This window comes from Propithecus coquereli, unplaced genomic scaffold, assembly GCF_000956105.1.
Source record: "Propithecus coquereli isolate 6110/MARCELLA unplaced genomic scaffold, Pcoq_1.0 Scaffold166, whole genome shotgun sequence".
NCBI classification, from domain to species: domain Eukaryota; kingdom Metazoa; phylum Chordata; class Mammalia; order Primates; family Indriidae; genus Propithecus; species Propithecus coquereli.
The window spans coordinates 4,466,277-4,600,769 of NW_012141191.1; the positions used below are offsets into that span (position 1 = coordinate 4,466,277).

At 41.6% G+C, this 134,493-nt stretch overlaps 2 protein-coding genes across 2 annotated transcripts; one reads left to right on the plus strand and one right to left on the minus strand.

Annotated features, from left to right (window-relative positions):
* The first annotated feature begins 61,099 nt into the window (after window positions 1–61,099).
* Window positions 61,100–64,702, plus strand: TMEM252 (transmembrane protein 252). Its single transcript, XM_012641589.1, has 2 exons — window positions 61,100–61,377; window positions 64,477–64,702. The coding sequence occupies exons 1-2, from the start codon at window positions 61,100–61,102 to the stop codon at window positions 64,700–64,702; spliced, it is 504 nt and encodes a 167-aa protein (XP_012497043.1).
* A 5,453-nt stretch (window positions 64,703–70,155) lies between these two features.
* LOC105808032 (phosphoglucomutase-like protein 5) lies at window positions 70,156–121,622 on the minus strand. Its single transcript, XM_012641590.1, has 5 exons — window positions 121,619–121,622; window positions 121,364–121,499; window positions 117,573–117,756; window positions 102,267–102,401; window positions 70,156–71,622 (listed from the first exon to the last, which is right to left on the minus strand). Exons 1-5 carry the CDS (start codon window positions 121,620–121,622, stop codon window positions 71,533–71,535), a joined length of 549 nt encoding a protein of 182 aa, XP_012497044.1. The 3' UTR covers window positions 70,156–71,532.
* Window positions 121,623–134,493: the final 12,871 nt, after the last annotated feature.

The window sequence follows — 134,493 nt, forward strand, 5'->3', positions numbered from 1 at the left end:
CTGGTGCCAAAAAGGTTGGGAACTACTGATCAATATAGCAGTCTGAGTTTCTGACTTTTTTCAAAAAATAAGAAGATAGTCAACATTGGGCCTGCATTTCTGTATGGCAATAACTGAAGCTGACTGGTGACTGTCACTTTAGAGGGGGGTAGGGTCTCTAATTCTCCAAAGTCCCCACCATATTTCCCTTGTTTGCATTACCTCATGGCCCTTATCTATAACCTCAGGCCTTCCACTAGGACAAAGCTTTTATTTTTTCCTTTCCTCCTTTCTTTCTCAATCCAATTCATCTTCTTCCCTCCCTACCCCATTTCAAAATCTGCTCAAAATGTATTTTTTTTGATGAGACCTTCCCTGACCACCTTCACCAGACTTCTGTGGTTATCTAGAGTAGTGCTGTCCAATACTATAACCACTGGCCACATGTGGCTATTTAAATTTCAGTTAATTAAAGCTAATTAAGTTAGTTAAGATTAATTAAAATTGAAAAATCAGTTTCTCCATTGTACTAGCCACATTTCAAATACTCCATAGCCATATGTGGCCAGGCAGCCACATATATTGGACAATACATTGGATATACCATGTATTGGATGGCACAGATAAAATACATTTGCATAATTACAGAAAGTTCTGTTGGACAGTGCTGATCTATCGAATGTACTATAATTCTTAGTTCTGGTTTTCTTGTAGGTACTTTTGTGTTTTTCATGAGTATTTACCCCCTTCAGGTGAAATCCTTTTTTAAAATGAGAGCCAGTGTGTTCTAAATGTCTCGCATTCTTGCTCACCGTCAAGTACCTAAGCAATTGCTTGCAGTACTATTGCTAATGTTTCTCCACTTTGTGAATGAGCTTCTGTACCAGAGTCCCTTGTGGTCTAACTCAGGGAGACATTGCACACTCTCCTGCCCCCTTCAGGCTTGTGTGGAAGCCTGGGGAAATAGCTTAGGATGGAAGGAGACAGGGATTTCAACATCGTACCCTCTAAGGACTTGAAGGAAACCCGTTAAGACCACTTATTGTTTCCCACTTTAAAAAATGATTTAACCCATACTTTGGTGGTTTAATTTTTTTGATGTCTATAATTTATTTAATATTCCACAGAGATTGATCCATTATAACATCAAGGTAAAGCATTTTTTTTTTTTTTTGAGACAGAGTCTCACTGTGTTGCCCAGGCTAGAGTGCCGTGGCGTCAGCCTAGCTCACAACAACCTCAATCTCCTGGGCTCAAGCAATTCTACTGCCTCAGCCTCCCAAGTAGCTGGGACTACAGGCATGCGTCACCATGCCCGGCTAATTTTTTCTATATATTTTTAGTTGTCCGATTAATTTCTTTCTATTTTTAGTAGAGACGGGGTCTCACTCTTGCTCAGGCTGGTCTCGAACTCCTGAGCTCAAACAATCCGCCCGCCTCAGCCTCCCAGAGAGCTAGGATTACAGGCGTGAGCCACTGCGCCCGGCCCAGGGTAAAGCATTTTGATTTGTGAGTTTGACAGAGTTTACGAGCTCTGTACAAGGTAAATGGGACCTTCCACCATTGCCTTCTCTAAGCCTCAGTTTATTCCAAGGGGAATAATAACAATACCAACCTCATGGAGTTTTCGTGAGGATTAAATGTGATAAATGCCATAGACATTATTATTATCAGCAAAAAATTAAATCTGAAGGAAAAGCAATCAAGATAAGAATAGACTTCCAGTTGTGCAGCTTGTTGGAAAGGACCAAAGTAGATAATGCATTCAGAAAATTCCCTCCAAAAGAAACATGGGCAGATTTTCGCAGGGGATCCTTTGAAAAATAGTCATTTTTCTTGGAAAATGTTAATGTATTTGCATTAGCACAAAGACTAGGGTTATTGGGCAAGCATTGCACTCTCCCCTCTCCCTTCTATGCCAAACAAATAATATCTCAAGTTAAAGCCACCATTTCTTGGGGGGAAAAATGATGATAGAAATAGAATGACCAGGAAAAAAAAGACTGGAGAACTCCAGTCACTCAGTTTTAGCTCAGAAAATAAAATCATCATGGGGAATACCTATCTCTTTTTCTGTCTTCTCCATCCACATGTTTATACATTTGAAAAGAATAGAAGAACATTCAGAATGAAATAATTGCCTTCTTTCTCCAAAAGAAAGAAATACCTGGAAAGGCTAACATTCCCAAGCACCTTTAAAGCCTGACTGTGTCCTTCTCATGGTCATCAAGCTGTGAAAAGGTGATGTTCTGTCCAATAATCTTCTTGAGAAACAGGTGAAAGGCACTTCCTGCTTTCAGAATAGATTATGCCAGGCCTACCCAAGAATGGCATTCTGGCCAATGACCATAACGTCATGATGAAACCTGATATGGGCAGAAGCTCAGAAGTGGCATTTGGGAGATTGTCCCTTCTTTACTGTGCCCAATTTGTTGTTAGGAAAAGATGCTCAAAATCAGTTGCAAAGTGAAATAAAGTAGATTACAAAAGAGGATGAGTGCTATGATCACATTCTGTTAAAAGAATGAGAGACTAGTTAGAAAGTGTCAATTAGAGTTCTTTGTAGTCACAAAAATTCACAAGAAAAGGAATTTGTTGGAAGGCTGTGGAAGTTCATAGAAGTGTGAGTTAGTTATTGCTGCATAACAAACCACTCCCAACTTAGTGGCTTAAAAAATATCATTTTATTTAGCTCCATGATGTAAGCTGGTCTTCCTCATGTGTCTGAGGGCAGCTGTGTGTCCACCAGGTGGTTCTGCTTCTGAGAGTTGGCTGAGGTCCCTGGGCTCTCCTTCAAATGGGTTGTCATCCTCCAGCAGCCTAAGCTAGTCTTGTTCTTATGGCAGAGTCAAAGCTCCAAGAGAGAGAACGGAAGCACACAGCTCTCTGGAAGCTGAGACTCTGAGCCGACACACCATCACTTCCCCTGCATTCTGTTGGTCAAAGCGAGTCACAAGGCATCCCGGATTCAACAGGTGGGGAACCAGACTCAGGTCCTGATGGAACTCCACCTCTTGCACAGGGCATGGATGTGGAGGTCACTAACTGGGACCATGAATGCAATCACTTTGCCATATTAAAATTGAAGGAAAAGCTGGAGAATTAGTTCTCAGAAGGCCCAGGCCCTGGAACTGCTCCAGGTGGCTGGGTGGTGGGAGCTCATGGCTGATCTAATTAAGGATTTTCCACTCTCAGGATGAAGAAACTCCAGAACGCTTAGTCCCTGAGGCTCTCTTAGCCAGAGACTGAAATCACACCTTGGTCACTTACCTACAGCTTTGCCAGCAGAGGATGTTAAATCATCTGGATTGGCAGTCCCACCAGAAAGGATATTCCATTAATTGAGGGTCTGCCCCCAGAGCAAACTGTGAGCGCAGCTCGTTGAAGAAGGCAGACTAGACGCTGGCCGTCTATACCAAAGTACTTTCTCCACACACTAAAATGTTAACAGTAATAATATCTGAGAGTTGGATTCATGGAAGAGATTTTTCTTTTTGTTTGTATATATTCCTGAGATTTCACCAAAGAATATATATTATTTATGTAATTTTTAAAAAAGTTATACAAAACACAAGTTGTAGAAACCCCCAATCTTGTGGTAAGAGAGGTGTAGTGGAAAGGTAATTGTCTTTCTGGTATTTTTGCCTCAGTTCCCCTCCTTCTCTTTCTCCCCCCGCCTCCTCCCACTACTACTACTACTACTATACACGCGTACTCACTCATGCACACAGACACACACCCCTTCCATCTCATTCCAAAAAGGAAACTTCTGTGAGTCTCTCTTTTCCTTTGTCAAATGATAGGAGGAGGGGAGATTGTCTCTCAAACCATTTCCATCCATGAATAATGGTTACACACATAACTCTAATTTTCCAGATAAATTATTTCTATATCCTGTTGGATACTCTTTGATTTTCCCAATATATTAATACTATATTTTATCTTTACAACCACTTTGTACCTGTTCTGAAAGCTCCATCCCAGATGCTGGTATGATAGCTGGCTGGAAGAACATAGGAGTCTAACAGATGTTGCTCTAGCCCTGGGGAAGGCCCAAGACTCAGGCTTTACCTAGCAGAAATCAATCCCCAAACAAATGTTCCTCCTCAATCTGCACACATCCAGATGCTAATGAGAGAGAGGATTCTCTCTCCCTATACGTTTGTGGGGGCCTCTAACAAGTGACAACCTTGTGGGTTGGAATTAGGATAGCCAAATAAAAAGAGTGAAATTTGAATTTCAAGTAAACAACAAATAATTTGTTAGTATAAATATGTCCCATAAATTATAGATATTGCCTATTTGAATGGGGCATACTTATACTAAAAATTTATTCATTTTTATCTAAAATTCAAATTTGTTTGCTAAATCTGGCAACCTCAGTTGGACTAGATTCCTACCACTGTTTGTTCTCCCTCCACCACCACGGACTCAGGCACAGAGAAAATATATGACCTAAACCAGACTTTGGCCAAAGAAAGACCTAAAACTTCTAAATATTTTGAAGCATCTGAAAGAAATCATGAGGGAAGCAGTTCATAAACTGATGGGAGGATATTCCTCATTTCCTTGTGGTCATGACCGTCTGGAACAGGAATTAAAGTCTGGTTCTAAACTCAGAGAAAAAGTAGTTCTTTTTTCTTATTTTTACTTTTGCCTCCATAAAAGTACCACATTTTTAAAAAAAATTTTAAAGCAAGTAAAAACTATAATCAACCAGAGGCAGTACAAGGGAGGCCAAGTGAGATGTCCTCGGTGTTTTAGTCTAATATTCAGAGTGGGTTGCCTTGGTTTAGGTGTGTAAATAGTTCCACCTGGAGATTGACGCCCACTCTTAAGAAAAAAATACATAGACATCCTGCTTCATGCATCTGTTGCATGTGAAATTCATGTGAGTTCATTACCGTGTGTCTGTTCATTCCTGAGTGTCGTAATGGGGCTGGAAGGCTGAGGGCCAGGTCTCAGGGTGCAAGATGACATGAGGACAAAGCCAATGCAGCACAGAATCCCGGCAGCCTCCCCCCCAGGTTCATCTACCTTTCTATTAATAACTGCAGCACACACTCAGACACCTGGACACTCTGGAAAAAAATAAACTGGGGTGGCGGGGGGAAGTGCTGCTGTGAGCTCTCTAGGATAAAGTGGGCAGACTCTTTGTAAAGAGAGGTTTGAACTTCCTTAATTAATGATTGTTGGTAATAGGTTTTCATTGTTCTAAAATCCTTACAACAACCCTGGAGATAGGTACTATTATCTTCATTTTACAGATGAATGAAGTTGAGTCTCAAAGAGCTTCAGAAATTTACCTGCAGTCACACAGCCAGTTTAAACACTGGCCAGTTTGACTCCAAAATCTATTTTTTTCCACTTTATCATACCGTATTGCCTTTTATCTCTAAGGGTTGCAAGGGCTACAGTAGACATTTTGTAGGTCAAATCCAGCCCATGGACTAGGCAATATTGTTTAACCAGTACTACTTTTTTTTCTTTTTTTTAAATTTTCACAACATTATAGGGGTACCAATGTTTAGGTTACATATATTGCCTTTGCACAGCCCAAGTCAGAGCTACAAGCGTGCCCATATCCAGCCTAAAGACATTCGAATTTGAGGGTTTAAAAAAGTGGTACTGGGGTTTCAGGTCAGGTCTTCCACACTTCCCGCTTTGTCATAGTCACTACCACTCTCTGCTGTTTACACCTGCCTCCGATCACACACTTATGTTACCTACTTGGCCACTGCAGGCATTTGCATTTGCAACTCCAGGTTTGGTGTTTGAAAGTGCTTTTACCAATATTATTTGAGACTCATAATGTCTGTGTACAGGAGAAATGGTAGATTTTAATCAATGCTATGAAGATTGATAAAGAATTGTGCTCAGTGGTGAAAGATGTTTTTTCAGAATCTGCCCCCAGTAATTAGCAAAGCTACTGTCCTTTTCTCTGTGTCAAGATCAAAATCCTGCACTGAGCATTCTGAGTGATCCGCACAGTTTTGGGTGAAAGTCATTACCGTCTCAGAGATTTGAATTAGATCAGAGGGAAAGCTAAAGAAAATGGGGGAAGAACTTGGAATTAGAAAAGACTCAGTCCAAGGATAACTTGTATTTTGTTGGTATGTTCAGCGTAGTAAGAACTCTGGCTCCTCCAAAAATCCAATCTGCCTCATGAGCAAAAATTGGTGATACATTGCAAGAGAAAACTATAGACAAATGTTCTCCAATTGTGCCCCAAATAAACTACTGGGGACCTGCTGTAAACAAAGAATGTCAATAACTAGGAGGTCATTGTTTCCTTCTCATTGTACTTTTGAACAATGTACAAATGTAATTTGAACAATGTACAATGTAAATGGTGTAGCCACCATTTAATTTATCCATGTCCTCCTGGTGCTAATGAGATTGGTTCATTTTGACCTTTGTTAACAAGAAAGAAATGGAAGGCAGGCAGGGGTCCAGAGCACTAGTCTATGAAAGGACAATTTCCATGCTTTCAGCTGGTAGAACCCTATTCTTTGGTTATGTTTCCTAAACAGAGCCCAGTTCAATCCTCGAATTTGCCAAGCAGATCCACTCACACACCCCTTATTTATATTCTTTCCTCTGGCCTTTGCAGTCAGAACCCACGGGATCAAGGTCAAGTTACCTCATTTATTTTTTGTTTATAAAACACTTACGTAGCACATCTTATGTGCCAGGCGTTGTTTTAAAATAATAACTCATGTAAGCTTCCTGTTAGCTGTATGAGGCAGGGTCCACTATTGTCCCCATTTTACAGATGGAGAAACTGAGGCACAGAGTTGTTAAGAAACCTTCCTAAGTCACACAAGTAGTAGGTGAAGTTGATACTCTTGACCACTTTGCCATGTGCCCTCATCTTGGTTAAGTGCTGACATAACATCTCTTGGCTATACCATTGTTAATTCTCCTGATTACTGGGGGAATAAATGCTCCTGCTGTTCCCTTTATACATTTGCCTTGCTGTTCTTGTCCTGGGTTGGCATCGGTAAGTCAGCCTGCTTTAATAAGTGCTGTGAAAGCTAACCGTGGTATTCTGATAGGAACTGCATGTGTGTCCTGCAGACCTGCTTCCATCCATCACTGATGCGTGAAATAGAGCACCTTTAATAGAGCACCTGAGACCCCCCAAATTTAGGCCAAGTTAGTGCAAGGGCGCAAAGAACCACCGACCTGCTAATTCTCAACAGATGACCAGCTGCACCTGAATTTCCGAATGGGTTTTTCTCTGAGCCCACTTGATATGCTATAGTTCAGTGGAGGGTGACAGGAAGTCGAGGAGACTCGAAACCCTGCCAACAGAGAGACAGCTGAAGGAAACGAGGACATTTAGCTTGGAGAAGAGAAACATGGGGTCCTCAAGGGCTGGCATCAGATAGCTGACTCGGTGCCACATGCAAGGAGTAAGCTCAAGTTGACCAGAGGGCAGTACACAATGGAAACTCCAGACAATCAGATTTGGCTCAATATAAATGATTTCTCTTTCTTCCTGTTTTTTTTTAATTTTTTGAGAAAAAATGTTTTAAATGATAAAAATAGCACAAATTCTTTGTGAAAGAAAATTCAAACAATAATGAAATGTATAGGTGGAAAGTAAATGCCTCCTGTTTTCTCTTACTCCCATGCCCTAGGAATACACTTGACATTTATCCTCCCATGGCCCTGTCTATGCACATACAAACACACCATCCTCACATATACATGCCTACTATGTGTGTCCATGTAATTTTGCTCCACTTTTGTTTATTTCCAAAAACACAGCCACAAAATGGACATATCTCAGTAGGTGATGAACAAGAAAGGCCCTTCAAATGTAAATTTCTGTGATTTCTAAATGACATCATACAGAGGTGCCCTGCTGAAGGGTCTGAAATATATGATTTTTTAATTATTGACTGGAAATATTTAAAGTGTTCCACAATTTTTAGTTAACCTGATTTGATATTTTTGCATTAAAAAATCACCAGGTACCTCAAAAAATGGAAGGCGTTTTGTTCCGATACTTAAGAGAAAGGATATTCAAATGATTTAAACTGTTCAAAAATGGGCTGCCTAGGAGTTTTAGCCACTGGCTATGCTCAAGGAGAGGTTGGTGGACCAGCTGGTTAGGAGGTCGCAGAGGTGATTAAAGCCACAGATGGGAAGGCGGGGAGAGTTGGACTAGGTGCCTTAAAAGATCCATTTCAGTGCTCCGCTTCCCTGGCTTCTTGTGTGTGCACCTAGGCAGTGAGAAAGATCACAGGTGGTGCCCTGTGAACAGGAGCATCCAAATGGCTCCCACTCCCCACAGCAGGAACAGCCAGTGCACACACAGCCCGGCCAGTTCCAGAGCCGCCCACCGACACATGCTGGGGGGACAGGAGCGCCTGCAGGCAGCAATTCCTGTTCCAGCTGCTCTTTACACATTGGGAGCTCTCCACTTTGGTACCTGGATTTAAAAGAAAACAAATTCCTCTCTAAACACTGCAGGTTTTAAATCGACAGCAAATACTGTACATTCTTAAGAGCCTGGCACGGCAGGAAATTATTCCTTCACCTGTTTCCTATTTTGACATTTCATCAAGATGGAATTTAGTGGCTAGGAAAGATAATATTGAAATATTTGACCTTATAAAAGAAACACTGATTAGAGTCTTCGGTGTTCAGAACCACTCTGCTTGTGTATGGGTTAGACAGACATATTTCTTTTCTTTTTATTTTGGAAAAAAAAAAATAACCCCAGAAAAGTTGCAAAAGGAGTACATCCAACACAGGTAAGGTGTATACTCTTACCTTCATTCACCAATTATTAGCATTTTGCCATATTTGCTTTATCTCTCTCTATATATTAATATGTACATATTATTAATATTATTATTGTTAGGAACTATTTGAGGTAAGTTGCAGATATCATGACCCTTCCCACCTAAAATACCTCAGCAGGTGTCTCCTCAAAACAAAGACAGAGTGCAATGATCAAATTTAGGAAATGTCACACTGATACAAATCTATTACTGAACATAATCATTTTGTCAATCTTTTATAACATGTTTTCCCAATCCAGGATTTCATATGTATACTTAGTTGTCATGTTTGAGTCTCTTTAATTTCAGTACAAAAAGATTAGTCAACCTTCGTCTTTTCTGACATTGATATTTTTGAAGAGTGCAAGTAGTTTTCTAGCATGCCTCTCGATTTGGGATCGTCTGGTGTTTCCTTTAGATGAGCTGCAAATTATGCACACTCAGAATCCTTCTCCGTGCATCCCATTGGGGGTACCTGATGTCATTTTGCCCCATTAGTGGTGAAATTAACCTTGATCATGTGGTTAAAGTGGTATCTACATGATTCCTCCACTTTAGGGGAATCTTTTTCACTTTATAATAAATAATCTATGGGAAGATGCTGGTGGTGTCACTCGGATTTCTTCACTCTAAAACTTTTTTCCTTTGTTATACTAATCTTTGGGGAGACACTTTTAGACTGGGTTAATAGTTTGTTTACAAACAGGCTGGTTTTAGCATCCATTGATGACACTTACCTGAATCAATTACAATACTACTAGAGTGGATAAATGCTTTTGGAAATGGGAATATTGTAATATTAAGGTTTCCTCCCTGCAAATGCTCCCTCCACTACATTATTTCTCCCCTAACACCAAAAGGGATACCCCGGCCAAACCACTTGGGCCCATGTATACCAGCTACAAGTCAAGGTCCCTGACGGCATCTTCTCCCCACCATCCCCAAGTGTAAGACCTGTCTGGGGGACAGAGCAGCTGCGGAGCAGCAGAGAGAGCCCCAGATTGAGCATCAGAGAGCTGATAACCCGGCACCTCCTCGGAGGGTTCCACAGCTTCCTCTAAATGAACATGTCCTAAGCTGAACTCCTCACACCTTTGCCTCTTCCAGAGTTCCTGTTTCAATGATTTTGCCACCATCTACACAGTTTCCCAAGCCAGAAATCTGAGCAGCGTTCTCTACTCCTTCTTCCTCCTTACACTCCACATCTAATCAGCAACCAAGTCCTGTGTGATGAGATCTTCCAAACAAGAATTTGTCCCCTTCTCTCTGTCGATATCGCCACCACCTGGGCCAGGCTACCAACATCTCTCACCTGGTCTGCAATAGCCTTTTGCCTCTCCTCCCACCTATAAGATTTTCTGTCCTGCAATCCATTCTTTTCACGTCAGCCATAATGATCTCTTCAAAGAATAAATCTGACCACGTCCTCCCAAACCCACCCTCATTAAACCTTTTGGTAGCTCCCCATTGCTCCAAGGACCATTTGGTTAAGGTGATAAGTCTAAACTCTCTAACATGGTTTACAAGGTCTCCGTGACGTAGAGTTGGCCCACTTCCCCAGAGGTGTTTTCCATCGTGATGCCACCTCTTACTTACTGGCCTCCATTCTGGCCAGAGAGATCAAGACAGGCACAGGGTGACATATGTCTGAAATGGGTTCTTGAAAAAGCACATGCATCTTGGCAATGTGCACATGCGAAGCAATCATCGCTTAGGAAATCCCGGGAGTAACCTTGACTTGGTCGTTTCCGGGTCTCTAACTGTAGAAAGCCGCCCCTGAACTGTGGATCCTCTTCTTGGTTGAAGAGAGAAGTACCTGGAACAGTTTGCTCATCAGGGCAAGGAAAGCCATTTAAAAAGACAGGCCACCAGAGGGCGCACCATGACCCTGCAACAGGCTGGGGGAAGAATGGGTTCCACATGTATAATATTATATCTTGAAAGAAGAGATATCGGATATATTTGTTTACTCTTTATGACTACCACATGCATCCCAAATCCAAGAGAAAACAAATTCATCTATTTTTATTCCATATTCACGGTTTCAGGCAAACTTGCCATCCCATTCAGGGATGGAAAAGGAAATATTAAATCTCAGCTATTTTTTTTTCCTCCAGAAAGTCAGACTACATTTTAAGTAGTCTCTCCTTAGGCCAGAACTCTTGATCCATTGAAGAAACTTTTAAGAATCTATAAGGCACAGTAGGTATAAATATTAGAAAATTCTCAAGAACGTTGAGGTTTAGGCAAAATGATAAAGTATGATTAACAGCTACCTCTTACTGTGCATTTACCATGTTCCAGGCACTATACTAAGACTTGCATTTGTATTATAAATAAATATAAATATACTTAGCTCACATAATAAGCTTTGAAGTTAAGTATTTTTGTTCGCATTTTGCAAATGAGAAAACCAAGGCCCAGAGCGTGTCAGCAACTTCACTAAGACCACAAAATTAGGATTTGAATGCAGGCCTAACAGGTGTCAAAGCCCGTGTTCCTACTCAGTGGAGGGTGTGTCTTGGCACTCTCTCATCTTCCCCTTAGAAGCTCACCTCCTCCATTGTAGGACTTTTTCTCTTCCCTCCTTTCCTTCCATGAGTACATTAGCATTGCTAGGTGTGACTCCAGAAGCCATCTACCACAGTCTAGATCCAAATTGCCCCCACTGTTTTCCGGATTTTACCTTCAATTCCCAATCAAAAGTGGCCTATCCTGTGACTTATTCCTTTAAGACCACGATTTCATGCTCGAGTACCCTTTAGTGCCAAATAGTCAATAAATACTTATTGGCCACCACTGTGCTAGACTAACATGATTCCTGCACACATGGTGTGTACCAGATCCTTGTTGCGTGAATGAATGAATCAATGAATGAAAGAATAAATGAACAAATGCTAATTACGCAATCAGTGACAATAGAGGTAGAGGACAGAACATGAGTTCTGGATTAAGGAAGTTAGATCTGGATTCTGGCTCTATCATTTGGGTTGTACTTAGCACTACTCACCAAATATTTCTGACTGTGGTCCTTTTAGGCGTTTGGTAGTACTACATCTCCCACTGCTTAGTGTCTTCAAATTTCTGAGAGGTGTCAGTCTTCAAGATTTGGGAATAAAAAATCAGAATTCCCAGGAATTCTCAGGAATGCTGAAATCATAAATTATTCTTTATTTTTCATGGCACTTTATTTTTATATATTTCTATAATAAGAGCAACCATAATGAACACTGAATCATTTTTCTGTGATAGGGTTATACTATTTGAGTTTTCTGTAAAAAAATGACATAACAATAAATGTGTGGTTTATTATTATTGTGAATTCGTCTATTGTAACAAGATTGTATATTTCAATAACATGTAAAAATAATCTCTCCCTTATGTAGACATTTGATACTAGAAAATATTAAAAGACGGAGACAATAACATAAGATAAATACCAAGTAAAAATTATAAAAATGAAATACATCACCACAACTATTTCTATAAGTTACCATTATTAAAATGAAAATTTAGAACACACAAAGCATTATTTTCCTAGCCAATTTCCGGTTTTGCATTGACATTTGTTCAGCTGTTAGGAAGGCATTCAAAAGCATCTTCGAGTTGAGCATTAGAGTACCTATTGCTTCGTGTAAGTGCTTTCCTTTTTTAATGAAAATAAAAATATTTATTTTTTCTGGCTGCTAGATCTGATTGATTTTGCCATTGAAATTGATACTGCTTTTGCTAATTCAGATTTTTGTTTGGTCTCTGATTTCCTGTCAGAGTATTACACAACATTCATATCATCTGCTCTTTGCATTTCTTTATTCAAATATTTACAAAGAACTGTAGCATAGAAGGAACACTCAAACATTGGAAAACACCAGTGAACATTACTGGGTTGTAGTCAAGTAATATAACGTTCAGATCTCTTAGCAAAGTTAACAGCATTAAATAGAATCACGTGTTGAAATTACCAACTTAAGGACTTTTGTTTCTAAAACTTGTTTCTTAGAACTTCACTTACAGAATTCGTGTGAAGTACACGACACGTACAGACTTACTAAATGACTCATCCAGCAGACAAGGCCATGAGCACACACTTACGATATGGCAACAGCTACAGGCAAGGCTGACGGATCAGATAGCTCTCTCTTCTTTAGTACATCCTCCCTACCCCAGTTCTTGGAAATGTTGACCTCGACCTTTGATTCTGCACACCAGTACTGCTGGGTCACTCATGTTGAGTGAGTCCTTTGAGCCAACGGTATCTCTGTATTCATTCCTGGGCTTTAATTCTCATGGAAGAATCATAATACTTTTTCCTGTTTTCCTGATTTGTTGACTAAATTTCACTGGGATTTGGAAAAACATATACATTTCCAGAAAACCACCAGGAAGGAATTCCCTCATGGAAGTACTATCCCTGCCTTTAAAGTGAGGTGTGATGATGTGACAGGCTTTGGCCAATTGGACGTGGAAAGAAGTGACCTGTGTTACTTCCAGGCAGAAACTGTGACAACCAGTATGAGATTTGCCACGTTCCCTTCCCCCTGCTGCACTAAGCATGGAAGCACGTGTTGAGTCGGAACCTCCAGCGCTAGAGTTCCTGTGTGACTATGATAAGCTGAGCCCACTGACGATTCCTGTAGCACGTGTAATAGGCATGAGAAGATCTTGTGAGCTTTTGAGGCTGTCACTACAGCATAGCCTACAGTGACAGGCCTCCATGTATCAGGTAGATTTCTTACCCTCCCTGGGTTTCAATTCCCTCATTTGAAAAGAGAAAAAGTAATTTCCACTTCCGTTTTTTTTTGTAAGGACTATCAAGATAAGTGCATATAAAAATTTGAATATGTCTGATACATAGTAGATGTTCAATACTATTCTTCGCCTCCAAAGGGATAAAGAGAGCATGCTAGAAACAAACCATATTTTAAAAAATCAGGAGTCAGAGTGACGTCAGACTTCCCAAATGCAACATTGGAAGCCGGATGTCCAAGGAGCAAGGCCTTCGAAATGCTCAGGGAAAAGTCTATAACCAGCTAAACTGTCAATTAAGTAGGAAATTCTATAACAAGCCAAACTATCAATTAATTACGAGGGTAGAATGTATCCGTTTTCATGACAATTTTTCATCCTGTGCACCTTTTCTCATGCAGTTCTTCACCAAAATGAATGAATGATTTGTCCAAGAAGAATACAGTGGCCTAGAAAATAGGAGAATCCAACCCAAGATATAGGGAATTCCTGCGTAGAGTGTTCCCAACTTGATGTCTGGGTGGAACCTAGTGAACAACCGGCCAGTCTGGAGCAGGAGAACGGGGCTCCAAGGGAGGCATGATCAGCGACAATGTGAAACTGGTAGGAAACCTGATGTGTATGGAAAATAGTGCTGAGAGGGAGAGTACACTGTGCCGGAAAATTTGAGAAGAATTATTGACAGTACATGGGTAACTAAAAGAAAAAAAAAAAAAAAAAAAAAAAATATATATATATATATATATAAGGCAATTACTAACTCCAGGAACAAGAAAAATTTTAAAAAGAAAGGAAATGCAATCACAATATATTACTTGACTCGGCAGAGAAGATTATTAACAAGGTCGTAATAATTTATTTACTAAGTATTGATTTAATCAGAAATTTAAAAAGAACTGCCAAATATAGGTAGAACAGAAGAACGGGGAGGTAAAGTCAGGGAAGTGCTAACTCTTCATTTTTCAAATTAGAAAATCGATAGATAATGCCTGAAATTGGTAAGACAGGAAATCCAGTTTCAGCAGATTATTAAAAAATATAGAGGCACATACCAGAGGAAGCATGTGACAGATTTGAAAGCAGTTGCTTCCGAGGAGTTTGCATTCAGGGCTTGAGACCATCGTTTTCTGTTATGAACCATGTAGTGCTATTTGGCTTTTTAAAAGATGAACATGTATTGTTCTGAAATGAAGATTAGTTACTATTTAAAAATTAATAAATGCATACCTAAATCCCTAAATATTTACACAAAGCCCTGGGTTCCAGTCCCGGGTCAGCCAGCAGCAAGTTTTGTGGCCCTGGGAAAGTTCTTTCACCTGTCTGGGTCTCAGGTTCCCCGTCTGCAGGCAGAAGGTTTGAACTCACTGGCTGTTGCGCTGCTATCACGATTTGCACTATTGCACTGTAGGTGCTATTGCAGTAATGCACTATCATGAAAATGCAAACTTGTAAACTACCTTCAAAAAGACTATTGCTTACTTTCACAAGCACATTCTTTTTCTTAGATAAAATACTAAAATGAGCCAAAACTTTTAGGTTACAAAAAAGGAGGTACATACAACGCCTCAGACATATTGGCCACATTTTTTTTTTTTTTTTTTATAGAGCAGTTTCAATAGCCAGGCAAGCTTTGTGTGAGATACACTTGTCATTCTAGGCGATGTGGGTAAATATGACCTTGAGTGTTCTCATTTTTCACGTGTCCCATTTTCCCCCTGGGGACAGTTTTAATCGTTATTAAATCAGAACTCAGCACCCAGATAAGCACCGAGGAGCCATCTTCCCCCTGAAGAGCCCCCTGTGTATCCACTGCAAGCGTAAGAGGTCTCGGGTGGAACTAAGGAAGCACTTTGATGGTTCAGAGATTTTCAGTGGAGAGAATTCATTCCCCGCTTACCTCCAGCTCCCTGAGCCATTCCCCTAGTTGTGCTAAACCCCCAAACAAGGAGCAGCAAAGAGAAATTACGAAAAAAAAAAGAGAGAGAGAGCGCGAGAGAGATCAAAGTTGCAGACAGTGTCTGCCTCCTGAGCTTTTTCTTTCTTCTTTCTACTCTGTTCTTTCCACTCTCGCCGCCCACTCAGTCTGTTGCCGAGGGACGCACAGTTCCGGTGACTTAACCTTACTTTTTCCTTTCTGCCCCTCAGGCATGATTTGCTCTTCTCTGGAGTCAGAGCTCTCTTCCCCAGCACCAGGTGGTCTGGCTGTGAGCAGGTGAAGTTAGCCGGCTATAATTTTCAAAGAGCCATTTATTTTTCTGGCAGGAGCAAGCCCCAGCGATCTACCTGCATTAAAACTTCAATTCAGAAAAGTGAATCTGACAGCCCCAGACTCCTGGCCTCAGCGTTCTTGATTATTAATAATTTCTGTGCTCAGAGTCTCAGGTGGGGATGAGGAAGGGCATTCCTGGGTGACCATTGGAGGTGCATTTGCAGGCCACGACTACTCTTGCAGCTTCTTCCCTCAGTTACACAGAGCTGAGATTTGTCACACTTTGCACAAGCTAGCTCATGTAATACCTTGACACCCTTATTCCCATTTTATAGGTGAAGAAACTGAGGCACAGGGCAGTGAAGTGGCTTGCTCAAATTTGCACAACTAGGAGATGGTGACATCAGATTGGAACTAAGGTGCGTGTTACTCTAAAGCTCGAGTTTTTTCCACTTGGGCTGCTTCTCCCATCTCCTCGAGGGCACTGTCTGCTCTGTGCTACCAAGACCAGGCTGGGGGTGGAGGTTGCGGTTTGGTGCAGAGGGCTAGGTTTGGCCAGGTTTGAGGGAAGCTCAGAGATTCGGTAAGTAAATGTGGACTGTCCCTGATTTGGCTGTAGGAATATCTTCCTTCATTCTTGGTTGTCTTCATGTTTTCGAATCCCACATGTAAGCTGAGAAGTGACTGTAGGTGACACTTAGAATATAACAGGCTAGAATTCCAGTCTGACTTGGCAACGAATGTATGTGTTTATGCGCCAAGTTATTGGACATGTGGGCTAGGGGCATAGAGTGACCTCGCTGCTCTTTAATTGTCTTCTTTTTCATTCCTCATCTTCGTCTTCCTCCTTGTGGTGGGGCCGAAGGTCTCAGCATCACCCTGTTCCCCAAGTGGGTCTGCGGTATCTTCTTGGCCCCGGCAGTGAGGACTGGTTTAGCAGCTGGTTGGTACTGTCCCAGTTGCTTTGGGAGGAGAACTGACGGGGCTCAGTCTTGCCAGCAGCAGGAGTAGCCCCCCAGGAGAGCTGTTGAAATCTCTGCGGGGCCTCTGGGTCCTGTGATTCACGCAGGTGCAGGAGGCTCCGTGTCTTTGGAGACCACATCGGACAGATCCCAGCCTCAGCTGAATCCCCTGGGCTTGCTCTTATATAATTACTCTTTGTTATTTACTTAAAAAAAATCCCTAGTGAGGACTATGAACGCTTTATTTTAAAATAACATTTCTTGGTTATTTGGGGTGGGAGGATGGAGTTCAAATGTATTACATATGCATTCCAGAACATTTAAGAAAAAGAGAAAATCAGAAACAAGAAAAATAAATATTTCCTGTAATCCCACCAACTCGAATAACATTTTTAAAAATGTATAGCCTCTTATTCTTTTTTCTAGATGTATCTATATTCACTTTTATTTATAAAAATAGAATTACATTGCATTTCCTGTTTGTGTCTCCCGACACTGGCCAGCTAACGTTCATTTCTCTCCCTTCTGCTTTGCCAGCCAACCCTGACTTTGTTCAGATGTAGGACAGCCATGTGCCATGGGGAAGGCCGGGACCTTCTCCAGCCCGAGGGAATGAAACTTAATTGGTCTAGGCCACTCTTGATAATTCCTCTTGCCTTGTCAGTGATTACCTTGGGAATAAGCATGTGACATTATTTTGACCAAAGAGACATGAAGAAAGTCTGTAGGGAGCTTCTGGGAAAAGTTTCTTTGCTCTTAAAAAAATAACTGACTTACAAAAAGAAAGTTCCCCTTTTCACGTCTGGATGTGGTTGTCTGGCTGTGTCTGAAACAATGGCAGCCATTTTGCAAACTCCAGGGATGAAGGAGCCAGCTTGAGAGCATGAGCTAACGTCAGAACCAGGACTGTTTTCCTTTGTTAAGCTTCTGAATTAACCAATCTTGCCACCATTCCAAAACTGGGCATCGCGATAGGTGACAACGTAAATAGTTTATTGTTTCTGTTGTTTAAACTTTTCTGTTACTTGCAACCAGAATCATCCTATCTAACAAAACTTCTCTTCTCATTAGATATTCTTCTGCAACATTATTCTAGATGGGCTTATACTATTTTTTTTTTTTTTTTTTGCACTCATACCACAATTTGTACAACCACTTCCCTGTTTTTGGACACTGAGTTCATTCCCATGCTCTTGCCGTTACAGCGTTGGGAAAGTGGCACACGCACTTGCACTCGCTTCTTATCTCCTTAGTTTAAACTCTGGGTTAAATGTTGTGAACAACTTCAGGCTTTTCATATACATTACAAGTTGCCTAGGAGTCATTATTGATGCGTTTTGTACTAACCTTTAGAAATTCTTCACATAAGGTCTGGCTTCTCTCTCTTGTTTTTTTTTTTTACAGTGATCTATCACTTGCTATTAGAAGAATCATTATCAAAAAGTATTATTCCTGCAAGTGTGGACTTATTTTGCAAAATGAGATCCATTTACATAAAGTTATGTCTTGTAATAATTTTAGCACTTTATGTACTTCAATCATATTACATTGAGTTCAAGTTATTAGTATCTTATGATGTTACATCCCAGGGCCATGTAAGGTTGTATGTTTGGGCTAATAGTTCTCAACTCTGGCTATATACTTGAAATCACCTGAGGAACTTAAAAAAAAATCTTTAATGAGGCATAATGGATGTACAATAAACTGCATATACAAACGTGAACGATTTGGTAAGTTTTAATATACGTCTACGCCCATGAAACCATCCCTGCAATCAAGATAATAAGCATATTCATCACCTCCAAATTACAAGCTGCACTGTCCTTCATTGCTTGATGTCTGATGTTCCATGTCTTGAAATCCATTGTTTCATATATTTTGTCTTTTTTTTTTTTCCTTGGTTGTCTCAGGTGGGGGGGAAAATCCATTCCCTCATACTCCATCTTGCCCCAAAGCAGATATCTTCCACCCGGGCAGCTTTTAAAAAATAATCTCTGGGCTCCACCAAAGGCCAAATGAATTATAATATTTGGGAGAAGGGCTTTGGAATCATATTTATTTATATTTTTTATTAAAGTATAACTTATATGCAATAAAAGTCATCCTTTTTAGTATGCAGTTTTGTGAATTTTGTCACATGCACACAGTCATGTAACTATTACAATCAATATAGAACAGCTTCATGCCTCTCTAAATTCTTCTACGCCCCTTGTAGTCAACCTGTCCTCCTACCCCTAGTTCCTGGCAACCATTGATCTGTTTTCTCTTCCCACAGTTTTGCCTTTTCAGAATGTCATATAAATGAAATCATGCAATATGTAGTTTTTTTTTATGGGGACTTTTTCACTTAGCATAATGCATTTGAGATTTATCAATTCAGCTGATACAGTACGTCAATAATTCATCTATTTTTATTATCGAGTGTACATTCCACTGTGTGGATATGCCACTGTTTATTTGGACACTGAGTCCCCAGCTGAAAGACGTATGTTTGAAAAGCTCCCCAGCTGATTCTAACGTTCCTCCAAGGTTGAGAATCACTGGGCTGGGTAAAATTGCATGATAGTCCAATTAAGGTAAACATTAGGCCCCTTCCCTTGCTGCCTACCTCCCCCTTCAAATTACATTATCCTGTATCAGTAGCCTCCTCTGCCTTATCAAATGACTCATGATCTAAAGCATCCCCCTGACTCTCCTTGTAACAGCCCGCCTCTCTGGGACACTCACGGCCACCCCTTGTGCCAGCCTCCCATTGCTTATTTGCACCCATTCATCAAAAACAGACCTCCCACATCCAATTTCTCATAAAATTCCACTTGGATTTCTAAGATGACAGCATTCAACTGATAATTAATATTAATGCTTTAATGGTATATTAGGATTCTCTAGAGAAACAGAACTAATAGTGTGTGTATGTGCGTGTGTATTTATTTATGACAGGAATTGATTCACACAATTATGAAGGCTGAAAAGACTTACGATCTGCCATTTGCAAGCTGGAGACCCAGCAAAGATGGGAGCGTAAATTCAGTCTGTGTCTGAAGGCCTGAGAGCCAGGAGCCCTGACCTCCAAATGCAGGACGAGATGGATGTCCCAGCTCAAGCAGAGAACACATTTGCCTTTTCAAGAAGTTCCCAGAACCATTAGCCTAAGACACCTGAATTGTCCTTGATTAAAAAGAAGACCTAATCCCGATGGATACAGAGTAACAATATCTGTATTATTAATGAAACTACAATGACTGAGAATTTTGTTTCTCCGGTTCTTCTGTCTTTCATTCTAGAAATGTTTAGTCAAACTACCATGTTTAAAAACTCTTGAAATAATTCCTTTCTATATATTTATGCCTCCTACTTGATATATAGTTAGGTTCATTTGTTTTATTTTGCCTTAACTTATAAACTTTTTTCCTATTTTTATTTAAATTTATATTTTATAATATAAAATATTTATATAGCTCCAAAGTTTAATATATATACAAGCACATATAGAGATTTCTAGCTTCTATCTCTGTCTCTGCCACTCTATTCTCTCCTACCTCCGTAGTTAACCTTTTCTGAAAAGTTTTTTATTTATATTTTTAATGTTTATTAAATGTAAATAACTATACATTATATACATATATACAAATGTATATTCATCCATCCCTAACTAAGCTAAGTGCTATTACACTCACTTTACTCTTGTATGCTTATTTTACTTAAAATATACCCTGGAGATGATTCCATAGATTATAGAGTGGTATTTGTTATTCTTTTTCACAATTGCATGACACTGTATTGTGTATATGTGTCATAGCTTAATCAGCTAGTTCCTTCTACCTGGAATTTGGATCTTTCCAGTTATTTCCCATTTTTAAATAGAGCTGCAATGAATAGTCTTTTACATACACGCCCCAGTTTTCTGCCTTTGTATTTTTGCAATGTAGCTTGGGGATAGATTTCTAGAAGTGTGGTTGCTAGGACAAAGGGTGAAGGGATATACACAAGATGTTACAAGATCCCTTCTGTAATATTTGTAATGTTTTGCCTTTTCTCCAGCAATATATGAGACTGCCAGTTTCCCCATAGCCTTGCCATAGCGTATTTTGCTAAGCATTTGGATTTTTGCCCATCTGCTAGGGAAAATGGCATCCTCAAAGAGTTTTAATTTGCATTTTCTTTATTTTGAGTAAGTTTAACATCTTGCACTATGTTTATAAACCATTGACAATTCTGATCTGACTTCCCTATTCATTATTTTTGTCTACTTTTCTATAGGATTATTGGGTTTTTCATTCTCTACTTTTAGAAGTTCTTCATATGTTAGCAACATTAACCCTTTGTGACATAATTTTCAAAATTTTCCTATTGGTCAGTTGTCTTCTGACTTTATGGTGGTGTTTTACTGCCACGCAAACTTTCAAAAAGTAAAATGTATCTACATCTTCTGACTTAGTTGTCATTGATAGATAAACACACATGTAGAAAATGTATGAATCTATGCATGGACATGACAAACACCAGAGGCAAGATGGCTGTCATCGTGGAGAGAGTGGTTATGTGGAAACAGACAGTATGTGAGTGGGAACCGATGTACGGGGAGCTTCATATGAACTGCTAACATTCTATTCTTTAAGCCAGGGAGTAGATACATGGGTGGGTATTTGTATTATTTTCTATACTTTTGTTTGACTGAAATATTTCATAATAAAAAAGGAAACTGTTGTGTGAGTGCAATTCTGTTAATTGGCTGCTTCCGTTCTGTGTTTTAATGACGGTAATATCTCTTCTTTCTGCCTCAGAGGAATTTTGGATTGTTGTGAAGGTCAAACAGCAATTACTTGTGAACCCCTTTCTTAAACTGTAAAGAATGATATAGAAGAGTTATTAAAATTGTCATCTTACAAGCTAACCAAGCCTCTTACTAAGAATGTGGTACCACTGAATAATGATGTCTATTTCACTACCCTTTGAATGGGGGCTGGTCTTGTGACTTGCTTTGATTAATAGCATACGGCAAAAATGACACAGCAAGTTCCAGAGCCTAGACCTTGACAGTAATATAGCTTTGGCTGTAACACTCCTGGAATCCTGAGACCACCACCCAACTGTGAAGAAGCCTAGTCTAGCCCAGTAGAGTCACATGAAGAAGAACCAAGAAGCCCAGCCACCAGCCAGAACCAAGGGCCAGACATGAGTGAGGCCATCTTGGGCCCTCCCGCCCCATTGCCCCTCCAGCTGAGTGCTGTAGACCAACAGAAGAACTCCACAGTCAAGCCACAGGATCATGAGAAATGATAAGTTGGCATTTCAGACTGCTTTCAGACTGCTACGATTTAGGCTGGCTTGTGTTGCAGCAAAGTCTACCTGAAACTGGAGGCCTTTGAGAATTACACTGACCCATGACTTGCAGTTTGATATGATCTATTTTGTAGACCACAAGACACTGCTATTGCTATATTGTACTCTGTGTCAAGCAGTAAGTAAATATTAAGCACCTATTGTGTGTAGGTTGCTGGCAAGGCGCTATGAAGACTACAAAAAGGCACTGTTGGCAGCCTAGTTGTAGCGCTCAAAGGACCTGTAATCTCAGTAAGAAGATGTAAACCATAGAAAATTAAATAAGAGTATACCAAATTGAAAGCTACATGCTAAACAGAGAAAAGCTGACATTTATGAAGTTCTTACTATGTAGCTGAAACTACTGCCCAGTTCATTCGATTCTCACAACAACCCTACGAGGTAAGTACAATGATTCTTCCTATTTTACAGAAAAGGAAACCAAGGACACTGCACTTAAGTAAGTGGCCGGGGTCACACAGACTGGGGCCTGGGAGCCTGACTGCAAAGCCCGCGTGCTACTCATAGCGTGTGCCCTGGACTGAATGAATGGGAGGGACAGCTGGTGCTGGGTACAAGGGGGCAGATGCCACGGGGGTGGGGAATGGTGGAGAAAATCCCTAGGAGAGCTGAGACCACAGCCAGCCTTGGAGGGTGGACAGGAGTTGGGATGGAATTAAGGCGGGGGGCTCCAGGCCGGGGGCATAGCATGGACACTGAGGGAAAGGGTGGGGAAGAGGTGGATGTTGGAGGACCCGTGAGTGGCTGCACACAGCTGCGTCAGGACTGGCCTCCCTCTCACCCAGGTGTGCTCCTGACTGCCCTTGCTGGGCTCCCACGGAGACCCCCTGTGCCTGACTGAAGGATACTTGGGAGAGGGCTGGGAGAGCTTGGAAGCTGAGAGAAAGGGGCAAGCTCCCTGATTGAGTGGTAGGACAGCGCCAGAAAACAGAAATGGGAGGGTCCCAAGAGCCACTTGAGCTTCTTCCATTGGCTTGGTGGGAGGGAGCAGGGACCTGGCAGGAGCTGTCTTCCAACTGCCCTGGGAACCCCATGTCCATCGGCCAGGACAGCACAGAGGCCGGGCACAGTCTTGCAGCTGAGGAGAAGAAAAGCAGAGTGCGGGTTGCCAGGCCCTGGGGACAGCCCCACTTGCCCCAGGGGCCTACAGGGTGCCATTGCTCCTCCGGGCCCTGTGTGATGGTCCCCAAATCACCTCCTGCAGTCCTACACCAGCAGCTACAAACCTCATCTATGCCTCTCCAGGGAATGGTGTGCTCAGATATGCTTTTGAAATTCTCATTCCTCAATAATCTCTGAATCTTAATGGAACATGTTAGTGTGAGGCCAGTTCTTGTTTATGATATGTATTTTTGGTGAAACGATGTCACTTGGCCTTATAAATACTCACTGTACCGGTGGGGCAGGGGTGGAGATTGAGGGTTGTTTGCAGAGGTGGTCGCCATTCCTAAGGAGGACTCAAGTGGCATCATGGGAAAAGCGGGGAACCACGAGTGGCACCTTCTGGCTTCATTACTCCCTCTGAGTGAAGAAGCATTGGAAACGGCTTTAAAGGATGGAGGAGATGTTGGCAGGCAAGGCCAGAAGGAGAAGGTATGCCAGGTGGTGGGGTAAAGTGAGTCAAGCCCTGGGGCCGGCCACATGCAGAGGATGACTGGAGAAGGGGAAAAGTCTAGGCGAGTTAAGAATAGGAAATAGAGAAACATGAGACAGAGAAGGTGATTAGAGCGGTGTTGTGGGCAGGGCCCAGACCAGGGACAGTTTGGAGACGGCATTTCATGCTGAAAGCAAGGGAGAGAAGTTCAACATCAGGTGAAAGCAGCAATTCTGCCTGGCCAGTTCTTTACTCAGCCTTGTGGATCTAGGGTAAGGACAAATGGATGGAAATTGTATCATTAGGGGTATATATTGTTCAAAAGGATCAGAAGGCTCTACCTAAACAAACCCTTGAAATGCAAAAGATATAAAATGCACATTTTGGTAAACTTTAAAAAAATTACACATGCAATATATGGTTGGGCAGAAAAATGTGAAAATGTAGATAAGCAAAAAGGAGGAAAAAAGAGATATCATTTATAATTCTACCATCCAGAAACAACCATTTTGGGATACATCTTTCAGACTTTTCAACGTATGCATATAAGTATATATTATAAGACATAAATGGGCTCATACTGCTTTAGAACCTATTTTTAAAAAGATTTTTATATATGGTGTCTATTCTTCCATATCAATAAATACACTTCTCAGCATCATTTTAAATGACTGCTGATTATTCCATGTTGAAGAACATCTTGAACCTTCTCCAATCCCCCGCTACTGTTTGCATAAAAACATTAAGTGTATCCCTTCAAGGGATATGTTCTTAGTCACAAAAAGAGGGTACTTGAAAAATAAATCCCAGAGTAATCATTCTTGTCATTATGTTCATAACTACAGAGCTGTCTTCAGTGTACACTCTGAAGGAGTGTCCTGCAGTCTTCCAGAAGAGTCTTTAGGTGGTGCTGTTAGATGGCCCAGTTCCTTTGGAACAGGGCTGATTTGTTAGAGGAGTGTGTGGGCTCCTCCCACCAGGACTTGGTCCTCCTGTTGTCTGTTTATTCTATATTAACTCCAACTCCCTCAAAAAGAAATGACGAGCATCAGATCTTTAGCAGTTGTTTGTGATCAACATACACTCTCGAAACAGGGCAAATTTGAATGGGTTTAATATATCCTCCAAAACCGTATGACTAGACTGAGCAGAAGAAAATGCCTTTTTTAACAGGTAAGCTGCACGTGAGGCATCCCACAGTTACCTGCTGATGTCAGACCAGCCCTGATGAGATGGAAACGCTGAGCTGAAGTGTGCTCCTGCGGTTTGCAGAGCACGTTGTTCACTGGCACCAGCCAGGCAGTATAGAGCATGTCTCTTAGATGAAAGCATTCTTGAAAGGATGACATTGTAAACAAACAAACTTGAACCCTACAGAATGAAGCATAAGGACCTCACTGCCTCCCTCTAGTGGTCATGACATGTTTAATCGGGTCTCTCAACAGCTGTTTAGGTCCTGTCCTGGGAATTCCAGTGCCTTCTTGTGGAGGGCGGGTGGAGGCCTCTGCATTCCCGAGATGGCAGACAGGCTGCAGGGAAGCCAGCAGACTGGCAAAGACAAGAGGCCTGCCTGAAGGGTTGCTGAGCATGAATTACCTCAACCAGGACATGTGGATTATTTTTTCACCCTCAAATAGTTCCTGAAAGCGGAATAGAATCAATTCTCATTCATTCTTTTAGGACAATTGAATTGTATGTCTTTTTTCTTTATGGAATACCTTTTCTTATTGTTCTATTTATCCGGTTACATTGGAACATCCTCTCTGAGTTAGCTAGTTTAAGAAGTACAGAATTGCCTCACTTGTGAGACGTGGCCTGTGGATGAAGGGACAGCTCCATCCACAGGGCTGATGGCGTGAGCCTTGAACCACTAAAACATTTGTTGAGTTTTACAGGTAAAGATAGTGAACCAAGGCTTGGGCTCTGCTCCGCTGTACCTGGTTCCAAAGCTGCTTCTGTCACATGCTAGAAGTGTGGCAGACAGGCACCTGACTCAACATCTCACACCTTGCTTTCTTGTCCTATAAAATGAGGATCATCATAGTTCCTACCTTGTGGGTTATTGTGAGGATTAAAGGCGATTAGGTGAGGTGTTTGGCACAGTGCTCAGCTCATTGTGCTCAGCAAATATTAACTATTACTATTTAACCATGATGATGGACACTTTTTAAAGGTCCATCACATTCTTTGCTGCCTTCTTAAACAGAGTACAACGACTGACATTAACCATTGTCTTGGAAGACTCAGATTTTTTCTTTTAAAAATCAACTCTGGCCCCATAAACAAGAATAACCAAGTGCTGAAAAGCTGCTGAGCTCTGAGCGTGGTTCTCCTACTCTTTTGCACTACAAAGCTGACAGCTTGTATATGAACTGCCTGCAGCCTGCAATGTTTTTTCTGAGTTCTCATTTCTTTTCCCATTTTCACCTCTTCCCTGGCTATCTTGCTGTCTGTCTCTAACACCGCTCCTGACCCCGCCCTTCTTCCTAACCTGCTGTGGGATCAAAAGTGAGGTAACACAGCTTGTTGTAATTCAGCTTCATCAATAGAGTCACTAGACCCCAGTAAACAACTGTTCTCCTCTTTGCAAACTGCATAATCTCCTCTCTAATTACATGTATGCCTTTTAGTGCCTAGGGAACCCACACCCCGTCAGTAGGAAAGAACTAAAAGAATGAAGATGTTATAAGAATTTTCTCTAGGGTGGGCAGCTGGTCTTGAGAGCTAGGAGCTTTGGAAGCTGCGCTGATTTAATCCTTGCCTCCTTGGGCGGTGGGGCGGGGGGCCTGGGTTCTGCTCCCTGGGCTGGAGGCGCTGCCCCCTAGTGGTGGGGAGAGCCGCGTGACGCACAGGACGGGGTTGCGGTTTCAGAGAACAGCACGCAGATCTTGCCCAGGGAGCCCGAGTGGAGGAGAACCAGAACCAGTCAAGGTGGGAACAGAGACCGCAGCGATGAGAAACAAGGTGATTCAGTAGATGTTAGTAGCTAGATAAAATGGCCCTATTTTTTTTTCCTGATAAGCTCTTTATTTATTTATTTTTGGCAAATAAAAAATTGTATTTACAGTGTACGACGTGATGTTTTGTTATATGCGTCTATTGTGGCATGATTAAATCAAGCTAATTAACATATACATCTCCTCACACATTTATTTTTTCGTGGAGAGAACGTTTAAAATCTACTCTCTTAGCAATTTTCAAGTATACAACGCACTGTTATTAGTTATAGTTGCTGTGCTGTACGGTAGAGCTCCATAACTTTTTCCTCGTGTCTGGCTGAAACCTTGTACCCCAACGTCGTTCCATCTCCCCTCCTCACCCACCTTCACCTCTGCCAACCACCATTCTACTCTCTACTGCCATGAGTTTGGCTTTTTTAGATCCCACATACAAGTGAGCTCAAGAGTGGTCGTATTTTAATGTGGTGCTCGTTTTGTTGCATGGTAATAGGCCTTATGATCTCAATGGCTTGGACAGAGACAGTGGGATGGGGGATATTTGTAGCAGAAAATGTCCATAGATAAACAGATGTTGTGTTTCTTAAGGGGGTCATCTTCAAACGGCGCTCTCCAACAGTGTTTCCCAAACTGATCCCCACACAAAACACCAGTGCTCCATGAGCTGTCAGGTCCATAAAGATGGTTTTCTATATTCAAGTAATTTTTGACAATTACATACCGAATATGATAAAAAGCTTGCTAACCCATGCAGACCCACACTCCATCCCTCTTCTCCCTGGATTCCCTGTGAGATCACATTGGTCCATTTCTGTCTCTTGACCAAAAGAGCGCAACTTCAGTCAGCAGACTTCTCTCTCTGGAGGGATGCTGGTACCTACTAGTACTAATGCTGGGATACTGCGCTATTCCTTGTGATTTCCCGGCATCCTGCCCACACCTTTATAAACAATCCTTTTATAAAACTGTACTCAATTTATCCACATCGAGCATGCCATCAATTTCCTTCCAGGACCCTGACTGACACACCATCTATTTCGTTAGAGAACCATGATGCCTAATGGCATTTTAAAATGTATTCATCATACTGGTTAATTTGTTCTTTGTGGTCTCTTCCACTAGAACATAATCACAGTGCCTGGCACATAGAAGGTGCTTGTCTTAGATGAGGTTTTCTTAGAAGCAGGCCCTTAGCCAAAAATGTGGGTGTGTGTGATTTTTTAAGGAAGTGCTTCCAGGAGAAACTGCTAAGGGAGAGGGGAGGCAGTGTTGAGAAGAGGAAGAAACCAAGCAGCAGTGCAGTGGCAGTCTCTGCCTCGTCCTGTGGGCGCACTGAAGCATAAATTGCACTGCAGTTTGTTTCTTCTTGAGGCAAGGAAGCTGGTCTTTTGAATGTCACCTTCCACAACACCAGTCTGTCATTGGTGGCAGAAGCCAGTGAGGGGATGGTGGGTTGTCAACTCCCTGGCACTTCAACTCTCTAAATGGACCAAGCAGCTTCAGTGGCCACAGGCAAAGCTCTGAAGGAGGGCAGAGCTGTGAGCAGTTAGCAAAACACACAGAAGCTGGGCGTGGGCGCACAGGACCAAAGGGATATGCAGGGATCTGGGAAGGGAATCAATGGTTTCCTCTAAAGCTCCCATCAAATATGTGTTAAAAAAAAAACAAGTGAATACATGAATGAGTAAAGGTCCCCAAAAGGTTCTCCATATAGAGGCATCTAATTCTAACACATAGGGCATTTTTTTTGTTTGTTTTATATTACATTTATTTACATCCCAATTACCTCGTATTCTATGGTAAAAAAAATTGCCAGGCTAAAAGAGCTAAATTTTCCTTATCCAGGATACCAGGTGTGTTAGGATACTGCATAAAAGCAAACCCAGTAGGATATATAGAGAGATATAAGGGGAGATTTATTATGGGAATTGGCTAATGTGATTACGGAAGCCAAGACCCCATGCTATTCCATCTGCAGACTGGACAACCAGGCAAGCTGGTGGTGGAATTCAGTCTGAGTCCAGAGGCCTGGGAACCTGAAGCACTGCTGGTATAAGTCTCAGAGTGTGAAGGCCCGAGAACCTGAAATTCTGATATCTGAGGGCAGGAGAAGATGGATGTCGTAGCCTCAGAAGGGAGAGCAAATTTGCCCTTCCTGCACCTTTTTGTCCTATTTGGGCCCTCAGTAGGTTGGATGAGGCTGCCCACACTGGTAAGGGTGGATCTTTTCTACTCAGTCTACTGATTCAATTGCTAATCTCTTCCGGGAACACCCTCACAGACAAACTCAGAAATAATGTTTTACCAGCTATCTGCACATCCCTTAGCCCATTAATGCTGACACATAAAATTAACCATCACACTGGGGTTAAGGCAATAGACCTTCTCATGGCTGAGACAGCAGGAGTGAGTCTTGCCAGAGTCACACCTTCTAAAGAAATGGAATAACCAATGCATGACAAGTGTCACCTGAGAGAGAGAAAGACGTCACTAATAAGGTTATAGACCTAGCATACAGATGGATAGGATGGGGTCAAAGATGACCCCAGGCCTGCACCAATAAGTAGATGACCAAAGAGAAAATGGGGCCCTGGAAGTCCACACACAGGGCAATCGGGAAGGTGACCGTGAATGCAACGTGGGGGAAGGAGGAAGAAGAGATCAGTGTGAATGTGCCTGTGAGAAGCAGGAACATCGGCAGCAAAAAGTCTACAAAATAATTTTTAATGGCAGTAAATCTCTTGCATGACGGGGAAGAGAAGGTATGGACGTACGAATGAAAACCCTAACACTCAAAATAAGATGGAGGCTTTGTCCTAGTCACCATGAACAGAGAGATACATCACTACCCACTCTCCCAGGGGAAGGAGTAAAGATTAAAACCAGGATGACCTCCATTCATGATGTTTATTTTAGCTCAAATATGTAAGTTTTCCTATAGTAAAGTGATTATGTTCAAATAGCGATACTTTCCTTTCTTATAGACCTGTTAGAAGCCCCCCAAGCTGGGTGGTATTGTAGCAAAAATACATGTGAATCTGAGGGATGATTGCAGATTGCCCCACTGTTGTGCAGTCTAGACAATTGGGCAGACATTGTTATAAAAATTATACCCCCAAATAAGATCTTGGTACAAAGTTTTTAATGCCAAAATCTTGTGTGTTTTAGGGTCTTAAAAACAAATAAGAAAACAAAACAAAATAGTAATCCTTCTTTTTAACTATGTTCCCAATGTTGAGGGCACAGGATAAAGGTGCTCTGGAAGGGTGAGATGCTACAGTGCATGGTGTTTGAGAAGAGACTCCAGGTCATTTCCTCTCCACCATATTTGAATCCAGAAGGTCTCTATGGTTCATGTGTCCTCACTGTGGACAGGTGCACATTGATTTAAAGGATTAAGACAAGAACTGATCTGACTCTTGTCACACCCTTTAAAGAAAGCAGAAATAGAAGCCCTGACCACAAACTTGGGCTTGTTTCTACGGTTTGAAAATGTACAGTTAATCCAGACTATTATTACTTCTGAGCTTTCACCACTGGCAGTAATGCGCCAAAGGAAGTCTGAGATTCTACAACCCAACCTGTACGTCTGAAATAATGGAACTGAGAATGAACTCAATCCATTAACCATTTACTGGTGTGCCTTGCTCTGCTTTTGGGAAGAGTGGTGTATAGGCTGGGGTGGGGGATTAAAAAATATATGACAGAATCTCTGGTCTGAAGGCAATGAGAGTGAACATCTGTGGTAGAAACAATGGGCTAGTTGTGAATTAGAGCCATTCTTTATGTGGAAAGTTTGAGATAAAAGTGTTAGTAGATTTCTAGAAAGAAATTTTTCTACATATTCAGAAATATCAAAGCGGGTAGGAAAGCTGCAAGCATTTGAGTCCATCCAATCCTACTGATTTTCTGCACATTGGGGAATATTTCCCATTGCCAAAAAATGCTGCTAGGTGAAGCTTGCAGCAACAACCCTTTCGGAGGCCCTGCCCAGACTCAACCTGCTGCACCAACTAAGGAGTCCAAAGAGAAACATCCCTGGTGTGGACTCAGAGCTTTGCTCCTCCCCATCCATCATCTGCTAGCACCATGGTCCAACTAAAGTCCTTAGAATTGACCCATCCTATCAGAGCTCCTCCTCCTTGGGGGTAGTCCATCATATAGTTGGGGTTGGAGCCCCACCCTAGCCAAAGTCTTTTGCAAAAATAGTATGGTGGGGGTGGGAACTCAGCAGAGGGAGGAGTCATGATTTCAGGTAGATTATCTGCAAGTTTCTGATGACCCCCTTAACCGCCTGCTACCACCATGCAGCCAGTATTCTTCATTGTGAGAGGAGAATAATTGGCCATGTGTACATTGTTCTCAGCAGACCAGGAGCTGTGTAATCAAATACGTACAAGAGTCATGCAAGTAACAGCAATTACAAAAGCCTGCTGAGCACCAGGCCTCCTGAAAAGACATTCAATATCAGAGTTTGTTTGTTTGTTTTTAAATGTCATTTGTTTGTTTGCTTGCTTTAACATTGTGCTGGCCAAACAAAATATATCTACAGTCTAAATTCTAACCACAGGCCACCAGTGTGTAACCTCTGATGTTGACTATCCTTTCTCTTCAATGAGCAGAAACAATGACAAAAATGAAAGAAACTGTTTTAACATCTTTGTTTATGTTGATGGTTCTTTCTCAAAGGAAACCAGACATTTTGTCCAACTGTGTCTATAAAAGCACAATTAGAAAAGAAACATTTTGAATACACGATGTTTCTTCCTGCTGCTAACGCCAAAAACAAGAACTCAAAGAATCTAAAATGAACATCAATTTTGAAAGTATGTTTATTTGGCATTTCTTGGTGATTTAATGTAGATAGCCTCCAGAATGCTGGTGGTAGAATTAACATAGAATCAGCCCTCATGAGAACAGTTGAAAAAGAAAAGTCCCAAATGCCCCAAATATCTCCTCCATTGGTTCGCTGCAGAGCCCTAAAGTTATTGGCATTAGCAGCTATTATTTTTTAAATTTCTAAAAAAAGTGATAATTCAATTATCAGATATTAAATACCTATGAGTGTGTTAGATCTGGGCATTTCATCCAGGATGCTTCTCACCTACAGGCGTAGAACACTGGCTGGTTGACTCAGTTGCATGGAGTTGTTTCCTCCATTGACCAACTGGCAGCCCCCACTTCCCAGCAAAGACCAGTGTCTAAGGGAAATGGGAGGTAGGTTTTACTGGCTTTTTCCATCAGGAGCATCTTCGTCTACATTGTCTTTTCTTGATGGCTCCTTACGTTGGCAGGTGTGGAATCTGCACAACGTCTTCTGCTGGTCTTAGGAAAGAGATTTTCTCCTTCTTTAAATGATCCCAGTACGTATGCAAGGCTCTTGCAGCTGAGAGGCTCTCAGGCAAGGGCTGCTCCCCGCACGTCTCTCAGTGGGTAGCTCACGTGACACCAAACACTTGCAGCTGATTAAATAACTACTTGATTTTTAAAAAGCTTAATTTGGAGTATACATTTTGTCATTTTTCTCAGAAGACTGTTATGGCTATCTAGTTTCTGCAATAGCCGCTGCGAATTCTTTGACTTCTTCTGAAACTCCAGACTAGCCTATGAAAAATTCCTTTCTTCCTGATTCTACTAGCAGAAAATTAATACTTAACCAAGCTACTTGTCTCTTCTGTGTTAACTTTCTCACTCTCTAAAAATGCCTGATCCTGCTTTGCAGACTGTCCTTCGGTACTAACACCTGCGTATAGGCATGTATATGCAAAGAAAAATTCACACAAGGTAACTTGTGGAAATCCTTTTCTGTTAATAAATTATAACTACAGAATCAGAGCTCTTTGACCTAAAACCCAGCTACTTCAAATGGCAGATTTGGCATTTTTTAACCATGTAATCTTGGGAAATTATTTACCCTTTCTGAAATTAGATTTTTCTCTCTATAACATGGAGATAAAACCAATCATCTTGCACAGTTGTAAAGATTACATAAGATGATCTATAGACATATGCTCAGCACCATTTGTGGTATACTGTGCTTCAGAAATGTTGGTTTCCTTTTCAACTCTTATTCATTTCCTTTTTTAAAACTTTGATGTGCAGGTTTTGAATATCAAATGAAAAAAGTATCATAGAAGGTGAGTGGCCAAAGATATTTTCTACTTCCTCTACTCTAACCACCTCATTTTACAGATGAGGATGATAAACCCACAGTTATAAACTAATAGGTAGCAAACCCAACCTCAAATTCAGGTTTCTGGAGCCCCGTTTGTCATGACATGGTCATAAAAGTTATATTGTTAAATTTTTCATTGCTCATTTATCAGAAATGTGATATGATGTGGAGGATTCCTTCATAGGCTAGATCTTGGGCTTGCAGTTGGGAGAGAGGAAAAAGACAAATATAAAAATAAATCCTAAAGAGAGAAAGCCAAGGGGGGCAGGGAGTAGTCTGAGAAGGAAATTGAAGACTTATAAATATAAATGATGGCTAGGACTATGGAAGGAAGAAACACAGTATAAAAATTACCAGGGATATTATCAAAGGTAGTTTTCAAAAGATTGATTTTCCTGTAGGGGGAATAAAAATCCCAGAATATATTAGCATGTGTCCTTGGTTCATTTGTTCTCCCATCTTTGTTGTCTGAGATGTTATGAGACGGGCTCTTTGACATTTTAGAATAAACATCAAGACTGTCAAAATTCCACAGCTTATAGGTCCCAGGAAATGAATGTTAAAACTCCTTCCCTTCTCCCCACACACAAAGTCTAAATACAGGTCAGTTTCATTTCAAAAATCCACAAGGGACTGCCCTTCTCCCAATTGCTTTCTTCTTATTTTCCAAAAGCTTGGCTTGTGTCTGAAATAAATGGAGCATCATCTAGACTTTGAAAATTTATTTATTGTAATTTGACTTAATTGTCATGAAAACTAAGAAGAAACCTCCCAAAAAGGACTGCTTCACAGAGAGGTATCCAGACTTTAATAGCCCAAAGAAATATTTTCCAGTGTTGTGTCTTTAGAAGTTTATTCCCTGCTCTCTATACACAACTGTGATCAGCCTGTGTTATAGGGCTGGTAACTGACTCAGGCTACAGAAATAAACAACTATTGGTAACCATGTCAACGCACTGTGGGACTCAGGCTCCACTTGCAAATACACACACGCACACTCTGAAGCTGGGAATCTTCACTTTGCAGGTTGTAAAACCCTGAATTGTTTATCTAAAGGGAGAAATCTGATTTTGCAATTGTAAAGACTAATGAAATTTTACGTGGTTGATGATTTCATCAATTACCTCAATGTTTGACAACCTTGTTAAACTGTTTTCTAGAGAAGGTAGATTTAGTTCATGCTCTCATCCTCTGGGATGTATATTAAGCCACTTTGGTAAACATGGTAATTTATATAATCATTAAGCTTCTCTATAATGACTATATTTGTATTTCTGTGACATGTTTTTGTTTGAGTGTGAGCAGTAAGCTTTAGAACACTTTCAGAGGGATTAAGTTCACAGAAATGAATTCATTTCGGGCAATAATTTAAAGAGTCGTATTTGAATCTTTAATTAGAACACTAAGTCCTAAAACTTACCTTAACCTATGGAGTCCCTTTATATGAATCCATTCAGAGATGGTGAAAAATCTAACAACGATTCCCTTATGTCATGGTCAACCCTAGAAAAACGAAGCTATATTTCCCAACTTTCCCCAACTTGTTTCCTCTTACGAGAACAATAGCAAGTGCTTAGAACAATTTTACCACAAGTGTTCTTCCAAAGGACATTTCTCAAACTTGGGTGAGTGTCAGAATCGTCTGGAGGAGTGTTAAAACACAGATTGCTTGGTGACAACCCCCCACAAAATTTCTGATTCCATGGGTCTGGGGTGGGGTCCAGGAATTGCATTTGTAACAAGTATCAAGGTGGTGCTTGTTCCCAGGGACCACACTTCAAGGATCACTAAAACTTCCGTGTGTGTGTGTGTGTGTGTGTGTGTGTGTGTACATATTCAGGATGTGATTCCTGAATACACACATGTACACACATGCAGAAAGAGAGAGAGAGGACATGCAAATGCAACAAAATGTTAATAACTGGCAAATCTGGATAACAGGTATTTGGGAGTTCCTTACTGTTGGTGCAACTTTTCTCTAAGTTTGAAATCATTTCAGAACAAAAGTTAAAAAAATTATACCATGAAATTTACACTTGATATCTGAAAAAATAGAAAGCCAGTATGAATAAAGTCTCCTTGAGCACTTGTCTTGAGTTTGAGTCATGCCCAGTACTTAACAACTCAACTAATTCCTTCTTGATTCATCATTATCCATACAAGACTGACAGAGTCTAAGCACACATACGGATTTCTGAAGCAGATGCTTATATAGTGATTAGAACATGGCTTTTGGCTTCAGACAGTCCTGGATGTGATTCCTAAATTTGCCATTTACCAATTCTATGAAACTGGGAGTCACTTAACCCAGGGCTGCTGCATTGTGCTTCATAAGGTGCTATTTACATAGAAAACAAAGTAAATTATTCTCCCTCTAGTCATGCAAGGTTATGGCACTGATTTAACCTTTCTGAACCTCAGTTTCCATGTCTGTAAAATGGGGAGAATAATAATGCCTAGAATGATTATGGAGATTAAATGGCAATGCTTGTAAAGGGCTTACCACAGCTGACTAGTGCATAGTAAGTGCTCAAGAAATTGGCTGGACCCAGTGGCTCACGCCGGTAATCCTAGCACTGGGAGGCTGAGGCAGGAGGATCACTTGAGGTCAGGAGTTCGAGACCAGCCTGAGCAAGAGTGAGACCCCCATCTCTACTAAAAATAGAAAAAATTAGCCAGGTGTAGTGGCATGTGCCTTTAGTCCCAGCTGCTCAGGAGGCTGAGGCAGGAGGATTGCTTGAGCCCAGGAGTTTGAGGTTGCTGTGAACTAGGCTGATGCCACAGCACTCTAGCCTGGGCAACAGAGTGAGACTCTGTCTCAAAAAAAAAAAAAAGAAATGGTAGCAGTGTTGAGGATGATGGTACTGGATAGTATTGGAAACCATGAATTCTCTTGAAGGAGAAACGGTCTCCATGGTCCCTTCTAGTTCCAATGCTATGATCTGGAACCTGTTTCATTTAACAAAGTTGACATAAACTTTTCTCCTTTATATTACTGTTACTAGTATTATTATTTTCTCCTGGGAGACTATGATGAAAAGTTATGACTAATAACTTCAGTTATTTAACTTTCGTCAAAGAGATACATTCATGATTTCTCCACTCCGTAGATAAAAATCCTGTTTTCTTTGAAGTGGGTCACATTTGTAGTATCATTTCTTGGAGATATCAGGATCCAGGGCCTGGCTGCCATGCCTCTGCAGTCTTTATTTCTGCCAGGACACCCAGCACGGGGGACTTTTAGGCAATAAACATTTATCTAGTTATTGACCTGAGGAGCAAACGGGTTGTTGTTGGAAGAGCCATGTTAGGCAGCAAATCCAATCGGCTAGATGGAAATAAAATCGAAGAAGCAAGAAGTCAATTAACAAGAGCATGAAGTTCAGAGGCTTGGGAAGAAGTTGTTTAGAATTCTATCTTGCGTGGCAGGTGTGTGCTAGTGTTATATTTCCAGCCGAAAGACCACTGAGAGAATAGGAGACTGGGGAGTGAGGGAACCTTCTAGCCCCAGCTACACCTTTGAGTATCTCTGAGGCCTTAGCAAGTCACTTAAACTCCATGTTCTACGTCATCACCTGTAAAACAAGAGAGCTGGATCATATCAGAAGTTTGTCAAACTATTTTTAAACTTTAGAGTTCTTTATTAAGATCAATTTTATGAGACTCTTCAGATGAAAAGCAAATAAATGCAGAGTTGCTCTGTGGAAGTTGGGTTGGTGAGTCCTGAGGGTCACTATGTTAACCTCTTAGTTCCGGCCACTGCAGAGGGAAATTCATGGGACTCCGAGGGCTCCACAGAATACAGATTGAAAACCACTGGGCTGAAGGAAATGCCTTCCAGCTCACTTTACCCTCTAGCTTTGATCTGTTTCCTCAAAGGAATGGCCATATTTGACGTGAAATTCCATAAAGTTTTATTTTTCAAAATCCTTCATAGGCTCCTTTATCATCTGATAAAGATAAAAGAGCTCTGCATGGAAGCCATTATTAAGCTAACTTTGTTCATTTTAATCTATTTGTCCAAGGCTTATGACACTGACAAGGTCAAGGCCAAATTCAAAAACAGCAAACCTTGCCTCTGGTACACAGACAGAAATAAGAGACTAGTTTTAGTATTTGCTCCAACTGTTAGTGCTGTAACTCATGCAGATTTTATTTGATTCATAGGTTTTTGATGTTGCTTAATTCTAACTTTCCACATAACTGGCTTTCTAGAGCCAGGAACCAGCCACCATACATTTTACACAATTTTACTTATTAGCTACACAGAAGTTGCTGGAAAGCCTGAAGGGAAATCAGATGGTTAAAAAACATATTCTGTCCTTGTGAATTTGGGGTACTTCCTATGAGAAATTATAGATTATTATTTTCCTTGTTATACCTTCAGTCAAACAGATGGAACAAGATGGGGAATAAGAATTCTAGAGAGTTTCCATGGCAATTGCTGGAGAGCCTTGGTCTATTTGTGATGATGTGTAGCGCAGCATCTAGGGCCAAGGTAAAATTGTGGGGTTTCATTCTGCAACACCTACTGATTTTAGACTACTCAAATGGCATTAGCTGAGCCCCCATGGCCTAAAAAGCAATCTCCTACTTATTGGGCAGAGGGAGGAGAGATGTCAAAGACAATAAAGCATTGCTTTTTCTCTATAAAAGTTTACTGTATTGAGTAAAATATGTATGGATAATATAAGAACACCATATAAGATAATATAATGAAACCAGTAAACATGCCATCAATATAGGGCTTTTCTTTACCTAACTGCGGCCCAATTAAGTTGTGGCAAAAATATAATCCATATAAACTGGGTTAATTAATAGCTTTTTTTACTTGTATACCACGTAAGAAGTATCATAGTCCTATGGCTAAGAGTATGGGTTCTGAGCCAGCCTGCCTGTGTTCAAATCCCAGTTCTGCTCTTTATTAGCAGGGTGACCCTGCATAAGTTACTTAACTCTGCTGTTTCTCAGTTTCCTCGTCTGTAGAAATGGGGACTAACAACGGTATTTGATTCATACAGTTGCTAAGGGGGTAACATGAGTCAATGCCTGGAAAGGGCTTGGAACAGGGCAGGTGTTCAATACATGCTAAGCCTCAGCAAGAGCTATAAGCCCTCGATGTAACTTCATTCACTGATTTTCAAGAGGCAAGACTCACCTGACCTGAAGCAGAGAAAGAGCAGAGTGGTTACGATGATACTATTGATCTAGCTCTGTGACCTTTGACAAGCAACTTAATCTCTCCGAGCCTCAGTTTCCTCATCTGTAAAACATAGGATACTGTACCTGCCTGCTATGGTCACCTCACGGAGACGAGATGAACCTCTTCCCCCAAATTTGGTTTGAGTGTTGAGACTGACGATGCCTCACAGACACCAAGAGGGTATGAAGAGCTTGATAACTCACATGATGAGGCTTTCTCGGGGGAGTAAGATGGGATTCCAAGAAGTCCAAGAATTGTTTAAGGGAGTGGAGAAATTGTTTAAGGGACTGGCTTTCGGGTTTTACGGTAGTGACAAGATGGCACTGGGGTGGGGGGGATCCCCCTTGTAGTCGGGTTTACGTGGTTTAACCTCCCACCAGCACCAAAGGAGGAGGCACATGGGCTCTTCCGTCAGCTCGCCCAGTTGCGGGGCTCGAAAGCTTTCAGTGGCTAAACATCTAAACTGCAGGCAGCTTCTTCATTACACCACCTCAGAGCGTTGCAGTGAGATTTAAATGAGATCACACACACACGGCCTTTAACTTAGTGGCTAGTAAACACTAAGGGCTCAATAAATGTTACCCTTTAAAATAACTTTTTTCATAAAAAAGAAACTACTCAACTTTTAAAATGCCCCCTAAAATACAAGAAGCAACACCTACTTTTTCCTTATTCTATTTGTTTATACTAGATTTTTTTTAAAAAAAAAACAAACCTCAATATAATCTCTACATGTGAAGAAACGATTACCAGCAATCCGCAATCCTCCAACTCTGAAAAGGCTGTGCGCTAAGCACTCCATTTTCAACTGATTGTCACTTGGAACGCTCTTTCCCATAGAAACGATGTTATAAATAGAGTTCAGTTCCCACAGGGACCCTCAAATTCTTTCTAAACTCTAATATAGCTAAAATAGTCCTTGACAGAGCAGGAAACTCTGAATTCTAGAACACCACCTGGGAATCTCAGAATCCCAAACTCCACTGGCTCAAGGTGACCCTGAGTGAGACCGGACCCTAAGATTTTTGGAAACCTTGATAAGGAGAAGCGGGTTAAGTACGAACTGAGCTGAGCACCGTGTGTCCCGCAGGGGCCCACACGCAGTTATGACGGCACTTCCCAACAGTCCCTAAGTCAGACCCTAATGGGATTGTCTTGTCGGGCCTTAGGTCTGTCCCACAGCCCCGTAGGTGGAGTGGGGCTTGCCCTGAAGGGAAGGGATGTTCTTATTCCCAGCCGTCCTAGGAAGGGGTCAGTCCGGGGTCAGGAAACGAGCCTTCCAGTGGTGGGCCTCAGCTGGGGTGAGGGGAAAACATAGCCCTTTGTTCTGGAGCTCGACTTTGACATGTGGAGAGGCCTGGAGCTGGGCAGAACTGTCTCTGGTCTCGTGGAAGAGGCCAGGACCAGGCCATGAGCCAGCTCAGGCATGAACCCTAAGGGTGTGGGCCTACGCCAGAGAGAGGAGGTACCGTTGGTGCTGTCTCTGCTCCTCCTCTACAAGCGTCACAGCAGAGCTTGGCTTTTCTCAGCTGTGGGGAATTATGGGAAGTGAGACTGGGTGGAAGAGACACTAGCAGCACGTGAAGGAAGGTGACCTGGGGCTGGACACCGGCAGCCTTCAGGAGGGAAGAGCAGCAATCTAGGCCCACTGAGGCAGCAAAGGACAGGGTGGATGTGCAGACGCAGAGTAACAACGGTGGCTCACACAGCACTTGGGATGTGGTAGAGCCTATTCCAAGCACTTTATTAGCGCGTTCAAACCTCCTAGCCACCCTGCGACACACTGTTAATACTCTCTTTTACAGATGGGAAAAATGGGGCACGGAGAAGCTAAATGAATGTCAGACAGCAGTTAAGGGACAGAGCCAGAAACTGAATATGGGCAGCTCGCCTCCCAGGGCTGAGATCTTAACCAAATGTTTTATTCTCTTTCACACAGAAGCATTCACCAGGGACAGCCCCAGAAATACATGGAAAGGCATTAAATAATACATCAGTGAAGTTAGTGAGGTAGGGCTTTTTACACAGCAAGCCGTATGTGTACAAGGTATATGAACAAACAATGAAAACTCCCTGTTAAAGTTGAAAATTTTTGAAGAACTTATTTGATGTTTAAGAGTACTGTTGTCCTACAGGCACTTCTGGCTGGAATATATATCTCTATATATCTCTCTTATGTTTCTATGTATGGATCTATTTTTCATACACACTCAAGAGTGTGCATGCATGTCTAACTGACAAAGATTTTTTTTTTTAAGTAATCATCATCTGGCTGGAATTTTTAACCAAACTCATGTCAGCTGAATGATATTATTTTTTGTGACGGCATTACCAAGAGGATCCACAGAATAGTTCATTATTAATGTTCCTCTGACAACATGCCACTAAGGATTTCAGATAAAGACATTTGACGCTCATTCTTTTCAAACCATTTTCTTTACTTATTATTCATATAAACACACCACTGAAAGCCTCATATTATTTTATTAAATGCAATAGTGTTATTCAATCTTTTGGTTACCAGTGATAAGTGACCTACATGTTAGTAACCAAACTGAAATGCAACGTCCCAGGCCATAAATTCTGACCTTATTTACTCCTAAGGTTTGTGCACCCCAAAGGGGTGGTCTGAAGAGGAATGGCCCTTGGAAAAGTGAGAGCTGACATAGCACGAAACTTCTTCATTGGCTCATTGTGAGGTCTATATAAGATGACCACAATGCCTGGCACATGGTAAACAACTGTTAATTACTAGTTAAGTAGTTAAAAGGCTATTATTAGTATTCCCTTTGGAGCCAGTCGCTATCTACTCCATGGTTGTAGCAATTTTTGTTTATTTTGTTTACCACAAAATCACAAGTGCCTCTTAGAATACTTGTCACATAATAGGGACTTGTGAAATATTAGTTAACATAACTTTAAGCTAACTTAATCTACTCATGCACCAGGCAATTTGTGGACACCAGGGCTATCCTTACCTCATTTCCTTTCCTTGATCCCATATAAGTTTAGTTCTGCCCAAGTCCTGACTTCTGATTATCTCCAATTTTTAGCCCTGCTACTTCCTTTTGGACTTTCAAATTGATCCTGATATCCATAGATTGACCAAGGCACTCTGTGATGAGTGTCAGCCTCCGGTTCTTTCCTGCCTAGTTGCTTAAGAGAGTAAACCCTGCCCTACCTTTTACCTTGAGAACAAACTCTACTACCAGCCTGACTGATTTTTTCAAATATTCATCAACTATGTAGCAGGCAATATGCTAAACCCTTGAGACACATGGTGAAGGAGAAAGGCAGGCTCCCTCACCTTGGTGGGATTGGGCTATAATCACTATGGTATCTGTTCTGTTAATTTATTAAGACCCAGAGGTGGGAAGAGATGAAGCCAGTTTCACCCAATGAACAGGCTGCAGAGCCATGAAGAGCGAGAACCATGGCTAAGCTGATGAGGCGCCCAGCCCAGCTTCTTTGCAGTAGCCTTGCCAAAGCAAGGGGCCCGCTCTCCCCTTCCTTGTCTTCCGGCTATGCCTTCCCTTTCCCATTCTGAGTCGTCCAAATTCATTTTATCATGGACCACGATAAAATGACCAATCTTGTCAGAGGGCATCCCTCTGCCTCAGATCCTCCATCTTAAGTGTCTACGTCTTGAGTTGCGAAAAGAAGAATCAGAACGTTCTTAGTCTCTGCTCTCTGTGAGTGAACTCCTGGGCACCAGGAAACTGTGGTTGGAGTCAGTAGGGTGAAATTGTCCTCCTTTGGCCTAGAAGGCTATTGTATTTATTTTCTTCAGGATGCAAAGGGAAGAAGGGAAAAAGAGCTAATGACCATTCTCATTTACTCGTGCCTGTGTTCGTTGTATGGCAGAATTATTTTTAGAGAGATGGACAGCGTAAAGTGGCAACTGCCTTTCCCCTGAACTGGTGGTCCTGCAACATTACGGGATGCCCTGGAGGCTTGTTAAAAACATAGGAACCCATTCTACTAAGTGAAGTATCCCAAGAATGGAAAAATAAGCACCACATGTACTCACCAGCAGATTGGTTTCACTGATCAACACCTAAGTGCACATAGAGGAATAACATTTATCGGGCATCGGGCAGATGAGAGGGGGGAGGAGGGGATGCTATATACAAACATAATGAGTGCGATGCGCACCATCTGGGGGATGGACACGCTTGAAGCTCTGACTCAGGGTGGGGGGCAGGGGCAACATACGTAACCTAAACATTTGTACCCCCATAATATGCTGAAATAAAAAAAGAAATAAAAGCAAATAGCAGTGAGAAAGAAGACAACCACAATACACATATCAGGCATTTGCCTTAAGTAACTTTAAAAAAAAAAAAACAAAACACAGATGCCTGGGCCCCACTGCCTCAGTTTCTGACTCAGTAGTTCCGGATGGGGCCTGAGAATTTGCCTTTTTAACAAGTTCCTAGGTGATGCTGGCGCTGCTGGTCAGGGGACTACAGAGTCCTAAATATTAATAAATCCACTGTTTCCATTGTTCCCTAAATGAATCATACTTACCCAACCGACTTTGTATACTTTTCCTTCTGCACCCTTTTGGTCCTTGCACATCAGGGGGTGTGCGCCTTTACTTTCTATCCTGGGCACTTAGTTGATGCTTTAACGACCAAATATCTCATCATACCTTTGACCCCAGGAAAGTGGCATTTCAGTCTCTGATGACCAAAATCTGTACCAGGCTTTTCCTCCCAAAGGTGAGCTGTTTAAAATTAATTCCCATGGAAAACTCACAATCACACTAAAATATGCCCTGCAAGCTCTTTTCAGGGTTTACTTTGACACATTGGTTCCATTTTGTATTTCCAGACCTGTGCTTTATAAAATGCTGTCAAACTTTTATCTCCTCATAATTATAATTCCGATGAGTAAAATGTATGATCTAAAAGTCCTTGGACTTTTAAAAATTAAGCTTTGTACTTAGTAAATGATTATTGAAGCTGTCTCCGCAATTTGACTACTGTTCTCAATTTCCTGTGTGCGCGTGTGGGAGGAGGTGGCAGGGAGGCGTGTTAAAATAGCGCACTTCAAAGACCTTAAGTTCCTTATTGTAAGGCTGGTGGCGGGCACCCCTCCCCTCCCTAAAGAAGAAAGAGTAACCACACCTAAATGTTCACCCAGATAAGAGAAGATTCGGCTCCTAGAATCCACACATACCACCAACCCCTCCTACTTCTCAATACCCGCGCTAAAACTCTTTGTGCCAGAAAAACCCTCATCCCTCAACTCTAAAACCTATATAAGCCTGCTCAAAACTTCCGGAGGCGCGACTTCTCTGGCCCCCTCTCTTGGGACCAGTGAACCTCGCCCGGGAGCGCTCTTTTTCCCTTCCCCCAATAAAGCGTCATTGCTTGCCCTTTTCACTCTGCTTGTCTTTCTTTCTCTGGTGCCGACCATCCAAAAACCTTACACTTATAATAAACACAGTTTGATTATTTAAAAAGAAAAATTGTATGTTAATAACTATAAACCACAGTAAAATTGCCCCCAAACTCTGCAATTTTACAGAACAGTATGAAACTAGGTATATCCTTTACTAATAAATATACCTTCCTAAGTTCAATGCCCCTGGCTGTCTTTGCTCTACCAGCCTGCCTTTCCTCTGGGGCCACACAAGAACCGAATGGCATATATTTGCATAATAACACTGTCCAGTACTCATGCAGTGGGGACTGCTTCCCGGGTACTGCTCTGTGCCCTCATCACAGGTCAGCATGTTTAATCCTCACAACCACCTTGGGAGGTAAGGTACCGCCCTTATCCTGAGGAAACTGAGGCACAGAGATGTTTGGAAATGTTATGCAAGGCCATACCTTCACAATATTTGCCAAGTTCCACCCTGGATATTAGGTACCTTTTTTTTTTTGAACTTGACTTAGTTTTTTTTTTTAAACTTATGTTTATTTTAAAAGGAAATTTCATGTCTCTGCTATAGGTGAAAAATCGGTTGCCCTAAATAGGAGGGTAAGTATGAAAGTGGATACAGTGAATGCAAAACAATGATATTAAATTGCAGCTTGATTCTCTTGCCTGCCAAAGTCTGAGATTTGTTTCCTTTTCGTTAAGAGGAAGGGAAGCAGTAGAGAAAGGCAAGTGTTGCAGGGGTGCTAAAAATATACCAAGACCAAAATGCAAAGATGGAACAAATAATCCAAAAATAAAATAAAACAAAAATATGTATGAATACCAGAGCAAGACTTTCTCCTTAATACAATCATAACAAATGAAATATTTTTAAACATAAAAATTTCCTTATTATGTGATCTGGTTTGCAAATCTGGTTTTGTTCCTTCCTTGCCCTATGTCACCTCACAGCCTCGAGCCTCACTTTAGTTTTCCATCTGAAAATGAGAAGAACTTCAGAGGTTTAGATGTAACATCTACACGGAGCAGGGCGCATGGCACTCAATAAGTCATTATGATCAATGGTCACTTTGTGGGGGCAGAGAAAAGGTATGCCAGGTACCTCAGCCCTGTGTTTTATATCTGGACTCTACATGTCCTTGTTTCATTCTAGATGACTGACAGAGCAGGGACAGGTAGTGGGGGTGGGGGCGATGGTGACGAGTCACATTCAGCAGTGACAACAGTGATAAGGTAAAGATACTTGCAGGACCGTTGATGTAAAGAATCTGCTCATCTTCTGGGAGTCCTGAGTAGGTAGGTGGCAAGGAGACATGGAAGACTTCAAATCTGAATACCTTACAACTGTAGGAAAACAAGGGAGACCACAGAATCCAGTCCCTCTCAGTGCATGAAGGAGGCCACTGAGCCTTTGGGTGGCAGGACCCTGCCCATGGTCCATAGCAGTGAGGGGCAGCCAGCCCCAGGCCCCACGTGCCTTCGCTCCAGGCCTGGGCCCCTCCAGCCACACTCTGATCTTCCCCTCGCCTCCTTTAGCACCAGCCGGCTCCAGGCTCTGAACATTGGAAGGCATTAGAGACCTGTAATCCATATATTTTTTTCCATGGTCTGGGCCCCAGGACGGTAATTTACAAAATGAGTATTGGCTTCAATGCTATCTACTAATTTGCTAAAATGTTTGTAGCCTTGCTTAGAAAAACAGAAGAATGTGATTTTCTTGCCAAGCCCTAATTACATCAATACTCCACAAAAAAAAAAAAAAAAAGCCAAAAAAACAAATCCATACAAAGGGAAAATAGTTGTACTTTCGGCTTTAGTCTGTCTCAGGGGAATTTGTATTCCCTTGAGATGGCACTTGCTGAGCCTCACGCTGTGGAAAAATGACCTGGCCTTTGCAGCTCAGCCTGGCAGGGGAAGGGTAATGAGGGAGAAAACAACACAGGAGCTTGAGCGACAGGCTAACAGCCCCCGAGGGCCAGATCTGGAATGGGAAGCCCCAGACTTCCCCCAGCAAGGGGGCTGGGTGGGAGCTTGTGCATTGCTCAGGAACACAGGGCCAGGAGTCATTTAGTTCCAGGAGAAACAATACCATGAAATTGTGTTAGCTGCGATTAAAGTTTTGAACATTAAATCCTATGCTTATACTCACTCCTGGAGCCCTTCCCAAAAAAGAATTTGGATTCTTTTGCGGGAAACCATTTTTTGTTCAGGGCTAGCAAACAAACGCCCACAAGGGCCGGCTGGGAAGGTCCGTGAATGAGAGAGCAGCTGCGTGGGGACTGAGTGAACTTGAGGGCACGTGTCCCTTTTTCAAAAGGCGGCTCATGTGCCGCTCCTGCCAAGTATCACTGTGCAGGAACATGGCTGCAGAATTGCCAATGGCCTGGTTGTAAGCTGTTACCTGCTCTGCTGCATCGGCTCCGCGGTGCTGGGCCCTTCCTGTTTGGTTCTGCCAACAGTGGGCCCTGCAAGAGGCTGGCTGGCAGGGGGTGGGGAGAGGGACTTGCTCCTTCCTATTTGCTTGCAGACCCATCAGCATGACTCAGCAATTTCTTTCTCCCTGGCAGCAACAGCCGGCCTCAGTTTCCCGCTTTCCTTCCCATTTCCAGAACCAGCATTTTCGTGTCCTTTCGAAAGTACCAGCAGCTGCCAGATGGCTCCCCCTCCCCAGAGACCTGAGTCCCAGCTCCACATTTTCACTGGGAACTTCCCTCCACTGAAGGCAAAGAATAAGCCCTGTCCAAGAATAAGCCCCTTCCCGAGGGACAGCCGACGCAGGGGAACAAAGGCCTGCCCCCTGGCTTCCATTTGAAACACCTCTGGAGGATCATCCAGCTCCAGAACTCTGTAGGATTGGCTGAGACCTCTGGGTTGCAGCCCCACGGTGGCTCAGCTTCTCCCCGTTCCCCCTTCCGCCATTGTCACTTCCTTGCAGGGGCAGCTCCTTACGCACTCCCAACAAACCCTTCACGCAGCCCTCCACCGCACAGTCTGCTGCCGGGAACCGATCCAGGCCAAGCCTGCTTTACTTTGACGATAGAGCGTTGCTGTCGTACGTGAAGTACATACAGAATAGAAACAATGTTAGGTTCACCAAAACACATTTAACTGGAAAGAGCGAGGAAAGGAATCAGGGCAAAGAGTAAGGGCAAAGTAGAGAGAAAGGGAGAATAACTGGGGGAGTTCATGTGGAATATTAAATGTAGGTGAAGCAAAGAGTACATGTGTCTTTCCCCAAAGCCAAGAAGGCACAGCAGTCATCTTAGCCTTTTCTGGCACCCAAAGGCTTGAATGGACAGAGCGGGGGAAGTACTGCCGGGGACTTTATTTGAATGCAACTTGAACTTACTCCACCAGCAGAGGCCTCCCACGGCTGAAGGGGGCAAGGAGTGTGTTTTGCGTCTGCATCTGGTCGGTGGCATGCGATGGTAGCCAAATGGCCTGTGCTCTCTCCCTGTTGAGCCGTGCTAGGGTGACAAGTGATAAGATGCTGCCAGAGTCCCAGCTTATGGCAGGGAGGCCAGACATCATCCCAGCCTAGCTAGGAAAGAGGACCCGCTGCGGCAGGAAGGAGCCCATACTTCCACAGTCTGCTGCAGCAGTTGGTGTAGAGGAGAAGACGGACACGGGTGAACTCTGGCCTTTGTAGTTTCTGCGGGACGCAGTACGTGAACCTCCATCACCTGTTCCGAGACAACTCTTCTGGGAACGTGAAATTGCTTTCTTATTAAAGTGTAACATGTGCCTTTTCCTGCTGCCTCCCTCTGCAGCTCACCCATGTTTGTCTGATCAGCACAAGTTAGAATCACGTCAAAAGGGTGGGGCTGGGGAGGCAGGGGTCAACCGCACTGTAATGTTTAACCATATTACTTAAAAGCAACTGGAGAAAACTCATTTTAATTTTCAACTTCAAAGAGAGGCCAAGGCCAAGGGGATCACTGTAGTGTCTATCCCCTGGGGACATACTGAGGAATACTATGCTGAAGGGTATGGAAAATAAAAGAAGCAAGGCCTCTGCTATCGGAAGCCAGCAGCCTTGCTGTCCCCTGTCTATTTGTAAGCCTGGCATTGGCCTGGGAGCCGAAGACACAGACAAGTAACAGAGAAGTGTAAGAAAGGATCACACTAATTTAGGTGTCACTAAGTCACCTATTCTGTATTCTGACTAATGGAGACACAGCAAGTCACATAGAAGGTGAACCAGTGTAGGGATCCGATTTGCCAAGATATTAACTGTCAGGTAAGTGGCAAAATCACACTCCCAGTGAACATATGTGCTTCTGTTAGACACGTGAACTGGTCAGCTGGAAGACAGTCATTTGGACTGGTGGATAGGTCCAAACCTCCCAGAATATTCTAAATGGCAAAGGTCCACTTTCAACCAATCAGGTGTCCTTTTAAAGACATAAAATTACAATTGGCAACCATAATTATTTAAAGAAATGTCTTTAACACAGCTTCCTTAAAGAAAGAATGGCTGCGCCACTCCTGGGCTTGGAGTGGTGAGTACCAAGGTGAAGGCATGAGATGGATACAGTCCTTGCCACAATGGAGCTTGTAGTCTCGTAGGGAATGGAGACCTTAGAGCAAATGAATAATTGCAATTGTGCTGTGCGTTATTCTGGAAGGACCTTATCTTATTTAGGAACCGCGGAAGGCCTTTCTAAGGAGGGAACAACTTTCTGACTATAGTCCCTTTTACTGGGTCCACAGGACCGCAGACTCCAGGCCAGAACTTCCATACTGTGACTCAGAGGCAACCCCTCTCCCCCGGGGGCCCAGAAAGTGTCAAGTATTGGAGTTAGCTCTCACCTAGTGAGTTCTGTCTAGTGTTTGAGGCTCTGAGACTTTAAGAGACATACAGAGGGCCTAGAAAAATTTTAGAGAACAAATTTGATTAAACGATTGGTGGGGGGCAAACCTGAGAGGAAATGTTAAAAGAATTCATATACCCCAAGCTGAAGACAGGAAGAATGGGAAGTAATTAAACATGTAGAAGCAGATGACATTTTACTGAAACATCACCTAAGCAATTCTCTTCAGTAATTTTTGTTCTTTGTTTCTTAAAAAAAAATCAGTATGAATACTCAGAATTTGATACATGATGAAAGGATTAACATATAATGCCTTCCTTGACTTTCTTCCTACCTGTCCATTCATTCATACTTATTGATCATCTGTCATGTGTCAGGCACTCTGTTCTGACAATCTTGTTATTTCACTCTAATTGGCATGAGAACATACTCTTCTAAGACACATAAACATGTCAAGATGGAAACCCTAATTCATTTGAGACAATATCTCTGATATAGTTCTGATAAAAATGTCACCACCTCAACATAAAAGGCACCATTTCCTTATGTGGCATTCCTACTTCCATGGTCTGTCCCCAGGTGACTTTTCCAGTCTCTCATTTTACTCCCGGTCTCACCTGCTTCTCCTGTCCCATCAGTCCACTTATCATTGCCTTGGACATACCAAACCCCTTCCTGCAGTTCCCTTGGTCTGAGTTCGTTTCTCCCTAAAATACCCTTCAGTGCTTTGAAACCTTCCAAGCTTTAAAGCTCATGTGTAGCATTCCCTGCAAAGGCTTTCGTACTCTCACCATGTAAAATTAATCGTTCTTTCCTCTGTGTTCCTCTAACATGATGCTGTACTGTAGTTTGAGACTTATTCTGTTTTGCATTATGGTTGCTTGTGTGCATGAATCATGAAAGTTTTCAGAGGACAAAGACCATGTTTTATTCTTTGTATTCCCCCAACACTTAGCCACGTGCATGGTAAGGTAGAGTTCATGGCGCTCACCAAATATTTCTCACTATTTGAATCTTCTGGGCCTCTAGCAGGTTTATACTTCTTGGCCCCTTATGGCTTGTTGGGGTCGGCCATGTGGCCAGTTATTACCCATGAGTTATAACAAAATGACATGTGACTTTGGGCCAAAATTGTGATTGCCAGTGCAAGACCCTTGGGTGTCATCTTTTCTCTTGGCTATTGTGACTGTTAATGTTCAGGAGATGAGCTACTCCCTCAGCTAGAGCCTACAGTGAGGATAATGTCAACTTATCGTAGAACTTCGGCTGACCTATGACGGACACTGTGAGCGAACAAGAAATGAACTTTTGTCATTTAGAGTCACCAAGATCGGGGGTTGTTCGCTACCAAGCCCAGCTTAGCCTATACTAATTGATATGTTTGTAAATGATAGGTGTTCGATAAATACCATGAGCCTATAATTTTTTTTTACAAACCCACAAGAAGCAGCAATTAATAATTTTATCATCTGTTGTAAATTTCTTAAGTAAAATTGTCAACTGTCCACAGAGGCATTGTGGTATAACACGATGAGTATAGGATATAGAGCCAGTTAGGTATGGCTTTGCAAAGTGGCTCTAAATGACCTTGGGGAGGTTAAGGATCCTCTTAGGACTCAGCATCCTCCAGTCTTGATGGAGGCTTATAATACCTACCTTACAATACAGTAAGAATATAAAATAGGGGGAGGAGGGGATGGGTATATACACACCTAATGGGTGCGGTGCGCACCGTTTGGGGGATGGACCAGCTTGAAGCTCTGACTCGGGTGGGGCAAAGGCAATATATGTAACCTAAACGTTTGTACCCCTGTAATATGCTGAAATAAAAAAAAAAATAAAAATAGATGAAAATTGCCTGGCACACAGTGATACTCAATAAATTATAATTACCATTGTTTTAGATGTATTTTTCTCACAGGACCTTGTGAAAAGTGAGAAACGTGAAAAACCATATGTGTTTCAATTTAAACCAAGGCATTCACTGCTACTCTTTCCTATAGAGCAGCGGCAATTTCCCCCCTCCTTCTTTCTTTCACTCATCTTTCAAAAAATAAATTTAGGCCTTTATTGATATATATTTTTTTAAATCTGTGAAATATCTCTTCATATATAATGAAGAGATAATAATTTATGTCTAAATCTCATTTTCTTATTCAGAGAAAGAAATATTTTTAATGAATTATTTAATTTCTTCCTGTGCTAGACATCAGTGACTCACTTTAAACAGACACATTGAAAAGAGAGAGAGAGAGAAAGAGAGATAAAATAAGACCCAGGATTTATTTTTCTGGTTTTGTGGCTAGCAAATGAGAATTATCTGTTTTTGAGGCTCTCAATTATATTTATAAATTTTTTAAAAAATTCGTGGGCTTGATGATAAATCTTCTATGTGAGTATAATGTTGTGCTTTGTCTTCTTATTTTGATTTCCAACACTTGTTCGAGAGCGGTGAACTATTCATCCCAATACACTTAAATAAAGGTTTCTAACAGTCTAGTGTCACAATCCCAGGGTAGTTTATAGTTACTGTTATGGCGTATTCACCACATAATTACCCTCCTGGCTGTGAGGAGATGGAACTTCAGTCCCTCAACATAAACAGAGAATGACTCATCCTTCTGAGGCAGTAAATAGCAACTGGGCTAGATCAACATCATCTTCATATTTCTTAATACACCTTTAACTTGGAAGCACATCCCCTCACAAATATTTTATACATATTGTGCTATGTGCTGAAAGAAACATTGTGTTCCAAAGTTAGCTTCTTGTTTCTAGGGCTCTAATAAGAGGAAGGAAAATCTCAACATTCATATTTCCCAATTCAACTAAGCATTCTGCTTCTGTAATAGCAGCAAAAATTTAGGAGAGGGGGAATCGAATCAAGACAGAATTGAACACATTTAGTCTTCTCCTCTTCCCAAATCAACCCTGGTCCCTGTTTCCCCCCTCCACTTCCACCCCAAGTCTTTACCTTGGTTCTCACTTATTCAACTGAAAAAAAAAAATCAGATTGAATCAGGGAGACTTACAGAGCTACTACATGGCAGACATTTCATTTTTTCTTAAGGATCTACAAAGCTGACATTTTCTCTGTCCTCAAGAACCTTTTTATTTAATGTGGAAGAAAGAAAAGAAATTAGTAATTATACTCCAGTATGATGAACAATGAAGGTTCATTCAAAACATTTAATCATTAAAAAGAATGTTTTCAAAAAACAGGTTCTTTTGGTGAAAAAGCAAAATACAAAATGACATAAACAACATGATCGTAATTTTGTAAATAATACCCACTCATGTTCTCACACACTCAAAAAAATGGGGGGTCTAATTGGCAGACTGAGCCCACCTGTCTACTTCTTCTCTCACCTCAAATTCCACTGAAATGCCAAACAAGAAAAGTTACAACCAAAGATCAGAAATTTTGAAGATTGCCTGGAATACAGACCAAAGATAGAATCGGACTGACAGGGCAATCAAAGCAGGGGGGAAAAAGGCCAGAAAGAGGTTACTGTGAAAGTAAGAGCTGTTTTGTGCACTAGTGTTCCACAGGAATCTCAAGCTCAGGGTTAACTAGTACAGTGTAAGGAGGGGCTTTGTCAGTAATTATCTGATCAATAGATTAAAAGTTTGCATTATGAACTGCTGGCCCAGTCGTGATCCTTGCATCTCCCTCATATGCTGAAGTTCTGGCAATAGTGGTTTTTACTCCTGTGTTAAACCCTCAGTAACTGCTTTCAACAGTCACCCTGGGGAGTCTCCTATCAGAAGGGCTGGCTCTGGACAGAGAAGCAGATCAGAACGTAACTCTACACCTACAACAACTTGGTTTCTTTTGGAGGGAAACGGTATATAGAGACCACAATCTGAGCGCTATGGATGCTCATTGCTCTGGGGTGAAAAGCGGTTAGAGGAAAAAGCAACCATAGGCTACTTCTGATATGAGAGGTCCCAGACCTCCTATGCTAGGGAGAAAAAAACCCCACACCAAGAAAATCTACCCACATACCTACATGCTTCTAACCTACACACTCTGGAAACTGGCTTCCATCACCAGAATCTTCCTTCAGTGGGACGACTATCACAGCCACAAAATAGAAAAGCAGCCACGGTAAAGAAATAATCAGCTGTCTGGATTATTGAAATAAAATCACTGTCACTTAAAAATTGGGCTGCATATCGAAATGGACACAGATAAATATTAAATTAATGAGCTGTGACATTGGGCTGAACTCTTCCAGAACACAGTGCAAAGAAATTTCAGAAGCTCCTACATCCAACTAAGAGTTTGTAAGTAAGGGGACAAAGAAAATAGATGGCAGACATTTTAAAAAGGGAGAGATGACTGTGTTTCAGTGCAGAAAAAACATGAACTCTTGAGTCTTTATGTATTTGATTTGTTTCAATTCATTTCAGTCTTGGAAACTTTAGTGCTCAGATGTCCCATTCTGGCCTAGTGCAGTGGTTCTCAACCAGGGGCAATTTGGATTCCTAGCAAAATGTCTGCAGACATTTTTGATTGCCACGACTAGGCATCTAGTGGATAGAGGCCAGGGTTGCTACTAAGCATCATGCAATGCACAGAAGAGCCCCCCCAAACAGAGGATTATATGACTCAAAATTTCAATAGTGTTACAGTTGCAAAACCCTGGGCTACTAAGAGGCCCCTTCAGGTTGGCTTCTATCTCCTTTAGGCATAACTCCTGGAGGTTTTGTTAGCTTCCTTGATTTCTGGTTCAACATTATATCTCCTAGGTCTCCTGCCTGGGACTTAGAATCAGCCATTTCTGCAAAGATGCCTGGTTTCTTTTGGAGGGAAATGGTAAATAGAGACTGCAATCTGAGTGCTACGGTTGCTCATTGCTCTGGGGTCGTCATTGCTTCTAAAAGCCTTTTTAGTGCTAAATTGTAGGCATCTTTCAGAAAAAGCAAAATAAATTATGAATTCATAATGATTTTTTAAAGCTCGTGTTTAAGATTATGCAGATTTTACTTAACTTCTTTGATTTTTATTTGCATCTCCTTTTTCTCATGATGAAAAACCTTGATTCATACTAGTGCTAAGCTACTTGGTTTATCCTATAATATATACATCAAAATTTGAAAACAATACCCTATATTCTTACTAACAATAAGAATACTGAATGCATATTAGGACTTATTTGTAGGTTTTGTTTTTGTTTTATTTAACACTAGAGTCTTCCCTACTAAGTAAAAATACTGCATTTTAATTTTACTTAGAATAATTATTTTATTTACTCAACCTGATAAGAAGTGAAGTTTATTTGTTTTCTTTTTTAAGGGAACATTTTAAGGATAGCTTTGTTTTTTAGTTTTGATTTAATTTTGTTTTTAATTATGTAAAACATGTATATAGTTCCAACGTCAAAACTATCTTTAAAGGGCACACTCAGACAAGTCTATATTCCAACCTTATCCCTCCTAATCCATTCCCACCCCCCTCCTGAGGGTAATCATTTTAAAAATTAATTTTTTTTGATACTTTCATTGTTTCTTTTTGAAAATGTAGGCATACATGCATACACATTTGTATCCCCTCAGTTTTTACACTATAAACTCTGTTATTGACTTTGCTCCTTTATCTTATTAATATATCCTAGAGATCATCCTATAATAATATAGAGATATCACTCATTCCGTTTTTACAAGTGCGTAGCATTCTGTTATGTGAATGTAGCTTAGTTTATTCAATTGGGCCCTTATTCATGGCCATTTGAGTGTTTCCAGTCTTAGGTAATTACAAACAGTGCTACCTCTGTAAGTAGAACTGCACAGTTATAATCTTGTATTTTTGCCAGTGTATCTTTGGAATATATTTCCAGAAGTGTGATTTCTAGGTCAGAAAGAAAATGCAAATGTAATTTTGCTAGCTGTTGTGTTCCTACCTGTAATATATAAAAGTGCCTTTTCCCTATATCCTTGCCAAGCGTGTGTGCTGTCAAACTTTGAGATTGCCAATCTGATAGGTGAGAAATTGTGTTTTAGTGTTTCCCCAATTATAAGTCAGGTTAAACATCTTTTCATTGTTTCATTTCTTCTTTAATCACTTGTATGTTTATATATTTTGTTCATTTTTACATTAGGTAAAATTACTTATTTGGAAATGAATGACAGTGAGAGCATGACACACAGAAACTGTGGGGTTGGGGTCAAACCAACACAGAGAAGAAAATGTGTAGCCTTAATTATATTTATTAGGAGCTAAGATTGAAGAGAAATGAAGATATTCTGCAGAATATACAACAAAAAGGATGACAAAAACAATCTTAAAAGTAGACTAAAGGACTTACAATAGAAGCAAAGATAGATGAAATATAAAACTAACAGAACCATAAAAAAACAAAGGCTTGATTTACTGGAAATATACCAAAAAAAATGACAAAGCAATCTTTCAAATTAGACTAAAGGAATTATTAATGATAAAAGCAGAAAATTATAAAATATAAGCTTACAAAATAAAGTCCTTTTTTTAAAAAAAAAAAAAAAGAAAACCTTAATAATGAAACCAAATGCTGACTCTCACAAAATATCAATACATGAACAAGGAACTTTGAAAAAACTAATGAAATAGCTTTGGCTAGTGTCATCAAGGAAAACAGAGTAAAGATACAATAGCAATATTAAGAATTATAAAGGTGCTATACCTAGAGAGCTAGAGGAGACTTAAAAATAAAGAAGTGAATGCTATATATAGTATTATAAGTGAATGCTACATACATATCAATAAAATTAATAGGTAAATAAGTGAAACTTTTTTAAGAAATTGTAAATTATAAAAATTGATTCAAGAAGAAGAGATAACCTTAAAATCCCTAGAAAGTTTACCCATAAAGAAATAGTGCCAAGGATGTTCTGCTTCTGCCTTGGGTATAAAAAGCTGGAAAGAGCATTGTTCTCATGTTAACAAGAAAATTATTGGTAATCTACTAAATCATAACTTTTCTTGAATCCATCAGAGAGCTGAGGTTACAGGGCGACTGAATAGCCTGAAATCTAAGGAAAGAGAGGAGCCTTTAAGGGAAGCGGGACACAAACTCTGGCTCACCTATGGCAGGGCCCAGGAAGAAGAGATGTGAATATCATATAAGCTGGCAAGAAGAACTCAGCCAAAATTTTCACTGAATTGTTAGATGCCAAATGTAGGCTAGTGAGAAAATATAGACCCACTGGGAGCTATAGACATAAGGGGAGTTTATACCAACCTCTAGGTTCTTTTCCATGGATCTCCACCAAGGTGCTGTAGGAAAGTGTCAAAGTCCCCCAGGACTCTGTTAAGCTGCTGGGGTGAGGAGACAGTAAATCCTCTTTCTCCCAGGGCACAAGTGAAAACCCGCATAGCTGGGGAAAGTGCTTGTAGGGGAGGCTTAGGAAACCATCCTGAGGTAAGGTCATCATTAGAGGTAACAGTGCTGGGAAAGGGTAGGCTCACAGACAAAGCCCCCACCTCCAATACCCAGGATCAGAGGTCCTGCCTAAAGCTGAGGGGGACCAAGATGACAGAGAAACCCCCTGCTCCTCCCACCCAGCTTGCAAGCACCAATTAACAAGCAACAGCAGTCTATTGCTGAGGGAATGGGCAAGAGTGTGAAGACCCTTTGTGAAGTGTAGGTGTTCACTGAAGGTCTAAAGTTGAGGATAGAAAAGGAACATTGAGGAAAACCCTCCAGCAATCCAACCCTCAACCCAGGTGCCAGTTGACACAAGAGGAATTTGAAGCCAGTTGTGCACTGAAAAAAAACCATCATGACAATGAAATCCAAACTAAGCTCAAATCTTGATTAGATTCCCTCAAACCCCTACACTGACGGTGAGCACTAGAAGAGTTGTGCCCATTTCTGGGTGTGGCACACATACTATTTATCTCAGTAACTCCTGTCCTACACACTGTATTTGGCATTCAATAAAAAATTACAAGAAACAAAAGAGTGAGGGAAAAAAAGGTCTTGGACCCAGTGGTTTTATGTGTGAGTTCTACTAAATCTTTGAGGAACACATAGTTTTGTTATTATTTAAGCTATTCAAGAGTATTAAAAACTAGGAGTGGGGGTGGGGGAAGTGGAAGATAAATATTAAAGAGAATTTCATGAAGTGAGGCACAGAACCTACTTCCTATCTACAAGTCCCTGTCTACCACACCAATTTGTGTAAACTCAGGCAGTCAAATCCTACCTCACTAGAGACTTCTGCTGTGATCCAAAGTGGACACAGAAGTGTGTTCTTCTTTCAGTTTTCCAAGGGTCCCCAAAGAAATTAAATTTGTTCTGGATTATTCATGGATTAAATTGGAAGCTGAGCACTCTCTAGAACAGAATTTGTCTTCTTATTTGACCCACAGGCATGACCTAATTTCTTCACCAAAACTTTATTTACAGAAACAAGCAGCCAGTCTATGAGCCATAGTCTGCCAATTTGATTTTTTAAAACATTGTTAGAAAATATGACTTGTCTTGATTATTAAGTTTTTCCTCCCCTCCAACAAATTTTGCACACCAGGTGAGTGTCCCATGGGCCACCTAGTTCTGGTCTTGTGCCAAGTCCCCTGTTCCAGGGATTTCCTAGATTCAGTCCAGGGCAAGTAGGAGCCACACATGCTGTTCTAACACCACTTACCTTACTATGCAGTGTGTTTTCTGGGAAGCTATTTGTCCTTTGCAAACTTAAAAAATGTCTTCACATAAATCTTTCTCTGAGTGAGGGAAAAGAGGAGGTGGGGGGAAGATTTCAAAAGCAAAGAAAACAAGGAGGAGAAGGAGGAAGTGGCCAGTGCTCAATGAACCCTCAAGTGTGAAAGGCTAATCCAGAAATCACTCAGTAATCACCACCATGAAATCAGACAGGGGTGACATCTCTGGCTACGCATATGCTCACTCTCCCTACCTCCCACAAAGCCCCACTTCCTGAACCAAAGTGACCTTCTGAAATCTGGCCACTCTGCCTTGGGTCTTGGCCCTATGCCCCTCCTATGCAACAGCGTTTACACACACCATTAGCTTCTTTCCAAAGTCCCACCGACTTCTCATTCAGAGAAATACGCTTTTCCTGTTTTCAAGAGAAGGGTACTGGCCCATGTGCCCAGTAAACAGAAGCTGGAGTGCATAGGACTGTGAGAAGTTCCGAGGCATTCACGTCTTGCACGGGAGAGTTTGGAAAAAGGGTGAGGCTCCAGGGGGCTCTGACGTGAACGGGAAGGCAAAACAGTACCTGCAACTCAGCTGCACTTGATGTTCAGAACAATCCTCATGGGTCTGTCAGGCTCAAAGGAACAGAGTGTTGAAAGAGAGATTATGGTTTAAGATAGGTTGGCTGTCAACCAAATAATATGTTACTGCATACTGCCAAGTCAGACACTTTTGTTGATTGGTGAATTTTTACGAAAAAGAATGATAGACAAATAGACTAGTTTGAAAGTAAGTCATAATTTTCTCAATGGATCTCTTGCGAAGGGGATGAGAACAAGGAAGGGAAGACTTTGGCTTGGCATCCCCTGGATCCTAGCATTGTTCTCTTTTAGATCAGTGAGCTGTACTCTTCTCTGGGTGTCAATTTCCTATCAGTGTCATGATGTCTGTTTGAACTTAGGTGAATCATCGATCACTCCATCCTGCAGTTTCCCCACCTTCGAATGGCCCCTTACTCTCCTAATCAGAGCTGGATAGTGGCAGGGTGGGCAAGAGCAGAAAAGTTGGCCTGGGAGAGAAGACAGATCCAGAAGATAGGTAAAGCTCAGCCTGAGGGCCAAAGCCCTCCTGAAAAGACTCTTTAAGACAACTTCTTGGTGTTTGCTTCTTTATTGGATTCTTTTTATTTTTCTCTAGCCCTGAAAATGCAACCTGCTTTTCTCTTCTGTCATTACAACTGCTCTTCTGCTTGGGTTTCTTCTACCCCTTCAAGATGGCTGAAGAACAAGGTCCTTTCTCTCGACGTTTGTGATATTTCACTATCATTGAAACAAGCATACATCCACTTTCATTTTTTTTTTCCAAAAATGCTTTTTACTGCTAGTGATTGTGGGAAAAGAGGACACATGATAACACAAATAATAGGGAGATCACAAATAATAAGAATTTTTTGAAAGTACAAGTCATTGATTTTAGTGATCCTTGGTCATTTTTGAGGCATCAATGGGGAATAATACTTATAGAGCAGTGATTCATGTGATTTAGAACTGAAGCAGAGTCGCGGTTTAAAAAATTACAATTATTTAATAACATAGATTTAATAACAATAAACACGAACTTGCAAAAACAAGCTCGACTTCACTAGTATTTCTTAACCATTATGGAGAAGACATGTGGCTCCCAGTGATACTTTGTATTTCCATTTTTTTCCCCTTTTCTATCTACTTCCCTCATACACTGCAGATTCTCCTATACCTTTACCCTTGATGCCACATCTCACCCCAAAAAAGCCCCTCAAATATCCTGGACCCAGGAACTTGTTATTTATTTTATTTACGTTTTATGTAAAAGAATTGAGTTCTTCCATCCTGCAATTTCCCAGATTTTACTCTTTCCTATCCAATTTCTTCCCCCCAAAATACCATCACTACTAATTCCAACAGCAAAACACTGCTCCAGAATGATAGTAGTCTCCTCAAAGAGTATTGGAGGAGAAGAACCTGCCTTGAAAACTGTAAAGCAATGGTTATATTGTCCTTTATTAGTATAGAGGAGGGAAAGCATAGGCACTTATTTGCTCATAGGCCGATGTGATCATAGGCCTGATCTATCATAATCCCAAGTCTAATTTATCCCCCCAGTTTGGTCTAAAACAAAGAAGCCCAACCCTCTGGATGGGTAGTTCTCACTGAAGATGCTGTCCCTCCTTAATCTTAATGGCGACTCTTAGACTCCACCATCTAACTGTTCTTGGGACCCAACTTCTAGTACTTACCTTTCATCCAGGAATCCTGGGTCTTTCACAGCTGCCTGGAATTACTACAGAAATGACAGTAACAACATCGGAAAGGACGATTACCGCTAGCTTTCACAGGGCACTCTCTCTGTGCCAGGTGCTGTGATAAACACTTAACATGGATGGTCGCCTCTGATTTCCAAGTCCTAAAAAACTATTTTAGTTATCTATTGCTGCCTAACAAATTGCCAGAAAACTCAGCAGCTTAAGACAATGCACATTTCTTTCTGTGGGTCAGGAATCTGGGCAAGACTTGACTGGATCCTCTACTTCAGGGTCTCTCAATCAAGCTGTCGCTCAAGTCTCAACTAGGCAAGGATTTGATTCCAAGATCATGCAGTCACTGGTGGGATGCAGTTCCTTGAGGGCTGATGGACTAAGGCCCTCAGTTCTTCATTGACTGTTAACCAAAACCTGCCCCGAGTTCCTTGGCACATGCTCCCCCCACCACCGCCCCAGTATGGCAGCTTCCTTCAAAGGGCACCAGCCAGGAGGGCAACAGAGAGAGTCTGATAGCAACATGGAAGTCACTATCTTTTGTAACCTAATCATGGAAGTGACTTCCCATCACGTTTACCATATTCTACTGCTTAGAATCAAGTAACTATGTCCAGCCCACACTTAAGGGGAAGGTATTACTTAAGGACATGGACACCAGGAGGTGGGGTTCATTGGGGAGCATCTTAAGAATCTGCCAACCTCAAAGCCAACTGGAGAAGGAGGGAGAAAGGGTTATTTTAAGATGACAAGGATAATATCCAGACTAGGAGATGGAGGTAGTTCAGGGTTGGGATTGAAGCTAATAAAGATAGGGGTGAGGAGGTGCTATGGGGAAGTGCCTCTCATCATTTTTGATCCACAGTGTCTTCCTTTCTCTCCCAGCCCCAACACGTAGAGCTAAGGAGATGTTGGTATGAGGCTAAAGGGGGTACATGGAACTACCAGGGCAATGCACTGCTCTTCCCGTTGGGAAAGTAAATGGAAAATGCTGGTAATGAAGTAGTGGGGGAGAGGAGTAGCAAAGAGGAACTGAAGGTCACTCCTCTGGGCAAACGTGACCAAGAGTTCCTCTGGGAAGGAGAATTTTGGCAGCAACATGACAAACCATTAAAAAGGGAGGGATCGTGGCATAAACCAGATCTGGAATAAGGTGTCTCCAACCATAGACAGTCAAAATGAAGGAAGCAAATTCCAGACAGAAACCAGAGACAATGCTACATAGAGCAAAGGTGCGGCGGCCAGCACAGGGAACATTTTGTAGCAGCATCTACTAAAACAAGTTTCAGTTAATATGTATTTTATGAGAGGGAAAAGATTATAGGATTTTCGGAGCCCAGAAATCCCCCCAAACTCGCAGGGCTCTGCCTATGATACCATCCTTCTCTCCAGCACTCTCTTTGCCCTCCTGCCAAAGCTCATCATCTTGTCAACAGAGCAGGAATCAGGGAGCTCACATTCTGAACTTTTGTCTTGGGATTTTTCCAATATCGTGGTGTAGGGGCACTAAGGAGAGATCATTGAGGGAGTCAAGAAAACCATTTTAAGAACCTTGAAGGAATGCTTTTTTAGTACAAAGAAAGAAAGAAGGAATCAGGGAAGGGCCCCTTGCCAAACCACAGAGAAGATAGTTCTTCAAGGAATGCTAATTTCTCTAGTTTTTAGTGGGGAATTACCCTCTGTGGGGATTAAAAGACTAGGGGGTTAGTCAAAGGATGAGGGACATAGGCTCAAACAACTTGGAACAGCCAAGTGTCATACCCAGCTCCAAAGAGCCACTCCTTCCTACAATACACAATGCTATGTTTTTAGGTTAATCCTCCAAGGATATTACAGTTACTTTCAATGGTTAATGAATAGCTTCTAAGTGCCTACTTCATTTAATTGTCCAAAGGCCAGTTGGTCCCAGAGCGTATAAAGCTGCAAGCTAGCTAATGAGCTCATTCTCCTGGAGCAGAGTGGCAGGGTCAGGGGGCTGGGTTCCTAAGGAGCAGGGATGCAGAACAGAACTGGCCTAATTTTCTGTCTTCTCGCCCTCCTGACGGGCTTCCTGATGGTCTGCCTGGGGGCTGCCTTGCTTTCCTCTGTCTCCATAACAAACTGTAGGGGCAGCCTCATCGTGGCCTATGTGCTTCTATCTCTGGGGTTTGTGATCCTTCTGAGTGGAATTTTCTGGAGCAGCTACTGCCAGGCGAGTGAAAACAAAAGGGTGTTCAGCCATGCACTCAGACAACACCTTGCTCGTGAGGCCCTGCCCCTGGCCACAGTGGACAGGTATGTGTGACAGCCAAGGGGACTGAGAAGGGCTGAGATGGGTTAAGTGGTGTAAAAGTGGAATAATTTCTAATCCTACTGTGGAGCAACTGACATGTCCCATGGGCTGTATGAAGCTTTATTGTTGGGGAATTACTCTGGGGTTAGTCATTAAGAAGAATGGTGCCATCTTTGGGGAAAACAATGATGTAGGGGGAATTTATCTTAGAGAAACACTACCACCAACACTACCACCAGCACCACCACTCCCCTCACCCCATAGTGAAAACTCACCTAAGTCAATTTAAGAACTCTTGGTTTCTTTTGTTATAGCATGGGAGCTGTCATTAGTTAGAGTCAGGTGATGGTTAGTTACTCCCCATAACCTGGCTACCAGGTTATAAGAAAAGCAAGTCCCAGACCAAATTCTGCCACACACCAAATGAGCACGGAGGCATAAAATCAGATCTGTAAACTTTGTGAGGTCAGGGAACTCCTGGCTTACTGTCTTTTTAGGTGTTGTGATTTCACCTTATAAAAAAAGATTCATTCAAGGCAAGGTGACAATGTTCTAAAGCTAAGATTCAGTTAACCTTACCACCTCACACATTAGGATAGCTATTATCAAAAAACAAAACAAGATAGCAAGCGTTGGTGAGGATGTCAAGAAATTGGAACCCTGTGCATTGCTGGTGGGAATGTAAAATGGTGCAACCTCTGTGGAAAACAGAATAGAGGTTCATCTAAATATTAAATATAGAATTACCATTTTGATCCAGCAATTACAAATGCTATATCTAATTCTGAGTATACACACGAAAGAATTGAATTCAGGGACTCAAACAGATTCTTTTTCACCAATGTCCATAGCAATATTACTGATAACAGCCAAAAGGTAGAAGCAACCCAAATGTCCATCAATGGATGAATGGATAAACAAAATGTGGTGTGTACATACAACGGAACATCAGTCAGCCTTAAAAAGGAATGAAATCCTGACACATCTGCAACTTGAACAAACCTTGAAAACATTATGCTAAGTGAAATAAGCCAGTCACAAAGGGAAAATATTGCATAATTCCACTTATGTGAGTATCTAGAGTATTCGAATTCATGGACACAGCAAGTAGAACAATGGTTACCAGGATTAGGGGAGGAGAGATTGGGCAGTAATTGTGTAATGAGTAGAGAGTTTCAGTTTGGGATGATGGAAAAATTATGACAATGGTTGCACAACAATATGAGTGTACTTAATGCCACTGAACTGTATACTTAAAAACAGTAAATTTTATGTTATATATATTTTACCACAAGACAAAAAAAAGATTCACTTAACCTTAGGGTCTGTATCAGACAACCAGGAACCTCCTAATTCTTGGCTGAACACAGGACCATTTAGGGATAAAACCTCAGGAAACATTTTTAAGACACAGGCTGAAGGACTCTATAAATTCTTTTGCCCTCTTCATGCAAGGGTGGCGAGTATCTAAAATATTTTAGCTACTCCATGTATCTTGAATACAAGCAATCTTACCCATGATGGTTCATTTTTGACACCTTTTATGCTAATCAATAAGATACTAATTACAACAACCAAAACTCATTTCCAATGTTTATTATACTAACTAGCAAGGTTTCTGGGTTTGATGAGAAATTAAGATAAATGAAGTGATTGTAGATGTTCTAGAGTGATGATTTGGGGTTTTGCATAGTCGTTAGATGACTAGCTCTAGGGTGTGAATTCCTGATAAATGTAACTGATTGACTTTAGTAGGTAGCTTAAATTTACTAACACATGCATATTATATTGTCTGTGCTGAAATATTTGAAAGGAAATTAGGGACATCATAACAGCCCAATTTTACTGCCTCTTTCTGCTGCATCTGATTAATTGTTCAGCCCACTCGGAATGGCCAGTAAGTCAGACCGGGAAGTTCTATTTCTCAGGAGCCTTTGCATTCAAAATGGGTCCTCAGGGTGAGGTATCAAAGAAATGAGTCTGCAGTAGTGGAATTCAGGGCACTGGGAATGTTCATGGCAGTGGGAGGAGGGTGGGATTGGGAGAGGTGTTGGGATTTGGGGACAGGCGGCAGTCATCCCGGAGCCTCTCAAATCACTCCAGGGAACAGCTCACCTATCTGTGTAAAATGCCTTTGCACATGTGCCCTGTGACTCAGCCTTGGCTGTTCTGGGTGAAGGCTGAGATTTATGCCGTACAGTAGATAGCTCCAGCAGCTATTTGGCTTTGGGCCTGGCAACATTTGGAGTGGAGCTGTGGCTACAAATGGCAGTCCCTGTTCTGTTGTGGTTACACGCCATAAACACGCTGAAGGACTTGCTCTATAAATACACAACTCAACCAAGCTCACCCATCTCTCTTTCTCCCCTCCACCCCAGCCCCAATCCCATTCATGATGGAGGAGCCAGAAGGTTTTAGCAATTAGCAACGTTGGGCAAGATTACCAATGAGCACGTCAGCCCTGGCCTGAATGGCCTCTTTACCGTTGGCCTATTGGCACAGAAAGAACTGCAGCTGAAATCTGCACAAAGTTGTCCGTCGAAATAGTTTGAGAAGTGAGTGCGTTCATATGTTTTCTTTAAAACTAGCTGCTGAGACTTGAAGGAGTGTTAGGAAAAAGAGAAGCATCTGGTATAGTTCAAGGATCTGCACATAGTTGGTTTTCCTTCATTATTTTATTGGCTGTGAGGATCCGAGCTAGTGAGTGCAACGGAGTAGAAGACACTGTGTGGGTTTGGGAACAAGGATGTGAGTGGACTAAGTACTGGGTAGGGAGAAGGCCACAACCTCTGCTAGGAATCTCACACTGAATGGCCCCATTTCCATGAATGAATGAGCAAAGGAGAAGGAACAGCTTGGAATAACTTGCTGGAAAAAATATAACTAGAGGCACACATCGTATGGTTGATAAAGAGGTTCTTCTGGAAGATCAGCACATTTTTTAAAAAACTGATGATGCCAGGGGAGAAGTACATCTGTTTCAAAAATCAATGTTTCTTAACAGTTTAACTTCTTACAATGTGAGTTGAGAGAGGCAGCCATATGTCTCTTTGGCACTAACGCCCAAATAATGCATGTGTGTGTGATGTTTCATCCCTCAGGCCAGACTTTTACCCTCCAGCTTATGAAGAGAGCCTCCGTGCGCAGAAACAAACCTGCCCTGCAGAGGGAGAGGCCTCTGACGTTTCTCCACCTCCATATACAGAGACGGGCCTGGAATTCCAGGATGAAAACGAAGCCCACCCAGAGGCCCCGCCGTCCTACGCAGAGTCCACAGCCAACCTGGTGGCTGCAGTGACATCAGAGGACGCTGAGAGGCAAAGCTGAGAGTGCCGAAGGCAGGCGAGCTCTCCAGCACTCGTGGTGCACCCCATGGGAGTCAGCTGCTAATCACAAAGGCAGGCAAGGGACTGAGGGAGGAAGAGCCACATCAGGGGCCCGCAGAAGAGCTCATGGAGGGGCCGCTGCGTGTGACAGCCGCACAATTGCACAGACTTGCTCAGCCGTGCATGGGCAGGGTGGGGGCCCTGGAAGGGTGTGGCCACACCAAGCAGACATTTCAGGGGACTCCGGCTAATCCCAACCCAGGCAAGCACCAGGGAGGAATAGATGCTGCTTGCCAGGACAGCCACATGCCTTCGCGTACTATGTTACCTAATAAGCACAGAGACAGTTTGTTGTTTAATATGTAGGTTGCTCAGCATTTCTTTAGCTGGTTTTATAGTTGCCCCTACTGACCCCACTGCCAGAGTGACACAGTACTTCACATCATGGAAGATGTGCCCTGGGAACTCATGAATGTTATTTTGTATTATTTTATTTTGATTATGTGTATTTTTTACTATGCGAAAGCAAAGTGATTGTAATATTCAGTCTCGAAATGGTTCAAACACAAAATGTTAAATGAGCTATTTTTTAAGAGAGGTCCTCATAGGAACAGATATAAGATGTCTTAGAGATGCACATTGAAAAGACATAACACATAATTCATAATACACAGAATTCAGAGGGGAAAAGAATTTGTAGTAGCCATAGATGGTATTAATATACAAATTGGTATAAATCTTGTAAAGTTTTAAAAATATTTATATGTAATTCAAAGACTGTCCCTGTAAATCTCCAGAATTTGAAAGACGAGAGACTATGCTGATGTACTTTCATCATTAACAGGAAATTCTTCATGTCTCAAAATACAGATCTTGACTTTCAGCCTTAGGACATTTATTTTAAAACCCAATGATTCCTCCCTAGCTTTATTATATTTTGTTGTATTAATATTTTTAATACAAGAAGACAAGTCAGGTGGCAGGGTGGTGGAAAGAGATGCAGCCTGATGCTTCTGCACTTGGACAAGAATTTTCATCTCTCTGGGCCTCAGTTTCCTCCTGTCAAGTGAGGCATTTATGGTGGGGTTAATATCCAACAGTTACAGAATGCCTTTTATTAATATATGGCAGCCTCTGTGCTATGCACTTTTCATGCGTGTTATTTAGCCCTCATGCACATTCAATCTTTAAGAAGAGAGGTGCTATGATTATTCCCATTTTACGGATGCATAAAACTGAGACTTTGAGAAGATAAAAAACTGGTCCAATAAAATTGTTGCCTCCCAGGAGAGTGAAGAAGGGTCCATAGAGAGACATCAGAGGACCTATTTACTTCATACTTTTGTGCTAAGCTAGCCCTGTCTCACTTTCCTCCTTCCAGGGAGCAATGCAGATTTCTCTTTCTTTTCAGAAAATGAGCTCTAACAGAAAGTGGAGCCCCAGGGTTGCTGTAATATCTTAAAACCCTTGGAGCAGCAGAGATGGTTGCTTTAGGGTTGTTTAAAGTGTAAATAAGCCCTCTATGTTTTCTGCTAGGAGCTGGGCCCTCACTTCATGGTGTAGTTTCTCTTCAACTGATCATTACACAGATGATAAATGTGATTCCTAACGATGACAGCCCTTGATGAACAGGCACAGGAAGGGCTTTGTACAGTTTCAGGGACAGATGTGGCTCTTTCAAGGAGGAAGGGCGTGAACAAGATAGGATGGGGCCTTCTCCTTGGCCTCCTCTTCCTCATTATTGCTGAGTGTGCAGATTAAGCATATTCTGACAAACACGCAGGAAGCCACAGGTAAAAGGAAATCCTGATCCACAAAGCATGAATTTGGGAACCTGTGATTTGAACCTTTGACATCAAGGGTGTGAGCAGATATGAAGGTCACTCACAGTTGTCCAGGTAGGAAATGATCATTTAATTACTAATGCAATATATCATCCCTTTCTGGTCATCTCTTTCCATCCCTCTCCTAAGAGAGTTACCCTGAAATTTTCCCTGGTGGTCTGAGCATAGTCACTGATCTGAACAATATCATTAGGCTTTCTTCTAGAGTTTGTATTAGTAATAGATAGTTTTTCCAACTACTATTAATAGTAGTCAGGTAAAACAAATGTTAATCTTGGTTTACATAAGAAATGGTTTTAATCTCTTTACTGCAATAAATTTTGTACTTAAACTTTCTCTTTTGCCATTTTTTCGTATCAGAAAAAAATCAATAGAAAACCATAAGTCAAAGTATTCTTCGTCATGTGAAAGCAACAGAGTGTCAAGATAAGCTCATCTTTCTGCAAACCCAAACATTATTGAACACCAAATATTGATTCAGATGATGCAGATGGGTGTGTCTTTTTTGAAAAAAGATGCTAATAGGCACATAAAGATTTTTTTTATCATATGTACACTGAATCAAGCATCAAGAACATAGGTGTAACCCAAAACAAATCCTCCATTTGAGATGTTTCGCAGTGAAATTCACTGCACAAGTCAAAGTGTCCTTTTGTGGTTGATAATAATAATACATTAGTTATTCCTGGAGGAATTACTCAGGGGAAATAGATATTGCATATCCTCTTCCTTCTCTTTCTGATGAAAGTAATGGTGATGGATTGGAAACCATAATTCCATAAATGGTGGGGAGGGCACTTAGAACATGAGAAAGTGGAAAGAGGAAAATACTCACTACGGACAGTGAATAGTGAATAGTAAGTGAATACATGTGAATAGTAAGTTCATGTGTCAATGGGGATGGGAATTCTCAGGGTTGATGGCCCTCCAGTATCATCGTCTCATAACATCCTTTGAGCAGCAAATTTAAATAAGCACTACCACCATCCCAGAAGATGAGGATGACAAGGTCAATTATAGAATAAATAATGTTGCATCTTCTGATGTACTGTGTTCATTTTCAACCCCTCCATAAAAAAGCTCACCAGTGCTTTTCATGACACTCCTATCCATCCTTCAAGATTCTCCTTAAATATATTGTCTTTGGTGAGGCATTGCTCTGGCTCACCTACATCGCAGGGTACATACTAGGTGCTAACAGACATGGAAAGATGATAATGACAAGGATTTATAATCCACATCTTCACTGTCTTCCGTAAAGTTCCGTGACAACCCAGGCTGACTCACACACCAAGTGTGCTGTCAACTGCATGAGCTATTTCTGCTGATAAGAACTCCAGCAGGTTGGAGTGGAACAGGCACTCTGCTAAGCTCTGCTGCCTCAGATAATCTCCTGCTGTTTGTAACTGTTGGAGGGCCAAAGACTGATTTACGGGTGGTTACGTCATTTCCAAAGCCACACAGTCTCTCAGGAATGGAAATCTCCTCAAGGCAGGTGTCTGAGATGTCAGTGTCCACATGTTTTCAGAACATCCAGTGCGTGATCCAGCAATGGAATGGAGTCACCCTGTTACGGCACGACCAGTTCCTGCAGGTGCTTTTTGAATTCCCCACACCTGCCGTGGCTGGTGGATCTGGCCATCAAAGTAAACTCCATGCCTTACACTGACCCACAGGTGGCCAATCAAAAGTCCCCAGGTCATTATCCCTGTCATGCTTAGAGCAGCCAACTCAGCCCGACACACCACCATGGGACTGCGCATCCGTCTGAGACTCCCTGTTCAGAAAGTCTTGCTGTCGTGCCAAACCCTTCAGCCTATAACGTCACGCAACACTTCGTCCACAAACACTGTGCGCATGTGCTGCACTTGGATTAGTAAGATTTGATAAATGATCTCATTTTAATAATGGCTGCCTACCCATTTTCAAGGACATTTAATAAATTCAAGGATCCTAGCTGAGGCGAAACAACTTTTTATTCTGGTGGTCTGGCTGACATCTGGCAGGATATATATCATCTGTCGTCCTCTCCCACTAAATGCTCCTCCCTGGCACATATGCACACATATTTTCAAACACCCCCTGGGTAGGTGGCAGTACTGTCCTGGTCAAGAACCACGACATTACACACAGTACTGCTCGCCATTTTTCTGTAGGCTCATGGTGCAGTCAGTGAACCCGTCAGTAACAGCAGATCCCAGATGGCCCTGCCAGCTACCATATTCCAGCCATAGTTTCCTCTACGGTTGACTCTTCTGGTTTCCACAAAATTTGTGGACCTCTCAAGTCATTTACTGTTAAAAAACAGTGACTGGAGCTCCATCTTTAAGAACATAAAGAACATCACATGGGAAAGAGTGATTTTTTGCCTTTCACCTCTCCTGAGAATCAGGCAAGAGAACATACATGTGTAGTTCAGCAAGAGGAGCTTGGACTTTATGTACGGCAGAAATAATACCTTGACAATGTGAATGAGAGCAGGTTCCAGACAGAGGCTGTGAGCTAGAGCTATGGGAGGACCTTTCCCTTGGCAAGGTAGCTGAGAAACAGCTCTGTGACTAAGGGTAGCTGTGCACCTGCTTCTTTCCGTGGCGGGGCCCAAGCCTTTGCTCTGCCAGATAGTCACAACCCTGTGTCTGCTTCAACCCCACCCATCCACATGAGACCCTAAACCAGCCTCCTCTCCAGCCGTGCTAGCTCTCAACTCCTAGTCTTTCTTCATGTTTCATTCACCCCTGGTGAAACTATATAAATCGTTACAAATCCTAAGAAACTCTACTCTTGGGAAGACCCCTTTTGTGCCTAGTGTCCCACCATCTCTGATTTAATTTCTCAATCCCGTTGTTGGTGCCTCTACTATACCATTTATGTCTACCTGAATATTTGTGTATGTTTTTCATAGTCTCCTGTTCCCAAATTATAAACTCATAAGAGCAACAATATCATTTATCCATTTCCCTGCCACATCTAATACAGAACTCTGCCTAGATTAGATGCTCAATCAATGTTTGTTGCATGAATGAACTGATGGATAAATGGGTAAATATTTGGGCTACTGAACACACATGACTCCATATCAAAATAAACAGAATTTTTAAGAGAGGACTAATTTACATTTGAACGTAAAAGTTAGAGATGATTAAAAGTTCAGAAACTTCAGAAAAAAATAAATATTTTCTTACCTAGAACTGACATGCCTAAGAATGCATCTGATTATCCTGACCTACACATCCACGATTAATGAATGGCTGGCTGGTTGTCATGGCCCCTCACTTAAGAGATGATGAGAACCAAAGCTATACGGCAAATTTTATTCCACTGGTGATGTGGTTCTCTAGAATCTCAGCTCAAAGCCACCTTTCTATTATTTTGAAATGAAGACAGTTACAATGGAAGATAAGGTGCCATTTTAGTTTCTGCTGACTCCCAGAGGCAGTTCTCAGTAATTCACCTTTTCTGTTCCATTTATTTAATAAATTTACTAGGTCATAATAGTGAAACATAGCCCTTGCAAGCACTCTGCAAGGCAGATTTATCAGGATAGATTACCACTACTGAGGTTTCTCAGATGGTGAGATAAGTGAATAAGCAAAAACTCACAATCCTTGGATAAGGTTGAAATAAGGAATTTTTTTTTTATTGGCTACTAAATGTCCTAGCAAATTTGTGACATAAGCATAGACAGAAAATGGAAACAAATACCTTACTGGGAATGTTTCCTTGCTTGCACTAACCTTGACTACAGCAATAATGCATTGCTTAACAGTCAAAGTGCACGAGGTCATCTCCACAAATGGCAGGATAAGTGAGTGTGCCGTTCCCAAGGAAGCAAAACAGATGCAAACAGGTCCCACGCACCAAGCGTCCTGGCTGAGTACGGATGAGGCTGCTATAGCTGCAATATCCTTTTCCCAGGCAAAGAAAGCCAGCTGTGACCCTCTGCTTTCCAGGGGTCCCCACCCACCCCTCTATCTCATCAGGCGTGTACCACCAGTAATGTTTTCTTCCAGCATCCACTTCGCTTCCTACTGTTACAGCATCTCATTCTGTCCTTTGACAGCCATTACAAGTAAGATCAGAACTATGTCCGAACAAGTGCATTCAAATAGGTCCTTACTGAAAAAGTCAGAGAGATCTCAGACATGGTGATGTTTTTGTCTTCTCAGGAGGAATTTGTATAACCCATGTCTCAACCTACATGATATAATCAAGGAAGGGCCCCCCCAAATTTAAATCACTCATTGGCAGAGTCTTGTCAAGAAACTTCTTCCCATCTGCACAATGAATGGCCGGATTTGAAGGAAGCCAGTTTAATAGCTAAAATAATAGTATTTATAATATAAGAGAGAAAAACATCCTTTGATATGTTTTGTTGGAAGCGTGCCATTGTGATGTGTAGAAAGCTTTAGAAGATGTGAGAGAAGGTGATACAGGGATGCTGGGGAGGAGATGGGGGAGGTTGGGCAGTCGGGTGGTTGCTGGGAGTAAGGTGGGCTATCAGGAGTTCTAAAACCTTCCCTCATTGGAGACCTGACCTAGGAGAAGAGCTAAGTCCTCCTCCATGCTGAGGAGTGTCTTCTTCTGCCCTCCCAGGGGTACCTGTGGCTCAGGCTCAGTTTAATTCTGGCACTGCTCTCTTTCATTGTCTCAGAAGCTTTTCTCACATGGCACCAACAGATGCTGTGATTAACAGTTTCCTAGCCCACTTACTCTTTCTCAAAAGGGGAGGGTCCTTTGTGTGATAAAATATAGTTATGAAATGATAGTGCAGCTTTAACAGACCATTAAAGACCCTGTTGCATTTGGAGGAACTGGACAAAACCAAAACAAAACAGATTTTTTTCCTACCCACCCCCTGCCCCCAAAAAGCAAAATATCTTTTGTTTTTCTCCAAAGTCATAAGAGGCATAAACAGGTAGCAAGAAGGCATCGGTGAAGCATGTCCCGCTGAGCGCTCTTTGGCCCTGGTGAGTGATCTTTCCTCCATTCAGGTGATGACAGTAGGTCCCCTGCGGCCAGTTCTCTCATGAATCTGGGATATTTTCAGCGCGATGGCTATGAGAGGGCTCAGCACTGCCTGGAAAGGGAGAGAGAAAGTGTGTGAACACCTCAGTTGGGTCACAGGATGGGGCCTTGTGATGGATTTCTATTGCCTGCATCTGGATTCAAGTTCCAATTTGCTGCTTACAGACAGAGTCATCACGGGCAGGACGTCTGTCCTCTCTCAACCTCTTTCCTCCTTCATCAAAGGAGATTGGAATGGGCAGTGCAGGGGAGTAGGGGGAGAAGATGATCTCCAAAGTCTTAGCCAGCTCCAAAAGAAATTTATCTAAAATAGGAAAATGCACAACCCAACTACCAGAACATTCAAGCATTTTATGAAAAGAGCACTGTGAATTAATAAGTTCAGAAAACCCCCAGTCTTCCTCTGCTGTACCCTTGTCCCCAATTACAGCCCCCCCACACATATATGCAACTTGAGGATCAAAGCTCATTCTCCATCCTAAGACCATGGGTCTAAAGAACATATAAACACAGCTAGAGAGAAGAAATAGTTCTAATGTTTGAGAGCAGACTAGGGGACTACATTTAGCAACATTATTATGTGAATTTCAAAGTAACTAGAAGGGAGGACTTGAAATGATGCCAACAGACAAAAATGATAAACGCTCAAGATGATGGATACCCCAAATACCCTGACTTGATCATTTCACATTTTATGCATGGAACAAACACATGTAGCCCATAAATATGTAAATTATTATGTACCGTAAAAGAGAAAAAAAGAACTCCAATCCTGATGCTTCTGAGATGACAGGCCAATCCATTGGCTAGTGTTGCAGAAATAACAGATTGTTTCTCACCATCACATTATGCTGTGGCCCATGAGGCACCTCAGTGGTCCTTAGAAACAGGTGGGGGTACTTCAGAAGCCGATTCTTGGAAAGGTGATGGATGTGAAGAGGAGAAGAATTGCTTCTTGCTTACTGTTTCATAGGAGTGAGACATTGTTTTCCAGAGTGTGGAGCATGCACCAGTCACTATGATTTTAGATGGTGCGTGAACATGGTATTACTTACAAAACAGTGACAAAGTCAGTCTATTTCCCATCTTCTTCAAGCCTTCTGATTTCACGAAGGAGAAATTCTACTTGCTGCCAATCTTTAACACACTTTACCCAAGAGAGCGCATGTCTCAGTCAAGAGTTACTTAGCTAGAAGGTAAAGTCGCTGCATGTTTTTATTGGATTCACATCTCTGGTGCATTATGTTAAGCTCCCATTTTTATGGGTAATAAAATACGTTTTTTCTTCCGAGTGTATAAATACAGCCATGCATCACTTAGCGATGGGGATACTTTCTGAGAAATGTGTCATTAGGCAATTTCATTGTTGTGAGAACATCATGGAGTGTACTTACACAAACCTAGATGACATTTGTATATTTTTTGGTGAGGAGGAGGGAGGACAGGGTCTTACTCTGTCATGCAGACTTGAATGCAGTGGTGTGATCATAGCTCACTACAGCCTTGAATTCTTGGGCTTAAGTGATCCTCCCACTTCAGCCTCCCAAGTAGCTAGGACTACAGACATGTGCCATCACACCTGGTTAATTTTTCTTATTTTTTGTAAAGATGGGAGTCTCTCTTTGTTGTCTGGGCTGGTCTCAAACTCCTGGCCTCAGGTGATCCTATTGCTTTGGCCTCCCAAAGTGCTGGGATTATAGGTGTAAGCCACCACAACCAGCCAACATATTTTTATTAATATATATTTTTTCATATGGAAAACCAAATGTTCCAGCAATATTACTGAATATCAATCATTTCCTGTACTTGATTTGCGATGCCAATATCAAGTGCCATATATCAGGTTTCTATATAAGCGCCATCATAATCTTATAGGACCACTATCAAATATGTGGTCCTGTTGTTGATCGAAACATCATTATGTGGCTCATGCCTGGTCACACCTTGAGGGCAGGAACTTTGTCGTCTTCAAGGCTGAGAAAAGTGCTTCCCGCATAGGAAGCATTCAATAAATATTTTTGGAATAAATGAATGATATATCAGTTTGATGGAAAGATGAGATAGATAGAGACTTCTACAGACATTCATGAAGGGCATCCTGGTCATACGGAAGGGGCAGCAGTGCTGGATTTTTACCGTCATGTTTTTCTTGAACTTGAGCTGTAAGCACAGAGTTTGAAAAGCAGAGAGGAATGTGGGATGATCTAGTTTCATGCCACAGACAAGGACACTGAAGCCCAGGGGGAGACGTGATTGACCTAGGGTCACACATCTGCTTAGTGGCTGAGCTGGGATAAGAACATAAGGTTGCCTCCTGTACTGCTCTTCCCATAATACAATTCTGAATATAAGACCTGTGAGTGACAAGGACAAATAGAGAAGACAAATGGGCCTAGGGGTTAGGGAAGAAATCATGGGATGGTCATCCCACTGGACCAGACAAGTCCTGCATCAGATGAGGGGTTGCATAGGACTGATCAGCCATCCTTATCGATCAAAACCACGTGGACAGTGGGGAGAAGAGGTGTTCCCAGCTATGTGGGTTACGTGACTGTATTGGAAGCTCTAAATGACTCCTTATGAATAAAGCAAATAAATAATAGAGACTTCAATCGTTTATGTTAGGAATATAGCATCTTTTTTCTAATTCCCGTGCTTCTTAGAGAGCTTGGAATAGTTTTTCTACAGTCAAGAGGAGGAAATAGTGAATGCTTATCTTGCTCCAAACCAAGTGGACAGTGTATCCATTCAGTGACAGTCACCATGTGGCTCCAGTGTCTTTCTTCACCTTGCAGGGCTTGGTGGATGCTTGCTGTCCACCAATGTGAACAAGCTACAGAGGGAATCAAATCCTGTCTCTAGTTCAAATTTTGAAACTTTATTTATCATGGATTTTTTTGCATTGATTTTGATTTTTGAAAATATTACATTAAAACATTTTTCTTCATTACTCAGTATTTTGGTACTCTCTTTTAAATTTTGAACCCAGCTCACCCTAATCCTGGTCCTCTATTAGTTTTTAGCATGCTCATACACCCTGGAAAGACAAAGAGAGTTTCTCCTTTTACTCTCTTTCCCACCTTCTCTCTTGCTTTTTGTCATTGTAATCCACATTCATATAGATTAGGTCCACTAAAAAACAAACAAACAAACAAAAAAACTAACAAACTGGACTTCTTACCCTGGCTGTCAATAGACAGGAAAGATGTAAATGACCTGAATGTCACCAGACTCAAAGTAAATAGTTAACTAATTTTTTGGAAGAAAACAAAATCGTAACCAGAAATATAATCACTTATTAAGCAAGATTTCTCAAAATTTGTGGAGGGAACCCAGCACTAGTCAGGTCTCTATAAGGACTGTGCATTCACAGGGTCAGGGAAGGAGTGGGGTGGGAGATGGGGGTGGGGGCTAGAGAGTGAACAGGTAGGGGTGACAGTACTTATCACAGCTCATCTTTTGGGGCAGCCAATACAACCCAGAGAAATCAGATCATCCAACAGCAGAAAACACTGAAATTCTGCATCCATAAAATAGGCATTTATAAAAAATGCCACCCTCTCTTCATCCCTACGATCAACTAACATCCACATTCCCACTTTGTTTAAAACCTACTGAACCTGGAATGCCAGACTCTCTCTTCCAATTTCATTCAAACATTTGTTTTTAGTCAATGTACCGTTTTGCTTAGTCTAAGGCAGTGGTTCTCAAATTCGAACATGCACCAGAATCACCAGGAAGGTGGTTGAAATGCAGATGGCTGGGCTCTTCCTCTTGTGTTTCTGATTCAAGAAGTCTGGGTTAGGGCCCAAGAACTGGCATTTCTAACAAGTTCCCAGGATGCTGTTGCTCCAAGGACCACCCTTTGAGAACCAAGGCTCTAAGGTAAGCTGTGCTTTGCTCCAGCTATAGGCTAGGTGGCCTCTTTTGTGTCACATGATCCCACCTTTGTATCACATGATCCCACCCCCTGGCTGTAGCTGATTGGACCAGGAGTCACTCTCAGACCTATAGGCAGCCAATCTGCAGCCTACCCATCATATAGGCTGGGGCAAAACTTCGCCTCCCGATTAGATTTTTTCCCTCAGGGATTTGAACTGATAAGTAAAGAAAAAACAGGCCATTAGCAGTGAGAACTAACCCATAATGCATAATTAACTTTGAAGGCATAATACTCATGGTAATCTAGGGTTATGAGAAAACAGAGACTCTGAAAAAGATAAGAAAAGCAGAATGAAACCAGGAGAAGAATTAAAGAGAGCAGAAAGAAATAATAAAAGAGTTGGTGGAGAGAAAAGAATGGCATGGATCCCAATAATCTCTAAATTAAAGATCCACTAATTCCTGCTAGGAGGGCCTGAGTTGGTGGTAACTTTGCTACTTCAGGTCTAGTCTCTGAGGCTTGGCCCTAAGACAGACTCCACTCTTAGATTTCTTGACTGACCTTGGTCCTTTTGGGTATTAAAGTAAATTAAAATTTTAAAACAAATTAAAGTTAAATCACATTAATAAGATAAACACCCAAAGTATGTTTTTCTTGGATCATTTCAAGGAACCATCATTGTCCAGCTTTCTACTACTAATGAAAAAGAACTTTTTTTCCTTATAAAACTAAGCCTGTTGCCAACCAAAACGAACTTTCTCACCATGCCAGTTCATGGTGCCAACTTCCCCTTCCTGCTAGAGCAGGTCCCACCAAGCTCGCCATCAGATAGGATGGAGGTGCTCTTTGTGAGTCTTTCTCCCTTTCCCGCACTTCCACGTGGTTGCCAAACTCTCTGACTGCATCCCTCAATGGCTCCGCACCCACTCTCTCCTTCTCATCCCCACTCTTTCTTCCTTAACACAGTCCCCCACTGTCCCTGGCTTGTAGGACTCTGCTATCTGTCCTCAGCCGCACCAGAGTGGGCTTCTTTTTGAAAGAGACTTGTTCACGTGATCCCCTGATGTAAAAGTCTTGGGTGGCTTCTCCAAGGTTACGGTTAGCCACCCTCAGCCTGGCTGTCAGGCTAAGACATTTGGGTTTTACCCTCTATGGTAGGCAGAATAATGGTCTCCCAAAAGATACCAGGTCCTGATCCTCGGAACCTGTGAATGTTACCTTATTTGGAAAAAAAAGGTGGGGGCGAGGGGAGGTGTAGATGTGTTTAAGGATCTTGCAATTAGGAAATTATCCTGGATTATTCTGGTGGGCCCTAAATGCCATCACAATTATCCTAATAAGAGGGAGATCGTATACACAGAAAGAGAGGAGAAGGCCATGTGAAGGTGGAGGCAGAGACAGGAGTGATGTGGCCACAAGCCAAGGAATGCCTGCAACCACTAGAAAGAAGCTGGAAGAGGCAAGGAAGGGATCCTCTCCTAGGGCCACCAAAGAGAGTGTAGCCCTGCCAAACCTTGATTTCAGACTTCTGGTCTTCTGAACTGTGAGAGAATATATTTCTGTTGTTTTAAGCCACCAGGTTGTGGTAACTTGTTACAATCACAAGAAATGAATACACCCTTCCTTTCCACTCTTCCTCCCCCCTCCCCTGCCTCTCCCTCCCCCACCCCCTGCACCCCTAAAGCTTTGATGTCTCAGCCTAGGCAGCCCCACACTCTCTCCCTCCTGCACTTCTATCTACATCGTTCCTTCTGCTTAGAATGATTTTAAAACCCCATCCTCCCACAAGGCCTCCATCATGTAATCTCTGTTACCCTTGCACCACCTAAGTAGGATCTCTCCATTCCCTGAACCCCTCATGTGTTTCTCTATTAATTCCTATGTTTTGTCTTGAATTTCAGGAATTTGTGGGGGAGCTCTTCTTTTTCCCCACCACACTTCAACTAAACTCTAAACTACTGGAAGGCAAAATTTATCTTAAAAGTCTTTGTTTCCTTCAAAATTTGTGTCTTGCCCATAGGAAATGTTCAAAATAATAATTGGTGGGTTTGGAATATTATGTCACAGGCTGAACTATCGAGTGTTTAAGGCAGTGAGGTGATCTACTGAGGAACCCCCTTCATCTGGAATATTCATCTAGATTCATTGGGGGAGGTGAAGCCATCCATCCACTGCCCTAGTTGCCTCCCTCTGTCAATCTAAATGAGGGGCCAGGCCTTTGTGTCTCTTAAGGCCAGGACCCTCTTCATCTGCCTGGGAAGGCTTAGTAGGCACTTGGTGGTCCTGGTTGAGCCACTAAGTGCTACTATGGAGAAGGGGCTGGGGTGATGCCTTCATAATTCCAGACTTGAAAGAAGAAGAGAGCTGTCCAACCCAGGAATGCAGTAAAGGGGAAAGGACAGTGAGTTCCGGGAATGGTAGGAACCTGAGCCCCCTTGGATGCAGTGCCATCAAGGATGGCCCACAGGCAGTGGCAAGGACCACCGTGGAAGGGACCCTGTGCTCCTGCCCAGAGCAGCGTAGCAGACAGGTGGTGGGGATCAATTCTCGGAGGCAGCACTGCAGAGCAGCAAGGAACAGCAGCACGATGGCAACCACAGAGACCTACACTCTTCCCCGGGACAGTGTGAGCCCTCCCCTTGCCTCCTACCCGCTCGCTGGACTGTCTTAGATGATCTGCAAGAGGAGAGAAAGCCCCAAATGACCACTACTGAGTCTCCTGCCAATTCAGATGGGGGTGGCTGAGCTAGAATTTGCTTGATTCACACAATACAGAAATGTGACATTTCTTACATCCCAAAAGTAATGGAGTAATTCAGACCTGTTATAATTATAAACCTGGAGTCATCCTCTGGCTTCATTTCTAATACATCTCAGTGTTGGAGACAGTTTCTGATTACACTGCCCTTCAAATCCTGAACACTCATGCAATGTAATAGAGAGAGCCAAGTACAAGGATCTGTAACCAATGGGGCCACTTTATAAGGCCCCCGCCCAATGGGGTGAGGGAGTATGGGAACCCATCCCGAGGTCCTCTGGCCAAGCAGGAGTCCTGGAAGGGGCTGCCTCTTCCCAGAGGAAGGGTGTGTGCCTTCGCTCTCACAAAGACGCTGTCCATCAGCCTCCTGTCCCTTGCTTTCCTGCTGAGGATGCCTTTTCCTAATTTGTACGAAAGTACCCTGTTGGCTAGGTGCTGCCAGTTTACAATAGCCCAGATTCTAGCTAGGCCCATATCAGCAATGGATGCCTGGCTTAGCTATTTTAAATCCATTTGGGAAACTTATAGAAGAGAAAGATCACTCAAAACAAAATCGAATACATTTTTGCTAATAAAAATTAAATTAAAATGCTAAACACTGCAGACGTGTTGATTTTCATTACAATACATACAACTGCAGTCCTAACTTTAATCCCCTTTTCATGTCACAGATCTACCTATCTCTCTTGATCCCAAATGGACCTAAAATGAACCAAAACAGACAACATGAAAAATGACTATAGATAAATCTGGATTTAAAGCCCAACGCTGAGAGAATCCATCTGTCTTGTCAATATCAGAAAAATAAGCCTTCACGAAAGCTCTCTTCAGAGGAGGAAAAAAGCTATTCCAAGACAGAAATAGATGAAATACTCCCAAAGAGGTTCATCAAAGCAAAACTAAGCTAGCATTTGGGGGCACAGTGACCTGCCTAACAAACCAGATTGGCCAGGCAGGCTCGGCCTCCTGCCCCACTGCCAGCCCCACTTTTGCAATTGATTTGGGACTTTAGGAGGTAGAGGGTGGCATTTAGATTGTAAATCCAAAATAAAATAGAAGAGTCATGAAGCCAATCTTCCTATTTATTCAACTGTGAGCTCCAATTGGCTCCACACCATGCTGGGATGGAAAGGGGAGGGCAGGCCTGCTGGCCAGTGTCTGCGGCACAGCTGAAAGGCATTAGGCAGAATCTCTGAGCCCTTCATTGTCCTGCCTCATGCTACAAACCAACCTGGGACAGCTGACAGTTTCAACTGCATGGAACTGCTTCCCTGGGCATGGTTTCCCTTTTCCTCTCTTCTCTCTTTCTCTCCCCCTCCCTGTCCCCACCTTCTACCACAAAGACACTGCAAGAGGTTGGGGAATTCTTAACTGGTTCAGATCCCCGTCCCCCCTGAAATGTCCCTCTCATGTCTTCATATGTGTCTTCATTGGGTATATCCATACTAGACTTCAAAGGTTTCTTTCACGTGGAATACACTTGCTACGTTAAAGGCAAACTATACCCCCTGCCCTTACAAAATTGCTAGCAGAACTACAGCTGGGAAATTGAAACCAGAGGTTAAAAAAACAAAAGCAGCATTGCCTCTCCAGTGTGTGTTATTCAAAGGACTCTCTCTCTCCATTTGCCTTCCCCCCCCTTTGTTCCCCAAAAGACTTTGGAAGCCAAGATCTAGGTGATCAGTCCTCACTGTCACTTTTTAAAAACTGGGTTCCTTTGGTGAGAACAATGATGTGATTCAGCGTGGCTTTCTGTTTATGGATCCTGGGAAGCCTTGCTCCTTAGAGATGAATTTAAAGGATCCACAGAAGTCTCCCCAAGACTGGTCAGCAGACTGCTACCCGAGGCCAAGTAAGAACCACCTGGGGATACTGGTTGTGGACTCCAGTCATAGGGATGCTGTTTCATCGTATCTATGGACCAAACAGGGAATGTGTAGCTGACAAGTTCCCAAACCAATTCTGATGCAAACTTGGGTCTGGGAATCATTCTCATAAAGTGTTGTGTTCCTTACCCTAGCACAGGCAGGCAGTAAAGGATGGTGACTACACACGTGGATGCTGAAGCTAAACTGTATGGGATCAAAGCCTGGCTCTGCCCTTCTTGAATCTCGCAACTTTGAGTAAGCTACCTAACCTCTCTAAGCATTAATTTTCCTTACGTGGACTAGGGAGACTTACCTCACAGAGCAGATGTGAAGATTAAATGAGCTAATGGATAGGAAACGGAACAGTGCCTGGCCTGGGGGTGGGTGTAGAAGCATTTTGCTATTATCATCGAAGCCAGTGGTTGAATTCAGCTAACACTTGAACACCTTCAGTGTAACCCACAAGGTTCGCTCACGGCACGCAACCCGGTGGTCCAAAGGCCACTGGATCCACTCTAGGATCTTTTATTTTGGCTGGCACACAATTAATACATGTAGTTTTAAATGTCAAGTTGAATGCCTTTCCGTAGCACTCCAGTGCAAATCAACAGCCTTCTTTTGTCTTAGGCCCTGCCACCCTATTCACTTCAGTGAGTGATCAGCCTGTCGTTTCAATTTCTGACCCCCAGAGTTTGCCAGGGGGGCACACGCCCCACAGTCACCCTGCGTCTTCGGAAGCTGGCCTCTGTTGTGCCGTGGCGTGGAGGCACTGTGTATGGGGGTGGTGAACACCCACAGGTGCTCCTGAGAGGGCTTCACAGTGGGATATGTACCGGAAGGCTCCTGGCTGAGCTTCTAGGTATCCTCAAGCCAAATCTTACACCTCCTCAACCTGGAAGAGCACCTGGGTTTTATGGCTACACAGCCCTAGACCCCATACGGAACCTATCCCAGGACTGTGGCGTATCCCTGAGGACCAGTGATTCTTAGACGCAGGTAGTCACAGCTTTCTCCTCAAGGCACACTTGAGGATCATAAGACCATAACCGGAGTGCCAGTCAGCCTCCCCCATATTTCCTCAAGTTGTGCTGCCTACTGGACTTTTGAATTTCATTTATATAATAGAATCTGAACATCTTCACACCCTGGTTCACATTCATCTCAACTAACTCACCTTTCCACACTTCCAAAGGACGAGTTGCAAAGATTTGGTTCCAAAGCCCTCTCAGGTCTAGGCTCAGAAAGACTATTTAAAACAATACATTTAAGCTCCTTTCATGCATAGCATTATTTGATCATTATTAGCTATTAATGCCACATGCCAATATCTAGTTTTCCTCTCTTCCCTGACATGGGAAGACTGAGCTTCCAGGCCTTCTCATTGTCAGGTGGGGCCCTGTGACTATTTTTGGCCAGTAGCTTAAGAGTGGAGGAGATACGGTTCTTTCCAGCCAAAGCTCTTTTCCTCCCTCTGCACGGTGACCAGCAACGCTCCAGACGCCTGCTCCAGGTACCTGGACCCTGGAGTGAGCACAACATGGAAGAGAGTACTTACCCAGGGTGTGATGAATATATAACGTGAACAAGAAAAAAACCTGATTTTCAGTAGTTTTAGGCCACTAAGATTTTTGCATTGTTGGTTACCATGGAATTATAATACCTCATCCATCCTGACTAACGAAAACACTGTTCACGAACATGAAGCAGAAAATGCTCTTTCAAAAACATTTTCCAAACCAGAAGGTAAGAAGAAAGAGAATATATCTTGGAGACTATGCTGCTTGAGCATGTTTTGCTTTTTGGCATGGGGCCATCTTTATTGTACTGGATATTCTGAAGCCAATTAAAAGGGTAAGAATGGTGTAGCAGTTTTAAAACATGGCTGTAAATTTTTTAGAGTTCTTCCCATTAAGAGGGCAGGTCTATTCCCCCTTCCCTTGAACTTGGCTTATGAATACTTCAACCAGAAAAGTTCAGCAGAATTGATGTTATGTGACCTCTGAGACTGGGTCACAGGAAGCCTTGAGCGGCTATGTAAGAAGTCTGACTATTAGGGCCAGCAGGCAGCAGGCATGCGTGTGAAGAAGTCTCCAGAGGATTCCAGCCCCCGTCTTTTGAGTCACTCCCAGTCTTTCTAGTTTTTCCATCTGAGACCCCAGACATCATGGAGCAAGATGGGGCAAGCCATCTCACTGTGCCATGTCCAAATTTCTGGCCCACAGGATCCATGCACGTGCTAAAATCATTGCTGCAGTGTGCCACTAAATTTTGAGGCAGTTTGTTAGGCAACAATAGCTTACGAAAACAAAAGGTTTTTGAGCAGTGCTTTAGGCTGACCTGTTGCTTGACCATGCATTAGGAGGGGAAAGAAATCAAGGGCTGAGTAATATGGGAGACCATGTAGTATGTTGGTTGAATGCATGAATCAATTAGGCCTGGGTTTAATTCCATCTCTAGCACTAACTAGTCAAGGTTCCTCGTCTCTCTGTGCCTCATGTTTGAAATTGGCATGCTAATGTTAGTTTCTACCTCCCAGAGTTGTTATAAACACGAAATGAGATAATACATGTAAGGCACTAAGCAAAGTGCCTGTCCTATGGTAAATGATCAATGTTAGGTATTAACAGTATTGTTATTAAATGTTCCCAGTCAGTCTTAAATCATGATCTTTCATTGCCTGATGATTTACAGGCATCAAAGCAATTCTCAGACATAGATAATCTGTTTAGCTGGCTTTTTCCCCCTGTGGACCAGCAATTAGAATCCAGATCTGAAGGCCATACCCTGTCTACCCTTAAATTGCCACTAAGCCATATTTCAGGGCTGTTCTTGTGAATTAGTGTTAATGAGCACAGAAGAAGAGATCTTTTTCATATCATCGCATGGCAGGGGCTCCTCTTCATCCATGCATTTCACAGCTGACCACAGCTTTCAGAAACGGGCTCCCACAGTGGTTACCAGTAAGGCAGATGTCTGAACGGCATGGCCCTTAGCATCACCCCCAGCCCTGTGTTCAGGGCTCTGTCACTGAAGGCTGCCAGGAAGCCTCCCCCTGGTGAATGTGCAGCAAGTACATGTGAACATCAAATACAGTCTTGTCTAAGCAGACTTGGAAGCCAAAAAATGTTATGTTTCCTGGCTGAGTTTAGGTTATAGGCAACACAATTGGCTCCACACCAAGACAGAGAATTGGTTTAAAGTGAGGAAACACTTTCTCTTGCCCTCATCTATAATTTGTGCCTTGGGTTCTAAAGTTTTCATTCTTCTTTAGTGATTTTTAATAGCTAACACTGAGTACCCACTATGTGTCAAGCACTATTCCAAATTCACGTATTGACTTAATCCTTATAATAGCCTATAAAGTAGGTGGTACTATCCCCATTTGACAGAAGAAGAAACGGAGACTCAGAGGCATTACATAACTTCTTCCAAGTCACATGGCAAATAAGTAGCCAAGCTGAGCTCTGAACCCAGTAGTCATTGATTTTAACTGCAAAGCTGGGCTGGATCACACTACCCTAGACTGCTCTTACACTGGGGGGAAAGTTTTCACTTTCTGAAAGTTTAAAAAATTTTGTTTTAATGCCAAAGGTTTCTTTACCAAGTGCACTATGTGAAAACTAACTTTACTACCTTTTTAAGAATTGTAAAATATAACCATCACAGTGAACACTCAAATTATATGTAAGACTGCTGCTTGTACTGCATTTGATTTCTAAATGAATCCATCAGTTGTCCCCCCTTGTTAGCAAAAAATACAGTCAGCCCATACAGCTTATGTACAAGATTTTCCTTTAACAATGCTCTTTATAAGATTAAAGGGCTTCCCTTTGATTCTTATTTGCAGAATTTTTAACATGAATAAATGTTGCATTTTATCAAATGGTTTTTTTGTGTCCACTTTGTTTTTACTCTCTTAGTTGGCCTCGTGATAATACTTTGTTTTATTTCATTCTTCAGTATATAGTTAATTTTTATACATGTTCCCTGTAGCATGAAAAGAATTTATATGTTGTTGTTTGGTGTAATAACTATACATGTCCATTAAGTCAGTATGTTAACTATGTTGTTTAAATATTCTATATTCTTACGAGTTGTTGTGTCTACCTATTCTAACAATTACTGAAAGAGGGTATTAAAATACTCCAGGATCATTGTGGATTTCTCTATTTTCTTCTTATATTTTTGTCATTTGTTTGCTTCATAAATTTAAAATTGTTATGTCTTCCTGGGGGAATTAAATCTTTTATCATTTTGAAGAGTCCCTCTTTATCTTTAGCAATATTTTCAACCTTAAAGTCTACTTTATATGAAAATAATAGAGCTAGTTTTTTGGTTATTATTTGTAGATATCTTTTTAAATTTTTTTACCTTTCAAGCTTTCCTTACTTTTATGTTTAAGATATATCTTTTATAGTGAGCTTATCATTGTCTTTTTTTGAAATCTAGACATTGTCTCTTTCTGGAGCATTTAGTTCATTTATATTTAAAGTAATAACCAATAAATCTGAATTTAAATCTTCCATCTTATATGTTTTCTCCTTGATCTACCTGTTTTTCTTTCTCTTCTTAGATTGATTTTTTTTTAAGTTCCTATGTCTTCCTTGAAGATAGGAAGTTATATCATTTTTTTCTACTTTTTTTATGGTTACCTAGAAATTATAACAAGAATCCTTGACCTATCAAAGTCTAACATTTATACCTTTACTTTTCTCCACTATATTCAAGGATTTTTATCTTAATTATAATTATTCTCATGGTACTTACAGTTATTGTGGTTGTATATTTTAATTTTCCATAATATTAACTAGTATAGATTATTTTCAGCACCACAAGACATTATTATTGTCATATACAGCCAATTTTCATTTATACCAATTCCTATTTTTAATATTTCTTTACTTTTATTCATTGCCACATTTTATTCCAGATATCCACTGGAATAATTTTCCTCCTGCCTAAAGAATATTCTTGAGAATTTCTTCTTGTGTGGGTACACTATTCTCTATGCTTTTGTTTGTCTGAAGATGCCTTTATTTTGCTTGTGTTTTAGAAGGAGAGTTACACTAGATTGAGAATTCTAGGCTGTTATCCAGTTTCCTGATTTTCAGTGTTGCTGAAAAATTACTTGTCAATCAACTAATTGGTTTTTTGTCTTTGATTTTCTGCAAATTTTAGTCTAATGTGTCTAGACAGGAATTTATTTTTATATACCCTGCTTGGATTTCTAGAACCAGTGGACTGATCTTCTTCATTGGTTCTGGGAAATCCTCAGCCATTATCTTTGCAAGTTTTGCCTATACCTAAGCCTGCTTCTCCTCTTCTTTTGAGACCCCAATTAAATTATGTTAGAGCTTCTCACTGTATCCTTTATGTATCTTACCCTCTATTATATATTTTTCACTTTTTATCTCTCCAGCTAAATAGTTTCTTCTGACATATTTTAAGTTCACTAATATACTTCAGCTGCTGTTAAACCCATTTATTATGTTATTAATTCTAGTTATCTTTTTTAGTTAATTTTAACATCTTGATATCTTTTTTATAGTTTCCAGTAATCTGATAATGTTGTTATATTCTGTGTTTTATATCCATGAACATAGTGAGAATAATTGTTTTACAGTCTGTATTGAACAAATTCCAGTATCTGTGGGTCTTTTCCTGTTATATATTGTTTCTCTTGATTCTGGTACATGTTGTTTTGTCTATCCAAATGCCTTATAATCTTTGTTTGCCATTTTGTTTGAAAATTGCTTATAGAAACAACCTGAGACCAAGGATATTGTTAGTTTCCTTCATTTTCTTGTATGAAACTTGTGAGGGAGCTAGTAGGTCAGAGCCATGGATTTATAACCCTCTGGATTACAGTCTGTATACTACTTTGAAGTGGTTCCCTTTGAGTTTACAATCTAGAACAGGGGTTGTTATGCCAGGATCTCTGTCTTTGGTCAGTACTTAACCTTCCTTCAGCCACATGAATCTGCCACACAAGTCTGCTTCTTAGCTGTTTTTTATGTTAGTCCCCTGGGTAGCAGAGGCAGATTGTAATAGATCAGGTTCTCCACATGGACCTCATGCCTGTCACCTGTACCCTGTGCAGTTCACCCAAAGCACTTGTTCTTTAGCTCCTCTCCTAGATAGGCAAATGCCGCAGGGCAGAAAGAGCTCTGGCTCACTTCCCTGAGCTCCAACCTTTTTTCTATTCTTGTTACTATCTTATTAGGTCATTGGTCATTGATGATTTTAAAAAGATGCTTTTACATATTTCTTTCAGCCTTTTTATTTTCAGAGGGAGGGTTAGTTTGAATAACCTAGTACACCATTACTAGAAGCTAGAAGTCCTTCCCACAGAGTTCGTTTTGTTTTGCAATCATTTTCCTGCCAATATTTAAAAATCAAATTTCATATGAAAATCTAGATATCTTGCTTCTTTTAAAACCAAAAATCTGGCAACCTCAGGCCCATATATCATAAGAGCTGAGTGTCATCAGAGTTCCCACCATGCTCTATTGCCTTAAACTAGCCCCAATCTAGAATTCACTGTCTGTCTTGGTGGGCATCTGAATTTACTACCACTGAACAAGCAATAATGGAGAAAGAGGTGAAATGATCTCAATATTATGAATATAAATTTTACCTGGATAGTTACATATACAGGAATCTAGGGCATTCTAATTTAAATTTTCTTTTTACGAAATAGGGATTCTCACTATGAGGGGCTTGAAGACTGCTGGGTGTGCTTGCAGATTGGCATAAGGAGCCCAGAAATCTTTTGGGAAGTAAGGGGACTGAGATTCTCCCCAACCTCTATTCCCTGAGATACAAACTCTCAGCATGGACTGAACTGGCCATGACCAAGGTACAGAACTATATATAATCCAGGAACTGTTTCTACTCAACCCAGCCCTCCAGGGAGCACACCAGAGCAAAGCAGCTGTGCGAGAAAAGCTGCAAAGCACAGAGCCTGAGACCTCAGGCCCATTTTGGCAGGGAGAACTCCCGGCAGAGTGGAGCCATGAGAGTACCAGCTCTTTTCCCCTCCTACCTTAAGGAACTGCCAAGGCCTAGTCAGGGGCCTTCAGTGGCCAGATGGTGGAGGCCCAGCCCTACCATCTCCTTTCAGGCCCACCCTAGGGTGCTGATACTGCTTCTCTGGAAAAAGAGTTAACAGTCTGTCTATACTTCTCACAATTACCACCCCACAGCCCATTTGACGTAACCAGTTACGAGTAGCACGGTGGCATTCCCAGCTTCCAGAGAGTACAGCATTTTAAGAGAGGGCTAACCCTTTAGAAAGGATCTGAGGACATGAAATGGAGTAGGTCTGAAAGAGACACCAGACTTCCTACTAGTCTGGAATTGTGGGGCTTGAGGATTGCATCTGAGAACACTCTTGGAAGATGGATTGGGGTGCATGAATTCTATGCCAGATTGAAGATGGGCACTCTGGTTATTCCAACTTATTTTCCATAGGAGAGTGAGCATCCTTATATATATTTTTTATGGCACACAGAATAGTACCCTTGTTAAGACTCTGGGCTCTGGAGCGAGAGTCTAGGTACAAATACCTGCTATACTACTTAGAAACAGTAGGTTATTCAAGTTTTCAGGATCAAAGTTTTCTCATTTGTAAAACATAGGTGGATAGCACAAGTACCTGCAGCATTAGATTGTGGAGAGAATGAGATATAACACACAAAAAACACACAGCATTCTACCTAGCCCATATGCAGGCAAGCACCTGATACACGCTAATGAACACTAGCATCATTATTGTTATTTGAAGCAGGAATCCTGGCTTGCTCAAACAGTAGGGCAGAAGTGAGTGGACCAGCATTCCAGTCCCAACAGGCTGACATTTAATAGATAGACAACAGCCCCTCTGGCTTCAGTTTCTTTGCCCATAAAACAAAGTTCATATTATTTTTTCTGAAGAAAGAGAATATAAAAATAGATTAAGAATGTCAGACCCAGTGTTCTCTGCTCTTTGGATGAAAGACACCCCAAAAGCCACTCAAATCAGAGGCAACATCTCTGTGCGTCAGTCAGATACTCCCTTCCCCTTTGTTTGTGTGCACTGGGGCCCCACATATCCAGCCGGAGAGGATACAATCAGATTGCAATTGGATAAGACAATGCTAAAAACAGAAGGAATAGACGTCACAGCATTTGGAACACATTCCTTAAGGGCATATCAGTTTCTAAAGCACTTAGCAAGGACTGCCACAGTGAGTACAGTTAGCAAGGATGGCTACATTGAGAAAGTCGAATAGCAGAGTTGAGTAGCAGAAGCAAATATAAGAGAGCTTCTGCTGTGAAGCCACCTGAGTCTTATGGAGGAGGCAGTACAGCAGGAGAGTCATTAACACCAGGTACTAAAAAGATGGAAATGAGCCCTCTACGCAAACACAGATTCATCCCTACACTATGAAGACTATTAGTGGAATTTATGGACAGTTAATACACATTTTATGAGTGCAGTTTTGACAAAGGAACATGTTCTTTTATGGTCTTTGACTTTAAGACTCAGTGGCCACATAACCTGACCCTTGAGTGCTTTAAATAATTGACCTTTTCCTAGTAATTGAGGTTTCACTAGACTGTCTATCCACAATTTTAGCAAAGCTTCGTGTCTTGGCAAAATCAAATTAGAACTTTCTTTACTTCATCCATGGCTTATTTTGAATCTCTGAGCTCAACCAGCATAACTGTGTGAAGAAAACAGTCTAACACGATTGAGTTGATATTGAAGGAGGATTTCTATGGAAACACAAAGGGAAACTAATTTTCTTGTTTCTTTTTTTGTTATTTAACCTGAGAAGCAGGGACAGGTCTTTAAGAATCTTGGAACATTTTTTTCTGGGTTATTTTCTGCATGTTTTATAATTGTGAAAAGGGGGAGGGAACAGCAGAAGCCAGTTACCCTATAAATGTATCCTAATTGGTTTGGCATTAGAGGGTTTTATCAGGTCTGGAGGGAAAGTCAATCCTGTTAAGCAAAGGTGGAAATAAGGATCCCAAAGGTCATCTGTGGTGATACTGTTCAAACTTTAATATGCACGCAGATCACCTGAGGAATTTGTTAAAATGCAAAATCTAATTTAGTTGGTCTGGGTTGGGGCCTGAGATTCTGGATTTCTAAGTCACAACTATGTGATGCTGATGCTGCTGGAACTACCAAGAAAAACCCTTCGGGTAGCAAAAGTATAAAGTGCTGCTAGTAACAGTATAAAATATACCTGCTTTTAAACTTTTTTTTTTTTTTTTTGCAGAGATGGTGGAGAGGGGGGGTCTCACTATGTTGCTCAGGCTGGTCTCAAACTCCTGGCCTCAAGCGATCCTCCCTCCTGGGCCTCCCAAAGTGCTGGGATTACAGGCATGAGCCCCTGTGCCCAGACTGCTTTTAAACGTTTTATTGACTCTTATCCATTAAAAGGAAAGTGAATTCCCAATGACTGAAAATTCTGAACAATATTAGTATGAAATAGATCACACTGAGTCAGTGGCTTAATTTACCAATATAGAAATACGTAGTCAAAGACAGTATAAATGTACAACTGGCAAATCTTAATATATCATCAAGGAATCTCATTTTTTTGAATGCCACACTGACTATGCTATTCCCAAGGATGTAACTAAAGCAAACGAAGAACAAAAAGCAACAGACTTGTTGCTTCCTGGAGGGTAGGGGGTTCCTAGGAGAGTGGATTTGAGGATCGCTGTGTTAAAGAGACTGAAATGCAATAGTGTCTTGTTACCAATTCCTGGAAGTTGTATTCACACCAGCAAACAATGTCACAGCACCGCCCGGCTTGGGGCAACCACCAAAATGGCACATGTTGGCTTCCCATGTGTTGTAAGTATTCGCCAGAGCTTACTTTTATCGTTTGTTTTTTCATCTCACTTATCCCTTAACATTTTACCCTTTTCTTCTGACATACTTATAGTGCTGCTCATCTGAAAATCATTTACAAGCGACTGCTTTAAATAAAAAAAGGAGAAACCCTCCAACAAGAAACCAAAGACCTGAAAAAGGAGTTTAACTTCATGAATACAAACATCTTGCGAAACATTTTCCTTTCATGTTTGGTTGCGATCAAAAGCTATGGGGTTCAATCTCAGAAGGCCAACATTGGAAATTTCCAGAGATATTTGATATTTTTTTCTAAAACTTTAAAATTCCTCTATACATACACACACATGAATACAAATGTAACTTCACCTTTTAAAAAATGTTTTGTTTAGCCAAACTCATTTTGATGCACGCTTCACTGAATATAATCAGAAATTGTGCATAATATATCATGTTCAAAAACCTGTAAGGCAGGGGTCAACCAATTACAGTCCTTGGGCCAAACCCAAGCTGCCACCTGGTTTTGGTACAGCACATGAGCTAAGAATGGTTTTCATGTTTTTAAATAGTGGGAAAAAAAATCGAAAGAACATTTTGTGACATGTTAAAATCATATAAAATTTAAATTTCAGTGCCCATAAATATAGTTTTATTGGAACATAGCCTCACTAATTCATTTACGTATTATCTGTGGCTGCTTTTGCGCTACAATGGCAGTTGAGAAGTTGCAACACAGATCATATGACTCGTGTTATGGATTGAATTGTGTACCTTCAAATTCGTATGTTGAAGTTCTAACTGCCGGTACCTCAGAATGTGACCTTACTTGAAGATAGTGTCTTTACAGAGGTAATCAAGTTAAAATGAGGTCTTTAGAGTGGGCCCTAATCCAATAGGACAGGTGTCCTTATAAAAAGGAAAAATTTGGACACAGGGAAGATGTACACAGAGGGAGATGGGGTGAAAAGACGTGGGGAGAAGACAGCCATGTACAAACCCAGGAGAGAGGCTTTGGAACACGTCCTTCCCTCACGGCCCCCAGAGGGAACAAACCCTGCCAGCACTTTGATCTCAGACTTTTAGCCTCCAGAACTGTAAGACAATAACTTTCTGTTATTTCAGCAACCCAGTCTGTGATACTTTGTTACATCAGCCCCAGGAAAGTAATATAGCTAGCAAACCCTAGACAATTTGCTATCTGGGCCTTTGCAGAGAAAGCTTACTGACCAATTTTTGTGTTTAATACCCTAAAGCCAGCAAGCATATGCCTCACGGTTAGCCACAGACACCAGGAATCCTTTCTTCAATGAACCTGCCTTTCATCTCACACCCATTCTAGTGTTTTAAACTCTTTCTCCCTGGCAAATGAGCCTGGAGCAACCAACAGAATGCACATTATGTGGATACATCAGGATTATCGAACAACCCCCAACTCAGTATCTCTTACTCCAAGCCAAGAGGGCAGCAAAAAAGTGACAGTGGTTTTATCTCTTCCTCTCTGGATTAAACATGTCTTTCTATTCCAATGCTTTGTCATCTTGAGGCCTTGCTGACACTGGAAGGGACTCCCCTCCCGGGGTTGGCTAATTCTTAGAGATAACAAACCACCCACCCTGGAGGCTGCCTTGCCTACGCAAACCAACACTCCTTTTATCAGGCTCTAGCAGGGCTCTCACACTTGGCCACTACTTCCCTGTCCTAACCACCCCAAGGCCAGGCACCAGGCAATTAGGGAGAGTTCCTATGACCCAGAGCCTGCTGAAATTATTCAAACTAGCCAATCCTAAACCTGCCTTGCCTTGCCCACAGAAACCCCAATAAAGGCTTTTGCCCATGTTTTCCCCTTGCCCCCTTCTGCCTCCTGACCCAGCCCAGTGCCTGCCCATATGACACTGTCCCTTCCTCTTGGGAACTGTGAGTAACAAGCCATCTTTCAATGCCAGTCATCTCCTGATCTGTCCGCATTCTCCTACCTGAATAATAACGAAGCCTACATTTTAAGCCACTCTCCCAGACTCGTCTACCTTCCATCCCATATCATGAAGTACGGAGTACACAGGCCCAGCCTACCAAACAATGCCTCACATGATGGTTTCTACCAGCAAAAATGCTCAGAAATGAAACCCAGAAAAGGAACATACAACCAGAATTTTGCCAATCTTTCATTGCTTTCCCTCCTTTCAAGACCTATGCATTCCAGTGCTGAAATGTTTCTCCCCTGGAGTTTGTCAGGCCTCCCAGCATCCTGGCAGGCAAAAACCAGGGGTGGGGAACTCCCTCACCTGCATCTTGAACAGGAGTGCTGATTCTGGGATTAGGACATCAAACCTAAAATCAGCCAAGAGTAGACAGGAGAGCTAAAACAGCTACATTCTCCCCTTGACAACCCAGATCTGGTCTTCCCCATGTAAATGAAGCATGACCGTGGGGGAAGCCCAGGCAATGCCTCCTCCAGATGCTGGCTGATTGCACATACTAGTCCAGAGCTTTCTTCTGAGGGCTACAACCAATCTCCAGGTTCATTGTCAGCATTCATTTGTTAAGATACACTCTCATTTATGAGTAAAGCAAATGATTTACTATGCACCACTTCAAAGAAAGCCTGAATTGCCAACAGTCCCTGAGACTTGGGTGGCTTTCTGCTGAAAGGCACAGAAATGTGGCTGACGCTGGGAAAGCCAGATTGTGCTGGGCACAGCTTGTCAAACCCATTCATCTGGCAAAAGGAGTTATAGCCAGTGACCCCTCTGTACTTGTGTGACCAATGCAAATTCATTCATGCTTCCTTTTCAGGCTGAGTAAACAAGATCCAGCAAGACTTGGTGATTTGTGGACATAAACGGCACTGGTTAACCAATAGCTGGTTAGGCATGTGCTTCAGACACAGCAAAACAAAGGCAACAAAGTGGGAAATAATTTGGTAACAAGTTGATATTTAATATTTTAGGGAACATCAGAATAGCATCATAAGGAAAAAAATCAAAATTTTGTTAGATTTTCATTTATTTTTAAAGGTATAATAATTTTGTTTTTATTTTGAATTACGTAAGAAGTGGGGAAGGGAAATACAATTTTTTCAGGGTTTATGGTTTCTAAGCCGTAACCTGAACTTGACCCAAAACCAGGATCAAGGCACAACTTTTAGCCCTTCACTGTTCTGTTCTTAAGGCCACTAGTTTCTTGGGATAAGTTGGCAATGCCAAGATATTCTCACAAGATTTGTAATAAGTATCTCTTTTGTATCTACTACCAGAAAGGGAGATTTGAGATGGGCTGTCCATGGGATGCACATGAATGGTCCGCAGTGACAGTCACATACTTTCCCACAAGTCCTAGACCAGGCACAGTGTGGGTGAACAGGGCTGTCGCACATTCAGTACCTCGAAGGGAGATCGGATCACAATGGTCGGCTGAGAAAAGGGTTTGTCATCAAAACTCTGAACAGCCCTGGTCTGTGATAGATGCTAGCCCCTGGGAGACGTGTGCCAAATTCCAAACCCAGGGGAGTTTCTCACATGCTATCAGATCACCGACCATCCCAGGAGTGTTCTCAGCTCCCAGGAAAACAATGCATAGTAATAGCGGCGTGAGTCCATTTCAATATCTAAGGGAGAAAAATGAGGTCTGTTTGCCCCAGATTTGTTTTTTCCCTAGAAAACCTATACATCTTTGCTTCCTTCCAAGTGTCATTCCATTCCTAGTGGCATCTAGGAAAACACAGCTGTACTAAATTCCTTTCTACACCACTAGAGGGAAATCTAACCCACCTGACCAGAACTTGTCTCTTATTTCTTTTCTTTCTTTACAAAAAAAATTATAATCACAGAAACACAATTTTAAGGCTGAAAAATACTTCGAAAAATGCTCAGTCCTTTCCACTGTTACCCATATTTTAAAATTATTTGAATCTATGGGGTCAGAGACACTTCTAGAAAAGCCCAAACCAGCCATCCTAACTGGGCCTTCACAATTGAGAAATTGTTCTAACAGTCAGTCTGAATCCCTTCCAGTTCAGCTTGAGTTTATTTCCTCAAATTACATATTCATTAGTTATGGAGAACAGCTGGTCATCTTTCCTGCCTCCTATTATTCTTTAAATTCCTGAAGACCTCCAAGTCACGCCTCTCTTCTGAACAAACCCAGCCAGCTCTTTAACTTGGTCCTAGAGTTTCTATCACAATCCTTTCACCGCGTGTTTCTTTTCTAAACTCTCTTACATTGTTCCACCCTTCCCCCATAGCTCCAAATTGCAGCAATACAGACCGAATTCTGGGAGAAAAAAATAAAATGAAGTATTTCCTCATGTTTTTCCTTGCATATATGGCTATTAATATACCCCTGTGAAGGTTTTTTAAAATAACAACATAAGGTTTTTGACATAGATTTACCTAGCATGATTCCAAAATCAAGCTCTCTCACACACACACACATATACATAAATATACATATATATCAAAATTTTCATCTTGTCATGAAAATTGAATGGCTAAGTGAGTGCCCATTTATGTGTCACTTCTGGGCTCCATTCTGTTTCCAACTCTTTCACATCAGATATATTATTTCAATTTCTAATGTTGTTCTCCAAGTTTTTGACCACTCACTCCAGATCCCTTATTAACTATAAAACATAACCAGTATGTATTTAGAACATTATTCTTTTAAAAATGTTTTTAAAACCTTTTCATTGCTAATTCAAGTTAAGGGAGAGAAAACTGGTTCTTTTTAAAGCATTAATTTATTCACTTTTATAAGTGTCGTTAAAAGAAGAACTTTAGACAAATTAAACTGAACAGAGTTTAATTGAGCAAAGAATGATTCTTGAATCAGGCAGCCAGAAGAGGTTCAGAAAGACTCTGGGCTGCCACACGGACGGATAACATTTATGGACAGAAAAATGAAAGTGACATACAGAAAACGGAAGTGAGGTACAGAAACAGCTGGATTGGTGATGGTTCAGCTTTGGCCTTATTTGAAGAACAGTTTGAACAGTTGGCCACGGGGGATTGGCAGACACTTGGCTGCTGTGATTGGCTGAGACTCAGCTACTTGTTACAGGACAAGGTTATGGTCTGTTTCTGCATCCAATTAGGTTACAGTTCACTGCGTATGTTGAAACCTGTAGGCCGAGCTTAAAACATGTAAGGAGGAAGCTTTAGGCTAAACTTAACAGTGTGAAATACTAAAAAATATATTTGGTCTTTGTCCCCAGTTTCTGGCACAGAGCCTTAAAACCCTTGGAATTTCCTGAGTGATGGGAGTGTCTATTGTTACTCATATTTCAACCACATCAGACATTATGCTAATGAGGTGACTCCTGGTGGGCCCCAAAGCAGTTTCAGGTTGGGGGCTGGCTGCCAGGGGAGCCAACCTCTGGTTAAGGGTTGGAACTTTGAGCCCCACCCCATGATCTCCAGGGAGGGGAGAAGGGCTAGAGATGGAGTTCAACCACCGAGAGCCAATGATTGAATCAATTATGCTTACATAATGAACCCTCCGTAAGAACCCCTAAACAACAGGGTTTGGAGAGCTTTCCAGGCAGGGGCACACATGGAGGTGCCGGAGGGTGGCTTGCCCAGAGAGGGTGTGGAAGCTCTTGCCCTATGCACTTCTTTTTGGCTGTTTCTGAGTTGTATCCTTTACAATAAACCAGTAATAGAAAATAAAGCGCTCTCCTGAGGTCTGCGAGTCATTCTAGTGAATCACTGAACCTGAAGGAGGCTCATGGGAGAACCTGACTTTGTAGTTGTCCAGGCAGAATGGTGGGTAGCCCAGGCACCCCAGGTGTGGCTGGCATCAGAAGCAGGAGCAATCTTGAGGGACTGAGCCCTTAACCTGTGGGATCTGGGCCAGAAAGTGTCAGAATTGAATTGAATTGAATTAGTGGGCACCCAGTTGGCGGCAGACAATCAAAGAATTGGTTGGTATGAGGAAAAAAATACCTCTCAATAACACTGAACTGAGGCCCTAGTTGTAGCCTTGGACTTGAGCATAGGTAAGAAGAAATTCTGTCTCCTCTGGACCTCAAGTGTTGGCATGGACAACACCGGTTTTGTTACATGAAAGACCTAGTTTGAATCTCAAATCCAGAATTTATCTGCTCCATGGGTCTGAATTGCTCCCTGACTCAGTTTCCTCCCCTGCAAAATCAGGGTGATAATTCTGCCCTGGGGCCCATTGGAATGATGAATAAGATAATGGATATATCTAGAATGGAGACTGGCACATCGTAGGGACCTTTAAAATGACAACTTGTTTTATTCAAACCTTCAATGATAAGAAATATGTTGGTAGTATCAAGGCTCACATTGAATACAGGATATTTCAGTTTCCTATGTGACATAATTGGTCTGAAATATTCCAAAGAAATTAATGCTCAATATTGCATTAATTTGGCCAAATTGTTTTGGACATTTACCATACACCAGGTGCTATTCTGTGCATTGGGGATACAGGGAACTAAACTGACATAGTCCTAGCCTCCTGGTGCTTTCATTCTACTGGGTGGAAAAAGACAATAAAATAAATTAACACATAAACAAGTAAATATATATATGTGAGATGGGGATAAATGCCATGGAGAAAAGTAGAGCAGTGTGGGGAGAAAAGAACTGCCTGTGTATACAGCTATTTTATAGCAGGGGGCCAGGGATGCTCTCACTGAGAAGTGGGGAGGTAAGCCATGCAGATGTCAGAGGGAAAAGCATTCCAGACAGAGGGAACAGCCACTGTAAATGCCATGAGGCAGAGTGTTCTTGGCATGTTCACCGAACAGTGGCTGGAGTGGAAAAACAGGAAGAGAGGTAGGAGGTGAGGAGGGGCCAATTCTAGTAGGGCCTTCCAGGCCATGATAAGGGCTTTGGCTCTTCTCTGAGTGAAGTAGGAGGGAGGATTTTAGCAGAGCAATGAGACATTCTAACACGTTTTAAAAGGATCACTATGGTTGCTGTGCTAGAATAGGGTTGGGGGAGGAAATGAGCAAGTGTGGAGGGAAGGAGGCAGTTAAGAGACTCTGTACTGCCATACTCCAGAGGAGAGAACTGGGGCTTGGCCCTGGGTGGAAATGGCGAAGGTGAGACGGGGTCAGATTCTTGACGTCTTTTGAAGGTCACATTGGTAGGACATGCTCTTGAATGGGAAGTACGGTGTGAGAGAGAGACAAAAAGGAGTCAAGGATGAATCCTAGGTTTCTCTTGCTGAACCATTTGGAACAATGGAACTGCCATTTATGAAATGGAGAAGACATTAAAAGAAGCAGGATGTTGGGGTTTGTTTAGGAGGGGGTATAGGAGGCAGACAGTTAAATTTTGCAGGTGTCAAAGTTGGTGATGCCTAGAAAGACATTCCAGTGGAGTCCAATAGGCAATGGAAATAGAAGTCTAGAAGACGGACCAATGTGTGTAAGGGCAGAAGGGCACTAAACCCAGGTGTCATTCATTCTACAGGTTTAAAGAATTCAAGGTCCTGCTATTAGGGCTTCGCAGTGCATCTAGCTTTGCTATTCAAAGTGTGGCCCAGGGACTAGCAGCACAGCACTGCCTGGGAGCTTGTTAGAAATGCAGACGCTTTGGCCTTCCTCACACCTGTGTCAGAATCAGCATTTTAACAAAAACCGCAAGTCAATAAGGAGGAAATAAAAGTTGAAAAACAACCAACCAAATAACAACAACCGAAAAGGCTTTTTAAAAAAAAATACAAGTTCCACCCCAGAACAACTAAAGCAGAATCTCTAGGACAGGGCCCAGCCATGGGCATTTTTACCAAGATTCCAAAGTGGTTTCCCTGTGCAGCTGGGCAGAGAACCACTGATCTGACTTTTCATCTGGGTATGTTTCCCCTTTGCTACTTGGTTTACATTGCTAGTGCTCCCTGGAAACCCAAGTCTAAGGAGATGTGCAGTTCTAAGGTGGGGTGAAGGTCTCTAACTAGAGTAATCATATCTCCTGGTTGATGAGGGTCAGTCTCAACATAATTATTATCTTTCACTCTCAAAGTACAGATGGTCCTTGACTTATGATGGTTTGTCTTAATGATTTTTCAAGTTTACAATAGTGTGAAAGAGATACACAGTCAGCAGAAACCACACTTCAAGTACCCATATAACCATTTTTTTCACTTTCAGTACAGTATTCAACAAATTTCATGAGATATTCAACACTTTATTATAAGATAGGCTTTGTGTTAGATGATTTTGCCCAACTGTAGGCTAATGTAAGTGTTCTGAGCATGTTTAAGGTAAGCTAGGCTAAGCTATGATATTGAGCAGTTTAGGTGTATTATATGCATTTTTGATTTAATGATATTAATATTTTCAACTTATCATGGATTTATCCAGATACAACCCCACCATAAGTCTAGGAGCATCTATATCCTGGTTTAGATGATAAATCGTATGTTTTCCCTATGTAAAACAAAATGGCTCTATATTTTATTTCTGGATTATAAAGCCATATTAAGAACAGGTAGAGCAAAATGACAGATGTTCTTTGGGTTGACAGATGAATCAAATATAGAGGGACTCCTGGTGCTTAGCTATTAGTCCTTAAAGTCTTCTAGGTACAGCTTATCTAAAACACACATAAATTCCTCAATTTCTGGAAGGCTGGGGAAAATCAGGCTCCTCCCAAGAATGGGAGGGATGGGGGTGGGGTGGGATGAGGAGCAGTGGCTATATTCTGCAATGAAAGTGCCAAAGCCAAGGGTTGATTAGTCACAAGCTGATTATCAGTCTGTGATTATCCCAGCCCTTAACAAAACTTCTCCTTCCTTTTCCTTTTGGATCTTCTATTGTTCATTAGCTACTCCACCCATAGGCTAACAGGGTCAAGGAAAGAAGGTCAAAAAAAAAAGAAAAAAAGCCCATTTAGCAGCCCTGCTAATAAATTGAGTGGGAAAGGAGATAAAAACAATCGCACTGTTTCTGGTTACCTGTGAATTTAAACCCTTTTGGATCATCCCTTTTTCCAAATTATTACCAGCTGGTTTGAGGGCTCCTTGAAGGCCTACTGATTGCCAGTAAAATTAAAGTAATCTTGTATTTTTAAAACCATGTGATCTTCCGACAATAGGCCTTGGGAAGCCTGCCTTCTTGATTTGCCAAGGACAGAGTGGGGCAGGGCAAGTGCCTTCTCCTCTCATCAGGGCCCTTCCCATGTCCTTCCCCACCTTAGCACCAATTCAAAGGTCCATATGGATAGAATTGTTTACAAATATTTTTTGATGTTGGCAAGAAATTTTTTGACATCAATTTAAAACCAATAGCATAATCACTTTTATACAAAGGGATGCAAATGGAAAACCCTACATGTGGGAGTAGAGATTCACGTGCATATAGATTATATCGCAATTTTTCCTAATTGCATCACTAGGACAGTTATGAGTACTTCTGCAAGGCAACCAGTGTAAATGTTTAAAACATTCTCTGTTCACATGTGTTGAAAATGTCTGGAAAAGAAACTACCCATGTGCAAAGTCAAATAGCCAGATGCTGCCAAGCCAGTCGAAGGGAACTCTCTGTCCTTTTGCAAAATAACTTGAATGTAGATGGCTATGGAGTTAGGGTGTAAAATGTTAAAAACTACCTGTTGAATTGGAATAAGATTACCATGAAACCTCTGCAGATTAGAGAGGCACTTTAATGGGTGTCCGGGTGTGTGGGAGTGGGTGAGGTGAGGGTGGGTATTTGTTTTTCTGCTCTCCGGGCTGCAAATAAGAACAAGCTAAAAAGATGGAAGAAGTTCTCTCTGCAGCTAAGAAGGCATCACAAGCTGGTCTTTCTGTGCCAGGCCCTGAGTCAGTAAAAATGCTAGCTAGCGTTTTGAGGAACATGTCTTATCTTTGATCTTTGGTTAATGGTTAAACAAAAGCTTTTCCTTCCAGAGCTCCTAGAAAGCAGAAGCTGGTGGTGCTGGAAAGTAACACTCTAAGGAGCCCCAAAATGCTCCAACTTAAAGGCCTAGGTGAAGTTGAGCAGTAATTAAGGCAGGTAGGTCTGCTGAGAGAATCTTCCTCCTTTCTTTAGGTTTTTTTGTTTTTTGTTTCTTTTGAAACAGGGTCTTATTCTGTTGCCCCAGCTAGAGTGCCATGGCCTCATGATAGCTCACTGCAACCTCGAAGTCCTGGGCTCCAGTGATCCTCCTGCCTCAGCCTCCTGAGTAGCTCAGGCTACAGGCATGTGCCATCATGTCTGACTAATTTTTCTATTTTTTGTAGAGACAGGGTCTTGCTCTTGCTCAGGCTGGCCTCGAACTCCTGGCCTCAAGTGATCCTCCTGCCTCTGCCTCTCAGAGTGCTAGGATTATAGGCATGAGCCACCGAGCCTGGTCCCTTTCTTTAGGTATTTAAATTTCTTTTAAAATCTTACTCTACATTATCTCTTGACTTAAATGTACTATGCAGTAGGGCTTAAGTTGATGAGTCAACAGTGTAGGATATCTTAATAAGAAGTTCTATTTTAATATAAAATTTGTAGCTGGATCGTGTGCTAAATACTCTGAGGCCCACCTAGCCAGGTCTGGGAAGTCCCTTGCTGATGGTCAGGAAGTGGGGGAGTATCTGCAATCAGAAGAGCAAGGTCAGTGAAGGGATTCCCCAACCATTCACCCTGGTAAACTCTTTAAACCAACAGAATGGAAAACGTGCAGCCATGGGGTCCAGAACAAATAGTATTTATTTTTTCTTTACCCACACAGTCTTCTAAGAGCAGGCATATGGAGATTTTTGGCTTCCAAAGAAGTCTTTAGAAAAAGTACCACTTGGCTTTTGTGGACCACCTAGGAGACAGGCTCATGTGTGTATAGGATTGTTTTCCTACTTGTCTAATGGCCTGGACTAAGTCCAATGTGGAAGGTAAATAAAAACAAGGAAAAACCATAACCACTTAGCCTGTGCAAATTAGGGAAAAGAATGTTGAGAAAAAATAGCCTAGAGTCAGAGTGAGTCAGAGTCGGTGAGGCCAGGAATATCATTCCTCGCCCTGTACGTAGCTCTGGACTTTCAGGCCCCTGCTTTAATCTCCCTTCCCAACATGAGATGTAGAAGAGGGTTTTATTCGGAAAGAGAGGGTAAGCCTCCCATTCTTGCATGATTTGGTACTATCTTGGGCGAAATGTACTCACTAACAAATTATTTTGGCAGCGCGTGGCCCATCCCCTGCATGGAAAGGCTGCGATCCTGAGAGAAGAGCCAAGGGCTTTCTGCTGGCCACGTGCTCTGCCCACTCACCCTCCTGGTGACCCTGAGAACAGCTCTCAGCCTCCCAGGCCTCTACTTCCCCTTCTGGCATGATTTTACCCCAGACAGATCTTCTGGTTACAGGGTCAGCTGTAAGGATATATGGCACCATTATCACCAAGTTCTTTGAGGCTCTCCAAAGAAAGATCTCACGAAAACAATACTGCACTACTGACAAAAAAAGAAAACCCTCCCTGATTTCTTATTCCATCAGGGCAAATTATAGATGGAAATTGTGAGCAACTCAAAAATGAGTAGCAGTGAGTATATCTCTGTTTCTCTGCTTTTCCGCAAAAGAAGTGTTGTAGGTGGAACCAATGTTTTCATCTCAAAAAATCAAGGACTCTCTGCTTCAAAGCCCAGATGAAATAAAGATCAAGAAGACAGAAGCAGCCGGCAGTGCAGCTCCAAGTACCCAACACTAGAGTGGGGCCTTTCTGGTATTAATTACTGTTGCCTGGAGCTTTAATGAATATGGGAGTGGGGAGGCTTATGGTCGTCTATTTATGATTTTCCCGAGTTCTTAATTAGCTCTATTGTTGAAAACATGAGGGGCTTTGCCAAACACAGGCTGGCCTAGCCTCATGGACGTCTTCCCTTAACTTTAAAGGTCAGCCATAGCCCCTCCTATCAGGGTGGACTCTGCAGCCATCTGAGAAAGGACACCCAGCGTGACATCTGTATTGGCACCTCAAGGTCATGGTCCAACCCAGAGTTATCCAAAAACTTGGAGATTCAAATTTTACATAAGCATAATCAAGGCTGTCAGTGGTTTAACCAGTTTGACTCTAACTCACAATTTCCTTACCTTATCAAGGTACCTTTGCTTAATTTCACCCTAATTAACAAACTTCTGGACAGTCAAGACAGGCAAGTTGTTTGAGAAATGCTGGTATAAACTTCTTATAGATGCTAGAGAGCAATTTTTCTGTTTGAAACACTGTACTGCATGAGTTAAACTTGCTTGGAGTTACACTAAGCTTGTCCTTTAGCTGAAACTATCAACACGCCTTTCCAGAAAGTAAAACCACCCCCGCTAAAGGCACAGGGACACTCTCTAAATTTGCCAGGAGCCATGAGACACACAACAGTTCTGTTTTTGTACCTGTGGCTCCTGGTCGTGGCCGCTGGGATCCTTTTCATAGCTCTCTGCGTACAGTCTGATGGTGGCCCGCACGCCACTGGAGGAGCTAAGCCGGAAGACAAGACGTGACGCATCCGAGAAGATTATCCTCAGGCCCTGAGACCAAGAACATGCAGAACGGATCAGCAAACAAACGAACACTCAGGTAAGAATAATTAATACCTACTTAGAAACCAGCACGTTTCTATGACCTAAACACAGTCAGAGTCATGACAATTGATAATTGGCTCTGGACAATCACCTAGGTAGGGCAGTGCATGAACCAACTGTGGCTGGCCATTTGTCTCTTATTCTATTCCCAATGCTTTGTAGTTAACGCTGGGGGAAGAGTTAGGAACAAAACTATGAACAGATGCTCAAGTTCTCCTGGTCTAGTGGTGAGGAAATCAGAAAGAAGTTGGGTAACAAGGATGAAAGGATATTTAATAAATATCCCTGGGGCCAAAGTTGGTCCCTTGTAAATCTGCTGGATGCAATCAGGGTAGACAGTTCATCAATTACAGTCAGACAAATTACCCATGTTAAGGTTAGCCACACCATCACATGATGCTAGACTTTGCAGGGTCCTCTGTTCACAGTGGAACCCTACAACGAAGTGCTCTCAGGGCTGGACCCTCAGCGGGGTTCTGAGGGTTGCTGGGCACATTGCCATCCTCTTGGCTCTCTCCATACCTACGAGTGCTGCCTCGTACTGATTGGGTTTTGGCTCGGAACATCCCCACTCTCTATGCGTCTCTTCTCAGTAGAAGCAGGGATATTTTTAAGTTACGACCATAAGATCATACTGTGACTTCTGTTGAAGGAAATTTGTTCTCCTAAGACAACTGATAAAGCAATTGTTGTAAATAAGCATATTGGCAGGGGCCAGGGGAAGGAAGAGGAGGGAACAAAATAATATGCTTGGTGAATTTGTTATTTCTGAAAAAGTAGATGATTCAGGCGACATCCATATCAGACATTTTCCCTAAGCAATTTATCCTTGAAGCTGCTCTTCCCCCAAACCTTGCTTGTCAAGAATAAGCCATTACATGTATATGTGTGTATATATATATATATATACACATATATATAATGTATAGGGGTGTGTATGTGTGTGTATACATATACATATACACACACACGCCTGCTACATACATCTGATTGCCAATTCTTTACCCCCACCCCCATCTGGTGACATCTGCTGGAGGCACTGTAATTCCATCTGAGTGGCTTTCTGCTTTTAAAGTTTTATAGGCATAACTTGTTCCTATTCCCAAACTAAAAGCTTTAGTTTCTTTCTGGAGTGGTTCAAAGTGTGCCACAATTTGTGTAATGAAAGGGAGCCATCTTTCTTACTGGCAACCTCTCACTCTACAATACTGGCTGTGCAAACAGGATGATATCATTCAGGATTCATTCACTGGGCAAACATTTTAGAGTGGTCCTTATGGCTTAGGTACTGGGCTAAATCCTGGGTATATGAAGATAAAATCACCGTACTTGCCTGGAGTAGTTTATTACAATGAACAGAAACCATTTTCTTAACCACCTGATACTCTTGAAGAGGTGAATAGTTACAGAATTCCAAATGGAGCAAATGAACAAATTACCTGCTATCCAGAAAGCACTGTATACCAAATTACATTCAAACTAACAATAAAGCCCCAAAGGTTTCACAGTTGTGTTCCCCAGCATGCTTTTACAAACTCTTTCGAAGCTCTTACCTATGTTTAAGCCTACATTCCCATCGTTAATGTGCGTGGGTCACATGAGTAACTTTTGCTCAGGACTATGGATTATCCACAAACTGGCTAAAGCAGCATCCAAGGCTGAGGTCCTAACCCACCTGTCATTGCAGATTCCAAGTCACCTGGAGCCAACTCTTCTGACAATCTCCCAGACTGAACCCTTTAAAGTAACTCCCATTACACAATTAACCTCCCAGATTAGTTGATGGCCGGTGGGAGGTATCTACTAATCAGGTCATAACAAACTGTTGACATGTGTTATCTGCTCATAACTAAGCCTTTTTACAATGAAATTATGTTATTTTTTTTCCTGAGGGTAGCTAAAATAGCTCTGGCTTACTACATGCTACACTCATAGAAAATTGTTAGAATCTACATCTGGTAGCCTGGAATAAATTTTGCACTTGAAAAGATGATAAAGATGTGAATAGCACGCATCAGCCTCCTGGCTATGGCCCAACATCGTCTCTCTTTCCTAGGAAGCGAACCATGAGATCCTCACTGAGAATCTGTGTTGCTTTTCCAGGTGAGGAGCACCACAATTCTGCTTCTCCACGTGGAATGAAAGGTCATTTTAGAGCCAGCCTCGTTCTGTGCTGCAACATTCCCAGGTCCACGTCTGTTGAGTGCCACTCTGATGTGTGAATAGTTGTCTTGGATTGCTTTGGGATCTGCATCCCAAAATGAACTTAATGAATTTGCAACTCAAACATGAGCCATGTTCTTTCCATCACGTGTCGTCACCTACTATCAATTAAACCATGAGGCCAGCATTACCACTGACTAAGACTTGCCAAGTTTCTAATCATTCCTGAATTTCGACAATAGAATACCAATAATATACTTTGTTTTTATTTTTTAGGATATACCAGGGATTGGCAATATACAGTCTGTAGGCGAAATCTGACCTGCCACCTGTTTTTATAAATCAAGTCTTTCTGGGACATAGCCATGTCCACTCACTTATATATTGTCCATGGCTGCTTTTGTGCTACAGTGGCAGAGATGAATGGTTGTGACAGAGATCATCTATGCCACGGACCTAAAATATTTAATATCTAGCCCTTTACAGAAAATGTTTGCTGACCCCTGGTATAAACCATTACATTACCTACAACCTAGAATACTTATCCTTCAGCACTACACCAGAAAATAGAGAAAATAACCATCTGCCTTATCAAAATCTCGGTAGAGAGAAACTATGTTTATGAAGACTGTTAAAAGGATATACAATTCCTCCATTCCCCAGGTATCCCAGCAGTGTCTAGCCATAGATTCATCTGGACTATATCTGGCCCAAATCAACTTACTTCTGATCACCTACTCCTGACAGAAATGGATTTATTAAATTGCATTTTAGTTTTATATTCTCACTTTTATTGCAGGGTGCTACAAGTCATGGTCTTATAAAATCCACTTTTGTAGTCACTATAGGAATATTGTTAGAGACTGCATGACGCTCCACATGAGACATTTCCTCAAGAGCCAAGTATTAGGAAAGCCTTTCCTTCCCTGAGGAACTGGTATGCTTTTTCTTTCTGACAATACGAACTTTGTAACTAACCATATTTCCCTTTTCAATATGGCTGCCAGGATACTTAATGCCAAATTTGAGGTTCAGCCCAAGTGGATCCTTATGACTTGCATAACTATAAATTTTTCTTCTTCTGTTCTTGACTCTCTACTCTTATTTATGTATTCCCTAGTCTTCATTTCTGTTTCTTATTTATACTCTAACAACTTCATTATGTGCCTTTGCTGCCACAAATCCTCTTGAGAAACAAGACCCAGTGAAAATGAATAAAACAAGTTCTCATCACAATGTTAACCCTAAAATTTTGGAACTGCTGAGTTACGTCTGTGGGTCCTTCATCAGCTAAAAAGCTCTGGGAAAGCAGAGCCTTATACCTTGTTCACCATTTTATCCTCATAGCCCCTAGGACAACGCCCGGCACACAGTAGACCCTCCGTAAACATTTGTTGAATGAGTGTCACTGCATGTTCGACAACTACAGTGAGCACCACTGGAGTCCCTACTGAGGCAATCTCTGAAGTCCTGCCTCCACAGTTGGTGAGGACTCACAGGCCAAATGAAAATACACTCACGTTCTTCATGCTGAACTAGGGCTAATGTGTCCAGCTTGAAGAGTAGTTGCAAAAGATAAATTAATAAATAGAAATTACCTGGCATATCATCATGGCAGTTGCTCTACTATGTCTGTTCATCCTTTCTTTCTCAAAATATCCTAAGACAAGGGTTGGTTTTGGCTGAAAAGAAAGGAGTTGAACCATGGTTGGTTCCTGCCCCCAGTTGTATGATCTTAGACAAATCATTATTAGCCCATTAACTGTAAACTGCGGCACACTGGAATCAGTGTGAGGTCTTTAAAAAATGGTGGTGCTGGCCCTCATCCTAGACATTGTGATTTAATTCTTACGGGATATCACTTGGGCATTGAGATTGTAAAAGCTTTCCAGGTGATTCTAATGTGCAGTTAAATGCGGGAATCACTGCAGTAACCTCTTTTCTCTGGGTCACCTGCCTCTTCTATCAAGTGACTGGACTGTGCTACATGTCAGTGGTAGGAAGGTCTCTTTAGGACCATTGGACTGGGATCTTAGGAGGACCGTAACATAGCAAGGGCTAGTAAAACAACATCATTCTACTGAATCCTGAAATCTTCCTCTTAGGGCCTTATCAGCAGCAGAACCATTAGAAGTACCTCCTCTTGAGCCATCTGACAGTAACTGTTTTTAGCACAATCTTCTAAGATATTCCTGGAGCAACTGTGAAGGAATCCATGGTATCTCCCCACCGACAGCAGCTATAGTAGCTGGCATATCCAGGATGACACAACAGCCACAAGCTCAAAAAATGGAAAAAGATGCCCTCCTCCATTAGAAGACAACGTTAATTATGAGGCAGGGTGGGGAGTATCAAAAGAGCACTGCAGTTCCAGCCTAGCATTTTTCTTCCTTTGGCGTGCCTATGGATGTACGCTTCAATGACGACAATGGAGTTTTGCCCACTTAGCTTTGTCCCAATGAAGAACGATTGTTAAAAGATTTCATCTCCCTTGTCCACATGCAGCTATTTCCACACAAAAATCCTCACGTCTGCTTCCAGTTATCACTGTAGCTTCTCTTTTTCCCCCTAGATTTGCCCTATCTTTGATTTACTATTTATGGAGAGTCAGTTTGGAAATGATACAGGAATAGCAACTGGATAAACTCAGGGTAATATTCTGGCTTGGCCACTCTTTAGCTGGTGGTCTTGAGTAAGTCACTTAAGCTCTCTAAGCCTTAGTTTCCTAAAAGCCAGATGAAAAACAATACAGCCTAGCTTACTGGGTTGTCGAAAGCGTCATATCATAAAATATATGTGAAAAGTGCTTTGAAAATTATCAATCACTATATATTATTCTTATGCTAAACTTTTAATGAAAATGGTGCTATGCTCCAAGTTTTCCAACCTTCCAGATTTTGCAAATGATTACTAAATAAAGCCTCCATGCTGATGGTTTGTGATGCAGAAATGCATACTTATTTATTTTTAAATTAGGCAGAATTAAGATTCATTTTAAGAACTTTGCTATGCTCTCTCAAATCACTGCTAAACTCATGGATCCCTTACCATTTCTCTTCTTTGTACCTCTTATTGAACTGGCTTCTTTAGCAATAAAAAACTCTTTCATGATTGGTAAATTTAGACACTTAGGGTCCTGAAAGAAGGACCTTAGAGTCATCCAGGCACTTCCTGGAAGTTAAAACTTGCTCAAGGTAACATATTTAGTAAACAGAGGAGCTAGGACTTCAGTCTAGGTCTTCTGACTACAGCCTTATATTTGAGGTTGAACCATATGAATCTATTGATATTCATACACTGTTTCTCATGGGAGATGTTTAAACAATATCTTATATGTTTTGTATGGTTCCCCAATATGGCATAGAGCCTTATGTAGGGGAGGTATCTGATAAATGTTTGATAAATGAATGTTGGGGTTTCTGTTGATTTTGGTTTTCTTAAAAAAAGAAACCCATGTGTAAATCAATACAGGGAAGTCTACAAGTTACTAAATACACGCAGAGTTGCCAGATGTTAGTTTGGAGACTATAGAACATGTTGCAGCCAGGCGGAGAAGGATGAACTGTACATTACCAACAGTTATTTGGCAGCATCTAACCTAGTCAAATACCGACTTAGATGAATTCCAGGGGAAAACAGCATATGGCTCTGAAATCTGGTACAATGTCACATATACAGTAAGTTGGCCACACTAGGCATGCAAACCTGGAGACAAGACAGCCTTGGAAGAGAGAGACTCTGTGAGCCTATCTCAGATATTATCTCCCACAGGAAATCCCAACTATTTACCTGGAAACTTCAAGGTGAAAATGTAGCTTTGCAGCATCTGACCCATACTTTGTAGAAGCAAGCATGCAGCCTATAAAGCAGATTTGGATTGAACAGATATATCTCTCTACAAAAATAAAATTACCTAGAATTACCCATTTTTGTTTAAGTCACAGAGTTAGCTGTGAGCATGAGTTCAAAAGTGGTTGAACAAGGCAGCAGCTGGTCCATAGGGTGCCTTTGTATGAGTTACAAAAAGCTTCCCCCCTGCACGGACAAATTACAGAAAAGCATCCTTCCTCTGTCTGCCTTGGACTTCAGCTTCTCCTCCCCCGTTAGGCCGGGTGCCTTTGTGCAGTGTACTGACTGCACAGCCATACCTAGCTCCCCTGTTCTTGGAAGCAATTCTCATTTTTTCTTAAACAACCAACCAGCCCTGTTGGAGGCCAACAATTACAAAGAACTGTCTGGGGACAAATGGCTCCTTGAATGCACTTTTAAAGCACTCACTTGACAAAAACCATATTAGAGGATGAGAGAGCTGCTTGGAGAGTAAAGACTGGAAAGCTACTCCACATCCGGATTCCAACTATCAAAACTGAAACAATGGAACTAGGTCACACACGTTCTGTTTCCCCATTTTTTGGGCCAAAATGACTGCTGATCCCTGTTCACACAACACCCACCCAAGTTCTGGGATATGTTGGATTCAGACATACTTGCCCAGACAATAGCATAGCTTCCTCCCTTAGTTCCAGTGATAGCTTACAGCTTTTCCCTTTCATATTTGTGCTTCCTGGTGATGGTCACCCTCCTAACTACACAGAAACATAAGTATTTCAGTAGAAAGTAACTGTGATGTTATTCTAGAATGCTCAGATTCTTACTACATCTCTTAGGGAAATTTTACTACTGATATTTTAGACGATAGTTGTAAAGCAATCAACTCATGCCAGGGGAAGGTAATTGATTATAACAAAACTTCAATTAATCAGATGCAGGAGAATGAGAACTTCCCAACTAACCAGAAACAGTGTCTTCCTCACTCTATTTTCAAATCAGCCAACAGGTCGTTATAAAGCACTGAATACATACTTGGTCCTTGGAGGACAAATAGGAAAATCACAGGAAAAGTGGCTATTAGAAATATTTTTTTTAATCCATGGTTTTTAAGATGTCTTACCAAGAGGCATATTTAGTGCAACAAATAGCCCAATTGTCTTTATTTACTACAACTATAGTGTTGTAGAATGAGCACTCAAGTTCAGAATCATAATCATAGCTATTGTAACATCCATTGAGAGTGCTACAGAAAATCTCAGCTCTTTATCTGGAAAGCTAAACAACCATGTAACCACATTTGATTGAAGAAAAGCATATCATCTGATAAGATAGTTCCACCTGCGCCAGCTCCTACTCGTTGGTCAACGCACAGCGTAAATATCACCTCTTCATGGAGAGCTTTCCAGAGCCTTAGTCTAGATCAGTTCCTCCCACTATGCATGTACAAATAAATTCTTTCTCTGTAATACCGTTCAATAATCTCTATAGTAATTACAAGTTTAATGTCAATTTGTCTTCCCTGCTAGACTGTAAGCAGAGGGCAAGAATCTCAAATGTCCTGCATGCTATGGTATCCTCCACACCAGCGAGCTGACTGGCATATTGTAGTGTTTGGTAAATACTCACTGAATAGATAAAAACATGAATGAATCAAATTTCAACTACCTTCACCATATTATACTAAGTTAGGAAAGGAATGTATATTTATTAGAGGGATTTTTTTTTCAACATCACAATTTGCAATAGAAAAGGAATTTTTAAATTCACATTTAATCACAATATACTATATGTAATACACCCCACTCTTTAAACATTTCTGTTACTCAGTGTAGAAGGACTGTTTGTAGGTATACTAACTTTCAGATTTAACTAAATATTATAGGTGGGCTAATCAGTGCAACTGAAGTGATTTCTAAAGTCCTATTTCTAGACGGGCAAACCACATTCCAGCAAAAGGTACAATGATAATTGTTACTATTACAGTCTCTCAATTGGTTCATTGATTAAAATGTGATCAAAGTTGAAGTTGAAGGTTGACCAGTTAGCTCTGAAAACAACCTCAGTCTTCAAGTTCTAGACTCTTCAGTTGACATTATTCCGTTGCCATTATACATTGCTGCCTGTGATGACACCTGGGTAAGCTTCTCTACATCTGCTGACCAGGGGTTGGTAGCAGGTCCACTGTAAAAGCACAGCATGCTGGAACTAAAATGTGATTTCAAGATAGCTAACTTACTTTATTATTTCTAAATACAGAAATTAAAAATGCACACACCTCCCTGCACATTAAAATAACAACTCTAAAAGGAAACTGACTTCAGAATCAGTCTTCAAAGTGTGTTTTCCTCTGAACTAATTTCAAATGGCTTTTTTTTTCTCTCCAGATTAAAGACAACATCAAAATGTTTCCACACCACTGCATCACTTGAAGAGGTATTAATAAGGTCAGAGCTATCTGACATAAATTGGATTTGGTTTTCCACATCAGCTAGCTGGTATGCATCTATTTACATCAGGTTTTTTAATGTCAGCTGAACTGTTACTTGCAAACAACTTTAGCATTGGTAGAACTTCCTAAGTTTTGAGCTGGAAGACAGAAATAGAAGAGGAGTTGGATGAGTCATGAAGAGACTCAGTAGCTTAAATTTTGCTCCTGAAATGTCCAAGTTTTTCATTTCCAAGCTAATTTTTAAAATATAGGTCATAGTTCTGGATTGATGCCCACTGTCATGGCAATATGCTGTCTCTCAGCCTGGGCCCATTTCTGTTGTATTATCCTTCACTCACAACACCAGCATTGGACTATTCCTTCTATCAGAGCTGGGCCATAACTATGGGCACTGATGTGGAGATTCCAGGACTTAGATCACGAGTAAGAGATGGGGAAGAAATGACAGCAAGAGACAATCTTGGTATTGATAATGTTCCTTGGGATATTGACAGTGGAGGGAAGAGAGAGAATGCCCAGCACAGTGGAAACCCTCGATGTTTGCACAATGAATTCACCCTTGAAGAAAGAGTAGGCCACCCTTCGGGCCATGTGGAATCTCCTAACCTTCCCTCATCTTTCCCATCTCTTTATAAGGCATGAATTGGGAACTTAAACTAGTCAGCAATTTGATCAAACTGCTCCCCTACTCTCATAGTAGCTATTGGCTAATTTTTCCCACTTATATTTAAGGAAACCAGCATCAGTCATTCATGTGACTAGATTTTACTTGAAAATAAACAGTGCCATTTCCCCATGGGAAGATAGAAGGAAGAACTGTAGTTGTTGAACCATGCCTCATTAAATTGCTATTTCTAAGCCAAACAGAGTCTCTCTTGGGCCCTGTTTAAGGGAAGGCACACATCAACTTTTCTCTTGGCACCCAAGGTCACAAATATATCAGACACTTGGAGGCAGTCATAGTAAATCCCATGAAACTCGACAAGCCACGGTGAGGCCAGAAAGGACTCTGGGATTTCACATCAGGGGTTGAGAGCTTCAGGGATTTCCTTCTTGCTCCTTGAATGACCTCGTGGGGTCTCACAGGCAGGAAAGACTTCACCGAACATTTCCACAGCAGTGGAATCAGCAGGGGTCAGGGTGTGGTTATCACCAGAACAGGATTTTAATTTCATTTTGGGTACAGAAGCATTTCTACTTTATCTCTAGGGATGTATACAAAACAGATTTTTTTTTTCCTCCCCATAGTCTATTTCCTGACTCTGACCTCAAGTCAAGGACAAAAAGGAGACCAAGCTGCCTTAAAAAACCTTTTCCTTTCTGAAGCAGAGTGTGTGTGTGTTTGGAGGGGTGACTTGGAGGCGGCAGAGAAATGTGAGTTTGAATCAGCTCACAGATGACTCAGAAACTGAGGAGGTCTTTTCATGTCTTCACATGACACCCTGCAAAGTTGCATTTATTTTTCTGCTTTTCTTATCATATGTGGCTCATTAAATGCCATGATCTGTCTTTCCCAAGGATGCTCTTTTAGCATAACTAATTTTAGTTAACCATTTACTAGCATTCATTATGTGCCAGGATTTAACGTGTATTATCTCACTTAATTCTCCCAATGGCTATATGAGGTAGCCACAATTATTGTTCCTGTTTTCACAGATAAGAAAATGCAGGCACAGAAAGGTTGAATAACTCGCCTAAGATAACTCAGCAAGGAGGTGGCAGAGTCCAGATGCAAACCCAAGACTCTGAATTAAGCCCATGCGACTTAAACATTGCTCACTGGCTTTGCAGTAGCACCAGGAGGCCTGGGGTGCTCTGGAGCAGAACATCGTGTTTAAGGATAATTTCTGGATAAAACAGGAATAGCAAAAAAAAAAAAATGGTTCAAAATTTTGTTGTTGAAAACCATTTCTGTTATCTACTTTTTTCCCTTAGTGAGTAGAATTTAAAGCAAACAAGAGATAACTGGGAATCCCCCAGGACCTTGAGATCATTAATCTGAACCTCAAATTTCACTGCAAAGCATTTTAAAAATAGAATAAATAGAAGAGTGTTTTCAAACCCTAAGGGCATACTGAAGATTATTTGTAAAAATATATACTTGATTGCACATGAGAGAGAGAATAAGAGATTTATCCTTTCCTCAAACTGATATTCAGTCAAATTAAGGATTCTGGTAAGAGCTGGGGAGGAAACTGATAGTTCTTGAGCATCGATTAGGTACCAGCCACTGTACCTGGGGCTTTATAGGACTTTCTCCTCAAACCTTCTCCATTACCCTACATATATGGTAAATATCACCAGCCCATTTCCCAGTTGAGGTTCAGAGAAGTTAAGGAACATGCCCAAAGTCACAAATGTAGGCAGTGACAAAGCTGGCCTTCAAATCCTTCAAACTGTGACTCAAACGCAATAGAATACTGAAGAGGACCACAGAGAACTGCCTCCCATAGCAAGCAGAGATTTTACAGTATTGTGATTCCCTTGGGTTCTGTTAACAGGGAGACATACTTCTGTTTCTCCTTATGGAGATTAAATATCCTTCTATATCAATTTAAAAATAACCTGTATTATAGTAGGTTGTTTTAAAATAATACTATGTTAAAATAATGACATAGTGTATTAATTTGTTTTGCATTGCTATAAAGGAATACCAGAGGCTGGGTAACTTATTGTACAAAGAAAAGACGTATATTCAGCCCACAGTTCTGCAGACTGAAAAGAAACATGGCACCAGCATCTGTTTCTGGTGAGGGCTTCAAGGAGCTTCCAACTGTGGTGAAAGGAGAAGGGGGAGCAGGCGTGTCACACAGGGAGAGAAGGAACAAGAGAGAGCCCACTCTTTTAAACGACCAGCTCTCACATGAAAACTAACAGAGCAAGGACTCACGCATTATCACAAGGAGGGCACCAAGCCACTCATGAGGGATCCATCCCCCTGAAGAAAACAACTCCCACCAGGCCTCGCCTCCAACACTGGGGATGGAACTTCAAGATGAGCTTTGGAGGGCCAAGGATCCAGATATATCACATGATAACAAGGGTTAATGAAGATGTGGAAAAATTGGAAGCCTCACACACTGTTGGTAGGAATGTAAAATGGTAGGCAATTACTTCTGAAGACTATATGGCAGTTCCTTTCAGGGTTAAAGAGAGTTACCACTTGACCCAGCAATTCTACTCCCAGGTATATACTCAAGAGAATTGAAAACCTACGTCCACATAAAACCTTGTCTATGAATGTCTACAGAAGTGTAATTCATAATAACCAAAAAGTGGAAACAACCCAAATGTTCATCAACTGGTGAATGGATAAACAAAATGTGGTATATCCACACAATGGAATGTTAATTGGCAATAAAAGGAATAAAGTACTGATATACGGTACAACACGGATGAACCCTGAAAACATTACATTAAGTGAAAGAAATTAGTCACAATGGACCACATATTATATGATTCCATTTATAGGAAATGCCCAGAGTAGGCGAATCCATGGAGACAGAAAGTAGATCAGGGCTTGCCAGGGGCTGGGGGTGAGAGGGATGTTAGAAGAAAGATGACCACCACAGAGCACAAGGTTTTTTTTGAGAGGTGATGAAAAATGTTCTGAAATTGATTGTGGCGATGACTGCACAACTTTGTAAATATACTAGAAACCATTGAAGTGTACACTTTAAATGAGTGAAATGTATGGTATGTGAATTATATCTCAATAATGCTGTTATATATTCATATTAAAAACTGTACTATAAAAAAACAAATTATGCATTTAGTACGCTCTCAATAAATATCCATTGAACAAATGCATCAATGTACTTTGACTATTTTAAAAATAATACTACTTCATTTAAATTCAAATATGTCTTTTTGGTATCTATAGTTTGAAAACTCATGCTTATTTTGCAAAATGTGACCTGAAGTGTGCCCCAGATTCAACTACTCCTGGAGGTGAATGCTGATCTCTGTTCACATCCTAAGAGTGCTGCAACAGCACACCACACTATGCAGGGATTCCTTCGCTGCCGAACAAGACCAGCTGTGGCAAAAGAACCATCTGTGGCTTGCTGACAATGAGGATGTCACTGGGTGTTAACTGGTCTCTCATCACACTCGCTGAGCCAAACCCCAGACCTGCAGAGAACTTCAGTGTGACTCACGGCCACCAGCCAATGAAGATGTGACTTGGGCCCTGGAATCTGGGAAAATGAACAACAATCTTCTTTTCTTCTTTCCTAGAAAAACTCTCAAGAGCAGGTCCTGGTAGCACTTACCTATTTATAGCCACATCTAAGCTCAGATGGGAGAACATGGAAGGCAGGGCGGGGCGGGGCAGGGAGGAATCAATTCCAGAGTAAAAATGGCAGCCAATACACAGGGTTGTAGAGGGGGAAGGGAAATGGAATAAATAGATGTCAGAACTAGAGATCCAGCGGAGGAATTAGCCTGACGTGAATGGTTAAATTAAAAAAAAAAAAAAAAGTATCCAAATGCTGAGTACATTGGGGAACATACGAGGTAGAGTAATATTGAATAAACAGCAAAACAAATTAGCTCCACAGACAAGCCTCGCGGGGGTGGGGAACCTACAGCCGTGGGGCCACATGTGGCCTTCTGGATCCTTGAGTGTGGCCTTTTGACTGAATCCAAATTATACAGAACAAATCCTTTTAATAAGGGTTCCCCACCCCTGCACGGGCCTCCAACAAATGGTGCCCAAGCCTTCCTCATCAATGAACAAAAACCTCCCAAGGATACTTTAGAAAGCACTTTACATCGCTTGAATTCTACACTAACAAAAACGAAATAAGCCTCGGAATTAGGAAAAGTTTGTCCCGAGGGCCCTATGTAAACTGAAAGTGGGAAAGTGGTACAAAACTGGAAAAGACTTATCTGGGGCACAGGGGCTCAAAGATGCAGCTGAGCTCCTGACTTTGTATCTGCAAGGACTGATTCATCGTTGTTATTTCAGAGTGAATTCAGTCCAGGCTACAAGCAATCTTCCTTGAGTGAAACAAAACACAACCAGAGAAACGTATTGTACAAGCTCTATATAAAAGATAGCTAGAAGCTTTTGTGTATTTTATTTCATTCCATTTCTAAAACAATTCTGTGAGATAGGTGTTTTACAAAGAAGGAAGAAACTGTAGCTCAAAGAAATCAAGCAACTTCCCCAAAGTCATACAACTATTAAGCGGCAGGGGTAGGATTTGATTCTGAGTCTTCTAACTTCTTATCCACTATTTTCTCTACTATCATTTTCCAAAGTAAGGCTGTAATCCTTGTGTTGGGCCACTGTAGGGCTTCTAGAATGAGAGACTGACTTTTTTTTTCTTTTTCTTTTTTTTTGAGACAGAATCTCGCTCTGTTGCCCGGGCTAGAGTACCATGGCGTCAGCCTAGCTCAGAGCAACCTCAAACTCCTGGGCTCAAGCAATCCTCCTGGGTAGCTGGGACTACAGGCATGCACCACCACACCCAGCTAATTTTTTCTATATATTTTTAGCTGTCCAAGTAATTTCTTTCTATTTTTTAGTAGAGACGGGGTCTCGCTCTTGCTCAGGCTGGTCTTGAACTCCTGAGCTCGAACAATCCACGCCCAGCCTGACTTTTTGATGTACGTGAAAGATTACCACAAAACTAAGCAAACCAGAGAGAAAATATCAAGAGGGAAACAAGAGAGCATTGGGATTTGGAATATCTGAGGGGGCCCTAGGAAAAGGAGGATATAGGATATACTAGTCAAATTAAAATAGTAACTACCATGATACAAGGGTTGTCCGGAAAGTATCCAGCCATTGTTAATACAATGAGAATGGTTACATGGCCGGATACTTTCCAGACAGCCCTCATATATAGTCCGAAAAGACCTGAAGCTTCTGACTTGTTTTACAGTCTGTGCCTAGGAAGAATGTATAAAAACATAAGAATCTGGAAATTTTAGAATAGAACTTCTCTTAATGTTACTCATGGTATGTTATTTAGACTGTAAACATTAACATATGCCCCCAGAGGGGCCAATATTTGCCATCGCCAATAAATAAACAAAAATGAGAAGTAAAATAGTTGTAGTGACTTTATTAACCTTTCTTACATGTTTCACAAAGATGAAACCATAATAGATGGTGTGGTTGACTTTGCCACTCATCTATGATAATCATTCTCATCCATATGTCTTCCTTTTGGGTTTTCTGGGCAAATTTTTCAACTGATTCTTCCCTACCACGGTACCAAACCCATGTGGCTAAGCTCCTATGATTCCTCAATGATATAAGGTAATAGAAGGCGAAATATCCCTGTACCTGGGGGTCCCAAGGGCAGGGATCTTTTGCTCGTGGAAACTTTTCTGAATCCAATAATGGCCACCACACAAGAGCACTTGAAGGCTACAAGTATTTTAGAAGGAAATGTTGGGTCTATATATATTTGAGGTATTGGCCCATCTATTACCAAGTAGAAAGAATACTGGACAGAGAGGACCCATGTTCTAATCCACTCTCTGCCACTAACTAGTCAGTGACCTTCATCAAGGGCTTTCCTCTTTCCTGGCTGCAGAGTTCTCAACTGTAGAATGAGGGCTCAGAACAGATCATCCCTAAAGACCTCTCCAACTCTAGGACACTTTGGCCACTGGTTCTGTCTAACAACCTGTTTTAGTGACTCCATAGCGAGTACCTGTTTCTTGGTCACGGTGCCATCCACAGGGTCCACGTACTCAAAGCTATCTGTCTTCGCCACACTGTAGACGTGGCTCCCCACGGCAAACTGCTGGCCAACGAAGGACTTGCCTGTGACCAGGGCCTCCAGGTCCCTCATGATGTAATAGGTCGTCTTGGGCTCCAGCCCCACATAGTCAAACCTGGTGAGGGAGGGCAGGACGCAGGACGAACAAGAACCTAATCAGAGAAGCAGCAATTGGGTGGGCCCCTTAAGGTCATCTAATCGTTGTTTCTGTTTTCTGGGCAGGGCAGCACAGAAAAGCACCCTCAACCAGCCTCCCATCTCCCACCTGACCCTTATCATCCATCCTCCCTACAGCAGCCCAAGTAATCTTGTGAATATCAAATCACACCACTCCTTTCCTGTAAGCCCCTCCAAAAACACCCATGATGTTGAGAACAAAACTCAAAGCCCTAACCACAGTGTATCAGGCATGTGGGATCCGCCCCTGTCCACCTTAGTGACTTGACTTTGTTCTGCTTTTCATCCTTGCTCACTTGTTCCTGCCACACTGGCCTCCTCTCCTGTGCTCAACGACACTTCAGCCTTTCCTGCCTCCGAGCGTCTGCCCGCACCGTGTGTTCTGTCTACCTCGTACACTCTTCCTCCAGCTATTCAATCCACTGGCTGATGCTCTGCCTTCAATATTTCAAACTTGCTGTCACCTCTAGAAAGTGACCTCTGACCATCTATCTAAGGTAGCTCCCTTCTTCCTCCTCTCTCATTGTCCTTTATATTTTCTTTGGGTAGTTATCCCAACCTATATCTCGTTTGTATACCTGTTTACTTATCATCTGTCTTTGCCCACCAGAATGTGAGCCCCAAGAGGGCAGAGACCTTAGCTGCCTTGTTCTCTGCTACTTCTGGCTCGTAGGAAGTGCTACGTAAGTAGGGAATAAAAGGTGGGAGGAAGGAAAAGAAGGAAGAAAGCAAAGAGAGGAATCAACGAAGGCAAAGAGGGAGAGAGAAAGGAACAAAAGATGCTATAAAACTCTCTCTGAAACTTGGGAGAAATGTCACAATTGTTCTGTTTTAAGAGTTCTCCTAGTCAAGAGCATCAAACATAACAAGGAGGCTGGGAGGTGATTAGAAAAAAAGAGAAAAACTAAAACTAACAGTTACTGCCTTTGCTGTTGTGGGCTTTATAATATGATAACACATGCCAAGCAGCTGGCACAGTGCCAGGCACATCAGAGACTAATGGCACACCCGGGAGGGTCTGTTTAAGAGGGAAGCCCTGGGAGGGGCAGCTGTGCCCCAGCGGCTGTTGGAGGGGTCTCACATTTGGGCTTTCTGCAGCACAGAGAAAGGATGAGAGTTCTCAGAGCGAACTGAAAGAAGGAAGCTCTGAATAGCTATAACTAATTTTTTTTTTCCACCCAAGATCTTTTAAGACATCCAGTAAACATCAGGGTATTAGGCAAGATGGAAAATCCGGAATGATACCATGTCAAGCAATGGGTCCCCTGCATCTATATCCCTTCTTGTAATTCTCTTCCTCCTAGATAAGGTGCTTCTTCCCCAGCCTCAGGAAAAAAATCAAATCAAATCAAATAATAAAATAAAATAATATAAAAATAAGGAACCCCCTCAGGACATTCTTTTTCAGCACTGCATGTGTTCTGAAACTAGCTTCTGCTTAAAGACAGTCATTTGGAGAAGGTGAAGACCTCACCAAGCAAAGGGGCAGGAAGACGGGATAGGAGGGTGTAGTAGGAGATAGGGAGGCACTGAAAGAGATTTAAAAGTTGAGAAAAAACACAAATGCGATAGATTTGTTCAGTCTCTGGCTGAGGTCATCAGACAAGCCTGCCCAAATGTTCACCTTTACACACAAGCAGGACCTAGCACCACCTTCCACCCCCAATTCCCCTTCTGACCACCACCACCACTTCCAAGGAAAGAAACCTTTAAATGGAGAATTCCTTCTAGAGTCTACTCATACAAGGAAATTCATCCCGGAGATTTTCTCAGAGACAATTTCAGGCTCAGTATTAGTTAAACTGAAATTGTTTTATCTTCTCCCTGCCAAGAGAATTGTCAAGCTAGAAATAATTTCACTTCACAAGCACCTTTCAACTTGCCATTTGCTGGGAGCTGAAGGAAATATTGACCTTTCGTTCTACCGATTCCTGCCTCCCTTTTTATCTCTGTGATCTTTTTGGACAGAAATCTGAAACACAATTCATCGTCCTATAAGTAATTAAATCTCCATTGCATATTATTCTCTAATATGGCATTTGTTATGAGAAAGTAATTATCCTGTAAGTTCTTGGCCACAAAAAATAAACTATATTATAAATACACTTATCATAATACCAATTCTTCCAAACACCAGCAGAAGCCTAGATAATCATTCCACAAATTAGGAGAAACACATCTCTGACTCAAAGCAATCTCACTAAGCCAGAGGATGGCAATCATAATATATTTGATCAAGTTAGACTTTTTGAAAGAACCTTATGCAATAGAAGGATTTCACATGCCAATTGGCCCTTGGTATGCCAAAAACAAAAACAAAAACAAAATATAAAAATCAGGGGGTTTTGGCACTTTTTTAGAAATAACGATAAATAAAACAAGTTCCTACCTGCCTGCATTGAGAACCCTTTTTTGATGATACAATAAATAATTGGAGGTAGTCTACAGGCTATCACATCCTGAGCCTTCTTGACTAAACAAGAATTATGGCGTTGTCTATATTTCCCAGAAAGTTGTGAGCTCTTTGATTTTAATGAGTACTACCACAGGCTTCTTTATTCTCTGATATTTATCTAAGAAAACGACTTCTTGAGAGAAAAAACAATCACCTTATAAGGGAATTCTAAAGCCCTCTTTCTGTCCCTTAAGCTTTTGAAATACAACCAAACATCCAAAGTAGTTAACTATTCAAAAGCAAGCAAAATGAGATGCAATCTCTGTTTTTAAAACACAGAGAGCCTCTGAGACTACCCAAGGATTCACTTGCCCCCACCCTCAAGTTCTGCACAGTTAACAACCTTTCCTACTCCCTATCCCTAAACCATGACTTGGTACTAGATATGTTCACATATCTAGTAGGCAACCATGCATCTAGAACACTCTTTCTCTCTCTTACTTAAGCAACAGGAAAGGGATAGAGAGCCCCAACCCTAAGCTCCTACTCACTGACCTTTCCTCTTCCTCCTTCCTAGGTAATGTTTCCCTTTTCTGTGCCTCCTTTCATCAGACCAAAACTTTAGCAAAATCTAGGGCTCACGAACCATGTGGTCCATTCAAAGGATGCCAGCTCATGTGTTTTGGACATCGTCTGCCCCATTGGTGAGGAGATAAGACAAAAGTAGGGAGAGGATTACAACTGTCACGGCTTCTGTGTCTGCCCCCCTTCCTTAATAAGTATGGGTGCAAAACCAACAAGAAATGCCTCTGGTTTGACTGCACGACTCTCACAGCCACCATGCTCACTAAAGCACTTTAGTTCAAAGCTCTGTAGTTCAGATTTCCTCTTGGGATGGCCACCCACCATGCCCAGGCACTGATGAAAAGATTACAGAGAAATGTCACCAAGGAAATTTGTACCTTCCTGCTTGGTAGCCCTTGATGTCACCCCCAACCACCTATCAAGGGTGACCTGGCTTCAGCCTCTGTGTCCCTCAGATCTTCCTGAAAGATGCCTTCTTTTTAAGGTTCTAGTTCATCAGTTTTAGAAACCTGCTCTAAGACTAGTTCCGCAGGGTCCGTCCAGAGATCCTTCCCCTTCTCCTCACCTGCAATAGTAGTGGCGGCCAAATTTGGCCCAGTGATCTCGAACAATTTCCTCCACACTCTGCTTCCGGGCAGCGATAATGGAGAGCCAGACCAAGACAGCCCAGAGACCGTCTTTCTCTCGGAGGTGGTCAGAGCCTAAGGGAGAAAGAAACACTCTGCTGAGGATGCAATTCTGGGGCCAAAGTAAAAGCTAAACGAGCTAAGAAGACCAGTTAGCAATTGAATGTTAGACTGAAATGGTTAGATATATTTACCCATTATACCAAATATATGTCCCGTAATATATTTGCATTTCTGCAACCGAAATCCAAATAACACAAAATAACAAAAAATAAAACCCTGGAAATTGCTGAAGGGATCAAAGAGCCAAGTTGACACCACATTAGTCCAGTGATTTCATTCTTTTATTTAGTAAATATTCAATAATCCCTACGATATACCAAGCATTGTTCTACATCCTGGGACACAGCAGAGAAAAAGACAGCTCTTTACTCATAAAGCTGGAATTCAAGTAGGTAGAGACAAGCAAAAGAAGACAGATAGAATAAGATGCATCAAATAAGGACAAGTGCTTTGAAGAAAATACAGTGGGTCACAGAGCATAACAGCAACAAAGGTGGCTTTACCTAAGGTTGAATGGTGGGTCCCCACCCCCAAAAGATATGTCCACCCAGAACCCGTGAATGTGACCTTATTTGGGGAAACAGTCTTTGAAGGTGTAATTAAACTAGAGATCTTGAGATGAGATTATGCCAATCTCATCTAGATTAACCAGGTGGGCCCTAACTCCAATGGCAAGTGTTCTTATAGGAAGAGGAGCAAGCTGTGCGGACGAGGCAGAGATTGGAGTTACACTGTCACAAGCTACGGAGCACGTGGAGCCACCAGAAATTGAATGAGACAAGGAAGGATCCTCCCGTAGTGCCGTTAGTAGAAGCGTGGCCCTGCCAGCACCTTGGTTTTAGACTTCTGGCCTGCATAACTATGAGAGAATACATTTCTATTGTTTTAAGCCACCCAGTTTGTAGTGATTTGTCATGGCAGCCCCAGGAGATTGATGCAGGTAGTTAGGGCCAGCCCACTCAGGTGATGACATCTGAGCTGACACCTGAGAAGGAGGAGTTGGCTACGCCAAGATCTGGGGATGACGTGTTCCAAGCCAAGGGACAGCAAGCACAAAGTCCCTGAGGCAGGAATGAGCCCACAAGCTAAATCCTACAGCTATTTATACAGAAAGAGTTGAGGCAGTTCTTATTGTGTCATTCATGCCATGCGGAGTGCAGTCTAAACAGCTAGCTTCCTGTGCAACGGGAAACCAGAAGAGTGTGTGCAGGCCCATTTAAGCATCTATTGGCCAGTTGTAAGATCTCTCTGAAATGAATACAAATAAGAAACATGTTGTAGTGTGAGAAACGTGCTATAATGGAGAAGACTTTAGAATTAGGGTTTAAACCAAACTCTGCTACTTCACAGGTGTGTGGAAAGTTACTACAAAGTTATTAACCTCTCGGAGCCCAGCTTCTCATCTGTAAAATGTGGACACCATTGCCAATTTTGCAGTATTGTTGTATCAATTTAATCAAATAAAGAGGGAAAGCTCTAGAGTGAGATTTTATCATGTTCAAATCCTGGCTTATCCACTTGCCTTTGTTGTCTATACCCATCTGTAACATAGGAACAATTGTAGCTTCTACCCCCTAGGGTTACTGTCAGGATTAAGTGACTAAATATATGCCTAGGTATTTAGAACAGTGACTGGGATATCACAAGTTGTTGCTGTTGATTTTGTTGTTGGTAATTCACATAAAGTACCTACACAGGTGCTGATTCCTCAATACATGCTTTGATAAATTGTTCTCAATTATGCATATAATTTTATCCTCTAACTCTAGTCATAGTAACATCTTAAGAAACAAGACTGAGTCCAGGGCATGGACCAAGCCTTCTTGCAATAGGGCAATAAGAATGGACAACAGTAACCTTGGGTTTCAGGACTGTGAAACACATGTAGAAAATCAATAAGGCAGACCTGATGTCACAGAGCTATTAAAACCTTAAAAATGGGATAAAACAATACCTTAGTTAAGTTAAACATTTTTGTCAACTTCTAACTGAAGCTATAGACCATTTACTGTTCTTGTTACATTTACAGTATTAAATGTTTCTCGAGGAGGAAAACATATAACCAGAGGGGGCAATGAAGTGACTTAAATAAAAAGGGAAAAGGTTCAAGTTTTTAGTTCTTTGTGCACACTGATCAAGGGTCTTCTGATGACCCTGTTCGATGTGCCATTGCGGTTGCCTCTACATTAAGAGCACCCTGGGCATTAGTCGTTACACCACGAAGTGACTCTAGTCTCATCCAGTGAAATCCTCACTCTGCTACAAAAATGGAAGAAGCTTGGAAGACTCTAAGTTAGCTCCATGGCCAACTGCCAAAAAAACAAGTCTAGGAAACCCTGCCCAGTGGGATCATTTCAAAACCTTTTGTCCTTTTATAGCTGAAAAAAAAAACCTCTTTTATTTACTGGCTAGAGAAAAATATCCTTTTGTTCTAAAGCATGGGCTTTGCAGACCTTGGATCCCCAGCTGGGTTACATTACCTAGAGATAGAACCACTGGATGCTGTTAAGTTTGTGAGATAACAAGTCATAATTTAGTGGTAGAGAGACAAAGTTCTTTTAGCTAGGGGAAAAAAAAAAAAAAAAAAACCCTCCACCTCGATCATTTGGAACCAATTGCACAGTAACTTGTGGGCTGGCTTGGATATGCTTGCCTACATGTTAAAATTTGCCAAGATTAATAAGGGGCCGATGATCAAGTAAAATTAAGTGTGCTCTTTGTAGTTCTTTGAGTTTGGGATAGAGACATTAAGGATGTTTCAATTGCACAGATGTTTCCACTGGATGATCACAGTGTGCTTTGGAAGGGGCGTTGGGAAGAACTCCTTAAGGCAAGTGAACTATAACACTTTACCAGTGACAGGTATATTAAACAAGAAATGCCAGAAAACACTGGCATCAAATGGTTTTCTAAAACCTGACTACAAATAAAGTAAAAAGAGAGGGGAGAAATGTTCACACACTGTATATGGCAGGGCTAACAGACTTTATGTTTAAAAAATGTTTTTATAAGTCAATAAGAAAAAGAGGAACTGCAAGAGAAAACTGTGTGACAGGGGACAAGCAATTTTCAGAGAAAAATACTAATAGTCAATAAACATTTGAACAAATGTTCAATCTCACTGTGGCCAAAGAATAGTCCACAACATGGAATACCATCTGGGAACTGTCAGTTAGCAAAAGTTGGGTGGGGAAGGAGAAGTCCTAGTACCAGCGAAGTGCCAGTGTGGATGAACACAGTTTGGTGGAGTTATTTGGCAATAATGATCAATAGTCTATAAAATATCAATCAGCTTTGGACCCAGCTATTCTATTTCTTAACCTTCAGTCAAAAGGACATTCAGGCTGGGCGCGGTGTCTCACGCCTGTAATCCTAGCTCTCTGGGAGGCCGAGGTAGGCGGATTGTTTGAGCTCAGGAGTTCGAAACCAGCCTGAGCAAGAGCGAGACCCCCGTCTCTACTAAAATTAGAAATAAATTAATTGGACAACTAAAATTATATAGAAAAAATTAGCCAGGCATGGTGGCACATGCCTGTAGTCCCAGCTACTCGGGAGGCTGAGGCAGGAGGATCGCTTCAGCCCAGGAGTTTGAGGTTGCTGTGAGCTAGGCTGACGCCACGGCACTCATTCTAGCCCGGGCAAAAGAGTGAGACTCTGTCTCAAAAAAAAAAAAAAAAAAAAAAAAGGACATTCAGTGAAGTAGCTAAGAGAATAAAGAAGAATTGGAAAAATAAATATTAGTCCTTGAACAATAGGATAATCGTGGAAAATCCACACAAAATCTTGTTGTGTATACAATGTATTGAATATAATCTTCAGTAACATAGAAAGATGTTCAATTTTAACAAATGCAAAAATCACTTTACCAAAAAAGAATATTCAGTACATTTTTGTAGAAAAATATATGTACATATATGTTTATACACATATGTGTGTGCACAGGTAAACAACAGAAGGATATACACCAAACCATTAACACGGTTATTTATCTCTGAAATGGTAGAATTGCAGATATTTTTCCCTCTTCTTTCTTTGCAGTATTTCCACAATAAATGTATTTTATCATAAGAAAAAAATAAACTTTTCAAGTTGTCAATGGTGTGTAGAAATTTACATTTGAAGAAATGCCTTTTCCAGAATGTCATATAGTAGGACTCATATGGTGTGTAGCCTTTTCAGATTGGCTTCTTTCACTCAGTGATATGCATTTAAGGTTCCTCCATGGCTTTCCATGGCTTGAGAGCTCATGTCTTCCTAGTGCCGGATGACATTAGCACAATTTTTGAAGCTTGCTTCCTCTAGATTCCTGGCTGATGGTACAGCCAGAGCTTGCCACCTGGTTCACGACGCTGCGGGAAGCATTTGCCTATGTTCCCAAAGCTCTAAGTACCGTTTACCTTGCCTTTCTCCACCCACCCCAGCCCAGCCCAGAGCCCACTCAGCCTTCCTCCGAGCAGCCTGAGGAGCAGCCTTCCCCACCCAGACTCCAGAGCAGGGCTCAGCTCTTCCTTGACTCCAGCAAAAATTGGTACAAAAGAAGGGAGTCTATTTTTTTCTCATCAGAAATATCACTATTCCCCCTTTACCCAAATTAAGCTTTGAATTTTCTCACCCTTTAAAACCATGTTGCCTGAACTAGGCAGGACACCCACAAATATACTGCCCTCACGAAAGAAAAGGGAAAAACAAAGAACACTCAATCATCTCTAGTTTTCTTTAGATGGAAATCCCAGTGTGGACAAATCCACTCAATAAAGCATCATACGTTAGTAACATGTCAAGTCATCGTAGCTGAAACTCTGATCAGGAAATCCTAAATTTGTCAATTAGGAAAATATAAGTCAATTTTCACCTGTTGCTGATTCCCAGTTGTAACGTAGGTTAGCAATTTTCAACCCTGGACTACATATTAGAATCAGCTGAAGGACTTTTACAAAACACCAATGCTGAGGCACCAGCTGGGCCAATAAAATCAGGTTTTTTTGTTTGTTTGTTTGTTTTTTAGCAATCGGGCCCAGGCACTGGTATTTCTTTTTTTAAAAAAAGTTTCTGAGTGATTCTCATAGGCAGCAAGGGTTGGAAGCCACTGCTTTAGGAGGAGGGTACTCCAAATAGTCTCGTGTCTGGAGCAGAATGCTTAGGGGTAGTGAGTTAGGCCTCTTCCTCTTTCTGCTTGAATGTATTGCTAACAGCAAGTGGCCACTGGTCTCTAGTTCAGAGGATGCCATCGGCCTCACTCATGTGGGTGGCTCTCACTGGAATCAGCTTCAGTGTCATGGTTTCTCCCTGCCCTTTTCATCTGGAAAACTGAAGACTTTGCCAACCTGGCAAAGTCACCGGTTTGCCTGGGACTTTTCCAGTTTTATAACTTAAAGTCTCATTTCCCAAGAAACTTCTCAGCCCCAAGCAAACCACGATGATTGGTCATCCCATAAGAAAGGCCACTCACTCAAAGTTCTCGAGAACTTTTAGATGTGCACATTCAGTACAAACCTTAGCACATACAAGTCCTAGAACCAGAACAGGTGGCATATACTGACATACTTTTGAAGCAGAATTACAAGCAGGATAAATTCCATCCTAAGAAGAAGAGCAAGGCAGCAGATGCTGTCCTCAGGTGTTTATACATCTGTTATCTAATTTTCACAATCTGATATCCCCTTTTTGCAGATGAGAGACTGAAATTAGGGCATCTGTGTGAGATCCCACAGCTACTAAGTGGTAAAAAGAGGATTCAAACCTGGGCAGTTTGTTTCCAAAGCCCATGGCCCTAACTGCTACTGCCATTGCCCAGGAATGACGGCAATGCTCAGGAGCTGCAGTGAAGCAGCTCTGTTTGGAAGTCTCCAATCTGCCACCAAGGGCCATGACGTCCTAGGACTCCCAGTCCCAGGATATAACAGTAAGTATGGAAACAGCCTCAGAAGCTCCATTGGTCTTTGTTTCTGCTCCACACTTAGGGGTCACTCGACACTCCCTCTTGCCACTTTTCATTGGCTTGGGGGATTAATTGAAAGGTCAATGGAACTAGGACCATGGAGACCCCAAGAAAAGGAGCTACATGATGGAAACATTCTTCCCACTCTAGGTGAGAGCTCTGTTTCCCAGCACAGGGGCATAGTTTGCGGAGGGCCCAGAGGGGAGTTTCAATTTTTGGACTTTACAAGGAGGCTTGTGGGGATGTGAACCACAGCACCTCTGTGCTCCAGCCCAGCCTACACTGAATCGCACATGTGCACACAGCCTGTTTCAAACAGCCCCACAGAGAAATTGCTCTCCTCGTGCTGATAATGCTGTCCTCATGGCCTTCTCACTCCACATATGCAACCCGGCCAAATGTACATGTACTGGCCACAAGTGAAAAAAAAAAAAAGAAATGTGGTAGGACCTCAATAATCTAAAATTCACAGATATATGGGCCTCTTTCTCTGTCCTAGAGGCTGGGCAGATGTGAAAACATCCAAATGTAGAGTTAATGAACATCTAGATAGGGAATGGATTAAAATTTTCCTTTATTTTGCCTTTTGAAAAATATAAAATAGTAAATAAAATAAATTTATAAATAAGAGACAGTTAAACCTGTTTAATATTTGTGCAGAAGCACTGCTGTGAGCCCAATCTTGAGTTGGGATGTACATTGTTCATATGTGACATATAAATGAAGGAAGAAGCATGGCCCTAAAAGTGTTATAAACTGCACAACTATCAAGGGAAATAAAATGTTCATTCGCAAAGTAACTGGAGAATAAGCCACCAATAAAAATCATAAGACAATAGAGCACAGAATGACTATGCGAAAGGCAGTAAAAATTTAGTATATACAAAAGATCACTAAAGCTGCAACCTCACCCACTGTCCAACATGGCTATTTCTAAGTTATTGTCCATAACCACAGACACAGGAAACAAACAAGTTAAACAAATTACAAATACTTTGAAATCTTCCTAGAAGTGCTTTAGCTATTAATTTGTTGCTAATAACTATATGACAATTAAAAATATCAAAACTTTATTTTTCAATTTTATATAATTCTGACTTTACTATAATTCAAAGTATCCCTTCCCACCTCCTTCTAACTGGGCTGTATTTGTGTGGTTTTGTTTTTATGAATCTGCCACATCTTGGGATACCCAAATGCCTAGATCTTTAGAAATATATCCACTTAAGAATGATAAAAACATGAGGTCTGTCCAGAAAATATCCAGCCATGTAATATGAAAAATAGAGACATTTATTGAAGAAGACACAAGATACAAGAAACATTGTACACAGGACAATGACACCTGAGTGCCCTTCAAAGTAGGCACCTTGGGACCTCACACGGTTCTCCCAGGGTCTCTTAACCCACACGCGTTCACCATTCTCAGGTGTTCTGCTTATTGCAGGCCTTCCAGGACATGGATCACTTTCAACAGATTCTAGACCATCTTTGAAGCGTTTGTGCCGCACTTTTAGTTGCGCTGCCCTCATTGCATTGTCCCTGAAAGCCTTCTGGATCATCCAAATAGTTTCCGTGGAGAATTGTTCAAGCTTAACACAAAATCTGAGGCAGATTCATTGCTCTACTTGCTCAGTCATTTTGAATGCGACAGCCACACGGCACACATGCTCACTCAACGGTGTCTAGTGCCCCACTGACTAGTACAGTGAGGTCATCATTGTTCACACATGCGCATCCCAGGCCACTCTCCTTGGCTGCCAAGTTACATCGATGTCGGGCAAACCGTTCTCCATATATTAACAATGGCTGGATACTTTCTGGACAGACCTTGTATAAATACTAATAAGGCAAGGAAGAAATACTAAAGTGAAAATTCTTTGTTCCTTCTTTCTTTCCTTCCTTCCCTCCATTCACCTACCTTCCATTCATCTTCCCAGCCTTCTTTCCTTTCTTCCATTCACCCTTCTACCATTCCCTCCATCTTACAAACATTTACTCGGGGCCTACCATAGATCACAGAAATAGAGCCGAACAAGATAGACATGGCCCCTGTCCTCAGGGCATTTATAGCACCTGCAGGGAGTCCATGCATGGAAGCAGAGGAATCCCGCAAACCTCACAAGACTGGAAAGATACTCAAGACTTCCTGCGACTTGAAATACATACACACTCTGGGCCTCTTCTTGTTGTGCTAGAAACTGATAATAGCCAACTTCAGGAGCACCAGGCTGTACTTCAGAGTTCACAGTGGAAAAACTTGGTGTGACAATTATGGACAAATTGTGTTAATGCTAGATGATCTGGACTCAATATCGAATTTCCAGAAAGAGACAGGATACATACAAAAGGCTTAGGAATGCCCTCACGCATTCTAAGTCCTCATTAAAAAAAAAAAAAAAAACACTATTATTGTGAAAACTCAATATAGCGTACTTTCTTGGAAACAATAAATGTTGTATTGCCTGATTTTAGTTGGCAAATTTGTATGGTTATTGACACTAGTTTTTACAAAATACATAATAAAAGTCATAGTACTACTGAAGATGGTAGTCAAGCTTGGAAATCTTCCAGGTATTCACAAAGAGAACAATTCTTCAATGTTACCTGTAGAGGGACAAGCTCTGGTCTGTGACAATTCCTATACTCTGACAATGGTATGACTTCTTAGAAAACTGATGACAATGATGGAAACCAGTAAAACATTTTCAACAAATGCCTCCCCCCAAATTTCAAACCGTTTGGCTTTTTGTATCTTAGTTTTAGTATTTTAGTACATCTTCTGTGTATATGGGAACAAGCCCAGATTCCTTTAAATTTGGAACCTTAGAGAAGTAGCTAGAGTGCCATTCAGATGAAAAATCTTCTATTTAAAATCTGAGGATTTACAAAACATTCTCTTTTCCCCATGTAAAGCAGTTTTCCAAGACTCTTCCCAGGAAGTGGGTGACTACCTGGTCCTAGCACAAAAGATGACTTACTTGGCTTCTTAAATGACCTTGGTTCTTTAATAGAGCAATAAATATAGGTTTCCTATTGTACGGGACCTGAAGCTTTCCATAGGAAAGAAGGCTGAACACTGATCCTGTCACCAGCTTGTTACTTTGGCAAGTTCTGGGAGCTCAAGATGCCGGCAAGGGAAATTTTCACTCGGGATGTCTCTTGCTTCTTGTGGATCTAGCCCTGAGCAAAGGCTTGGCATTCTTAAGCCTGAGGCAGAACCTTATTTTCAAGCTCCAAGCTTTCTTGGCATTAGACTATGCATTCCTGGTTGGTACACAGCTTCATGCCCCAGGGATGCCGGAAAAGGCCTCTACTTGAGAAAGCTTGGATAAATTTTAGAAGCTTCTCCCCAGTCTCAGGGCTAGAACGTTTCCATCTCTCCATTTCTCCCCCTATAATTAGCTCATTCAATTCTGAAAACCATATCCTAAGATAGAGAGCTCCTATGATCAGCTGACTTTAACAGGTTGGAAATGAGGATCAGAGAGGCCACATGGCTTGTCCATAAGTAGCAGGCAAGAGTCCTGAATGTGGGTCGCCAACCTTTCATTCCTGTGCTTCTGCACTGTCCAGAAGAAACTTGGTGTGGCATCTCAGGCACATTCTTGCTACTAATCGTCATGAAAAGCAAAAATACCAGTTTTCGCTTAAGCAATGTTTCCTATTCCTGGCTGCACATCAGAATTACTTGAGGATACTTACTTAAAATCCCTTGCTAAGGATTCAAAGTGGAGGTGGGACAGAAAAGCTGCATTTTTAACAAGCTTCCCTCGTGATTCTGACACAGCCAGCTCAGTGCTTCCCCAGGAAGTCAGGAAGTCCAGTGCAAGAACAGAATGAAGCCACTTTCTCCTTCCAAGGCTGAGTGGTCCAGTTCCTTCAGGCTTTCTAGTGGTCATTTACTGCTGAGTGCTTGAGAGATTGAATTAGTCGTTGTTTTCATTGAAAAGATTGATCAGCCCAGTGGAAAGCGGCATACATTGTAGGGTAGGAGACCTATATTTTAGTTCCACTGTAATTTAATTCAAGTGGAGACCTTTTCCAGGCTCTGGGGACCTGGGCAAGTCACTTAACTATTTCTAGGGTTCAGAAGCTTCAGCTGTCAAACCAGACTAAAGTCACTTTAACCTGCAGAATGGTAGAGGAGGCAATACTTTTAAAGCCCTATACATTGAAAAACCTCTTGTGCTTCTTGAAAAGAATATGATAGAAACTACAAACATGAGAGACTTTAAAATTCCCTTCCAGTCCAGCCTACACGTCGCTATCAACTGGCTGTCTGAAAGCAAAGCTTGCTGAAAAGTGTCTACAAGCTGACCTCCCCTCTGTGCAGAATGCGACATTCTATTTCCATTTGAGTCAAGTCCCAGTGGCTAAGCTACAGAGAAAAGGGCTGCAAAAATGGGCCCCTCCTCACCAGTGTTTCCAGCACTGCTTCAATACTCCCCCCTCTACCCTACCTTGTACGTCAGAGGTTAGCAACTACAGCCCATGGGCCACATCTGGACTTACGCCTATTTTTTGTATTCAATGCTTTATTGGAACACAGCCACGTTCATTTGTTTACATATTGTGTGTAGCTGCTTTTGTGCTATAGCAGCACAGTTGAGTAATTGTGACAGAGACTGTATGTGGCCTCTTGGCCCCAAAAGCGTAAAATATTTACCATTTGGCCCTTTATGGAAAAAGTTCGCTCACCTCTGCTATAGACCAGTATTTTTAAGACCTTTTTGACGACGACCTACAATAAATACATTTTGTCTTGAGACCTACCATACACATACATGCATGTGTGCATATTTATACGCAGACATCAAATTTTCAAAATAATATCTTGACTAAATGCAATGTACTCGGATAGTTTCTATTCTATTATTAATACATTTTTAAAGCTGTTCATGATATTATATTAATCTCATGACCCCAAATGAGTCTTGATCCATATCTGGAAAAACACTGCTCTTGAAAATCTGAACAATTGGCTACTTACAACACATCCCCTGATCTCCCATCTCTATTCCTTGCTTGACATTGTTCTCTCCATCTGGCAAGTCCTTGCTCTTTCTTCTCTGTGTATACAAATCCTCCACATTCTCTAAGCACTATCTTACCTTCCATCTCTTTCATGAAGTTGGCTTTAAACCCCCAGTCCAAAAGCACTTTCTCCTTTTCTCATCTCCCATGGCATATTTTCTACTCCTCCACTGTGACATCTTAAAGCTTTGTATACCAGTCCTATGTACATCTTTTTTATTATGTCCGCTAAAGAACCCAGAGGTTCTTAAAGGTGTGTTCTTAAGCATTTTGTATTCAATCTACCATCCAATACAGTGCCTTGTATTCTGTAAGCACTGAATAAATGTTTAGTAATTTGAAGTAGGCAAATATTTATTACTGAGAGTATAACATGGCTTACACACGTAATATTTATACCTTTCACTAAAGAGATTAGAAGGATACAATATGTTGTTAGCACTCAATAAATGCTTATGGAGACAAAGAGGAAGGGCCTACCTAGACTTATCAGTTTTCATTCTAGTTGCTAGATTGGCTTTATTTTACTAACCAGTGGGCAGAATTATTGTATGCAATATATAATATCTAGCTTTTTGAATAATGCTCACTGGTTTAAGCACACAGAACACCAAAGAGGAAGGAAAATATTATTTGTTAAGGCCTCAGCAGAAAAAGGGTATGAGACAATTTGGGCTGTCCCAAACCATTAATGAGGGGAAGAGAATGAGGATAAGGGAAATTATTAAGAAATTACTTTGAAGTTCCACTTGTGTACTTCTGTTTAAGATATGAAAATCTGCAAGAGAAAGTCATTACTATCCTAGCAATGAAAAAAGGCCAGGAAACCTACCAAATAATAACTTTTTTTGAGCTCATAAATCTAGATGACAAAGCAATAAAGTAAATTCCAAAGAGTGACAAGCCACTTTAAGGACAGACAGGACACAAAAACTATCTCACCTTTGGCAAAGTGCAGGAGAAAGAGGGGGCTGCTGTACAAATAGATAATAAGAAATAACTTGAGTTAAAAAAATTCTTAAGGGCCAGCTGTAGTCTATCATGTTAGTTTAAAATCCCTTGGAGTCCCAAATACAAGGGACACACTCCCAAGTTCTCTCCCACAGACCACCACTAGGTGCTCAGAAGAAATCAGGAACAGGGAGACTTGGCCTTGCAGGGGTGCTGGAGACGGTCAGCTGTTGCTGGGAGACAGGCACGAAGCCCTTCCACTTCCCCGAATCCTTCTCTCACAGGACACAAAAGCTTTAAGCTCCTAGGTATATAGGCTGAAAACCTTCTCATCCCACAGGCCCAGGCAAAGATCTATTGCCACTGAGGGAGGGGCAAAAGTAAAAAACCCTCTGCCCCTGGGGACATGGTGGGAGATCTTCTTGGGCTCCGAATCCTAAACCAACACTAAGCAGAGGTCGCTGTCACTGAAGAGGTTCCAGAGCCTGGTGATAGAGCTCTATTTTGTGTCACAGACATGCAGTAACTGCTAACGTTGAGGGTGAAACAAGAACACTTAAAAAACCTCTCTAGCACTCCATCCTCAGTTTCAGTCCATGGTAAAAGTATCCCAGTGCTGGAGGATTGTGAAGCCTGGGGCACACTGAAGGTTATAACAGAAACGTAAAGCCCAAACCCAGCTAAACTCCTCACTAGATTAACTGAACTTTCTACACTAATTGCGCCAAAGAAGAGGTATGCCCATTTCTGGGCATAAATACTATTTATTTGAATATCTACTTTTCTTATCCATGTACTGTCCAACATTCAACAAAAAAATTATGAGATCTGCAAAAAGAAAAAGAAAACAATTTTCAAGAGACGAAGCAGTCAGCAGAACCAGAGTCAGAGATGAACTAGTTATTAGAACTATCAGAAAGTTTAAAATAACCATGTTTAATATGTTAAATTATCTAATGGAAAAGATAAACAACACACATAAACAGGGAATTTCATCAGAGAGTTGGAAACTATAAAAAAGAGTTAAAAATAAATGCTAAAAATAAAAAACACACTATCAGAGAAAAAGAATTCCTTCAA

Excerpts from the sequence above, each read along its gene's own strand:
- LOC105808032 (XM_012641590.1), bottom strand. Across the intron at positions 102,402-117,572 it reads GCACCGTGACCAAGAAACAG|GGCCTGAGGATAATCTTCTC; the intron begins GTACTCGCTATG and ends TCTTGGTCTCAG. Across the intron at positions 71,623-102,266 it reads GCCACGACCAGGAGCCACAG|GCAGTGCTGAGCCCTCTCAT; the intron begins GTACAAAAACAG and ends CTCCCTTTCCAG.
- TMEM252 (XM_012641589.1), top strand. The coding sequence starts at position 61,100 with ATGCAGAACAGAACTGGCCTAATTTTCTGTCTTCTCGCCCTCCTGACG. Across the intron at positions 61,378-64,476 it reads CCCCTGGCCACAGTGGACAG|GCCAGACTTTTACCCTCCAG; the intron begins GTATGTGTGACA and ends TTCATCCCTCAG.